This window comes from Porites lutea, chromosome 5 (genome assembly GCF_958299795.1).
Source record: "Porites lutea chromosome 5, jaPorLute2.1, whole genome shotgun sequence".
Classification (NCBI taxonomy): domain Eukaryota; kingdom Metazoa; phylum Cnidaria; class Anthozoa; order Scleractinia; family Poritidae; genus Porites; species Porites lutea.
Window position 1 is genome coordinate 20,606,295 of NC_133205.1, and position 133,952 is coordinate 20,740,246.

The 133,952-nt window shown below is 38.0% G+C and overlaps 5 protein-coding genes across 5 annotated transcripts; 2 read left to right on the forward strand and 3 right to left on the reverse strand.

Moving 5' to 3' along the window:
• Positions 1-55,875: 55,875 nt before the first annotated feature.
• Positions 55,876-64,298, reverse strand: LOC140938060 (uncharacterized). The gene is made up of 9 exons (XM_073387600.1): positions 63,973-64,298; positions 62,701-62,833; positions 62,342-62,404; positions 60,947-61,020; positions 59,707-59,785; positions 58,950-59,005; positions 57,449-57,521; positions 57,191-57,323; positions 55,876-56,162 (listed from the first exon to the last, which is right to left on the reverse strand). Exons 1-9 carry the CDS (start codon positions 64,216-64,218, stop codon positions 55,919-55,921), a joined length of 1,101 nt encoding a protein of 366 aa, XP_073243701.1. The 5' UTR covers positions 64,219-64,298; the 3' UTR covers positions 55,876-55,918.
• Positions 64,299-65,043: 745 nt separating this feature from the next.
• Positions 65,044-119,929, forward strand: LOC140937001 (patatin-like phospholipase domain-containing protein 7). Its single transcript, XM_073386519.1, has 43 exons — positions 65,044-65,116; positions 65,190-65,274; positions 65,406-65,503; positions 67,546-67,628; positions 70,771-70,852; positions 71,998-72,056; positions 72,144-72,243; positions 73,300-73,359; positions 74,143-74,223; positions 75,248-75,309; positions 75,547-75,613; positions 76,461-76,541; positions 77,098-77,302; positions 78,081-78,269; positions 79,487-79,755; positions 83,013-83,090; positions 84,154-84,225; positions 86,209-86,342; positions 101,962-102,093; positions 102,496-102,619; positions 103,252-103,301; positions 104,241-104,304; positions 104,966-105,050; positions 106,430-106,561; positions 107,256-107,319; positions 107,686-107,800; positions 108,341-108,394; positions 108,856-108,999; positions 109,798-109,845; positions 110,171-110,208; positions 111,122-111,199; positions 111,688-111,731; positions 112,312-112,424; positions 113,099-113,162; positions 113,560-113,612; positions 114,088-114,157; positions 114,877-114,993; positions 115,419-115,567; positions 116,140-116,252; positions 116,850-116,889; positions 117,242-117,376; positions 117,928-118,215; positions 118,592-119,929. Exons 1-43 carry the CDS (start codon positions 65,054-65,056, stop codon positions 118,649-118,651), a joined length of 4,242 nt encoding a protein of 1,413 aa, XP_073242620.1. The 5' UTR covers positions 65,044-65,053; the 3' UTR covers positions 118,652-119,929.
• Positions 90,276-91,713, reverse strand: LOC140938947 (5-hydroxytryptamine receptor 1B-like). The gene has a single exon (XM_073388478.1). It carries the CDS (start codon positions 91,488-91,490, stop codon positions 90,576-90,578), a length of 915 nt encoding a protein of 304 aa, XP_073244579.1. The 5' UTR covers positions 91,491-91,713; the 3' UTR covers positions 90,276-90,575.
• LOC140936633 (5-hydroxytryptamine receptor 1D-like) lies at positions 98,293-99,364 on the reverse strand. The gene has a single exon (XM_073386130.1). The coding sequence runs from the start codon at positions 99,241-99,243 to the stop codon at positions 98,293-98,295; it is 951 nt and encodes a 316-aa protein (XP_073242231.1). The 5' UTR covers positions 99,244-99,364.
• Positions 119,930-125,616: 5,687 nt separating the features above from the next.
• On the forward strand, positions 125,617-126,733 carry LOC140939081 (RYamide receptor-like). The gene has a single exon (XM_073388638.1). It carries the CDS (start codon positions 125,742-125,744, stop codon positions 126,723-126,725), a length of 984 nt encoding a protein of 327 aa, XP_073244739.1. The 5' UTR covers positions 125,617-125,741; the 3' UTR covers positions 126,726-126,733.
• Positions 126,734-133,952: the final 7,219 nt, after the last annotated feature.

The following is a 133,952-nucleotide window of genomic DNA, read 5'->3' on the forward strand; positions in this document are numbered from 1 at the left end:
TTTTCACATGTAGGTATTTCAAATTAAGCTGAAATACCACTGCTCTAAGCCAATCAAGTTGCAAACATTTCTCACGTAGTAGTATAAACAAAGAAACCGATCAACTGAAGCAGTTTGGTTGATAGCTAGCCTTTTACGAATGGTGTTTTGATTTCTGGACGCTCTATCTTTCATTTCATCTTTGCTTACACGCTAGGGCCTTCATGTATTCTGTGATGAGCTTGTGTATACTTTGATATTCACTCCGAAGCAAACGATTGTCCACTTCTGGAAAGTTTACAGTATAATTGTAAATCGATGTTTTTTATATGTGTACGAATTCCGGTCTGTAAAAGTCATAGAACTGATTTTTACTACTACTAGTAAATGCATTGTCATTTTATTCAGTTTAAACAGAAACTGGCTAAAAGGTCGCGATACAGATGGCAAAACGGTGCAATTAGTTGATATGAAATATTTCTGTATCGTAACCTAACAGGAAAAACGCAGAGAGCCGGTTTGATCTTGTTTTCCTTTTTCTTTTTTAGCATTTCTGCCCTTAGGCATTGCGAACACTTCCTTGAATTGTTTTTGATTGTTAGTGCCGAAAAGTTTTACTTTCAAGACAAAACTTTTGATGAATATGAAATTTCACTTGCATGACCGCCATCCACCCTTTTTCAGATTATTTTAAACCTGAAGCTCTCACTTTAAGTTTTCGGTAACTTTTTCGTCTCAGATTCCTAGCATAGTTTGATGAGGTTTGACTGTCATGTTAAGGAGATATGACCTGATAATATAATAATTTGCAGAAGTAAATCAAGGATTTTGAAATGAAGTTTCTTTTCTGATCATATAATACTTTGCAGAAGTAGATCTACGATTCTAAAACTGAGTTTCTTTTCCAAAAGTCCCGGTACTCGATGAAGTTAAATCGTTGCAAAACCAGTTAAACACCTGGTGTTGTATTTCAATAAAATTTGATCACTATAGCAGAAGTGCATGCTATTTATGTTAACCTTGGGCAGTACATATAACGGCCATAACAACAGAAATAATCGACAATACTTTATTTTGGGTACAGTAGGTAGGAGAGAAACATTTGCGTTCCGAATTATTGACATTATTGACTGTGTGGTGAATACACACTTTGATGATTATTGAGAAATAAAATAAGTAACTGTGTCTCATTAAAGTTGACTAATATTTTTATTAATACCATTACCAATACATTTGCTATTACCAGCACCTTTACCAGTTGCTGCAATTGAAAATTAGATGACCTCGTTTTCGAGTAAAATTAGAGTATCATCAGAGACCAGGATGTTATCTTCTTGCGTAGGCTACGGTTCATGGAGCAGCTTCAAGATTATTACAAGCTCCAAGGCTTTTTTTAACATGATAATTGATAATTGCAGCAATTGTCAACAGCGTATTTTAGTATTTCAGTTTATTTGCATCTGATACGGAACCTGGCACAGCAAAGAATAGAGTCTACTGCAACGGACTTAAAGCTATTAATTTTTGCATAAACGTGCGGAGAGAAGAATATGAGAAATACTAGTAAATATCCAAAACTAAAAGATGCTCTTTTTTAAAGTCATAAGTTTTGAAATAAGAAAGCAGATCAACGGATTTCCTTTTACCAGGCGAAGTAATACAAGAATGAAAAGACATCGAAAAATATCCACAATACAACAATATAGGTATAACCAACCGAAAATTCCCTGTACAACACCAAGAAACAACCGATCACTCAGATCATTGCAAATTAACGGGTGTTGTAGATATTTATCTATATTTAGGCTTCATTTACTTCAGTAACATCATTGAAACCAATTAATAAGAAATTGTTTTCTTTTGCATTGAAAGCAATTAAATGCGAAAGTGGTTCCTTCAGCATAACGAGGAAAATGGGGATGTTGGGGATGATTATTTTTAGTCGGTAAGGGTTAATATAAAGGACGATTTCAGACTCAGTTTGATAAGTGAGATCAAACGTCAGGCTTAAAAACTTTAAGAGGCACATACTTGGTTCTGGAATCAAGAAATCACCATGAACGGAAAACAAATGAAACTGGTAAGTTTTTGTCCACTACGTTTTCATTTTTCTTAGTTAGTTCGATTTTTAACCGTATTCAATACCTTCCGCAGTCTTATACACGACATTCTCAACAAGAGGATCTTTCCAGTTTCCTATTGGTGCAAGTTATTCAAATGGGTCATTTCTGTGTTGCCCAAAGCCTCTGTTTCAAAGCGAGGCCAAGTGCAAAGCTATTGATATAACATGTATTTGTTATTTTCATGCAAATGAAACTCATTTTCACAAGAAAAGTTTTACAGTTGGCCTCGTTTCGAAAGTGAGTCTTTGGAACTCGGAAATGGCCTATTCCCTTGACATTTTCTTGAAACCAAGGATTGGGAATGCCATCTACTCGATTAGAATACATGTGGTAATATATGACGATGCGAAATTTTATGTCGCCAAGAAAAGTTAGCCTAGTGGGCTTAAATATAGGGAAGAAATGATGGGTCAACATGTTGAATACAACACTAACAGACAATTAATAAACTGCTCTGTGTTTGCAGCTTAAAAACGTTTTAAAGCTAATTTCATGCTGCAAATTATTTTCTTTTTCTTTATAAGGTAATCCACATATTTGCAGTTACTTTGTCGTTGGCTGTCATTCTTAATCCTACTTCATATGTTGAAGCCAAACCTCAAGGTCCTACAGGAAAAAGCAACAGCACCACATGCAATCATATCACGATACCAAGGATCACTGCCAACTCTCGTGGGTATACCCTGACCTCTACTGGGAAGACGTGCATTGAAAAAATCATCCCCATTACTATTTGTAACAAAATGTACAATGTTGCACTTTGTAAGGGAAAAAAGAACGGTTGTAAAGGAGTCCAGAGAAAGATTACTGTGACTTTTCCAACATGCTGTAAAGGAAACGACACCACATCCGTGTCATTGCCGTATGATTGTTCTTGAAGTGAAGGAGACTGTTGGCAGCTTGTTCGATTGACTTTCTTCCTGACCATGAACGCAACGCAGTTATTATTTGCATCCTAACGCTTCAAATTCTAGTTTTTGAAAGTGCAATATTTTAACTTATTTATCATTCCAGTTGTTTCATAGCAAAGGTTTAACAACTGTGTTAAAATGATGAAAATATAAAAGAATATGAATAATAAAATATTGAAATATTTTTTCACTTTTGTCGTCTTTGTGTTTCATGGATCTTGAATGCGGAATGCTGCAGTCATAGGCGTAGGGTGGGTGGGAAGGGGCGCAGTCTAAAACAACAAAGCAACAGTATAAGAAATCAAAGCTAAGATAATAATAACAATGAGAATAATAATAATATTAATAATAATAATAATATTAATAAAAATAATAATGATGATGATAATGATGATGATGATAATAATGTTTTATTATTACTGCTTCCATTAATTTTTGTGATAACAATGCTAACTATTAAAATCCTATTTACATTTAATTCGCTTAAAAAAGTAGTCCGTCAAATTACTATTTACAATTCCTTTTCATTAAATAACACTTAGTTTTGATTAGAAAAAAAATCATTTATTCATTTCGTTTTACTACTACTACTATTATTATTATTATTATTATTATTATTTTATTAGCCTTTTCCAGGCTCCGAGAAAGTCGGGTCCGCGAAATTGAGAAAGCGATCACTTCTATTTTCGCGCGCCTTACACTTACGCGTCATCCCTGACGCTTTTCCTCAGTCAGCAAACGCCTCACATTATTAATAACAAAAAAAATCATCTTTAAAAATATGTACAATCAAATATGAATTTTTAAGAACCTAAAAAATTACCCTTTAAGTTAAAGGAAAACTTGATTAAATCATACCTTAAAATCTACGCTGAGTCAAGAATTGTTCCTCCACAACTTGACTTCGTATCAATGTGTGTTCGGCTCACTAGAATGGAATTCGGGAAAGGTCTATAGGTGGTCAATAGCCACTTAACAAGATAAGTAACCTCCATTTGGAATTTTGCAGGCCTTTTCCAGGGTTTACACACCAATATAATTCAGGCTGTTAAGAGAAATTTGATTTTTGTTCAATTAAAATAAAAATCTGAGATGTAAATACCTAGTTTTAAAGGGTCACAATTTTCGCTCAGAATAAAGGAAAACACGTATTAGCTTGTGGGAGCATGCATCCAGACCCCTCCCCCCCCCCCCCCCCTTTGGTTCTGGCCTATCAGGCCTTTGGAAAACCTTATAAGAGATCGAAGAGACCGTTTTTTTCATAGAAAGGCGTATTAATGATAACTGGCGACTGTTGTAGAAAGTGGTCTTCCTTGGCGCATAGTTTGACCCTAAATTCTTACTCATTGCTATTGCTTCTGTGAACTCACTATAGAAGTAGCTATAGAAGTCAAGAGAAGAGAAAGTAGCTGGGAAAAGATGTTAGGCCCATGCCGAACGTCCAACTTTTCATTAGGCCAACAAAACTTTGTGAGTTAAGTTCATGAAAAGTTCGATGTCTGGCTCAGTTAAGTTCGTCTGAATGAGTTCTATCCCTCTGCTTCAGACGGATAGAACGTCGGAAGATCGTCTCCGGTAAAAACGTCGATCTTCATATGCGACGAACTGAACTAATACATTGAAAATCTGTATGATATTGTGTATCTAGCCTCATTTGGGGGAAAATTTATCAAAATTACTTTTTGGTCTGATTCAGTTGATTGGCTAGACGCGTCCTAAGTTCGACGTCTGACTCAACAAATGATCTTAACTTGATTTAGGTCGACCCAAATTTGAGTTTGGTTCGTCTCATGAAAAGTTTGACTTTTGGCTTAGTCCTTAGAGTATCAGTTATTAAGTTCATTTTGTTGTTGTGCTGTTTTGAGGCTCGCGGGGTACCATGTGATCATATCATGTTTTTCCTCTAACTCTTGACTTTTACTGCTGCATATTAACAGGTGTCTTAGATTTAACCAGATATTAACGCTAGATCATCTTCCGTTATCCGTTTTTAATCACTGTCAATGTACGATTGAACAAAAAAATTAACCATTGTGAAGATTTGTTCGTTCGTTGGTTCGTTCCTTTTTAACAAGATAAATTAAACTGAGGAATGTTATTGGGCGTTTCTATGTTTCGAACATCATTATCGAGAATATGAACCTTGAAATGTCAAGGTTGATAATGATTTTCGAAACATCGAAACGTCGAATAACGTTCTTCAGTTTAATTTTTCTTGTTAAGTAATTCAACTTGACAAGCAACTGATCATCCGATCTTTTTCTTATTAATGTTTGTGTGTAAATTCAGGTAGACGCTTTCTGGCGTTGCCTGAGTTTGGGAAATGGAATGACAAATTCACCCTTGACATACCCGGGAGTTGTAGACAGATAAATGATAATCATAAAATCTAGGAAAACTCTGCCCTTTTTTTCCATATACTTAACTTTTATTTATCTTTTAAACACCATTGTTGGATACTTCTTGAGGGGCTCTGGTACGTTATATTAAATATTATATTCTTATTGCAACGTTCAAAATGCAGAGAATTGATGTTGTTCATTGTATATGGGGAACAAGCTACCAACAGTCTTCTCCACCTTAGTGTGATTTCCTCTCGTGACTCTACTGCAGTCGTTTTGTTTCTTACAAAGTGATGATTTTTGCAGTGCACGTCTTCCCAGTAGAAGTTGGTTTATACCCAGGAGAGTTGGCAGTGATTCTTGGTATCATTATATGATTCCATGTGGTGCTGTTGCTTTTTCCTGTAGGACTTCGGGGTCTGGCTTCATCTTGTCCCGTAGAACAAAGGATCATAGCCAAGCTAAAAGTAACTGCAAAGATGTGAATGACCTAAGTAAATCCAAAGAAAAGATACAACAAATAAATTGCGTTTAACACTGTAAATAAACGCAGCGAACTTACTGACTTTAAATTAGGGTTCAAAATTTATGTTATCTGAAATAACTAATTTTGTCATTAACATTTCTATATTGCATTATACTACTACATGAGAAGTTTTTGCAATTTGATAGGCTTAGAGCAGTGGTATTTCAGCTTAATTTGAAATATCTACATGTGAAAATTACAAACCTTTTTTGGGTAGTAGTATAAGCAAATAATAGCATGATTTGTACGTGATATTTGGCCTAAATACCACTTCGGATATTTCAAAATTGCCTCAAATTTCACTCCCCTAACTGCTCGTGAAATTACGTGTAACAATTTCGAAATATTACGCGTGGTATTTATGCCAAATATCACTACAAATCATGCTATGACCTATATTAACATTTTTGATACTGGATTGATAATGTTTTGTTTGCATGAATAATGAAAGAGAGCCAAACGTTACATAACTCCACCCCACCAATCTGGCTGAAGACTTTATGTAAGCAACGTGTAGGATGGGCATGCCTTTTCCTTTCGTTCTTTTCTGATTTATTTTAGTAGACTCTCTACAAAAAGTTGGAATTTGCGCACTTGCCAGAAATTACAAATCCGTGGTTTTTGAGAAATTTAAAAGAGAGAAGTTTTTGATTTTCATAGTTCAACTATGTTTGTTACTAATTCATGAGCTTAAAATATGATAAACAAGATTTAAATGACGAAGTTTGACAAAATTGTGCATGTGACTTCTTGTCTTCGTCTCGAATTCGACTAGAACTCTTTCCTGATTACTGACTGAAAAAAAGGCTGAAGGCCGGCCGCATTATATGCTCACTGTTCACTGACATACGTTCTTGTACGTAAGAGAAACTCACCACAGGAGACAGGGAAGAAGTTAGTGGTGCTACCTTAAGATTGAAACAAAAGGCTAAAATATGATGATAATTTGAAAACAGCGCAGAGTTGTTCAAAGCTGGGTTAAGGTGGCTCGATACAGTTTATCAAGGCCAATACCTCCCAAGTTTGAGCATAAACTACGTCGCCATAAACAAAGTTTTGGAAAAATTGCCACCACAGTTGTATTAGATAAAGATGAAAATCTTTTATGATCAGGGTTGCAATGACATCGGAGTTGTCATAGCAACGAAATGACGCTATTACCTATTTTACTTACAGAAGTATTTCTCGGCACTGGGAACTGTTCTTCCAAAATCATTCACGGGAGCTTTTTCCTCCAATAGCGGCCTCGATGTTCGTGAAGTTTAAGCGAAATCTGTAAGAGCGTTATCGAGATATTTTGGGATAAAGATTTTATGGTTAGAAATACGGTAAAAAATGGATAATCTTGATGTTCGGATATTATCTGTAGAAAGTGAAGCGCTTTTTACATGCAATTTCACCTCATAGTAGTTTCAATCTTTTTGAAAACGTGTGTGAAAGACCGTGAAGATATCTCCAGCCGATTGTTAGAAAGAAGGATTTGATTGGTATGTTTTGAGGCGCTTTTGTTAGCGGTTTTTTAACATTTTGGTCTACTTTAACAAATTAGCGAATTATTTTTAAACCGCTCGATAGATTTTTAAAAAAATTAAAATTCTTGAGATTAACCTTCCTTTTATATGCCCCTTTAGTTTCAAGATGATTGATATATTGTAAGGCAGTAAAATAAGGGCTAAAATTCGCCAATATTTTGGCAGAAATTTTGTGTTTACAAATGTGAGCCTCTCATTATTCAGGGTATTGTCTCCAAGGTTCATATTTTCGCGCATAACAATAGCTAGCATTTTTGCATATGTCAAATGCATTGTTAGTTACTGTTGTTCACGTGAAAATGAAACTTGGAGACAATGTCTTGAATAATGAGAGGTTTTCACTTGTAATAACGAAACTTCCGATAGAAAAGTAAAGAATTGTAGCCCTTATTTTACTGCCTTACAATGTATCAATAATCTTGACACTAAAAGGTCATATAAAAGAAAGGTTAATCTCAAGAATCTTAAATCTTCAAAAAAAATCTATCGAGCGGTTTAAAAATTATTCGCTAATTTGTTAAAGAAGACCAAAATGTTTACAAAACCGCTAACAAGAGCGTTTCGATACATACTAATAAAACCCTTCTTTCTAGCAATCGGCTGGAGCTATCTCCATGATCTTTCACACACGTTTTTAAAAAGATTGAAACTACTATGAGGTTAAATTGCATGTAAAAAGCGCTTCATTTTCTACAGATAACGGCCAAACAACAATATTTTCCATTTTTTACTGTGTTTCTAACCATAAAAACTTCATCCCAAAATATCTCGATAACGCTCTTACAGATTTCGCTTAAACTTTACGAAATTCGAGGCCGCTATTGGAGGAAAACGCTCCGTGAACGATTTTGGAAGAACAGTTCTCAGTACTGAGATATACTGCTGCAAGTAAAATAGGTAATAGCGTCATTTCGTTGCTATGACAACTCCGATGCCGTTGCAACCCTGATCATAACAAATTTTTATCTTCATCTAATACAACTGTGGTGGCTATTTTTCCAAAACTTTGTTTATGGCGACGTAGTTTATGCTCAAACTTGGGAGGTATTGGCCTTGATAAACTGTATCGAGCCACCTTAAAGTAACCCAGGGTTAGTGCGAGATTTAAGTTCAGATATGAAAGCTTAAGAATAATTTCAGTTTTAATTCTTTTTGTCTACAAGTTGATTATTGGAAGCTTTAAAAAAACAGAGAAAATTATCCGAGAAAATGCTTTTGAACACAATAAAATGAAACCCGGGTTAAATTTAACCTCGGGTTAAGCGCTAATCGGCCTTCGAACAACTGGGCTCAGGACTTTAACATTTTTTTACCCATCACTACTAATTTCATTCTTACAAGCAGTTTCTAAACTGATAGTTAAAAGCCAAATTTGTTTCTTTTTCCTTTCTTTCTTTCTTTCTTTCTTTTTTCAATTAAAGTCAGATAATTGAATTCATTAAACGAAAAAAATCGAATAAATAATGTCTTATGAAATTCAAAGTTAATGTTGCATAAAGGCCGTCGAACTATTAGAAATCGCAGTCTTAGCTCTGAAACAATTAGCCAACGACTTGAAACCAAGTATCGTTGATGAAAACCCCAAAAAACTTTCTGAGTGTGACACTTCTCTACGTGCTTTGAATATTAAAGCTTTAAATAAAACCTCAAAATGACGACCTTTCTTTTAAGAGAATTCCTGAATAGTGTTTGAAACTTAAACATTGATGTCAAGAACAATAACAGGATAAGAAAATCCGTAAAATGCAGTAAAATGTTTCTTGTAATTAATTGACATCCCTGTTTATTGAGCCGACTTTACAGAAAATTATGTGGTCAGTAGCGTACGAAGCATGGGTTTTCAGAGTTGAAGACTTCGGTTGGAAATGACCGTATTAATGGATACCTTGCATTGTGTTCATTTCGCCTAAAAGTCCATTCGCCAATTGATTTTCCTGGTGACAAACAACACTTTACAACACAGCTTATCGGATAGTTTTTTAGTTAATAAAGCTTGAATTCCATAGCTGCGATTGCTGAGCAATAATCTAAATGATCAAGTGATTTGAAGCCTTTTCTTAGGCTTCAAGCTACTACGCTCACGTTCAACTTTGTAATTAAAAGCAGCTCGGTTGATAGCTAGCGCTCCAAGAATGGTGTTTTGATTTAACTTTCTTTGCCTGCACGCCGGGTTTCATGTATTTTCTGATGAGTTTGTGTATAATTTGATATCCTTATTCCGAAGCAAACGATATTGTCCACTCCTGAAAAGTTTTCAGCTCAAGTATAATTGTTTCGAAAAGGAAAACGAATTTTTATATGTGTACAAATTCCGGTCTGTAAAAGTCATAGAATTAATTTTTACCACTGCTAGTAAATTCATTGTCATTTCATTCAGGTTAAACAGAAAGTGGCTAAAAGGTCCCAATACAAATGGCAAAACCGTGCAATTAGTTGATCTGAAGTATGTCTGTATCGTAACCTAACAGGAAGAACGAAGAGGGCCAGTTTTATCTTGTTTTTCGTTCTTTTTTTTTTACCATTTCTGCCCTACGGCAAAAAATTGCGAACACTTCCCCTAATCGTTTTTTTATAGTTACTGCGGACAAATTTTACTTTCACGACAAGACTTTCGATGAATATGAAATTTCATTTGCATGACTGCGATCCACACTTTTTCAGATTATTTGGAACCTGAAGCTCTTACCTTAAGTTTTTGTTATTTTTTTCGTCTCACAGATTTCTAGCATAATTTGATGAGATTTGACTGACATGTGACTGATCGTATAATACTCTGCAGACGGAAGTAAATCAAAGATTCTAAAATGAAGTTTCTTTCCTGACCAAATAATACTTTGAAGATGTATATCGAGGATTCTAAAATGAAGTTTCTTTTTTGATCATATAATACTTTGCAGAAGTAATCAAGGATTCTAAAATGAAGTTTCTTGTTAAAAAGTCGCTGTACTAGATAAAGTTGCAAAACTGGTTAAAACAAACACTTGGTGTTGTATTTCAATAAAATTTGATCAGTATAGCAAAAGTACATACTATTCATGTTAACCTTGGGCAGTGCGTATAACAGCCATAACAACAAAAAATAACCAACAGTACTTTATTTTGGGAGTGGGACAGAAACATTTCCGTTCCGAATTATTGACATTATTGACTGTGTTGTGAATAAACACTTTGATAATTATTGAGAAATAAAGTAAGTAATTGTGTCTGATTAAAGTTGACTAATATTTTTATTGATACATTTACCAATACATTTGCTATTGCCAATTTTACCACCAATTTTACTAGCACCTTTTATATTTAGGCTTCATTCACGTCAGTAACATCATTGAAACCAATTAATAAGAAATTGTTCCTTTAGCATTGAAAGCAATTAAATGCTAAAGTGGTTCCTTCAGCAAAACGAGGAAAATGGGGATGTCAGGGATGATTATTTTTAGTCGGTAAGGGTTAATATAAAGGACGATTTCAGAATCAGTTTGATGAGCGAAATCAAACGTCAGGCTTAAAAACTTTAAGAGGAACATACTTGGTTCTGGCATCAAAAAAATCACTAAATGAAATGAAACAACAAATGAAACTGGTAAGTTTTTATCCACTGCTTTTTCATTTTCTTGGTTAGTTCGATTTTAAACCAAATCTGATACCTTCCGCAGTCTTGTACACGACATCTTCAACAAGAGGATCTTTGCTATTGGTGCAAATTATTTGAGTAGGTTATTTTCGCGTTGCCTCAAGCCTCTGTTACAAAGCGAAGCTTAGTGCAAAGCCATTGATATAAAAATGATTTTTTTTATTTGCATGCAAATGAGACTCTTTTTCACAAGAAATTTTTTGCACTTGGCCTTGTTTCGAAAGTGAGAGTCTTTGGAACTCGGAAATGGCCTATTCTCTTGACATTTTCTTAAAACTAAAGATTGGCAATGCCATCTACTCGATCAGAATACATGTGGTAATACATGACGATGCGAATTTTTTTTAGTGAGTTCTATTAACTGATGTTATTTTATGTTAACCAAGAAAAATTGGCGTATCCGGCTAAAATAAAGGGAAAAAAAGGTGCGGTCTTTCTCGTGTCGGTTAACATGCAGAAGACAACATAACAGAGAATAAACTGCTCTGTGGTTTGAGCGTAAAAACTTCTAAAAGCTAATTGTATGATGAAAATTATTTTGTTTTTCTTGATAAGGTAATCCACATATTTGCAGTTACTTTGTCGTTGGCTGTCATTCTTAATCCTACTTCATATGTTGAAGCCAAGCCTCAAGGTCCTACAGGAGATAGCAACAGCACCACATGCAATCATATCACGATACCAAAGATCACTGCCAACTCTCGTGGGTATACACCAACCTCTACTAGGAAGACTTGCATTGCAAAAATGATCCCAATTACTATTTGTAACAAAATGTACAATGTTGTACTTTGTAAGGAAAAAAAGGACGGTTGTAAAGGAATCCAGAGAAAGATTACTGTGACTTTTCCAACATGCTGTAAAGGAAACGATACCACATCCGTGTCATTGCCGTATGATTGTTCTTGAAGTAAAGGAGACTGTTGGCAGCTTGTTCGATTGACTTTCTTCCTGACCATGAACGCAACCCAGTTATTATTTGCATCCTAGTGCTTCAAATTCTAGTTTTTAAAAATGAAATATTTTAACTTATTTATCATTCCAGTTGTTTCATAGCAAAGGTATAAAAAACTGTGTTAAAATGATGAAAATATAAAAGACTATGAATAATAAAATACTGAAATATTTTCTCACATTTGTTTTCTTGGTATTTCACGGATCTTGAATGCGAAATGCTGCAGTCATAGGCGTAGTGTGGGTGGGAGAGGGCACAGTCTATAAATCAACAAAGCAAAAGCATAAAAAATCAAAGGTAGCATAATAATAATAGTAGTAATAGTACTGGTAAGAATGATGATGACTGTAATATTTTATTATTATTATTATTGTTATTATTATTATTATTATTATTATTATTATTATTATTATTATTACTATTATTTTTACTAATATTATTTTTTAATTTATTAACCTGTTGCAGGCTCGGGGATAATCTGGTCCGCGAAATTGAGAAAGCGATCACGCGCTTGTATTTTCGCGCGCCTTACACTTACGCTTCATCCCTGCTATCTGAGAGCCTGCAACAGGCTATTAATTTCACTAGTGCCTCACATTTATAAAAAAAAAGTCAACTTTGAAAATATGTATAATTAAATATGAAATGTTAAAAGCCTAAAAATTACCATAAAAGTTAAAATATAACTACAATCGGCGACAAAATTAGTTGAGACACTTCGCCCTTAAAGGGCTTTTTGATGTTTTACTGACTTCAAAAGAGGAAAATAAAGCTTTTCCTTCTCATCCTCTGTATGCAATTTTGTTCCACTGTTCGCACTACCTATAGAAAACAACAAACACCCGAGTTCATCTTGTTTTTGTATTTGTTGTTGTTGTTGTGCTGTTTTTCAGGCTCGCGGGGTACCATGTGATCGTATCCTTAATTCTCGTCACCAATACGATTTATAAAGAAGTTATCTCACAGGGAGATATTTGATGCTGATTACTCTTCGATCGCGAGAACTGATGTTAAGAACTTAACAAGGAGCATATTCTCTCTTAAGCCCCAGACCGTTAGGATAGTCTCCTATGTAATTCCCAGTCTCTTAATTATAACATGTTTTTCCCATAACTCTTGACTTTTACCACTGCATATTAATAGGTGTCTTAGATTCTACGAAATATTAACGCCAGATCATCTTAGGTCTTACTTTTTAAAATTATCCGTTTTTAATCATTGCCAGTGTATGATTGAACAAAAGTTAACCATTGTGAAGATTTGTTTGTTCGTTCTTTTTTAACAAGTTAAATTAAACTGAGGAATGCTATTGGGCGTTTTTATGTTTCGAACATCATTATCAAGACTAAAAAACCTTGAGATGACAAGGTTGTTAAAAGAGTTGACTTGAAGTCCCTTATGGGTTCTCATCCTTGGTGATGTTCGAAACATCGAAACGTCGAATAACGTTCTTCAGTTAAAGTTTTCTTGTTAAGTGCTTTAACTTGACAAGCAACTGATCATCCGGTGTTTTTTTGTTTGTTTTATCATTATTTGTGTGTAAATTCAGGTAGACACTTTCTGGCGTTGCCTGAGTTTATGAAATGGAACGACAAATTTACCGTTGACGTGCCCAGGATTTGTAGACAGATAATAGTGTTTCCTGTAGGTTCGTAACGGAAAATAATATTAATCATTGACACTAGGAAAACTATGTCGTTTTTTCCCGTATACTCTATTTATATTTAGCTCTTTAACGCCATTGTTTTATACCTCTTGAGGGGCTCTGATACGTTATATTAAATATTATATTCTTGGTACAACGATCAATATGCAGATAATGGATGTTGTTCATTGTATATGGGGAACAAGCTACCAACAGTCTCTTCCACTTTAAAAACAACCGCCTGGTAATGCAACGGATGTGGTGTAGTTTCCTCTACAGCATGTTCAGTAAGTCACAGTTATCATCTTCGGGACTCCACTGCAGCCGTTCTGTTTCGTACAAAGCGCAACTTTGTACATTTTGTTACAAATAGTAATGGGAATGATTTTTGCAATGCACGTCTTACTAGTAGAGGTTGGTGTATATCCAGAAGAGTTGGCAGTGATCTTTGGTATCGTGATATGATTGTATGTGGTGCTGTTGCTTTTTCCCGTAGGACCTTGTGGTTTGGCTTCACCGTTTCCCGTAGAACTAAGGATCATAGCCAAGCTAAAAGTAAATGCAAAGATGTGAATGACCTAAGTGAATCCAAAGAAAAGATACAACAAATAAATTGCGTTTTAACACTATAAATAAACGCACCGAAGTTACTGGCTTTAAATTAGGGTTTAGAATTAATTTTATCTGAAATAACTGATTTTGTTATTAACACTGCTGATATTGGATTATACTACTACATGAGAAATTTCTGGAATGTGATTGGCTTAGAGCAGTGGTATTTCAGCTTTATTTGAAATACCTACACGTGAAAATTACAAACCTTTTGTGGGTAGTAGTATAAACAAATAATAGCATGATTTGTACGTGATATTTGGCATAAATATCTCGTGATATTTCAAAACTGTCTCAAATTTCGAAATATAATCACTCGTGGTATGTACGCCAAAAATCACTACAAATCACGCTATTATCTATACAAACATTGCTGATATTGTATTGACAATGTTTTGTTCGCATGAATAATGAAAGAGAGCCAAACGTAACATAACTCCACCACCACCAGTCTGGCTGAAGACTTTATGTAAGCAAGGTGTAGGGTGGGCATGCATTTTCCTTTCGTTCCTTCTGGATTTATTTTAGTAGACTCTCTACAAAAGTTGGAATTTGCACACTTGCCAGAAAACAAAAATCCGTGGTTTTTAAGAAAATTAAAAGAGAGAAGTTTTTGATTTTCATAGTTCAACTATGTCTGTTACTAATTCAGAATCGCCTTATCAGGGCTTTTGATATTTCGCGCGGTCGCGGAGCCGCGAAATTCAAGTAAATCCGCGAAATCCTGCGAAATTCACAAAACACGAAAAATACCGCGAAATTTGGTAGAAATCTTAGCAAATACATGTCTATACAACACATTTGAAACTTATTTCAGCTATTGGGGCTATTTACTTGCCGTAAACTTGCAACTTTGTCTTGGAACTTCGTCACTGAAACGTGCAAACAACTACCAGGTGTAGATTATGTCGCGAAAAACTGGACACTAGCCATGATGTTGAAGGCTTTGCCATTGGTTTATTTCAGGAGCGTATTGTTGTTAAAAGAGCGAATGATGACCTCTGTTAGAAGAACGTGAAAAACGCTGTTCTGATCAGCGCAAAACTGATCGATTTCTAGCGAAATTTGCCTTAAAAATAACCACAAAATCGGCCGTTTTTTACCGATTACTTTTTGGTGAAGTTTGCCCCGAAAACTCCCACGAAATTCCCGCGAAAACGGCCGATTTTTCCGCGAATTTCTCCCTAAAAATCCCGCGAAATTTGACTTTTTCTTCCGCGATCTATCTGAAGCCCTGCCTTAAGAAATGAGCTTGAAAGATGATAAGGAATATTTAAACGACGAAATTATTTCAGTCTTACCATTTTGACAAAATTATGCATGTTACTTCTCTTCTCCGACTGGCGTTGAAAATTCGACTAGAATTCTTTGCTGATTACTGACTCATGAAAAAAGTCCTAAGGCCGGCAGCATTATATACTCACTGTTCACTAAAAATACGTTCTTGTACATAGGAGAAACTCACCACAAGAGGCAGGGAAGAAGTTAGTGGTGTTACCTTAAGCTTTAAACAAAAGTCTAATGTATGATGATAATTTGAATCAGGACTAACAATTCCTATCCGTTCTAATACTAATTTCATCCTTCCAAGCAGTTTTTAAACTGACAGTTAAAAGCCAAATTTCTTTTCTTTTTCATTTTTTTTTTTCTTTCTTTTTTGTAATTAAAGCCAGATAATTGAGTTCATTAAACGAAAAAATCGTTTAGGAAAATCGAATAAATAATGTCTTATGAAATTCAAAGTTACTGTTGCTTAAAGGCCATCGAACTATACGAAATCGCAGTCTCAGCTCTGAAACAATTAGCCAACGACTTAAACAAACCAAGTATCGTTGATGCAGAACAAGCAAGCATCCGGCAGGCTTCCGTTAGGCTCCAACCTTTCACTTATTTTTAACTTCGAGCTACTGGGTAATTTAAATTGCTTTAGCTAGATTATTGCACTGCATATTGATCGCTGCGGGTTTTGTTATATTTTGGTATTTATTCTGAGTAAAAACATGTAATGTCTTCCGCAAAGTTCGGAACTCAAACCATGACGTTTGAGAATAGGAAATCTAGATTATTTTATTAACTCTAAGGGTCGGTTATTTAAAGAAGCACGGTTTAAGAAATCATTGGACCCCCGGATCTCTTTCTTAGTGAGTTAATTTAAGAAAATAATTAGTGCTTTTTTAGTCTACGCTATGTAGGTTATTGAAATCATTCACGGTAAATGGTGTTTACATAAAAACGTTAGCCAAACTGAAAATGACTAATTATAGAACGCGGTTTTGTTAAACACGGGTTAGACTCCGTTCAAATAACTGGCCATAAGTCTTAGAAAAGTGACGCTTTGTACTTTTTTACCTAATGAATCAATCATTTATTCGGATTAATCAGAAACGCTGGGTACATTCTTTCAAGAAAGGTACACTAGCAACGTGAGTTAATGAACATCCCTTGAAATGAAAAACCCATGAATCTTTTTCCATGGTCATTAATTTTTCAATTGTTAATTTCATTGCCATGGTTCAGGGCCATCAATTTTCTATGAATTATAGAACTGTCTTTTACACAACTCATGAAAAACGTTTCTCATGGCCATGAAAATTTTTGCTACCAAATAGTTGCATTTCATGCGTCATTAAGTATGTTTCATGGTCCGTTAAATTCATGAATATTCCAGTTTCGAAATTCATGGGCCATGAAATGCCCGTGAAAAGTCTTCAAACTTCAGTAATTCCAAGTCATGCAAAGTAGGAAGGAATTAAAAACTTGAAATTTCTGGGAATCTGGGAATGGCTTAACACACAACTAGAAATTTGGAATTCCCAGTAGTTCCAAAACATTCAAATTAGGAACAATTTAAAAGCTTGGAATTTCTGGAAATGGCTTCATACAGTAACATAGAATTCCTAGGACTAATTCCAAATAAATTTAGCCAGTAGAGAATTCACTCTTGGAATTAATGACAATGAGTTTGGACTGACTCAGACTCAATTACAGCAGTAAAAAATGGGAGACAGTGTTATAGCAATACCAAAATTCCACTGGACTTCAACTACAAAATCGGAAGCATAGGAATTTTTTAGGCAATATATACCGAGAACTGGAAGAAAACCCCAAAAAACTTTCTGAGTGTGACACTTCTCTACGTGCTTTGAATATTAAAGCTTTAAATAAAACCTCAAATTGACGACCATTCTTTTATTAAGAGAATTCCTGAAAAGTGTTTGAAACTTAAACATTGATGTCAAGAACAATAACAGGATAAGAAAATCCGTAAAATGTAGTTAAATGTTTCTTGTAATTAATTGACATAACTGTTCATTGAGCCGACTTTACAGAAAATCATGTAGTCAGTAGCGTACGAAGCATGGATTTTCAAAGTTGAAGACTTCGGTTCGAAATGACCGTATTAATGGATACCTTGCACTGTGGTCATTTCTCCTAAAAGTCCATTTGCTCATTGATTTTCCTGGTGACAAACAACACTTTACAACACGGCTTATCGGAGATGTTTTTTAGTTTATAAAGCTTGAATTCCAGAGCTGCGATTGCTGAAAGAGGTCCAGCAATAATCTAAATGATCAAGTGATTTGAAGCCTTTTCTTAGGCTCCAACCTACTACGCTTACTTTCAACTTTGTAATTAAAAGCGGCTCGGTTGATAGCTAGTGCTCCAAGAATATGGTGTTTTGATTTAACTTTCTTTACTTGCACGCTAGGGTTTCATGTATTTTATGATGAGTTTGTGTATAATTTGATCTCCTTATTCCGAAGCAAACGATATTGTCCACTCCTGGAAAGTTTGCAGGTCAAGTATAATTGTTTCGAAAAGGAAATCGAATTTTTTTGGTATGTGTAGAAATTCCGGTCTGTAAAAGTCATAGAATTGATTTTTACTACTGCTAGTAACTTCATTGTCATTTCATTCAATTTAAACAGAAAGTGGCTAAAAGGTCCCGATGCAAATGGCAAAACCGTGCAATTAGTTGATGTGAAATATGTCTGTATCGTAACCTGAAACAGGAAGAACGAAGAGAGCCGGTTTGATCTTATTTTTCGACGTTCTTTTTTTACCATTTCTTCCCTAAGGCATAGAATTGCGAACACTTCCCCGAATTGATTTTTATTGTTAGTGCGGACAAATTTTACTTTCAAGACAACAAGTTTTAATGAATATGAAATTTCACTTGCATGACTGCGCTCCACGCTTTTTGAGATTATTTGGAACCTGAAGCTCTTATCTTAAGATTTCGTTATTTTTTTTCGCCTCGCAGATTTCTAGCATAATTTGACTGCCATGTGTTTGATCATAAAATACTTTGAAGACTGAAGTAAATCAAGGATTCTAAAAAAAAGTTTCTTTTCTGATCATATAATACTTTGCAGATTTAGATCAAGGATTCTAAACTGAAGTTTCTTTTCTGATCATATAATACTTTGCAGAAGTAAATCAAGGATTCTAAAATGAACTTTCTTGTCCAAAAGTCGCTGTACTCGATAAAGTTAAATCGTTGCAAAACTGGTTAAACACCTGGTGTTGTACTTCAATAAAATTGATCAGTGTAGCAGAAGTACATACTATTTATGTTAACCTTGGGCAATTCATATAACAGCCATAACAACAAAAAATAACCAACAATCCTTTATTTTGGGCACAATAGGTAGGACAGTAACATTTGCTTTCGGAATTATTTACATTATTGACTGTGTGGTGAATACACTCTTTGATAACTATTGAGAAACAACATTTAGTAAATGTGTCTGATTAGAGGTGACTAATATTTTTATTGATACCATTACCAATCCATTCGCTATTGCCAACTTTACTACCAATTTTACCAGCACCTTTTACCAGTTGCTGCAATTGAAAATTAGATGGCCTCGTTTTAGCGTAAAATGAGAGTATCATCAGAGACCAGGATTTTATCTTCTTGCGTTGGCTACGGTTCATGGAGCAGCTTCAAGATTGTTACAAGCTCTAAAAGCCTTTTTTTTTTACATGATATAAATGATAATTGCAGCAATTGTCAAAAGCGTGTTTTAGTATCTCAGACAGTTTATTTTGCATTTGACACGGAACGGGGCTTGTACATAGTCTTCATTTACGTCAGTAACATCACTGAAACCAATTAATAAGACATTTTTCCTTTAGCATTGAAAGCAATTAAATTCTAAAGTGGTTCCTTCAGCATACCGAGGAAAATGGGGATGTCGGAGACGATTATTTTTAGCCGGTAAGGGTTAATATAAAGGACGATTTCAGACTCAGTTCGATAAGTGAGATCAAACGTCAGGCTTAAAAACGTTAAGAGGCACATACTTGGTTCTGGAATCAAGAAATCACCATGAACGGAAAACAAATGAAACTAGTAAGTTTTTATCCACTGCTTTTTCATTTTCTTAGTTAGTTCGATTTTTAACCGTATCTAATACCCTTCGCAGTCTTATACACGACATCTTCGACAAGAGGATCTTTCCAGTTTCCTATTGGTGCAAATTATTTAAATGGGTCATTTTCGTGCTGCCCCAAGCCTCTGTTTCAAAGCGAGGCTAAGTGCAAAGCCATTGATGTAAAATGTATTTGTTATTTTCATGCAAATGAAACTCATTTTCTCAAGAAAGGTTTTGCAGTTGGCCTCGTTTCGAAAGTGAGTCTTTGGAACTCAGAAATGGCCTATTCCCTTGAAATTTTCTTGAAACCAAAGATTGGGAATGCCGTCTACTCGATTAGAATACATATGTCAATATACGACGATGCGAAATTTTTCCATGAGCTCTTTTAATTGACATTATTTTATGTCGCCAAGAAAAGTTAACCTAAGTGGCTTAAATATAGGGAAGAAAAGGCGGTCTCCCTGATGTCGGTGAACATGTTGAATACAATACTAACAGTCAATTACACTGCTTTGTGGTTCTAGCTTAAAAACTTCTTAAAGCGAATTTCATGATGCAAATTATTTTCTTTTTCTTTATAAGGTAATCCACATATTTGCAGTTATTTTGTCGTTGGCTTTCATTCTTAATCCTACTTCGTATGTTGAAGCCAAGCCTCAAGGTCCTACAGGAAAAAGCAACAGCACCATATGCAATCATATCACGATACCAAGGATCACTGCGAACTCTCCTGGTTATACACCAACCTCTACTAGGAAGACGTGCATTGCAAGAATCATCCCAATTACTATTTGTAACAAAATGTACAATGTTGCACTTTGTAAGGAAAAAAAGAACGGTTGTAAAGGAGTCCAGAGAAAGATTACTGTGACTTTTCCAACATGCTGTAAAGGAAACGACACCACATCCGTGTCATTGCCGTATGATTGTTCTTGAAGTGAAGGAGACTGTTGGTAGTTCGTTCGACTGACTTTCTTCCTAACCATGAACGCAACGCAGTTATTTGCATCCAAACGCTTCAAATTCTAGTTTTTAAAAATGTACTATTTTAACTTATTTATCATTCCAGTGGTTTGATAGCAAAGGTATAAAAACTGTGTTAAAACTATGAAAATATAAAAGGATATGAATAATAAAATATTAAAATATTTTCTCACTTTTGTTTTCTTTGTATTTTACGGATCTTGAATGAGGAATGGTGCAGTCATAGGCGTAGGGTTGGTGGAAGGGGCGCAGTCTTAAGCAAAAAACCAACAGCATAAGAAATCAAAGCTAGGATTTTGATAATAGTAATAATAATAATAGTAATAATAATAGTAGTAATGATGATGATCATAATATTTTATTATTATTATTGTTATTATTGTTATTATTATTATCATTATTAATTCATTAGCCTGTTCCAGGCTCCGAGATAGTCGGGTCCGCGAAATTCAGGAAGCGATCACGCGCTTATATTTTCGCGCGCCTTACACTTCCTCGTCATCCCTACTATTTGACAACCTCTTTCCCAGGGTTCTCTCCTACCCGCCCTACGAAGCGAGTAGGGCGGGTAGGAGAAAACCCTGAGAACGAGATTGACTATCTGAGAGCCTGGAAAAGGCTATTAATTTTTTTATATGGCGTTTTTTTTTAAGTCCACAAACGCCTCGCATTGAGAACAAAAAAAAATCAACTTTAAAAGTGTGTAGAATCAAATATGAAATGTTAAAAGCCTAAAAATTACCATAAAAAATTAGTTAAGACACTTCGCCCTTAAACGGCTTTCTGATGTTTTACTCAGTGACTTCAAAAGAGGAAAATAAGGCTTTTCCCTCCTCATCCCCTCCACGCAATGTTGTGCCACTGTTCATATTAATAAGTGCCTTAGATTTAACTAAATATTAACGCTAGATCATCTTAGGTCTATGTTATCCGTTTTTAATCACTGTCAATGTACAATTGAACAAAAGTTAACCATTGTGAAGATTTGTTCGTTCGTTCGTTCGTTCATTTGTTACAAGGCAAATTAAATTGTGGAATGTTACTTGGCGTTTCTATGTTTTGAACATCATTATCAAGAAAAAAACCTTGAGATGTCAAAGTTGTTTTAGCTACTTAAAAAAGAGTTCACTTGAAGTCCCGTAACCGTTTTCAGTATTGGTAATGATGTTCGAAACATCGAAACGTCAGATAACGTTCTTCAGTTTAATTTTTCTTGTTAAATGCTCCAACTTGACAAGCAACTAATCATCCGATCTTTTTTTGATCATTATTTGTGTGTAAATTCAGGTAGACACTTTTTGGCGTTGCCTAAGTTTTGGGAAATGGATCAACGACAAATTTACCCTTGACGTGCCCAGGAGTTGTCAACAGATAGTAGTGTTTCCTCTAGGTTCGTAACGGAAAAAAAAATAATCATTGAAACTAGGAAAACTCTGTCCTTTCTTTTCATGAACTTTATTTATATTTATCTTTTTAACACCATTGTTGTATACCTCTTGAGGGGCTCTGATACCTTATATTAAATATTATATTCTTATTGCAACGTTCAAAATGCAGATAATGGATGTTGTTCATTGTATATGGGGAACAAGCTACCAACAGTCTCCTCCACTTTAAGAACAACCGCCTGGTAATGCAACGGATGTAGTGTGGTTTCCTCTACAGCATATTCGGTAAGTCACAGTTATCATCTTCGGGACTCCAGTGCAGCCGTTCTGTTTCTTACAAAGTGCAACATTGTACATTTTGTTACAAATAGTAATTGGGATGATTTTTTCAATACACGTCCTCCTAGTAGAGGTTGGTGTATACCCAGGAGAGTTGGCAGTGATCCTTGGTATCATGATATGATTGCATTTGGTGTTGTTTTGTTTACCTGTAGGACCTTGGGGTTTGGCTTCAACTTTTCCTGTAGAACTAAGGATCATAGCCAAGCAAAAAGTAACTGCAAAGATGTGGATGATCTAAGTGAATCCAAAGGAAAGACGCAAAAAAGTAAATTCCTTTTTACTCTGTAATTATACCAAGCGAACTTACTTTGGGCTTTAAAACTTTTTTTAATCTAAAATAGCTGATTTTGTCACTATTGCCCGTATTGGATTGACTATGTTTAGTTCTGTTGAATGATGAAAGAAGGCCAAACGTAGTATTTCTGCACCTCGACCAATCTGGATGAAGACAGGATGTAAGCAAGAATCAAATGGGCATACTTTTCCATCCTTTCTTTCGGGATCTTATAAATAGATTCTCTGCAAAACGGAATTTGAGCACTTGCCAGAAAAGACAGATTCATAGTTTTAAGAAAATTTTAACGAGAGCACTTATTGATTTTCATACTTACACTATGTTTTTTACTAATTCAATGATATGAGAATGAAAGATGATATCGGGAAGATTTAATTGACGAAGTTATTTAGTCTTACCAGTTTGACAAAATTGTCCATATTGACTTTTTTCTCTTCTCTGAAGGCGTTGAAAACTCTAGACTTCTTTCCTGATTACTGACTGAAAAACGTCTCAAGACCGGCAGCATTATATACTCAGTGTTCATTAAAAATACGTTCTTGCACCTAAGAGAAACTCACCACAGGAGGCAGGAAAGAAGTTAGTCGTGTTACCTTAAGTTTTAAACAAAAGACTGAAATATGATAATAATTTGAATACAGGACTTTAGCAGTTCTTACCCTTTACAACTTATTTCATCCTTACAAGCAGTTTTTAAACTGACATTTAAAAGCCAGATTTATTTTTCTTTTCTCCATTTTTTTATTGTGATTTTTTTTTCACTTAAGGCCAGATGGTTGAATTCACTAAACGAAAAAATCGTTTGGGAAAATTGAATAATTAAATTCAATTGAAAGTTAATGTTGCATAAAAGTAGTCGAACTACAATAAATGTCAGTTTCAGCTCTGAAACAATTAGCCAACGACTTAAACAAATCAAGTATCGTTGTTGCATAACGAGCAAGCTATCAGAAGGCCTTCCGTTAGGCTCCAACCTTTCTCTTATTTTTATCTTAGAGCTACCGGGTAACTGAAATTCCTCTGGCTAGATAATTGGACATATTGAATGCTGCGGATTTTATTAAATTTTGTCATTTATTCCAAGTGAAAAAGTATAATGTCTTAAACTTATAAGCTTATCCATAACTTTTGAGAACACGAAATAGAGATTTAACTCTAATTTTTAGAAAAGTGCTTTGTACTTTATTATCTAATGAGTCAATCATTCAGCCGGATTAACCAGAGACTTTGGGGACATTCTTCCAGGAAAGCTCGACCTTCCCTGAGGAGTTCTAGACTCAGCGCCTTTTTTTCCCTAGTACATGAACCCTTACAACTGAAATGAAAGGAATCTGTATCGTAACACAACAGGAAGAACGAAGAGAAATACTCGATAGTTTTTATCTTTGTTGCCCGGGGATGCACTCGATATAAACTCTTCCCGAAATTAATTTCTTTGTTTTGTGTTATTGTTTCGTTTTAATTTTTAAATAGATATTTTAGGATGAACATAATTCTTTGATCAATATCTTAATACGAACAAATCTAGATCAACCTGACTTTTAATTTACAGTATCAAAGAAATTATTCATCACTGTTTTCAGATTATTTTTTGAGGTTGTTTTGAGTTTCTGAGCCTTGAAACAAATAGCCAACTAGTCAGCAACAAACTGTGGATTGCCAGTAGAAAAAGAGCGAGCTTTCATCAGACTGCTACGGTTAGGCTCCAAATTTATCTCCTATTTTTAACGATACGCAATTAGAAACACTGAGAAAACACATGATGACGCCACTTTACTACGACTACCAGAGTCCTCAAGTTCAGTTTGTCGTTTTCTTGTGCTAATTAGGACTATTGTTTTTGAAATCTCAGCGGTATTGGCAAATTTACATGCAAATAAAAATAAGAAAGCAAAACTGAAATGAATTCTGCTATTTGTAGTCAAATGTCGTCATCGTGAAAGTGGCCTAATTTAAAGGGCTTTGTTTGTGCGCACCAAAGTATGCAACAAGGCGAAGTGCGCTCTCTCTTATTCGAGTTTTTTGAATAAAACCTGAACCCCTGATTGGTTTCGTTTGTTAGCATGAAACAGTTCAGGTAATAGCCATTACAGACAATAAATAAATAAACAGAAAAAAAAATCTTCCAGATAATGATGTTCGATGGGTCCAAGAATGATTCATTTGTTGTCTCAATGATATGCCGCTTCTTTAGCTTATATAGAGCTATGGTACAAGTTTGCTTTAGTGGCAAGATTGTATATATTGATGTTGCAGATTTTATTCATTTTTATTGTTTTTTCATTTCCAATGAAACAATATTGTCCTTAGCAAAGTTTGCAGCTCAAACCATGACTCTTTTGCAAAAATGAAAAAGAAAAAGAAGTGGTAGTTAGAATGTAAAAGTCATTTCGTATTTTCTACCTCGTGAATTACTTGTTCACTTGTTGTTAGAGATTAAAAAGAATTCCAATAAGCTGCCCCAGTTGTATTTAACAATCACTTGGTACAAAAGGCGTTAGACGTGAATACAGTTCCAAATTCATGGGTCAAGGGTGTGCACCAATGGCACTCTACTATCGAAGATGATTATTTTTAGCCGGTAAGGGTTGATGTAAAGGACGATTTCAGACTCAGTTTGATAAGTGAGATCAAACGTCAGGCTTAAAAACTTTAAGAGGCACAAAGTTGGTTATGGAATCAAGAAATCACCATGAACGGAAAACAAATGAGACTGGTAAGTTTTTATCCACTGCTTTTTCTTAGTTCGATTTTTAACTGTATTTAATACCTTCCCCAGTCTTATACACGACATTCTCAACAAGAGGATCTTTCCAGTTTGCTATTAATGCAAATTATTTAAATGGGTCATTTTGGTGTTGCCCCAAGCCTCTGTTTCAAAGCGAGGCTAAGTGCAAAGCCATTGATATAAAATGTATTTGTTATTTTCATGCAAATGAAACTCATTTTCTCAAAAAAGATGGCAACTCGATTAGAATACATGTGGTAATATATGACGATGCGAAATTTTTCCATGAGCTCTTTTTATTGGCGTTATTTTATGTCGCCAAGAAAAGTTAGCCTAAGTGGCTTAAATATAGGGAAAAAAAGGCGGTCTCCCTCCCGGGGGGTGGACTCCGCATATGAAAGGGGTGGGGATGCTCGTCGTCTGGCTTAGGGGGTGTAAATTTCGTATTTTGGTCTCACTTAGAGTGTTTTAGGCAAAACGCCATCATATTTAGCCGTGAAGGTCTTGTTTAGGGTTGCACGAGAAAAAATAAAAATTCAAACTCTCCTGGGTATACACCAACCTCTACTAGGAAGACGTGCATTGCAAGAATCACCAATTACTATTTGTAACAAAATGTACAATATTGCACTTTTTAAGCAAAAAAAGAACAGTTGTAAAGGAACGCATGCCAGAGAAAGATTACTGTGACTTTTCCAACATGCTGTAAAGGAAACGACACCACATCCGTGTCATTGCCGTATGATTGTTCTTGAAGTGAAGGAGACTGTTGGTAGCTCGTTGGATTGACTTTCTTCCTAACCATGAACGCAACCCAGTTATTATTTGCATCCTAATGTTTCAAATTCTAGCTTTTAAAAATGAAATATTTTGACTTATTTATCATTCCAGTGGTTTCATAGCAAAGGTATAAAAACTGTGTTAAAATGATGAGAATGCGGAATGAATATAAAACAACAAAGCAACAGCATAAGAAATCAAAGCTAGGATAATAATAATAGTAATAATAATAATGGTAATAATGATGATGATCATAATATTTATTATTATTATTATTATTATTATTATTATTATTATTATTATTATCATTGTTATTATTAATTCTGTCATTAGTCTGTTCGAAGCTCCGAAATAGTCGGATCCGCGAAATTGAGAAAGCGATCACGCGCTTATATTTTCGCGCGCCTTACACTTATTCGTCATCCCTACTATCTGACAACCTCGTTCCCAGGGTTCTCTCCTACCCGCCCTCCTCGCTTCGTAGGGCGGGTAGGAGAGAACCCTGGGAACGAGGTTGACTATCTGCGGTTCTGGAACAGGCTATTATTGTTTTTATTTGGCGTTTATTCTAACTTCACAAGCGTCTCACATTGATAACAAAAAAAAATCAACTTTAAAAATATGTACAGTCAAATATGAAAAGTTAAAAGCCTAAAAATTACCATAAAAGTTAAAATATAAGTACAATCGGCAACAAAATTAGTTGAGACACTTCGCCCTTAAAGGGCTTTCTAATGTTTTACTGACTTCAAAACAGGAAAAGAAAGCTTTTCCCTACCCATCCCCTCCACCCAATGTTGTCCCACTGTTCATATTAATAGATGTCTTAGATTTAACCAAGTATTAACGCTAGATCATCTTCGGTCTCCGTTATCCGTTTTTAATGACTGTCAATGTACGATTGAACAAAAGTTAACCATTGTGAAGATTTGTTCGTTTGTTCGTTTGTTCGTTCGTTCGTTCACTTGTAACAAGATAAATTAAATTGTGGAATGTTATTGGGCGTTTCTACGTCTCGATCATCATTATCAAGAATAAAGAGCCTTGAGATGTCAAAGTTGTTTTAGCTACTTAAAAAAGAAGCTAAAAGAGTTGACTTGAAGTCCCGTAACGGTTTTCTTTCTTGGTAATGTTGTTCGACACACCGAAACGTTGAATAACGTTCTTCAGTTTAATTTTTCTTGTTAAATGCTTCAACTTGACAAGCACCTAATCATCCGATCTTTATTTTATCATTATTTGTGTTTAAATTCAGGTAGACACTTTTTGGTGTTGCCTGAGTTTTGGGAAATGGATTTACCCTTGACGTGCCCAGGAGTTGTCGACAGATAACATCGTTTCCCGGGAGGTTTGTAACTGAAAAAATATTAATCATTGAATCTACGAAAGCTCTGTGTTTTTTTTTTTCCCATAAAATTTATTTATATTTATCTTTTTAACACCATTGTTATATACCTCTTGAGGGGCTCTGATACCTTATATTAAATATTATATTCTTATTGCAACGTTCAAAATGCAGATAATGGATGTTGTTCATCGTATATGGGGAACAAGCTACCAACAGTCTCCTCCACTTTAAGAACAACCGCCTGGTAATGCAACGGATGTAGTGTGGTTTCCTCTACAGCATGTTCGGTAAGTCACAGTTATCATTTTCGGGACTCCACTGCAGCCGTTCTGTTTCTTACAAAGTGCAACATTGTACATTTTGTTACAAATAGTTATTGGGATGATTTTTTCAATGCACGTCTTCCTAGTAGAGGTTGGTGTATACCCAGGAGAGTCGGCAGTGATCCTTGGTATCATGATATGATTGCATTTGGTGTTGTTGTGTTTTCCTGTAGGACCTTGTGGTTTGGCTTCAACTTTTCCTGTAGAACTAAGGATCATTGCCAAGCAAAAAGTAACTGCAAAGATGTGGATGACCTAAGTGAATCCAAAGAAAAGATGCAAAAAAAATAAATTCCTTTTTACACTGTAATTATACCCAACGAACTTACTTTGGGCTTTAAAACTATTTTTATCTGAAATAACTGATTTTGTCACTATTGCTCATATTGGATTGACTATGTTTAGTTCTGTTGAATGATGAAAGAAGGCCAAACGTAACATTTCTGCACCTCGACCAATGTGGATGAAGATAGTATGTAAGCAAGATGGGCATACTTTTTCATCCTTTCTTTCGGGATCTTATAAATAGATTCTCTGCAAAACGGAATTTGCGCACTTGCCAGAAAAGACAGATTCGTGGTTTTACGAAAATTTTAACGATAGAACTTATTGATTTTCATACTTGAACTATGTTTTTTACTAATTCAATGATATGAGCAGGAAAGATGATATGGGGAAGACTGAATTGACAAAGTTATTTAGTCTTACCAGTTTGACAAAATTGTCCATATTGACTTCTCTTCTCCGAAGGCGTTGAAAACTCTAGACTCCTTTCCTGATTACTGACTGAAAATGTCTCAAGACCGGCAGCATTATATACTCACTGTTCACTAAAAATACGTTCTTGCACCTAAGAGAAACTCACCACAGGAGGCAGGAAAGAAGTTAGTCGTATTACCTTAAGTGTTAAACAAAAGACTGAAGTATGATAATAATTTGAATACAGGACTTCACCGTTAGAACTTATTTCATCCTTACAAGCAGTTTTTAAACTGACATTTAAAAGCCAAATTTCTTTTTCTTTTCTTTTCTCCATTTTTTTATTATGAATTTTTTTTTTTTCACTTAAAGCTAGATGGTTGAATTCACTAAACGGAAAAATCGTTTAGGAAAATTGAATAGTGAAATTCAATTGAAAGTTAATGTTGCATAAAATTCCTCGAACTATAAGAAATCTCAGTTTCAGCTCTGAAACAATTAGCCAACGACTTAAACAAACTACGTTGTTGCATAACGAGCAAGCATCCGGCAGGCTTCCGTTAGGCTCCAACCTTTCACTTATTTTTATCTTAGAGCTACTTGGTAACTGAAATTCCTCTGGCTAGAAAATTGCACATATTGATTTCTGCGGATTTTATTAAATTTTGTTATTTATTCCAAGTGAAAAAGTATAATGTCTTAAGCTTATAAGCTTAAACCATAACTTTTGAGAACACGAAATAGAGATTATGATTAGTTTTTAGAAAAGTACTTTGTACTTTATTATTTAATGAGTGAATCATTCAGCCGGATTAACCAGAACTTTTAAGTGCATTCTTCCAGGAAAAATCGACATGCCTTGAGGAGTTCTAGACTCAAGGACTCTTTTTTTCCTAGTACATGAACCCTTACAACTGAAATGAAAGGAATCTGTATCGTAACAGGAAGAACGAAGAGAAATACTCGATAGTTTTTATCTTTGTTGCCCGGCGGCACTCGATATAAACTCTTCCCGAAATTAATTTCTTTGTTTTGTGTTAATGTTTCGTTTTTATTTTTAAATAGATATTTTAGGACGAACATAATTCTTTGATCAATATCTTAATACGAACAAATCGAGATCAACCTGACTTTTAATTTACAGTATCAAAGAAATTATTCGTCACTGTTTTCAGATTATTTTTTGAGGTTGTTTTGAGTTTCTGAGCCTTGAAACAAATAGCCAACTAGTCAGCAACAAACTATGGATTGCCAGTAGAAAAAGAGCGAGCTTCTATCAGGCTGCTACGGTTAGGCTCCAAATTTATCTCCTATTTTTAACGATACGCAATTAGAAACACTGAGAAAACACATGATGACGCCACTTTACTACGACTACCAGAGTCCTCAAGTTCAGTTTGTCGTTTTCTTGTGCTAATTAGGACTATTGTTTTTGAAATCTCAGCGGTATTGGCAAATTTACATGCAAATAAAAATAAGAAAGCAAAACTGAAATGAATTCTGCTATTTGTAGTCAAATGTCGTCATCGTGAAAGTGGCCTAATTTAAAGGGCTTTGTTTGTGCGCACCAAAGTATGCAACAAGGCGAAGTGCGCTCTCTCTTATTCGAGTTTTTTGAATAAAACCTGAACCCCTGATTGGTTTCGTTTGTTAGCATGAAACAGTTCAGGTAATAGCCATTACAGACAATAAATAAATAAACAGAAAAAAAAATCTTCCAGATAATGATGTTCGATGGGTCCAAGAATGATTCATTTGTTGTCTCAATGATATGCCGCTTCTTTAGCTTATATAGAGCTATGGTACAAGTTTGCTTTAGCGGCAAGATTGTATATATTGATGTTGCAGATTTTATTCATTTTTATTGTTTTTTCATTTCCAATGAAACAATATTGTCTTCCGCAAAGTTCGCAGCTCAAACCATGACTCTTTTGCAAAAAATGAAAAAGAAAAAGAAGTGGTAGTTAGAATGTAAAAGTCATTTCGTATTTTCTACCTCGTGAATTACTTGTTCACTTGTTGTTAGAAAATAAAAAGAATTCCAATAAGCTGCCCCAGTTGTATTTAACACTCACTTGGTACAAAAGGCGTTAGTTCCAAATTCATGGGTCAAGGGTGTGCACCAATAGCACTCCACTATCGGAGATGATTATTTTTAGCCGATAAGGGTTAATGTAAAGGACGATTTCAGACTCAGTTTGATAAGTGAGATCAAACGTCAGGCTTAAAAACTTTAAGAGGCACAAAGTTGGTTATGGAATCAAGAAATCACCATGAAAGGAAAACAAATGAGACTGGTAAGTTTTTATCCACTGCTTTTTCTTTTTCTTAGTTAGTTCGATTTTTAACTGTATTTAATACCTTCCCCAGTCTTATACACGACATTCTCAACAAGAGGATCTTTCCAGTTTGCTATTAATGCAAATTATTTAAATGGGTCATTTTGGTGTTGCCCCAAGCCTCTGTTTCAAAGCGAGGCTAAGTGCAAAGCCATTGATATAAAATGTATTTGTTATTTTCATGCAAATGAAACTCATTTTCTCAAAAAAGATGGCAACTCGATTAGAATACATGTGGTAATATATGACGATGCGAAATTTTTCCATGAGCTCTTTTTATTGGCGTTATTTTATGTCGCCAAGAAAAGTTAGCCTAAGTGGCTTAAATATAGGGAAGAAAAGGCGGTCTCCCTCCCGGGGGGTGGACTCCGCATATGAAAGGGGTGGGGATGCTCGTCGTCTGGCTTAGGGGGTGTAAATTTCGTATTTTGGTCTTACTTAGGGTGTTTTGGCAAAACGCCATCATATTTAGCCGTGAAGGTCTTGTTTAGGGTTACACGAGAAAAAATAAAAATTCAAACTCTCCTGGGTATACACCAACCTCTACTAGGAAGACGTGCATTGCAAGAATCATACCAATTACTATTTGTAACAAAACGTACAATGTAGCACTTTGTAAGCAAAAAAAGAACGGTTGTAAAGGAATCCAGAGAAAGATTACTGTGACTTTTCCAACATGCTGTAAAGGAAACGACACCACATCCGTGTCATTGCCGTATGATTGTTCTTGAAGTGAAGGAGACTGTTGGTAGCTCGTTGGATTGACTTTCTTCCTAACCATGAACGCAACCCAGTTATTATTTGCATCCTAATGTTTCAAATTCTAGCTTTTAAAAATGAAATATTTTGACTTATTTATCATTCCAGTGGTTTCATAGCAAAGGTATAAAAACTGTGTTAAAATGATGAGAATGCGGAATGAATATAAAACAACAAAGCAACAGCATAAGAAATCAAAGCTAGGATAATAATAATAGTAATAATAATAATGGTAATAATGATGATGATCATAATATTTATTATTATTATTATTATTATTATTATTATTATCATTGTTATTATTAATTCTGTCATTAGTCTGTTCGAAGCTCCGAAATAGTCGGATCCGCGAAATTGAGAAAGCGATCACGCACTTATATTTTCGCGCGCCTTACACTTATTCGTCATCCCTACTATCTGACAACCCCGTTCCCAGGGTTCTCTCCTACCCGCCCTCCTCGCCTCGTAGGGCGGGTGGGAGAGAACCCTGGGAACGAGGTTGACTATCTGCGATCCTGGAACAGGCTATTATTGTCTTTATTTGGCGGTTATCCTAACTCCACAAGCACCTCACATTGATAACAAAAAAAGGTCAACCTTAAAAATATGTACAATCAAATATGAAAAGTAAAAAGCCTAAAACTTACCATAAAAGTTAAAATATAACTACAATCGGCGACAAAATTAGTTGAGACACTTCGTCCTTAAAGGGCTTTGTAATGTTTTACTGACTTCAAAACAGGAAAAGAAAGCTTTTCCCTACCCATCCCCTCCACCCAATGTTGTCCCATTGTTCATATTAATAGATGTCTTAGATTTAACCAAGTATTAACGCTAGATCATCTTCGGTCTCCGTTATCCGTTTTTAATGACTGTCAATGTACGATTGAACAAAAGTTAACCATTGTGAAGATTTGTTCGTTTGTTCGTTTGTTCGTTCGTTCGTTCATTTGTAGCAAGATAAATTAAATTATGGAATGTTATTGGGCGTTTCTACGTCTCGATCATCATTATCAAGAATAAAGAGCCTTGAGATGTCAAAGTTGTTTTAGCTACTTAAAAAAGAAGCTAAAAGAGTTGACTTGAAGTCCCGTAACGGTATTCATTCTTAGTAATGATGTTCGAAACACCGAAACGTTGAATAACGTTCTTCAGTTTAATTTTTCTTGTTAAATGCTTCAACTTGACAAGCACCTAATCATCCGATCTTTATTTTATCATTATTTGTGTGTAAATTCAGGTAGACACTTTTTGGCGTTGCCTGAGTTTTGGGAAATGGATCAACGACAAATTTACCCTTGACGTGCCCAGGAGTTGTCGACAGATAAAATCGTTTCCCGGTAGGTTTGTAACTGAAAAAATATTAATCATTGAATCTACGAAAGCTCTGTGTTTTTTTTTTGCCATAAACTTTATTTATATTTATCTTTTTAACACCATTGTTGTATACCTCTTGAGGGGCTCTGATACCTTATATTAAATATTATATTCTTATTGCAACGTTCAAAATGCAGATAATGGATGTTGTTCATTGCCTATGGGGAACAAGCTACCAACAGTCTCCTCCACTTTAAGAACAACCGCCTGGTAATGCAACGGATGTAGTGTGGTTTCCTCTACAGCATGTTCGGTAAGTCACAGTTATCATTTTCGGGACTCCACTGCAGCCGTTCTGTTTCTTACAAAGTGCAACATTGTACATTTTGTTACAAATAGTTATTGGGATGATTTTCTCAATGCACGTCTTCCTAGTAGAGGTTGGTGTATACCCAGGAGAGTCGGCAGTGATCCTTGGTATCATGATATGATTGCATTTGGTGTTGTTGTATTTTCCTGTAGGACCTTGTGGTTTGGCTTCAACTTTTCCTGTAGAACTAAGGATCATTGCCAAGCAAAAAGTAACTGCAAAGATGTGGATGACCTAAGTGAATCCAAAGAAAAGATGCAAAAAAAATAAATTCCTTTTTACACTGTAATTATACCCAACGAACTTACTTTGGGCTTTAAAACTATTTTTATCTGAAATAACTGATTTTGTCACTATTGCTCAAGAGATAGTAAGATAGTATGTAAGATAGTATGTAAGCAAGATGGGCATACTTTTTCATCCTTTCTTTCGGGATCTTATAAATAGATTCTCTGCAAAACGGAATTTGCGCACTTGCCAGAAAAGACAGATTCATAGTTTTACGAAAATTTTAACGATAGAACTTATTGATTTTCATACTTGAACTATGTTTTTTACTAATTCAATGATATGAGCAGGAAAGATGATATGGGGAAGACTGAATTGACAAAGTTATTTAGTCTTACCAGTTTGACAAAATTGTCCATATTGACTTCTCTTCTCCGAAGGCGTTGAAAACTCTAGACTCCTTTCCTGATTACTGACTGAAAATGTCTCAAGACCGGCAGCATTATATACTCACTGTTCACTAAAAATACGTTCTTGCACCTAAGAGAAACTCACCACAGGAGGCAGGAAAGAAGTTAGTCGTATTACCTTAAGTGTTAAACAAAAGACTGAAGTATGATAATAATTTGAATACAGGACTTCACCGTTACAACTTATTTCATCCTTACAAGCAGTTTTTAAACTGACATTTAAAAGCCAAATTTCTTTTTCTTTTCTTTTCTCCATTTTTTTATTATGAATTTTTTTTTTTCACTTAAAGCTAGATGGTTGAATTCACTAAACGGAAAAATCTTTTAGGAAAATTGAATAGTGAAATTCAATTGAAAGTTAATGTTGCATAAAATTCCTCGAACTATAAGAAATCTCAGTTTCAGCTCTGAAACAATTAGCCAACGACTTAAACAAATCAAGTATCATTGTTGCATAACGAGCAAGCTATCAGAAGGCCTTCCGTTAGGCTCCAACCTTTCACTTATTTTTATCTTAGAGCTACTTGGTAACTGAAATTCCTCTGGCTAGATAATTGGACATGATGAATGCTGCGGATTTTATTAAATTTTGTTATTTATTCCAAGTGAAAAAGTATAATGTCTTAAGCTTATAAGCTTAAACCATAACTTTTGAGAACACGAAATAGAGATTATGATTAATTTTTAGAAAAGTACTTTGTACTTTATTATTTAATGAGTGAATCATTCAGCCGGATTAACCAGAAATTTTAAGTGCATTCTTCCAGGAAAAATCGACATGCCTTGAGGAGTTCTAGACTCAGGGACTCTTTTTTTCCTAATACATGAACCCTTACAACTGAAATGAAAGGAATCTGTATCGTAACATAACAGGAAGAACGAAGAAAAATACTCGATAGTTTTTATCTTTGTTGCCCGGGGGTGCACTCGATGTAAACTCTTCCCAAAATTAATTTCTTTGTTCTGTGTTATTGTTTCGTTTTAATTTTTAAATAGATATTTTAGAACCAGCATAATTCTTTGATCAATATCTTAATACGAACGAATCTGGATAAACCTGACTTTTAATTTACAGTATCAAAGAAATTATTCATTACTGTTTTCAGATTATTTTTTGAGGTTGTTTTGAGTTTCTGAGCCTTGAAACAAATAGCCAACTACTTCAACAAAGCATGGACTGCTGGTAGAGAACGAATTTATTACCTATTTTTAAAGATATGCAATTAGAAACACTGACACAATAACATGATGACGCCATTTTACTACAACTACCAGAATCCTTCAGTTTGTCGTTTTCTTGTGCTAATTAGGGCTATTGTTTTTGAAATCTCAGGGTATCGACAAATTTACATGTAAATGTAAATAAGAAAGCAAAACTGAAATGAATTCTGGTAGTTGTAGTCAAATGTCATCATCGTAAAAGTGGCCTAATTTAAAGGGCTTTGTTTGTGCGCACTAAAGTATGCAATAAGGCGAAGTGTGTTCTCTCTTATTCGATTTGTTTGAATAAAACCTGAACCCCTGATTGGTTTGGTTTGTTGACTTGAAACATTTCAGGTAATAGCCATTACAGACAAATGTTTTTGTACGCATTGCTTGATTTAACCAGAAGATCAATTCTCCCAGATAATGATGTTCTATAGGTCCAAGAATGATTCATTTGTTGTCTGAATGATATGCCACTTCTTTAACTTATATAGAGCTATGGTATAATTTTGCTTTAGCTGCAAGATTGTATATATTGAATGTTGCAGATTTTATTCATGTTTATTGTTTTTTTATTTTTCAATGAAACAATACTGTCTTCCGCAAAGTTCGCAGCTCAATCCATGACCCTTTTACAAAAAATGAAAAAGAAAAAGAAGTGGTAGTTAGAATGTAAAAGTCACTTCGTATTTTCTACCTCGTGAATTACTTGTTAACTTGTTGTTAGAAAATAAAAAGAATTCCAATAAGCTGCTCCAGTTGTATTTAACAATCACTTGGTATAAAAGGCGTCAGACGTGAATACCGTCGCAAATGCATGGGTCAAGGGTGTGCTCCAATGACACTCCACTATTGAGCAGGGAAAATAAAGTTTGTTTACAAAGATGAAGTCTAGAATTAAACCGGGAGACAATACAAGTTCTCAGCCTGCTTTCAGGTTTTGATTCAGCAGGGTATCACGGGGTCCATGTGCCAAACTCAGCACTTTTTATGCGGAAAATGATATAATTATGTTGTTCATGTTTGAGGTTGAATAATAATAAGTCAAAGCGTCTCAGTTTAAAACCGAGACATGTATTCCCTTGTCATTTCCCTTGTCAGAGTTATGCTACACTTTCGGGTATGGTTAGTTTAGATCAATGAAAGTTTTCAAATCGAAAGTTTTTTGTAATTCATTGTTTTCATTGGTCGCTCTTTAATAACAAATGATTAAATTATAATTAACCTACCACCTCAGGTATGCTTCGACGGACACAAAGAACAAATTATCTAATAACTAAAGAATACTAAAGTACTGACAAAACTTCCGTTAAATCCTATTACGAAACCAAATCCGTTGATTGGACTTTTCTCTATATTGTTTTTCGTTTCTTTGTTATAAGCCCTGAATCTGACGTAATGAAAACTTTCTACAGGCTATCTTGTACGAATTAGGTAAATGATATTTATAAACTTGTCGAACAAAATCCCCTTACTATGAAACTATCGTGAGCATCATTATCCGTAGAATCAATATTGCGTTTAAGTGATTAAATGCAAACGAACTGAATATTAATAGAGTAAAGGTACTTTACAAAGTTTACTAATAAATTAATATACAGTGAAATTTGTCTTAAAGGATACTGAAAACAACTTCAGTTTTGTCTTATGCAAGCAAAAAATGACTAATCAAAACAAGGCTATAAAAGAAGGATCACACTCGCCAAACGTAACGAGAAGTGTTAAGCGACAGTTTCAGGGAGCCAACAATGTTCAAGTTTGCGCTGGTGGTGAGTAAACATTTTCTCGTCCAATGTTTTTTTTATGTTTATTTTCTTGAGTTTTAGATTTGGGATTGATTTTTTTTTTCTTTTCTGGTTTCGTGGTAGTGGTTATTATTAATTTCTTGCTTTATTACATTGCAATCAAATCAATTATTTTGAAAAGCTCGTCTTCAGTGACTTTAACTGATGTTGTGTTGCTTTTTATTATGATTTGATCACAACTGATATTTCAGTAGTTCTTTTTAGTGTAGTAATGTGTCGTAATCTTTTCTATAAGCTAAGAATCTCAATATATACACTTAGCGACTACAAAAAACAAGTGTATTTAAGCTATCGTTGTCCGTTCCGTTTTTCACAAGCAATTTAGCCACAGTGTACAAGGTTACCAGTGTTTTCACGCTCGGTTTATTTTTAGCGATATTAGCCTTACTTTTCGTAAAAATGGAACCCCGCATTCTCTTGGGCAAGTGCTTAAAACTCTGCTGCTTTTCTCCTGGTTAAAGTAAAAATCTTAAACAGCTATAATCTAGTTACTACGTAATGTTAAAAAGAGTTTCTCTCAAATGTTCAAGTTTGCGTTGGTTTAATCTTGTACAAGGTTACCAGTGTTTTCACGCTCGGTTTATTTTTAGCGATATTAGCCTCACTTTTCGTAAAAATGGAACCTCGCATTCTCTTGGGCAAGTGCTTAAAACTCTGCTGCTTTTCTCCTGGTTAAAGTAAAAATCTTAAAAAGATATAATCTAGTTACTACGTAGTGTTAAAAAGAGTTTCTCTCAATGTTAAATCTTAAGCTTTTCAGGGGAAACAATATTTTTAATCTCTATGAACCAGGAAATTAAACAAATTATCATGTCTCGATACAATCAGTTGCTTCAAAAGGGGAGGGACTGTATTAAAACTATCGTTTTCTTTTGTTTAACCAGACAAAATAAGGCTATTATTGGTTTCACGCTTTATTCACGATATATATTAGCCCTTACACGTCGATAATTTGCATGGAACAGTTTGCATGCCCTTTGGGGAAGTGTTTAAGAGCGGAAACCGTAGTTCTATTATGGACATTGGGATTTTGCCGTTTCCTTTAATTTCTGGTAAAAACAACAACGACAACTATGAGGCGCCATTTGTAAAGATATTAGCAAATTTCTACCTTTTTTCAATATTTCTTTATAACGGTCAGCCATCAAGAAAATTTATTTATAAACAAGTCTGAAAGATTTTATCTACAGTACAATAATAATGCGTCGGAGTTTGTCTCAATATTAAAACAACCGTGTTGCCCGTATTACCGTAGCTTTAGGCTCTTTCGCTACATAAGTATGATTAAGTTTGTTATGTCTCGGGGTCTCTATTAGGTTTCACCGTTATTAGTTTACAAAAACGTTTACTGGGTCGTTAGGCGTTCAAAATAGATAATATTAACCTTTATTGTAAAAGTTTTATGTCCTTAAATTGTCATTTTGAGATTGTTGAAATCGCTAGTAAGGGCCCTTTCTTGTTCTTTGTCTCTCGGCTGTTTGAGCGTAGTGGCCTTTTCTTTCTTTAAAAACTGTTTTGCAACAACAGAGAGTGATGTTATCTTTTAAAACAACAAATTTTTCAGAAGGGAAAGAAATTAACCTTTTAAGGTTATCCACTGTTATTGCACAGCGCATCTTTCAATGGTCTGTCACTGAACATAATAAGATGACTGCAGTGAAAAACAGCTTTTGCAGAAACATTATTAAAATGAATTCGACTAAAGAGAAACGTTAGTGAAATTTTTATGGTAGTTTTTTCTGGCCAAGATGGATGTCGATGAGTTGCAAATGTGCCTAGCGTAAGCGACACGTGTGTTTCTGATTTTCATCTCCTTGCATAGATAGTCCTTTGATAATATACTATGTAGACGTCAAACTTGTGCTGAATCCCCGCAAATGTCATTTAAGCTCCATCTTACACCCGTTGCGTCCTAATTGCGGTTATCTCGATCCAAATTCCGTAAAACTACTTTCTTCAGTGCTTTTTCGACCAACCAGATACATGCGACTTTGAAAATCGCCCCAGTACTTCCTCAAAACTTGAAAGAATTCATGTGGTAAGCACTTTCTGCAGCTCCAGTGAAAAACAAAGTACATACTTACATACATACACACTTTATTGTTACCTCCCCAAAGGGGCTTTTCAGGAACAATGATTATATTACATTATTTATAATAACTAATTACAACACTTAATCCAATACTAATTACAATGATAGCTAATTACTAATTACAATGTTTTAAACTTAACTAAGAAGTATTTACAAAATTATCTAAAAGCTGGCTCCTTAAGGAACGTTTAAAAATTTCAACAGATGGGCTTAACTTAAGAAAAGATTCCAAATTGTTACAAAGTTTAACAGTCCTTTAATAAAAGGTTCTCTGTCCGGAGGCAGTTCTGAAAAAAGGGATGTTTAGCTTTTGGCTACTCCGAGTTGTTCGTTCGCTAACTTGCTCACGGGTAATAAATTGGGATGTAAGATATTCAGGGGCTTGACCGGTCATGCATTTGAAGGCCATAATAGCTTGGCGATAGTACAGGTGGTTCTTAACAGGCAACCAAGACAGGCTTTTTAAGAGGGGTGTTACGTGATCATATTTTTTCGCACCGCTGACGATTCGGCAAGCAAAGTTTTGAACTGCAATTTTTACAGAGCTAGGAGGATGATCAATAGAATAAAGTCAAATTCTGCGCGATATCTCACGCCTCATGAAGAAAATCGCGCCAACTTGTCTAGTTTTGTTCTGTGCCCAGTTATTGCCTTACTGAGCAGTATTCGTTAGCATTGTACCGCCGTGAAAACGTGCAGGTTACGACCCCCCTTCTTACTCCATTTTATTTTAAATACGTACCTCTCACTTAGGGCAAAATTGTGGCTTAGGGGAGGAGTGGGTGGTCAGTAGACTTTTAAAAAAGTCTTTCGTCGGACCCCGGAACCTCGATTTAAATTATCCTCTTTCATTTCGGAATGGAGCTCACTGTAGATTGAAAAGCCAAAACAGTAACGGAAAATGCTACCATCCCAATGAGATTCGATTATTGTTAACAAACGTGTTGTGACTTTCAGGCCTTTCTCTTCCATTTCTGTATCGTCACATCAAGTTTACCTTGTGGTCAAGATTGGTCATCTTTAGCAGGTTGCCTTCAGATGGATGCGACACAGACATCTTCCGATGACATTCTTAAGTTTATTCGTAATGAGGGATACATGATCGTTCCACCCTCCAACCCGCCATCGAAAACGCCAATCCCAGCGCCGCTCAGGGGTAAAAGAGCTGTCGGCACAAATTCAAACGCCTATACTGGGAAGTGCTCGTATCAATTTCAAGTGAAAGATTTCATCGATACAGTACCAAGGTTTGTCAGCAATGCCACGTGTCCGGGCTGTGACGTCAGGTGCAAGCCTGTGGTGTTTACACAGCGTCTGCTTCGAAAACATTGCCAAGATTTCTGGTTATGGGAGGAGCATGACGTTCGGGTGGCCTACTATTTAGATCAGTAAATCAAGAATTACAGGCCAGACCTAAACAACCTATCTCATCAATAACTATAAGGAAAAGGTTTCCGTTGTAGTAGTACTCCATTTTTCGTTTCATTGTTTTACGTTTAAAGCTGTCTTAGTTATTAATTCGGAAGGTCATTCTGTTATCCAGCTGTGATTTGTCTTAATCTTAATTTCTAGTTCAGTTTTTTTTCCTTTTGCTTATTTACTTTTTAACCCTATTCAGACCGGAGGAGGTCCCTATTTGCTAAAAAAAATTCTTTGTTTCTTTTTTTGCTGATTGAACTATTATATAATGGTTAATTGAGCATCATTTATTCGAATTTAATAGAACTGTTAATGTTAATCCAGCCCTATTTTTGACTTATTTGAGAAAACAGAACATGAATTTAAATTGACTAAATGACAGATGCTGGGTTCAATTTTCAACAGCGGTCATTTCTCTGGTAATTTCATAACTTTTTTTTCTAGCATTCTTTTAATAGTCAGATTAAATTTTCTTTCACGATTACTTCAATTTATACGGGTTTTAAGTAGAGTAGAAAATGACATTTTATCAATTCTAAATGGTCGATCCAAGATGGCTGATATTTCCACCAGTTTTTTCTTTAATAATAAAGAATATTGAAGTTATAAATGGGAGTCGGTACCCTACTCCCACCCCCACCTCCACCCCCGGCCCTTTACAGGAAGCAAAAACAAGCCCGGTCTGTTTACGGTTGAGCGTTATAAGTATTATCATAAGAGTTGTATTATTTGAGTGTTGTATTAAACAAAAGGCAATGTTTATAAAGCATTAAAAATAAACCAGGGAAGAAAAAAAAGGTCTCTGCCTTGACTTCATCAGTAATCTCCACATTCAACTCTTTTCGAGGCTCCTGTTTCCAGTAACTGCAAAATATCTGCAAGTAATCGTTCCCTCCTTGAAAGGACATGAATTTCTACTTAAATATGGACATAGGACATAGCCACCATTTTTGGTCAGACTAAGTTAAATGTATTCGGGCTAAATCGAGTAAGTATTGTCATTGTGCGTCTTTTCCCATGGTAGGCGTGAGATTGGTACGTGGATTGGTTACCATGGTTACTGCCATGTAGTGATACTCAGGGGGGGGGGGCTGGCAACGGCCTTTGATCTTGCCGCTTTTCGGCTTTCCATGATCGCCCCAGTTAAGAAATCTGTCAATCATTCGAGAACTGTAGCGAGCATGCGCGAAACGGGCTGGGAAAAACAACAAGAAGCTCGTCTTCGCAGCGATTCGACAGTGTGAAGTGATTTTAGTCTGTTGGTCATTGCTTTCTTTCGACTTTGCCCTAACCAATTTTTTCCTTTCTTCTGGTCTTGCGGTTGTCATTACATGCGGTTTACTACGCTAAGAACGAAGAACAAGACTTGTGAACATGTTCCTCGATGTCCGACCTTTTGACTATATGTTTCTGTTTAGAAGACCCACAAGACTAAAAGAAGGGCCAGCCCTCTAAAACGTATGTAGAAGAGTTTATATTTTCAAGTGAAAGGCCCAAAATTAATTCTTCGCGGTATTAAAAAAAAGTGCGGTGGCTGTGGTCGAGTAGAAGAGTTGTCAGAGTTGTTTACGGTTTTACTACACCTTTAAGACGAGAAAAAATGATGATTGAGATTCTTAATTCTTCATCCTTGATTGTGAAGAGTTGCGTTGGATGATTGAGTGGCATGGTCAAATCTCGTAGTTCATGTATTTCTTTATGTACTAGAAGCGAAATAAATTTTGCCAAGAGATTATTCTCTCTTGATTTTGCACATGTTGAAATGTTGAAGTTTCGTTCTTCGTGTGATTTAATTTAGACTTCACCGTAGTTTCTAACAAATGAATCTTAGGCAAATGAAAGGGTAATTATTTTTTCTGTTTGGAATTCTATTTTCATGACAGCAGTTATTACGTACACTGCCTTCAGTTTGAGTTCTCATTCAAGTGTGTTTTGTTGCAAACAAAGAGGGAAAAATTATAAATTCCAAAAACTAAACTACCCCTTGGAACAAGATTATGGTTTAAAAAAGTTGGGATTAGCTAGGTTCAGAAAATAAATATTCTCAAACTCATTAATAATTCATAAAGAAAATTCAAAGGAAATTAATGTTTAATGAGTGTTTGGATATCGGATGAAAAACTGCTCATTTTTGCATCCTTAATTTCTCCTTCAAATATGATTTTGTTTGAGAAGAAATATCAAACATTCGACACAGTGTTTCATCACCAGAAGAAACACCTCGAAGTTCGTCAAAAATACTCCGCTACGCGTCGTATTTTCAACTCTCTTCTCGGTGTTTCATCTGGTGATGAAACACTGCGTCTCATGTTTGATATATTACTTCAACTTTGCATGTTTTGACAAGGACCACATCTGGCTAAATATGCTTCAGGAATATTATAAAGTCAGGAAAATGGTGACATTTATATTTTTGCCTTTCCTTTGGCCACTGTGATCAGTTTTTGCCATACAGTTGCATGTAATTTTTTACATCTTTGGACATCACTCAATCTGCCAGGTTAGTTTGTGTCTGTGCTATATATAAATGTAGTTAATGAAATCAAATCCTCTCAAATCCTCCCAGCTGGATATGAAAACACCATAGGATGCCTTGGAAAAAAATGTAAAATCATATTATTAAGATAATATATTTATTTGTAGTCAACTGAATAAAGTTGGAAACTTCTGTTGAGGCAGGCAAAAACCTTTTTCAGAGACCATAAACATTCAATAACTTTGCTGTTACAACAAGTGGTAAAAGGGTGTGAGATGTGAGATCACCTCCCTGGGCTTGCACTGAAAGAGAGTATGGGTAGTAGGACACATTGTTTATTTCCCTACCCTTTTTAAGCCAAGAGACCTTATTTTATAATTCTGATTCATTTCATTTAGCATACAGAATTAAGGTAGCTTTTAAACTTAGAAACATGGAAAAAACTTGGGGAAAAAATGGTGGTACCAAAAATGTAACTATAGACTGCTCTTCATCAACCTTCACAGCCCAAACAGACACCCTGTTCAAAACTCTAAAGGATGAAATGGTCACCACCCTAAATCAGCAGCACATACCCATCTAGGCCAAATAAAATCAATTTTACCTTGTTTGCTTTTGTTGTAAATCAAATTCATAACTTACACAAACAACTGAGGTTGTACATTTTTCAAGCTCCTTCTGACTCTCTTTATAAACTTTGCAAAACATTCAATTTTCTTTTTTCTGTTTCTTGTACTTCAGTCCTTTGACGGATTTTCTCAATGCATACCCCTCTCTGATGTACTCACTCTTATTAGCAACTGGATAAGCCTCTTAGCTTGTCCCCACACTAAACCATTATAATCATTTCAAGTAAAATTCAGAACTACAGGGTAATTTTTGTACAAACAATTTCAAGGAAATACTTGAAACCGCAGTCACCATCTAATACAAAACTACTAAATACAGTACTGTTGTTGGAAATTTATTGATTATCACTCCAATGATATTCCAGTGAAGGTTTTGAAGGTTCAGTAAAACCCTCCCAGCCTTCTGATATTAAAAATAGCTTATACAGACAGACCCAGTATATGTGAAGCAAAGTGACTGGAAAATTTACCCTGGCTTTTACTAAATTGGCCCTGTATTCTGTATTTTCGCCCAGAAATATTTGCTGTGGCTCTCGGTTTACAAACAACCTTACGAACAGCGAAGTAGAAAATTGGTTTAATGAACACTCCCATATGACTGTTGCAAGACTCATACTAATATAGTGAGCTCATAGCATATGTTTAGGATAAGGAAGAGAGTTCTTAATACCACTGTAGATGGAAAAATATAAGAGATGGGGACTAGGCTGGTTGCTCGAAAATTCACGAAGCTTATAAATAACTGAACTTGCCGAGATGCCGAATCACTCTAAGTGTAGTCACCCATGAACTGTTCACACATCACGCCTCCTGATGTCCAAAAATTCCATTAAAAATGTTCTTGAAAACCTATTCTTGATGTTTGGACACGGGAAAACTCAAAACCGAGCAAAAACTCATCGTCCCTCCATGTCTGCATTCTCCGCCATATTTGTTTTGAAGGAAAATGGTACTCAGTCTCACTCGGCCAAATTTCTTAACTGGGGCGATCATGTAAACTCGGTTCCAGACCTCGCTGCCAACCCCCCCTGGTGATACTCATGCTGATATAACTTATCCTATCAATGTGCCAACCAGAAGCTGCTCGTTTCAAATTTGAATGGCAAAAAAATGTTTGCAAACGGTGATGTCTCCCACAACACCACGAAAATGTTAAAAATCGTAAATTTAAAACATTGAATGTGTATCGAACAGTTTTTAACCAAAAAAAATACGGTTTAGAAATATTTCCTGCCGTTTATCTATCCCCAGATGTACAACGGAGTGGGAAAAAGTGTATGCCGGCCCCTAAAGCATATATGTTTACCCTTATAATAAAACTAGTTCGAATTCCTTGTTGAGTGGTTATTTAACAGTTAATGAATGAGGTTGAGTATCTTACGAAGAATCATGGAGATCGAGGAGGGTGTTATCCGTCGAGGCTGTAGGTCGGGGAGGATGACACCCTCCGAGATCTCCATAAATCCGATCTTCATATGATACGAAAGCCGAATTAAATAATTGTTTTATTATTCATTCAAAATAATTCCTAGTTTAAAAAACAAAGCTAAAACATGCTTACCTCCATCGATGTTAAGTTTACCTTCGATAATGCACGTTTAGGGTTGTTCAGCTCCGCAAATATTCTCCAAATAGCAGATGTCGCCCTTCGAGTTGTGTTCTCGCTGTTCTTGTCATGCTTTTAGCTATAATTTCGCCTAGTTCTTACTCTTGAAACGAGTGAAATGTCCGCCATTTTTTGTTTTCACAACCAAAACAACTTAACCTCGTCCCCAGGTCTTCTCGGTTAACGGTGCATTAACCTGCAGGAAGGCTGCACTTTTGACGTCATCGGTTCATTAAACGCAAAATTCTTCCAAATTTGGTCATCAGTAGCTGGTTATGGTGAATTATGCGTGTGCTTTTAGCCAATCAGAATCGGGGAAATATTTTGAATGAATAATAATATCTCTTATTCCTTTGCGTACTAACAGGTATTTGGTGTACAGCTAAGACATAAAATCTATCATAAAACCATGAATCCAACCCGAAAACAAATCAATTGAGCGAATTAAGTTTATTACTCCAATAACTTATTTACTTTTACAGCAAGAGTATCCATGTCCGTTCCGAGCAATTAATTCAGCCTCATTCGATCAACAAAGAGGGAAGATAAAGTTTATCTAAAAACTATGTATAATACATAATATACATTTCAACATTGTTATTACTATTACACAATTTGCGTAATAACAAGTTACTTACAAATGTACAAAATCAAGCAAATATTTTCAGAAACAACGATCAACGCTGTACGCAAAACATCCTCTATTAAATATTTACATTGAATAAATAGAATAGTAAGCTAAACATCAAAATAAATACATGTATGAATGCATATTCCGCTTCTCTACGATAAGTGATTAATTCGTTTATTTCTTAGACATGTTTTAGTGAACTCTGCTAACGATAGGGTTATTATAGTTACGGGGTATGACGTCATAGGTGGCATCGTTCCACAACACGCGCTTTACATTTGGGGCACTTAGGCACTAAATGACGCCTTTTATGCAGGCTAGCAGTTTTTCCGATCAAAGATAGGACTACTTTGCACAGGAAAGTGCACATTTTAGCATCAATTTAAGTAAAAACCAAGACGGCAACCGTCTATCTTGGATGACGTCATAAGCCCCTAGCGGGAATTTGTCCCGCCTAGACGTAATAGGACAATAACACGTCGGACGAGTGAATTCGAGAGGTAAAGTCATGTCTGTTGTTTGAGTAGATAATTTCTTTCCTACCCTGGCCTAAATAATGGACGTTTTTTTCTAAATTAAAAACTGCAAACTAAAAGAGGCTGGTACAACACTTCGTGTTTAACCTAGAAAGCCCTTCGCTGCACCATGTCGTTAATTCCTTTTTTAAGTTATGTAACTTTGCATACTGCCAGCTGTACTGTGGGATATTGAATAAGGTAGTACACATTAGCTAACCTGCCAGCAAACTCTCCCTGCACGTCGCTCTCGCCTCTCGTTTCGCGTGCCACCCACGCATGACTTCGTCCGAGTTCTCCCAAATTGAGAGCCTGCTGGCAGGCTAGACATTAGCTATGTAAATATATCAAAGCTGAATTATCCTCAATTTTTTAAAGTTTCAATGACGTAAAAACAAATATGCAAACAAAAACAGAAAAAAAAATCTATAGTTAAGTTCCCTCTTGTTTCTTCGAAGATTCATGTGGTCTTCATCGTTGTTGCGTTCGATCACTCTTTGTCAACCCAGACAAAGGCAATTGGTAAGGTCCTTTGGGTCCATACCCAAACTTTATTGCAATGATGATGACGAGACAGCAACTGATGAGTAAATGTCACCGGTTTGCATCTCGTATCGCAGCCGTCACAACGAGCATAATTTACAAATAGAGGTACCATATTGAGATTTTTCTGCACCTCATACGTAAAAGGGCACTTGGAGTTACGTACTGTGGTGGCCACAGGGGTACTCATGTCCCTCGTGCGTCTACTAGCTGGTCTAACATTTGGCCTTGTTTGCATCGGTAGTGGCGGATTAGAAGCTGGGACGATCATGTAATTATTGCGAATGTAACGGAGCACTTCGTTGGGTGTAACATTCGCAGCTTGCGGTACGTTCATCCGGAGACAGTTGGCCAGATTTCGCAATTTTTTGTGCTGATTGTGTAGAGGCGCACATTTGGCGAGGAGAGAGATCCCCAAGGCAAGTAAAACCTGCAGTAACAAAAGTTTCATCGTTATACCTCCTACCTCAAGCTCGTTTTTCCATTTGGCAATAACGTGTCACGTACTACTCGATGCCATGTCCCAAAACAATCTAACTCCCAAGGCCCAACTGACTCACTAACTCACCTGGAAGCTTTAGACTATTATGTCGAAGTGACGTACCTCTAAACTACGGGAAATTTTTTTGTAGCCAAGACTGAAAATCTAATTTGTTTTTTGTCTTAGTTTTGAGTTGGAAGGATATGTAAGCAGTTTTAGACTGGTCCTACGTGGAAACTATGGGCGATTTCGACACTTCTGTACGTTCACCACATAACAAAGGATGGAAGGCCACGCGGGATGCTATAAGCCCACCTTTAAGTTTCGTTGTGCTACAATATTTTGGGAAGTTTATGCTTTTAATATATACCGTGACATAAGAGAATCAATTTTCTCCTTGGTTTAAATTTTATTCCCCTTTCCCTTTGGTAATGTATGATAATGAGCTTGAAACAAAGGGAAATAAAAACTTTAAAAACTTAAACCAAAGAAAATTTGAACCACAACATAACCATGGATGGAAACTTACAGTTATGACTGACATTTTCTTCGGCATTTTGAAAAAATTAGATTAATCCGTTTTAATTGGTTTTGCTAAAACTTAAGACGGAATCCACCACGAAATTGAGTGACTAGTTTAATTGTCAATGGACAAAAACCTTGTACCGGAATAAGTTAAAGAATATTGCATTCTTTTTTACGTTTTTCAAGGTCTAAAGATGTAATTAGCCATTTTTGACAACAACAAAGAAAATTTCTTATCGGAGACCGAGAAAATAAATGTCCAATTTCACAAGAATTGTGAAAACAAAGGAAAAATTCAAGGTTTTTGTCCACTGAAAATTAAAATTACTCAATTTCCTGATGGATTCCGTCTTAAGTTCTAAAGTACGTTATGAATGAATATGCTGCTGCCTTTGCACTGTTTTGTACCTTTTTTGCTCACGAGAGTGCAAAACGCCCATTTTTGCTAAGAAATGGCTTGTCGGTCATAGATTACATTCGCAACAAAAACTCAAAGTAGAAGAAAATGTGGAGCAATAGTAATTGGAAGCGATGTTGATTATTTTACAAGAGCCACTAGGAAATAAAGCTTTACCCATGTGGATAAAGTAATTGCTGAAAGTATCTTTGATTACGTCCACTACTTGCAAGCTAAATGTTTTAGTTTTGATGACCTGGAGGTAAATAAAAAAAAACAATGCCGGAAGCGTTCAAAAAACCATTCAAATGTGCTAAAAAACGTTAACGTGAGCATAAATTGTAGAGGATTGTTGACTGCAACACAAATTTACTTAAGAAAATAAGATACTCAGTCTACGAAATAACACATGAGCAACTGACATAAATTTACATATGAAGATAATATATTCCTCATTTGTCTTTAAGTAACCTAAACTTACCAACAAACAAAAAGCTTTAGACATGATTCCTCCTTTTGTAGTTAATGGCAATAAACGTTTGCTGAGCGGGTAATGTTTTAACTGAGAGTAGGTGGGTATTAATTCGTACTTAAATAGGAAGATAAATCAGATATTGGTTTTCAGAGGTTGTTTATTCCCCTTAAGTAGAAAGATGCTCTAGAAGGGATTTTTTTAAAATTGATTTGATCTGAAATAGTTTCGCGTATTCAGCGCATTTTCTGTGAAAAGACGCCCGTTCACATTATTGGCAAGACTATTTTATTATTCAAACGAAATAGTTAGCATAAATTATAGACATCACGTATTATTGCTGAGAAATTCTTAAGTACCCATTTGCAGTTGACGTTATGAGTTTGATTCATTATAAACCTTGTAAGTTGATACGTGTGTGAAAAAATATACTCCGATAAGTTTTACATCAAAAATAATACTTTTTTAGGGTTAAAGTTCTTTTATGGACCGACATTGGTAATTTCGAACTTGAAGAAAATCATAACTGTTTGTAATTTGTGGGACCGGAACAGTTAAAAGGGAGTTTTCCCATGAAGTAATGCGTACAATTGTAAACAAAGTGAACCTCCCAGCCAGTTTAATTGCTGCTTTTCGATCTAACTTTGAAAATACTTTTGATTCCACCGAGTCAGTTTACACCAAAGAAACGAGAAATATATAAAAACAAAATATTTACCTAAAATTGTTCAGCGACAATGGGTAAACCTGCACCTGATTGTCAGTAACCGAGAATACCTTACAGTGTCTCTTCAAAGCAAAAATTGAAGATTACATAACCATTCTATTTAAAATTTATCCACTTTTAGTTAGTATTCGCCGAGTCATCTAAACGTTTGTTTTCTAAATTAAGAGGAAAAAGTTATCTTGAAAAGGAATTTTACTAGGAAAGCCTCAAGCAGACTGATTCCTGTAATAATCAGGTGGAACTGATTTTGTTTACGCAAAGTTTATCCTTTTTTGAAGCATTAAATGTAATTCATCAGTTTGATAAACTCTAAAGTGTGAAAGTATAAAACTAAAACGCCAGAAGCCATACAAGAGCCAATTATTGCTACGGTAACAAGAAAGAACGATCACATTATTTCAACTGCAATTTGCTCGAATTGTTGCGTCATATTTTGAAGTGAAAATAGTTCTATTTGACTATTTGATTCAAAAGCTACTTATCCTTAAAAATCAGTTTTTTAACTTTTACAGCGCATTCTTCTTAAACCTTGCACAAATTTTTCGTTCCCGTCAGTACGACGCGCAGAGTTTCGACAAGCCACTTCCATTAGACGGCGTAAAAATGTGCATAAAGCGTTTATTTACGTTATTCATAGGTGACTTAAGTCGAGGGTAAATGACTCTATTTACGGTTAGTTTCATCAGTTTACAACGCTTTTCTCTAATACAACACACAAAGCACTAAACATATTTCGCAAGAACTATACGGTGCATGCGTTTGTGTTGCCCATCGCAACAATATCCAGCCTGAACATCATAATATAATAATTTTTCCAAAGCCTTTTTTATAATGACGTGGGGACAGATTCTAACCATCACAAATGACCGACGTCATTTTCTTAAAGTATGCTCTTTAAGAAATCTGTATCGTGACTTACTGAATGTCACTCAACATTTGTCAGCAGAGTATACTTTTCATCTGGGCGTGCTTTAAATACCATATCCTTAGCTCGGTTATACTTACATACTTCCATTTTCAAGCAGTGTATTTTCCTTAAACTTTCTCAGATATTCATGCAGTCGTTTCGTTCTAATCGACTTGAGTAAGGAAAGAAATCCCACCGTTTTAGCTCGAATGACGCCGGAAAGAACTATTTTCTGGGCTAACACATGATTTGAAAAATTGCTAAACATTTGTCTTCTATCAAAGATAGCCTTAAACCTTGTATAAATCTCAAAATAGACTACAGGCGGCTCAATGATCATCCTGCCTAATTGTTTATATGCGATGAAGTAAGTCAGTGGCTAGCAATGAGACGTGACTTTTAATGCTCAGTCATAAAAAATGTTCTTGAGGTATAAGACCTCATAGTTGAATTCAAAGTGTTCCCAATCGGTTTCAAAAAGTTTAAAAGCGTGGGATTTGCCGTTACGGCCATGAACTTTTCAGTGTAAAACTGGTGTGGAAAAAGTGTCCACGTCGAGGGTTTGACACCTCTCTAAAGTTCTCCGCTGAAAGAGATTCTCAGTCAGAAAATTCGGGAATTTCTATTTGTATTTAAGTTACCTAACAGTGATCTTGACCTTTAGAGAAAAAGCCGTTGTGATAACTGATGCAGAACAAAAACATTTTATAGAGGGCGCGACATTTATAAGGAATAGAAATAGCAGCCTTGTGTGGTTCTTTGATATTTCAGTAGTTTATTGTTCTGAGTAGAGATCATAGGGAACTATTTAAAACATAATACTCTAATCCGAACCTTTTAACAGGCCTTTAAAAATTACTTATTCAATACTATTAACGCCCGGTTTGTTAATCAATCAGAATTTTACAAGTAATTTCAGGCTCTATTAATTTTTGATATTACACCGTCCGCACCGTGCTTTTCCGAGCTCAAATTTTTATTTGTGAGTAAACCATTAGGTTTTATTTTTATATACATACATGTATATATTTTGGAACGTCTTCCTGTTTTACAGCGTTCAAGTGTCGTGTATATTGATCTGAGTCACTATCGTGTTACAAGGCGTTATCAAACCTAAATGCGGAAGCTAACTTTTGAAAACGGCTGAAAGTTCCTGATTAGGTCGGTAGTGAGAGAGTGCTTTGCTTTAGTAGGACTGGATTCAGATCAGTTCGCAGGACGATAAGCTCAAATGTTGAGTGTCAAATTGTTTTTATGAAATGATTTTGAGTCAAAACCTAAGTGGAACACTGATTGAGTCAAAACTACTGGTCAAAGGAGTAGTTTGCTAAGTTTATAATGCAAGGTTTTCAATCTTTTTTTTTTTGTAAAAGTAAAAGGATTACAAGGCAGAACGGAAAATGATTGTTCGTATGTATTATAGAAATTCACAGTTTCCATTCCCTGGATAAATTATTAGTAAAAGCCCAAGACGGCGGTCAAAGAAAGTGGCCATTTTGAATGAGGTCCTGCCTAGAAGCGCCATATTCGATAATCATCATGGGCTTTTTTTTATTTCTTCCTGTGCAGATATCGCGTGTCCACTGAAACGTAACAGACACATTGAACTTTGTTCCTGATCAACTCAAACTCAAACACAGAACCATTATAGAATCGTTTCGCAACTCTGAGTCGTTTAATTATTCATGTTCAGTCAGTAGTGAAAGCGTAATTTTACGAGGGACGATAAGATTAAATGCAGAGTCCCAAATTGTTTTTCTAACTATTTTTCATGACCTAATTCAATCACTGTTCGTTTTTCCTTCAAATACATTTTGACTTAATATGTGAAACTAGTCTTGTTAGATAAATTAAAGGAAACGAAATGTAATGTATAAATGATAAAAGATCAAGCGACTTGTACCAGCAAAACGGAGCTCAAGCATGAAAATTTACAGCATTAAGTATAATTGCAGAAAAAGTCCAAGATAGCAGCAGCCAAGATATGTGACAGGTCATATGTCCCACAATCATGAAGAGGTCATCATATGGGCTATATCGTTATTCTACGATATCATAATTTAGCAAAAACCGAAGGGTGATTCTAACCTTTCCCCACCCCCTTTCCCCTTATTGCACCTTGGCGGTGACCGCAAGAATCTGTCCGTTCGGGCTTTGAAGAATTTGTTCCAGACGAACCTTAATCACTGCAGTGTTAGTTTTTGCTTCGAAATAGTTACCATTTGCTTTGTTTGACGAGATGGGAGGCGTTGTCGAGTGAAAAAAGCAAGGAATTACAAACGTTAGATATATTTGCAAACAAACGTTTTGAAAAAGGGTTCATAGTTATATACTTGCATTTTACTTTTTTAACAATTCCTAAGAAAACTAAACGCAATACGAAGAAAACTGAACTTGTTTTAGAATCGTTTTACAATTCGTCGAGTTACGGTGCGCAAGTAGAGTTATAATCTTAACGTTTCGAGCCATGGACTTCCGCAGCATAGCATGATATTGAGCTTCTATTTGAACTTACCTTTTTGGTTTCCACTTTTGCGAGGCGTGAGACAGTTTTTGGTGTTAAACAAGGAAGCATTAGGCCTTGTCGTATGATAGCTAATGATAATAAAAAGGATGCGGAAGCAAAATGTTTGAAAACAGCTGACACAGCTAGTGATATGTCTCCTATTTAACAGCTCGTTAATATCATCTTAGTTGAAACACGAATGAAACTGGTTTTAGAATCGTTTTGCAAGTTGTTCAGTTATTGTACGCAATCAAAGTTCCAATGTTAACGTTCCGAACGACTTCCGATTTAACATTTTGTTTTACGAGCCGGTGAGGTATTGTCGAGTGATTCAAAAAGCAAGGAATTACTAACGTTAAATGTATTCGGAAGCAAACTGTTTGAAAAAAGCTTCAGAGTTATGTACTTACAGGTTACTTCTTAACAATCCCTAATAAGATTAAACGCAATATATGAAGAAAAAAGGAGTTGTTTTTTTTAAAAATCGTTTTATAATTCGTCGAGCCTACTGGGCGCAAATCAGTAGATTTTCAAATCTTCTAATCTGAACGTGTCGAACCATGGACTTCCGTGGCATAGCACAATATTGAGCCTCAGTTTGATTTTGCCTCTTTGGTTTGTATTCTTTGGCTACATGAGCAGTGTTGGGTGTTAAACAAGGAAGAAAGGCCTTGCCGGTAATAATTGGTGCTAAAAAAAAGGATGAGGAAGAAAACTATTGTGATTAAAATCTGATATGTCATCCTGATTTAACATTTCGTTGTTATCAACTTATTGACACACAAGCATAAAATTGTTTTGTTATTATTTTACAATTAGTCAAGTTATTACGTGCATTTTCCATCTTTCGTTTCGAAACGACTGCATCGTATAATATTGAGCTTCGAACTTATCTTTTTCAATGGTTTCTACTCTTTCGTGGCGGGAGACAGTGTTCAGTGATAAACAAGGAAGCAATGCACTGTCGTATGATAGCTAATGATAAAAAAGGACGCGGATTCAAAATGATGAATCAGCTGAAATAGTGATTTGTCTCCCTGATTTAACATGCAGTTAGTTATTATCATCTGATTTGGAACACAAGCATAACGCTGACTTTTTAATCGTTTTGCTTTTCGTTTAGTCGGTGTCGGCAAAACTATGAAACTTTCCTGAGTTATTTCAGCATACATGTAAAAAGTTCTTTCTAAACTTGACGTTTTTTAACTTCCTTTGAATGCCATCACTTGAGGCTATGTCTTACTTAGGTCTTGTTATAAACACGACTAAAATTTCGAACTTGAGGTAAATGCGGATGCGAAATTAAATACTGTTCCCAGCTGAAACTGTGATATGGCTTCCCGATTCGCAGTTCCTTTCTCTCATCTCAAGCGCAATATAGTGTGTAAAATTTAAATTCAGTCTAGAATCCTTCTGGGATAGGCCATTTCCGAGTTCAAAAACTCTCACTTTCAAAATGAGGCTGAAAGTGCAAAATTTTTCTTGTGAAAATGAGTTTTATTTGCATGAGACTGAATTTTTTTTTTTTTTTTTACATCTATGGTTTCATTCGCACTTCACCTGGCTTTGAAACAGAGGCTTGGGGTTACTCGGAAATGGCCTATTCGTTGTCAAGGCTACGACTTAAGCGAAATAATTCAGTAAGTATTACGGTGATTCCCTCTAATAGTACATAGCTAGCTACTAGCAGCTAATGAGAAATCCAGCGAGTTCCAATAACGCGAGCAGCTTAGTTACTGTGGTAACCACAGGCTCATTTTGAACTTTTGATTGGATTTTTTCGGTTTGGCTTCATTTTGTTTTTGGTGGAATTTAGAAAGCTTCTTTAAAAAATGTGCCTTTCTCAGTCAACCAAGCAAGTGAGGACTTTGCCGTTACTTGTATTATAGCAACCAAGAAGTTGCATTGGTTGCTATAATTATATGGTGGAAACAAGTGACCAATATAGCGAGGCAATTACAGTTCCTGTTTTTAGGAAGACGAAATTAGAAACTGTCTGACTCTCGCTAGATCAATTTCTGTGACTTGCTTTTGTAGTAATCGACCATTTTACAGTTGTGAGCCTAGTATCCTAGCCTTTGAGTGAACGTAAGGCTGAGGTAAGACCTTGTTTTGATACAGGCCTCTTTCCTTTTCTTATGGAAATTATACATCAAAAATACCAGTTAGCATCAGTAAAAACAACATGATTTACATAACAAAGTAGCAAGCGTCGTATCAAAACAAGGTCAACTCCAGCCTCGTTTCCACCTGTAACTGTAAAATGGTCTGTTGAAAGAGTTATTAAAGATTGCCCTTTGCCTCGTCAGCTTTAAGGGGAAAATAATTGTGCACAGCAAAACGCTTTCCTTGCTAGGAGAAAGTTCAGACCGTCTTTGAAGATATGTATCATCAAACTTGACATGGGTCTCCCCCAAGCAAACTCCTACAGGTTTTATTAGGGTTAAGATACCGCGAAAGTAAAACCCTTCCAGCCACGTCTGTCTGTAAAGCATGCAGATGCAGTGATAAACGGACTGAAATCGTATCATCAGTATCTTCCCAAAGAGGGAATCAAGGGTTAAGGAAAGAACCTTGAAATAAGGTAAAAATCTAAGCGATGCTCGACAGGAGCGAAGTAAGATGTAAATTCACGGATTTGAAACACATTTAATGATGATTACATAATGCGATCTATTGCGTATTTCAACCTTTTCTCTCTTGGCTATTAGGTATACAACGCTTAGCTTGAGACCAGGAATCACTTCCTGGTAAGAAAAGCGAAATTTAGATGCTTTGTATCAAAAGACGATAAAACAGCGCTATTGCATTCTTGTGAAGAAATGAACAGAAATAAAAATTAGAAGAAACCATATATGTTTGAAACAACAGCTACTAAAAAACGAATCTGACAAAAATGGATGTAAAGTTCGCGCTTTCTGGTAACTTTTATAGGTCTTATTGCTATTTCACTTGTAACATGGATTGTCTGTTACTTGGTAGTAATTCCATGAAACTCAGGGTGAATCTCAAAATGCCTCGGAAGGCAGCGATGAGGTTGCATGAACAGCGCATTCTTGTTAATGACAAATCCTCGAGGGGGGCACATTGGGAATCGTGAAGTTTTCTTGTTTTTCTTTAGGAGTGGAACTTTTGTAGGTCTTCGGCGTTCAGTTGGGCCGGGTTCGTTTATCAACATCTGGCGGACTTGATCCATGATTGCATTACGGCCAGCCCTGGAGGAAAGACAGTTTAGTGATTTCTCTCATGTTATTTGGAATAATATTTAGATTTACGCCAAAAGCCAAGCTGTCGTCTGAACTTTTAAGAAATTTATTTCTGAACTAAAGTTTTTCTGAGACTGTGATCACTTAAATGCTGTAATATAACTGGTCAGCGAAGAACTTTAAAAAAACGCGTTACCTCAATGAGTTGTAAATAAGAGCCCGCGATTCAGTCATGTGACACTGGTCAGGGGATACCCTATTTTGACAACTGTCAATTACATAAAATGGCCGATGTCTAATACAGGTTAAACAAAATTTGTATTTCCATACGCCTTGGAAAGTTATCCGCTAACATGACATAACTACGGACAATTTTGTCAGAACTCAATTTCCTTACTTGTGGTGCTCTGCTGCTTACTTCGATTCGCGCGCGCGAGCGCTCCGCAATCACCACATTCTGAAAAATGTGAGCGGGCGTGCTCCGTGGTAAAATTTGTTTAGAGTAATTACCAGATCTAGCGAGAATGCCTGCCAAACGACATTACCATAAGAATTTTACGCTCTTCTTTATATCTTAAAATATTTGAACTCTGTGCTCTGAGCGAAATTCTGGAAGCTCACCTTGGCTGATTGGTGTGTGTTAATGCCATAATGAATACATGATGTTCTTGAGCGTTAATAATTTCAGTTTTTCTTTAGCGGCCACTGAAATGAACGAACTTGAAAGTGTAATTCACGACCTAAGTTTTGTCGCTTCACTTTCCCGTCCCATGTAAGGATTCCGAGTCATTATACGCCGTGGGTTCTGGATTCCAGGTATTGGATTCCAGTCTTTGTCAGTGGAACTTGGATTCTGGATCCTACACCGTGGATTCTGGAATCTGAATTACCTTAGATGGGGCGAACTTTCCCTTTGAAAACTTTTAAAGCTTACGTTGCTATTTGGACCGATAAAATGTGCCATTGATGGGGATTAACAAATGGTCGCTTCTACAAAACAGAGCACTCAGTTTGAATATCAAAAATAAATAACTCACCTGGAAACTTCCTCAGAGGTTTTGTTATCAACACAAATTTGTTGCAGACGGTCATATTTTCTATCCGTCTCCAGGCCTCCTTGATTCGTGCCTCTCCTCAACTTGTTCAAAAAGCCGACTGCAACATCACGATCTGAAAAAACCGGTGCGGGCCTTCTTAGCCAAACCTGAATTTACTTTTTTAAAGGTGGAATGTACAAAGTGTCCCTTTCCCGCGCCGTGCATCAGAAAATCGAAAAAAACGGGAATGAAGCTTACCTGTTCCATTTTGATGTTTAAGCCACCGATGGATAGCAGGTATGGCCTCAGGTTGTATAGCATGAGCCAAGCTCTGCAAAGAAAAAACATTGTAAACCCTATTTAGAAAGCGCTTTTCTTGCGTCTTGCGTCTTGCGTCTGATTAGCGCCCCCCCCCCCCCCCTCTCATGACTTTAATACCGCTCATGATACAGCCAATAAAATTACCAGAATAATGCACTCATCATTTCCAACATCTAGGTTCAATGACATGATGTGATGTCATTATGAAGTCGTATTATTGAATTTCTTAGCTTGTCACAAACAAAAAATCAAATCTTTCTTGCTACAAATAAGGTTGTTAACAGGTCTGAATAATGTATGTGGTTGGTAAAACGCGCAACATCGGTATTCAACAGCCTAGTCCCTAGGCATTCTCTCTTGATCCGTTGTCCGCGCGAACTCGACCAGTATCTCTCGGTGACGTCACAGCTCATGGCAGAGTCCAGGATAACCGAGCCGAAAACGCCTGGGGACTAGGCTGGCTATTCAATTCGTTTTGCAACAATTTTGCAAGACAAGTTGCACGTTTTTTGTTGCCCGTTTTTCCGTACCTTGAAGTAGCCATAAGCGAAACCAACACTTAAATAGTAAGGTGTCTGATGAAGTGATCGATTAATCAAATGTCAGTTCGATTTTCATTAAAACTATGTAAATCAAAATAATCCTGATAGAAAATTTCGTGTGTATGAAAAGATGCTTAAGAAGCAAAAAGGACTGTTTAAGTGGAAACTTTGCAGTGGGCATACCCTGCGCAGCTGGCGGGATAAGCGTGGGAGCGTTGCATTCTTTTGGCGGCGGAGCCGTGAGAAGGGAGAATATACGTCAATTACAAGTGAGAGGGAAAATCCCACCGGCGGGATTTTCCCTCTCACTTTGCATGGCGGCTCCGCCGCCAAAAACGTTCTCCGGGTACAAGAATCCCGCCATGCTACGCAGGCAAGAGCGGGCGTGGAGGAGCGTGGGCTCATTTTCCCTAAAAGTGACTGGTAGTACAGGTTGCTTACCATTTACATGAGCAAACCAGTTCTTCACGGTTTGGTTAAATGGTATGCGCAATTCAGGACTAGTCAATTTCTTCCGGGAATTGCGTTTATCGTGTTTAAAAATCAGTTCCATGCACCGAAAAACGGCCGCGAACACTGCGAATCAAAGCCTGAAACTGAACGGCTCCTGGAAACGGGTATCAAAGATGGCTTTGAAGAAGGAGTCACGAATTTCCATTTGGAATATCCTACCGGCAAAATACAATGTAGGACTAATTTTAACTTTTAACTTCACGTTGCGCCGCCTTTTGGGAATTTTCCCCTGGGCGGAAAACGCCATTTAATTTTCGATCCGATTTTCGGGAATCACGGTGATGGTAAACAACGACAGCCTATTTGCGCCCCCGCAGCGTGTCCGGCCGCCCCTAAACTTTTCCCCTTCTTTAGGGGCTAATCAAAAATTAAGAATGCCTCACCTTTCCCAAGTATCCTCGATCACCAGCGTCTAAACAACTCTCCACAATCAGTCTCTCTAAAAATTAAAAGTACAACTCAAAAGGTTAGCTGGTACCCATTTTGATGAAAACACATTAGAGAAATTACCGAAGAAAAAAGCGAAGTTAAGCTGCAAACTGAGGCATTTTTGCTTTTATCTTAGAGATGTAGAATTAATTCACCTTAAAAAAAGCTAACAAAACGTCAATTTGTACGACGTGTCCAATTTTTCTTTTCACTTGTAGTCATAAATTGCTCAATTTTGTATCTACAGAAAACGAACTCATCTTCATTCCAGTTTCATTAGCAGAATTTTGGACGGTTTTTATCTACTCGTTTTGAGTAACTGAGGAATTGCGAACATGACCCTGACGTTCATGATAAATCCCCCAAAACTCGTAAATTAGATGATACGTTAATTCCGGTTCTCTCTCCAGCAATTCAAAATTGAGAAGGAGCCTGGGAACAAGGGTTTGTTGAGAAAGTGCGAGCTGGTGATGTAGTCAGCATTTTAATATCGTAGTCGTATTTATGTACTTTTAAAACCAAAAGCAAAGTATCCTTAACATTTTTTTAACCTAACATTCATCCCTCGTGGATTTTCTTTCAAATCAGCAAAAAAAGTATGGCCTTCTAGCTATACTCTGATAAACTACTCTCGAAAAAAAGCCACAAGCTTATTTTTCAAGTCAGAGCGCACCAGACCATATTTTTAATCATTTTTTCCCCTCGACTTACCCTTTGATGAAGCCTGGGATACCAAACTGTCGTACGTCTGCCCTGCGTTCTTTGACACGCATAACGGTGTCATAGTGCACTGAAAAGTAAATTTTGATTATAATTGCCCCAAATCTGGACACAAAATAGTTCCTCAGACAAGATATTTTTAGGGCTTTGTCGAAGGACGCGTGACGAAGCATAATAATGTCTGCGTGGGATGATAAACCCGAAAAGGACTTCTATAATAAGCCCTTCCATACGTATTAGCCCCAACAGAGTTGCTCTGCTTATTTTTAGATCAGATTCCCATGATAAATGAATCAGTCATCCCATATTGATTATATCATAATTGTACAATATAAACCCCGGCGAAAAGCTAAGTCAGTTCTACTGACTTATATATATCGATTATTCAGGTGAACCCATGTTTTTGGTTAATTATTTTTTACCTTAATTATTTAGCGTGTGTAGCAGGCGCTTGAAGATGGATTGTATGTACGAAATTTCATTTTAAATAATAAAAGTTTATCTCTGATGTGTTCTCGAATACTATTATTTATATTTTCTCTCCAAGTTAAGGTGATTCTGAAAGGCAAATTTCCCTCCTATAATTACGCCCACCCAAAAGAATTTCAGTCGGATATATGGCTCCTAAAAGAAGCCTTGAATAATAAAGTCCTCCGGGGGTTATTTTCAGAATATAATTTTACGGTATTGGTATTGGATCAGTTACCTGTTTATATAGGGGTTATTATGATAATTAAGGGTTTGTTTGGTCAAAGGTTTATAGAGAAATTGTACATATTGGGAAATAACAAATTGAAACTGAAAACAAGTATTCAGTAATATAATGACGGCTGGAATATCGAATCAAACAACCACAACATTACAACAATATTTATTACCCCCTTTAGAATTATTACACGACAAAGATAACATGAAAATTTAGTAATTTATTAGAGCCTGTTAGCTGGAGAAACCGGGTTGTTTTCGTGTTTAAATTAAGCCCCGGCCTGATACTATTTAAGTTTATTTTTAGAAACAAGCAGAAGCAAGTGGGGGCATGGTTAGTATGCAGTTTCAATTAACGATATAAGCTTCTATGCAGTTTTCCGTAGAGAATTGTTCTGACAACAAATGACGCTTTATTTATTTTGGCAAAGGAAAATGTACTGAGATCTTTTAGGTGATAAGAAATATAGCAAAGTTACAAGTCTGTAAAATAAATTTCATTTTTTAATAGAAACAAGGGACTTACTCTTGGACGTGAACTGGGTACTGCTTCGACATTGTTTTTACCTTGAAAAATAGGTTGTTGAGTAACTTTTGGCCCTGACAAGGGAGGAAAATTGCAGAAAATAAATCGTATTGTAGAAAAAATTGCAATTTCAAGTTAACAAATAATAAAACCAAACTAGGAATGAAGGAGTGTGGTCATCAAGGCTCAAAACTCGGCTCGATATTGAGAGGCTTCCCTAGTGGGCTTTTTCGAGATGCTGGATTTGCCTTTTGAAGTCTGCCAGGATTCTGGAATTCAAAGCAAAATGGGGGCGGGATTCGGGACAGAAAGTGTGCACCCGGATGCGAGATGCCTCGATCGGGATTACAGGATTGAGGGGGTTACGTTCGGGATAACGGGATTGAAGAACCCTACAGGGGACTCTTGATCTGGAAAGGGTGATTTAATGTTCTTATAACGTGCAAACCTTGCATAGACGATTAGACGCCCCATTCATGTAAGAGAATACGGATTCCTGAATCCAGGAAATTTTTGCTTGTAGAATCCGGAAAATATTTGCTTAATCCTGGGCTTTAGAATTCGGAATACAGCTCAAGGAATCCCACTCTCGTCCCTAGAGCCACTCGGCTTAATTTGTAACCGACCAGTGGCTAGCTCTTCTTTTCAAGACCACGTGACCAAAAGAAACGACGGGCTCTGGGAACGAGAATGACAGAATCCGAAATAGCACTAACATTTGGAATCCAGAATCCAAGTTGCACTGACAAATACTAGAATCCAGTACCTGGAATCCAGGATCCATGGTGTGGAATCCAGAATCCAAGACTGTTCTGGATTCTCTTACATGGGGCAATGGAAAACATGAGGTGGTTTATCTCAGACCGACTTAATACAGGGGCCCATTACCCAACGACAATTTTTGGAAAATATCTGTTCGCAAGACGATTTGAGATCTAGAATTTTCGGAACATTTGTTGTTAAATTTCTTGCTTGCCTGCCTCTCCTAAGATTTTCGAACCCCCTCAAATGGTATAATTGCCCATTTTTAACGGTTGTTTACCCTAAAAAGGTCACCTAGATATTTCGGGAGCCTTTTTCTGGCTGACATTTTCGAAAAGGTAAGTTTTGATCACTATAATTTTCGGATCACTAGACTTTCAGCTAGGAAATCCGAACAGATGAAAAATTTTTATTAGGGGATAAAAATATGCCTATATCTACTGTTTAAATACTAAAATATGTTCAACAATGCTATTTTTAAGTGGTTTTGAACTATATTCTCGTTGGGTGCCCCTGTTAATAGGCTATAAATACAATTAAGAAATGGTGAAATCATTGCCGTTATAGCCGTAGAATTGATCTCAATGTTACACAAGTCATATAGTATTTACAAAAATAAAGTTCAGTCCTTACTCGTCGGGTAACGAGGCACCAAACAGTAAACGTCCTGGTACAGTTTACCGGCCTTCTCCGAATCTTATGTTTTTAAAAAAGAAAAGGTTTGTAGCGGAAAATCAGCGACTGCTGACTGATTGGTGCTAATGGAAATGATGATGATAATCGTGAAAATGATGATGATAATCGATGTACACGATAATATCAATGACAATGATGACGATGAAAATGATGACAATAATAATAACAACAATAAGTGATAATGATAATGACGTTTATGATAATGAGAGTGATAATGATGATGATGATGATGGTGGTGGTGGTGGTGGTGGTGGTGGTTGTAATGATAATAATTAGGACTGTAGCACTCTACTTACTAAATCTTCCCACATAGTCGTCGTAAAAACGCTGTCGGGTCTCCACGTCAGATAAATACAAGAATGCTTTACTGGCATCATTCACCTTTTGTCCTGGCATTGGCTTCGAAGGAATCCTCCAATTTAGAAAATTCTAAGGAATGAACAGAGTAATGAAAAGACGCTTCAACATCAACCAAAGGTGGATCAAATGATACCTTAAGCACTGAAGCACACGTACCAACTCCGCGGTATGGCCAGTACCTAATGGATTAAATAGCCCACGTTCTCGGCTAATCAACTGAATCAGACCGAAAAGCAGTTTTAGCCAACCAGCGCAGGATGTTCAGTAATAAATTTTTTCCCGAACGAGGCTAAATATACATTATCGTACAAATTTCTCATTCATTAGTTTAGTTCACCGCATGCGAAGATCGATGTCCCGGAGACGATCTTCAGACGTTCTATCCTGAATGAAATGGATAGAACGTTTTGAACGATCCAAACTCATTCGTGAGACGACCTTAACTGAGCCAGACGTCGACATTTAATTTTAACTCACTAAGTTTGGTTCGTCTCATGAAAAGTTCGAGGTTTGGCCTAGGCCTTAAGAACTAAATTTGATTCTAACGTAAAAAAACGCAACCATGAAGAGGGCAGAGTCCAGATTCTGGCAAGTTGGTGTCCGGAACCAGGAATATGGGTGATACCGGTGTGACACTCTAAACATATCGGACAGCTACGATTTTACAAATTTATTTGCCTAATATTTCGACTAGACAAAAATAGTCTTCATCGGGGGCTGGGAAAGCTAAGTGAGAATAGAATAAACGGTTACAGTATATAAAATAATACAAAAATAAAAAGATAAAATGTGATTGGTGAAGGAATACAATAGACAAAAACTTGTATAAAGAGGTTACATAAAAATATGTCAAAAGATAAAATTTCATCGCGTCTGTTCATTCCATAGGGTTCAAGTGTTTGCCTTTAGATATTAAAAATCCTTCGCGGGCCTTACGGATTCCGTCCCTGTCTGAATTAATTAGTTATATTCTCACTTATCTTTTCCAGCTCCTGATGAAGACTAGTTTTGTCTAGTCGAAATATTGGACAAATAAATTTGTAAACCTTAGCTGCCCCATCAGCCTTGCCTTCAATTTTAAGTGTTATTTTATATTGCTGATCCTGATTTTCGACAAGATCCGGCTTTCCCTCGCCGCTGTTTGTCCAAGTGGTCCCTGCAAGAATTGTTCACTAAATATAAACACTCGACCTTACCCTTAGTTTTACCTGTGATGGGTGTGGCCTATTTCGCCTGGTAACGGAGCAAGGCCTGGGCAACGCCGGCCTTCCTTCTTTTTTCGCAAAGTCAATCGAGTATGATGTTGAACCAAAGGAGTCGATGTTATATTTTCGAGGAATATTTAAGCCGCCATTTTTTTGGCACTTTGGGTAAATATGTTCCGAAGATTCATGAAACATTTTGCGTTCTCGCCAACATGGTTTGGAGATTTCTTCTCCTGCCGCTGTTGCCATTGTAAGAATGACGTGAAAAAACAGAGAATTTTAACCTGGAATCATTCTACTTAAGTAAATACCAAGCACTGAAGAGAGAGTTCCATAGCCGACTAGCACTTAAACAATAGCCATTAACTGTTTCATGTCATAATTAATTATACGTTATAGCTCCTATTAGAATCATGAATGAATAAACAACCAAAACTATTCGAAAAAAAAGAAAGAATAGTAATAATAATAATAATAATAATAAAATTAATAACAATAACAGAGATTTTATAAAAAAGATGATGATATGGAATAAAGAAAATTTAAACAAACAAACAAACAAAACATAAATGTATCCTGAATCAAACACGTGTATTGGTCCGCGCGCGATTATCGATCGACATGAGGTCACGTGACACCTTCTTGTTATTTTTATACTATTATTGCGCTCCTTGTAAATGTGTCGCAGTAAATGAGACGAAACAAAGTTAACAACTTTTATCATTACACAAGAGCTTTCGAGTCTTAGGAGTCTTGTAAAAAATGTATATTTTACTTCGTTATCTTAGTTTTTCTATTCTCTGTACCATTTCTCGCTGATTTCTCCTGCTCCCAACAACCGATAATTTACCTCTGAACTATCAGAATTTTAGATCTCTTGAGTATAAATATTAAACATTGGGCCCGTTCTTAAGGTAACTTTTTGACCTTTTTTCGGTCCTAGTCAGGGCCCTGGTCCTAGTCTAAAACGCAACGTGGCGGTAATAAAGGTCGCCCACGCATATTTAAATCAGCGGATAGCCTTCATTATGATAGATAATTCATATATGATTCCTATAGTGTACCGACCATCACAACGGCTAACATGGAGGCTGCAAACTACATCGGCACAAAATTTCGTAAGATTGAACTTTTTTCAGAAGTGTCGGTAAGTTTCCACTGGCGATAAATAGAAAATTAAAAGATAAATTCGTTGAATATGCTTTTGTTGGGCCTTTTAGGTGAATCTTTTCATAGGAACTGTGTTTATCGCAGTCGTCATTTTGGCCTTGTATTTCTTGAAGAGATTTATATTGCGTAAAAAAGGTGGGTAAATTTGTTCATTTCATGGTTCTATTTATTACTTGTAATGTCTCGTGTAGTGCTTGGCATATATTACTACATATTAACTTTAACTTTATTACATATCACACACTCACAATTGTTTTGACACACAGGCTCAGTCGAAGTACAAGATGCAACTTCTGAATTTCCAAAACCGAGATTTCGTAAACGGGACAAAATGATCTTCTACGGCAAAAAGTATTTGAGAAAGGTGAGAACTTGTTAATATCCCTGTGCGATATACACACGAAGCGATCGGCTGATAATTATCCAAATTATATGATGCTGAAGTTGAACATTAGATTGGTAAACATTTCATTGTCGAAGTGCATGAAACCTAACTTACGACACCTTATGTATCAAAGCATTTTTACCTTACTGTTAACCAGTAGGCGTAATTAAGTATATTTTATTTTCACCTCTCAGTTCGTGACAAGCTCATACACTAGCGTTTACTCCGTCCGAATACTGGGCTTACGTCAGTCTAACATCATTGTTTACCTATGTCATTTTCCAGTTGACTGAGTTGGAGTGGTTTTTGGTTTGAACAAGACGTTCGAAAACATGATTTGTTAGTTAACAAGGGCTACCTGTTGATCTCAGGAGGAGATCACATCAAATCAGCCATACCTTGGAAAACCAACATAATTATACAAAAGTGTGGATTACGATCCTGCAGAATGCTACTGCAGTCAGGGGAACTACCCACCTACCCCTTCCCTAAGGCAACATTTTGCCCTAAGTGAGAAGTAAGTGTTAATGTTGGCTTAGAGGAGGGGTAGGTGGGCAATTTCCCCCGAAACATATAATGATCCCTTTATCTGACTTGGACAATTCTCCATAGTTTGTGTACATGTAACTTTAGCTTGAGGTACAATTTGAATTTTAAGATTGCTATCCAAATTCCTGAAGGGGCTCTTTTATTTTTTGGACACTTTTTTCTATTACCAGCTTTCTTAAAGTGGGGGACTGGGTAGGAGTTAACACGAGGCCCACATAATCAGACAGAGCACACGAAGTTTCATTATGAAATTCTCAAGTTTGTTGTTGATCGGGCCAATATTGAACACGATACAAGCAGTGAAAACTAGAAAATTGTTCCTTGACACTAATTTTTTGTCTGGGGGTTCATATATTTCTTATAAATTCCACATTCCCAACAAGTTCTTCTTCTTCAGGGAGTCATGGGAAGATTTTCTGTAATTTTCTACGTCAGCTCTTCTTATTAACCTACTAATGAAATCAAGAGCGATGATGATGATGATGGCGATGATAACTCATATACTCTGTTTAAATTCAACTGAGAATTAAGAGCTAATCAGGCTTGGAGCAAATCACCTTTGGTGCCCATTTTATATTGTAAAAAGAAAATCAAACGAATGTTAGTGCCATTTCTTAGCCCCTAACCAGTTTATTTTTATTTTGTTAAGTCTGATATGTAGCTTTATTACTATTGCGTTACTTTGAAAACCATTCAAGGCTTGATCTTGAATGCTAACAAACAGTCTTCTGGCCTTGAAATTGGACTTTTGGGAAACTCTAGTTAGTGCTGAGACACAAAAAGTGTCAAAGGGTTACAGTTCAGGACCAGACAAGATGTTAATAAGGTTTTTTCCCTCAGTCTTTGTAGTTGCCTTCCGCTTGTGTTCCTAGTTGGGTTTCCTTCCTTGTTACAAGATCATAAAACACAAGGGCCAGTTTTTCATGTGAATTTTTTTTTTTATGTGGCTTGAGTGCAGACATACAAGTTGTCGCATATGCATTGTTTATCACATTCCACATTAGTCATGCTACTGGCGCATGTAACTGTTTTCAGATGAAAATATTTAAACAAGAAAAGTGAAGACCGTTTTAGTTTCACGTTGAAGTTGAAGATAATAGAACAACGGTACAGGGTTGTCATTAAGGGCAACAATCTGTAACACAAGTCATATCATGGGTGAGGGCACTGTGGTGGGTAATGTTACCAGTTAACCAAAGAAGGGATTGCACATAGTCATTAAAATGTTATGGCCAGTAAAAAATTACTTATACACCCTCCAAAAAAACCGATGACATCCCTTTTGGCATCAGTGGAGGGAAAGATCCACAAGCCCTAAGGAGCATAAACCATCCCAGCCTTGTTCCCAGGGTCTAATTCCTGACCTATGTGTCTCCTGTAGGAGAGGAGCCTGGAAAGAAATCAGAACCTTTCATTGTCAAATTCAACGCATTTGTTTTAATTAATAAAATGTATTTAACTTGTGTTGATAGGTGAAACAGCTGTCTCAACAAGATGAAGGATATAGAAGAACTATCAGAAAGAGACAGAAAGTTATGTTCAACTTTGGGAGAGAGTAAGTTATAATTTGAGTCTATATGTTTGAAATTCAACTGGCTGTCAGTGCTCTAAGGAAACTTCCCAGAAGGGTACCCAGGGTACCCAGGATATACATGTATACATGTTTCATGTGCAAAAGCCCTTATTCTGTAGCTTTTCAAAGGGAGAAATGATTCACACATATTGAACAGCATGTCCATATTAAAATTCAGGCATCTCCATGCTGTCATTAAGAGCCGGGGGCCGGTGATTTCCCCCGGGAGTTATGAACGTGGCCCCCGGCTAGTTGCATAGGAAAATAGAAGAAAAATAGAACCAAAAGAAATCCCTGGCTGGTTGATTCCCCACCTACTTTTTGTATTTACCTGGCAACTTGAGATCTTAATGACATCCCTGCATCTGACAAGGTGCAGTGGTGTGGAATGGCATAATTTGGTATATTACATCTCCTGTATACTGCGGGCATATTGCTCATAAAACTGAAAAAATTACTCAATGTCTGGAAAAAGTAAGCTGAATTCCTTCCTTTCTTTTAAGCAGATTTTCTCCAAAACATCAACTAAAATATGCTGGTTTGTTGGGTGGTTAATATTGTCTACAATGGTCACCTCTCCTCAACTTTCCATTTTTGTTCCAGAAGATATTTATACAATTTGCCCTTGTTAACTCTTCACCATGATCACCTCTCTACAATAACCACTACACTGTACATGACCATTGTGCAGGGGTTTGTGTGTTTTAATTTTTTTACAGAATTTTATTAAATGTCCAGATTTGGCTCTTTGTCTTTAAAGTAATATTACTTTTATACAAGTGTGCATTGGGTTAAAACATCATTATTAATATTTTAATATCATGTTTACATGTATGTAATTTTCTTGGAACTGTTTGTTTTAAAGACTTCGAAACTCAAATAGAAACCTGCAAACTGACGTACAGTACAGCAGTTAATGTACAACTGTGTTAGGCCAAACCTTTGGCTTCCCAGGCCTTTAACGTGTAATAACCTCAACCCTCCCCCAAACGGTGAAGTGATTGGTGACTGGTGTACAGTAATTATTTCATACGGTAAAATACAGTGGTCATGTAAATATGAAGTCTTGCAAATTGTTACATTAAAATCACTACTTATATTTTTACTGGAAAAAACCTAAATTTTAATTTAATAAAAACTAATTGATGATGATGATGATAATAAATTCATGCTTTTAATCTTAAATACTTGTAAATTATTGCAATTGTTTTTGTTTTAGGTATAGGAGGTAGTTTATTTTGTCTAAAATGAGTGCATGTGACAAGAATAATGTTGTTATACCCATAACAAAACCAGTTCACTCAATTTACACATTCATTTAATTTATTTAATTTTCCTTGAAGAAAAAAAAGCATGGTAAAAAGTAGGAAGGGTGAAAGCATGTTCATTGCTGTATGTATTTGCTGACCGTACGAGATGAAAAAAATAATGGAAAGACCCATTTGAAAACCACAAATAAATAAATAAATAAAGTAAAAAAAAAATAATCTTAATAAAAAAATAAATAAAGAAAAAATGTTTAGAACATAAAGGCAGACAGGACTACTTAATTTAGTTATAATATTATTTTAAACGCATTATTTGAATACATTCATGTACAGTACGTAGCTTCTCAGCAAGACAACCCAGAATGTGGAATTCATTACTAGAATTACATGTACCTTATTGAAAATTATTTTTAGATGTGGGGCTGTAAATTTCTTATTAAGTTACCCTGTCAAACAATGTGCCACCTGTTTAAAACATATCCATGGACCTGTTCCATGTGCAAAACACAGCAGTGAAATGTTATTAATTATTAATGTCCTGTCACTTCCAGTCTGTAGATACCAGTAAACTGCACAGCCTTGAAGCTGCCTTTGTGCAGAAAATTTGTGCTGTATTTCCTGTAGAAACCAGCTAGTCTTTTATTATTTAATTTTCTGTGACAATATGCTGTTTAGCTTGGAGTCTATGAACAGCTGATTTGTACTTGTAACTCAGACTGTTCAACTATAGATCATGTAGTAAGGCAGAGGATTTTGCATCTGTAAATCTATGGAATCGATTCCGGATTTCACATGGAATCTGTTCAGTACTTGCTTGGATTTTAATGTGTTTGGAAACTGTGTGACTTGGCCTTTAAGGTGAGGTCTTTATTTTAAAACGTCTTAAACAGCCATTTTACTCTGTACAGTATCTTAAGTTTTGCATGCACTGATTGTCTCGTAATTTTGAGCCTCATGACTATTACGAGCAGTTTTTGAATAGAATCTTGGAGCTTAGAAGAAAACAGTATTTTCACACCTATATCAACATCATTCTACATAATTAGATTTTATTACCTAGCATATACACTGACTTAATATAGATGTACATACACAAGTCACAGTATATACTGTCATTGTCTTTTGCTAACATTTGGCATATTTGTCAGATTAGGAATTCACATTGAATAAGATTTTAATATGTGAAAGAATTGACACAATAAGTTGACATAATCATGTATAGTGATGCAAATGTAGTGAAAGTTAGTATGAAGTTCATTGCTAGTGTGTTTAGCAAACCGACTAATATCGTTGCAATTTGATGATGCATAAATTAAGATACATACTACTTAAACATTTTTAATATCATACCACCTTTTGCATTCATTGTAGTTGTTTTCTAATTTCCAAGCATGTGAAGGAATTTAGCAAGCAATTCCGCCCTATTTTAAATTATCCTACATGTAGTTTTATTTGCGAGGAGCATTTCGTAGACTTAACGTCCTCAGTATGGTAGACAGTGGTTTGACTTTCCCTCCCACAATTATATTACCTTTTGTCCACCTATCTGAACATTTTTTTCTTCACAAACGCGTCATGATTATAAAACATTTCTTGATAAAACTGCTTTAGATTTTGATGACTGAAGCTTGATATTATATCCAAGGAGTTAGCAGTGTTTTTTAAAGGTTATTAACATGCAGTTGAACCTCTTCACATCGGCCGTGTCCGGTCCGAAGAACGTGGCCGTTGTAGAGAGGAAACCGATGTCGGAAGGTAGTGAAACAAGAGTCAGTGTATGGACTGTTCTCCAAAAAAAGTGGCTGTTGTAGAGAGGTGGCCGTTAGTGGAAGTTCGATTGTACATTTCTTTTGTAGGCTTTTGAGATTTGATGACAATGAACCAGGAAGACAGCTCAAGCAACCTCCAGCGGCGTTTCTCGAAGCAGACTCGGCTGAGGTAAGAGTTAAACTTCTTTTTCAATTTTTTGTTTTCGTTCTTGTACAGTTCCAGTCTTAAACTGTATTAGTAATTTTTTAATGTGCTATCTTGCTAAATGATTCTTGCCTGAGTGATGTTTCTTTACAGATTATCGTAAGCCTTTCACAGCTTTTCATAGTTTTTTTCTAAAAGGAATTTGTACAGTGGAACCCGGTTAATACGGAAACTAAGGGGTTTGCCATTGTGTCAGTAATCCAGGTGTCCGCATTAAGCGGGCTCTAAGAGAAAACGTCACGGACACTATATTATTATAACAAAACGTTCAAGTTCTTAGTAGTAATTGTAAAATCTCAAAGGATCCTCACGATCATTTATCATAGTCTCAGACTAAACTATCTTCCAAGTATTTGTCTTGAAATATACAACCAATTGAATCCGTGGCTTTACTTTGTACTGACGCTTTTAGTTTGCGAAAGTATGTGAGCTTTTCGTTGAGGTGAACATTATTATCCGTTACGGGGGTCCGTAGAGCGAGGTTCCACTGTAAAAAAGTTTTGAACAAAAAAGATGTTTCAGACTTCACTCCAAGATAAGCCTTTTTTTAAGACGCAAAGCTTTAGATTAGTAACGTTTACGATTAAAGCCTATTTTAGAGGGATTTATATCGAGTCAGTCATTGGGGCATAACGGTACTTATAATCTCCCCACCAATTTGCAGGCTGATTTTAAACAATTAAAAATTTTTCGTCTTCTTTTCTGGATATGCTAACCAACCCAATAATTTCATAAATGTAGTTTTTATGACGTCATCACTTCTCTTCTCAATGCCATCTAAACCTACAGGCCATAATTTCCGAGTTCCAAAAATTCTCAATTTAAAATCGAGGCTAAGTGCCAAACCTTCCTTTTGAAAATAAGTTTTATTTGCGTGCGAATAAATAATCATTTTCATATCAGTGGCTTCCACCATTAGCCTCGCTTTGAAACAGAGGCTAGGGGTAACTCGGAAATGGCCTCATTCTTTTTGCCTTTCTTGTTGCCGTCGCCGTCGTCGTTGCTTCGTCGTTGCTTGACCTCACTGTTTTTCAAGGCCTTCAGGGGGAACGGGGCTCATTTGTGTGTGCTACTTTTTGAACTGAACATGGCCCTTTTTTTGTTGACAGGTGGATATCAATGAACCTCGCCTCCCCCCTGAGGTTGTGTACATGCTCAAGAGTGTAAAGTAAGTGTATTTGATCGATCATTTGTTTATCTCTTTCTCCATTGCTGCCAGGGTGTAAAATAAATGATCCTTTCTTGTTGTTTTGAGGGTGTTTGGCCATTTTGAAAAGCCGCTTTTCTTTGAGCTGTGCAAGTACATTGAGACGAAGTTTGTTCCAGCTAATGCTCTTCTTTTTAGGCCAGGCCAGGTGAGTCGTATGGGTAATTCCGTTGCTTTTAACAGTCGTTGGCATGTTTGAATAACGGAAACAAAGTTTTTAAACAGTTCTGTACTCGCCATTGCCTGCGTTACAGGCGTTCAAAAGGGAAGGGAGGGGAAGGGAAAGGAATGCGCTCGCACGCCTGAAATTCGCTTCCCTTTCCTTTGAAACGCCTACCACGCAGACCATTTGCCAGTCGTCACTCGCCATTCGCCACCTCAAAACGAGGTCGAAAATGGGCCGAGTTAACTTCACATTGACTTCTGGAACTGTTACTAGGGACAGGGAAGAAAAAACTGGCCAATAGCTGACAAGCGTGTCCCCAGTAACGACCCCAGAAACAATTGCGGGACATTTTTGGCTCCAATTCTCTTCTTGTTTCTAAGGTGTCGAATGGCCGTTACACGCGAGCACATACGACGTAAAAATTCGTGCAATATGGAGCATTTCTACGTAAAAAAAAAAGAGCGAGTGAATTTTTACACGAGCAGGCAGTTTATCTTCACGTAGCTATCAATGGCTAAATTAATGACCGATCAATCTAACGGTTTATTTAAAATTTATGTCTGGATACTGCTAGTGATATTTTCAAATTAGAAGTGCATCCGAGAAAGTCAGTGGGTAAGGAATTTCTACACTGGATGATCATTTCCGTGATTTAGCGAGGATCGTAAGGGCCCAATTAACCATTCTGGGTCCTTGTTACACTGGGCCCCTATTAACCACACTGGGTCCCAGTTAACCACACTGGGTCCCTGTTAACCACACGGGGTCCCCATTAACCACACTGGGTCCCTAGTGACCACACTGGGTCCTTATTAACCACACTGGGTCCGTAATAATCACACTGGGCCCCTGTTGACCACACTGGGTCCCTATTAACCACACTGGGTCCCACTGGGTCCCTATTGACCACACTGGGTTCTTATTAACCACACTGGGTCCGTAATAATCACACTGGTCCCCTGTTGACCACACGGGGTCCCCATTAACCACACTGGGCCCCTATTGACCACACTGGGTCTCTTTTTTGTATCATTAAAGATGGATGATAGCATTTATGTGGTGCAGAGTGGAAAACTTTGCGTTTCTGTGGTGGAAAAGGTCAGTGGTTAGTAAACGCTAAAAAAGCCAATTCACAATATTTTTTATGCATACACTTTTTGCAAACCAGCTAATTTCAACTGTACTTCGCCCCCTAACACCTCCCCAACCTCGTTCCCAGGGCTCTCTCCTACCCGTTCTTACGGAGCGACGGGTAGGAGAGAGAACCTGGGAACAAGTTTGACACCTCCTCGAGACCCTGACCCGTAAGATGGCACTTTGGGTAAACGGAGACCAAGTGCACTTTCCTCTTGTAAATTGATGCGATCACATTTTTCAGGGCCCTACAAGAGCTAAAATAACCCCTCGTATGCGGATAGTAATAATAGGAATCAATCCAGTCAAAAAATTCTTACATTCTATACGTGAATGAAGACAATTAGTACAGGTGGATTACCTTTTGTTGCACGCGTCAACAGTTAAAAAATACGGTGGAACGTCGATATAACGAAGTGCCAACGCCTAGGGGACTGGCAAAATATTTCCGCTATAACGAAGTTTCTTTGTATCGAGGTTCGCTTCCATAAATCTTACTGGGATGAAGAATGTCCTTCGTTATCCCGCTCTCGTCACATAGAGGTTCGTTATATCGAGGTTCCATCGTGTAAATGTCAATCATTTGTTTCTTCATCTTCTCAACAGTTGCTCATCCATTGAGACAAATTTCAATTTTAGTACCAATATATTTAGGACACTATTTTTATATTTCCTACTTTGGTTTTGGTTCCTGCCCTTTCACGCGCAGTTGTGGTGGCCCGTTTTGAATGTGCTTTGTTTTAACAGGACGGCACACAAATGGTGATGAAAGAAGTGCCTCAAGGAGAAAGCATTTACAGCGTTCTCAGCATATTGGACTCTCTGACAGTAAGTCACCCTTTTGTGTTTGTTTGGTGTGTGATGAGGTACAAGCAGAAAAGCTTGCTATTACTTTAAGGCAGCCTAAGGTGGTAAAAAATGTGTTTATGGCGGTTTGGCACCTTTTAAAATGTCCCCTGTCGTGACATTACCTTTTGCTCTTGGTATTTGTTAAAGTGATAAGACTTTTTCTATGAAACCGTCACGTATAGCGTATAGTTCATTTGAGAGTAGATAAACAGCTTTATTTTGTGTTAAACCAAACAGAATTAAATTATCTTAAAGCAAATACGTGAAGTCGAGGCGCCAAGATCGGAAAACTTGCGAGTAAGTTTCCATTTGTGCTGAGTTAGTTAGCATCTGATTGGTCGAAAAGAGGCGCGAATGTTGCATAGTTTAGCAATACCGTAGTCTGTCTACAGACATCCCCTCCCTCTTGCGCTAAGGGTCAAGCCCAGTAGCCTAGAAATAGCGGAGTTACTTCTGACACTAGATGCTATCTTATAAACGAAAGACTTTTCTCAATAAACGGTTGACTTATTTGAATTGACCATTCCAATTTTTTTTTCTTTTTTTTTTTCAAAAGAAACGAGGACTGATTGACGCAAAGTGTTAATTAATGTGACGACCTGAGTGGGGCAAAACTGAGCCAGTTAACTGGAACAAGAAAACAAAGCTGTTAGAATCGAGCGCCGAAATGCATTTTTAAAGAGCTTTGTCGAATTGCGTGAAATAATCAAGAGACGTACCACGTTCTCTTCTCTCAAATGTATGGCTCTGCGTTAATTTGTAACCACTCTCATTGCGTTCTGTCGTTGTAGAGGGGACTGGGTATGGAAGAGCTTCAGAGAGCGCGACAATAAGAGTCGTCTCTGATGTTGAACGTACATAACTATGGTTCTGTAAAGTGCTACTCTCGTTTCCAGACCCCACAATGTGCATTATGGGCGAGTAATATTTTTCTTTGACACGAAAAGGGGTTCTTTATGTTTTTCACAATGCACTTGTTCACGTGCCGTATTTTTACCACTAGGGCCATCCATTGGCTTTGCCTCAGATATGCTGCAGAGCATTAGTGGATACACACGTTCTAAGGTATGTATACTGTAGGCAATTGTCTCAGTTGCTAATACTAATTTGAAAGTCTTTGAGCCTTCGTGATAGGAATTTTGATAAAGAAAACATTTTCTTTCTATTTTGTACTTGTTGTTTCTGTTACTGTGGTTAGTGTGTCTGGCTGAAAACAAAGACCTGTTTCTCTAATCACTCCTTTCGAAAAAGTATCTTCACAAATCATTTTTTTTTTTTATCTTCTGTTTTTTTTTTTTGCAGGCTGCCAGGGAAAGCCTTTCAAACGGTGTTTGATCAACATCCCGACTCATTGGTCAGGGTTGTTCAGGTGTGTTATAAAAAGAAACGATTTTGGTTTCTTACTTTAAGGAAACCGAGAAGGGTTGAACTGCTACGTTAGCATTGTCTGACAAAATTTACCCAGAAGGGTAAAGGCACAATCCGGCAAAAGTTTCAAAATTTCTTTTTCACTCCGCCAGTGAAACAAGGTTTTAGATGTATGACGTGCAGCACTGAACGACTAAAAGGTTCCACTTCCATGTCGACCATGCAAGTCAAGTACATTAGATTATAGAATTTGCTACGCTATGAATAAAAGTGAGGTTACCATCCCCTTTTTTACTCTAAAGAGTCAACACAAGTTTAGTGTTAAATGACGCGGAATACGCCTGAACTGTTGCATTGTCTCGAGCTTGACTTACTAGAAAATGCAAAGTAAGATGGAACGACTTTTTTTGCCTCGCAAGTGAATAATTTTATTGTCTAAGCCCAGGGTGAAACGTCGAATAACAGATGCGAGAAACCTAATGCCAGTGATCGAGAACCGTGGACAGATTTTGCTCATTGGCATTGGGTTCGTCACTTGTGAAGTTCGACGTTTTAGCTGCGCCTTAGGCTATGGTCACACTTTTTCGGATAGCTTTTCTTGAACACCTATCTGATATGTGACTCTCCACATGAGAGATCGGCGCGGCGTAGCTCCACTCCGTTACAGAAATCGCGCCGAATTCGCTGGTCTTATGTGTGAACAGAAACCCTATCCGGTTTAGTTTTCGTGCCGGCGCAAAAGCTATCCGGTATGGTGTGAAAATAACCTTAGTTTCTTCAGAGTTCAGTGTCGCAGTTTAAGAGAAATAAGTGTGTGCGGAAAAAATTTATAATTTTATTGTTTATAGATTATCATGCTTCGTCTTCAACAAGTTACATTCATGGCCCTTCACAACTTCCTGGGACTCAGTTATGAGCTTATAGCGAGTGTAAGTATTTTTATCTAAGGTAACCATGCTAGATTGCACTGTCGTGATCGCTTATTTCCCAGTTTCGTAAACGGTCTTTGCCATTTTTAACCATCGGTAACCAAGCCTTTTGTTGTGATAGATGTAATATATTCCCTGAATTAAGTTACAATAAGCAAAATAATACGTTTTTGATTGGTCTTAGAAAGAACGACGTTGAAGTCCAAGTTGAATTTACGTTAATAGTTATGGAAAGGGCTAGAGTCACCTGTTATTGATGAATTAGTTAATAAAAACAGTTTGCTAGTTTATTTACTTAACGTTTTCGGAATTTTGGTGGGTCGGTGTGGTAGTGAGTGGTAAGGTACGAAAGGCCCGGTTTCGAGGTCTGGGTTCGACCCAGGGTGGCAATCTTCTTTCGTTTCAATAAAACACTCTCAATGACAGGTCGAAAATTATTTTCTGTCTTAACAATGGCAGCGACCGTTTACGAAAGGGAAAATGTACGTCGCGATAGCCAGTCGTCAGACACGTTATCTTTATTGTTTGATTTTTTTTTATTATAATTTACTTATAGCACCCAGGAAGAAGGCGTCCTTCCATTTATGGCATTACCAGTAGTCCACTGAAAAACAAGAAAACAGACGCTTCACCAAGTGTAGCGGAAAATTTTGTGAAAACGGAAAAGAAGATTCCTTTGGAAGTTGATTCTGTTACCAACAGTGCAGGAGTCAAGACTAGTGGAGCTAGTGGAGTCAAGACAGAGGCAGATAATAAAACAGGTAATGCTGTATTTTCTTTGCCTCTGTCCGTATGGTCACAGCAATGCTTCATTTGTTGTGAGTTTTTTGTCACTTCAAGATTTGTTAAGAGTCGGTGGATTAAATTTACCCGAGAATTGTGCTTTAAGGTTGTTAATATCAAACCGTGGATGCATGGTGTAGTTAAGAGAGCACGAGAGAAGCTGAAGATGCGTACAACATGGTATAATAGCTCTGCCTTATTAGAAATGCTTTGTTTAATGTTCCCCTCTTTTGATAAAGAGTCGCATTTCTCATGGCGGCTTATCCCCTCTTTCGATAAATAGTCGTATACCATAGTCGTTCAATAGGAATTAGATAGAGCCAAAAGGCAAGCATATTCTAATGATGTCTGTGATCATGTGCTCATGACCCCGCTGCTTCTAAAGGAAAGAGAACTGAGTGCCCGAATGTTTTTTTGACCCTCTAAGACTCCTCATAAATAAAATCAAAGGAAATCACTGCCGGATGGAAGGTTATAATTATTATGCATAAATCTTTTTCTTTGATTATTGGATTGTTTGAGGAGCTATATCAAACACTCGACAAAGTTTTCGGCGGATGTGTAGGTTCAATTTACGACGTTCTGTCGCGTCCTGTCTTGGAGCGCGGACTCATTTCTCGAACAACGACGGGTTACGGAGCCTAACCGAAGTGCAGATATCTGGAAACTCGGCCGTGCGTCGGTTTCAAACCCACCCCTCGGTGTCTGAAGTGCGCTTAAACACTGTACCTAGTTTTTGATTTTGTCCCCGTGTAGGTGAACCGCGCGGAATCCTGGGCAAAGAAAGCACCAAACCAGTTCCCGTAAAGAAACCCTTACACCGGAGCGTCAGTTTTACGGAGCCTGAACACCAGCCTAAAGTAGAGAAACAAATTGGGCGTTGTAAATCAGCTGCCACGCTGGAAACAATGGCGGGTGCTGGCAGTGAGCCTGAAAACCTCTCGGGTAAGTGCCTCACGATGCTGCTCCCTTGTTTTCAGAGCCACAAGAGCGTTTAGCGATCTAATTATGAGCATAACACCACACAGCGAAATCGAAATTTTTGACCCTTGACGGAGGATCTGCAAGGTACTTAACACTTTAGATCATCCCCCCTTTAGTGATCAACATGACTTTTCTTCTAACAATAATTATTAAGAGAAAAGATTGCTCTCATAATCTCCTAAAGGCAAAATTCTTTAATCTTTTATTAATTCTCACAACTAATCATTTAAGGAAACGTATGGAGATTAGTTTGAAGAATTTGTTTGTAGATATCGCCATCAACCAAGTGGTGCTTCCCAACCCCCCCCCCCCCCCCCCCCTGCCAATTTGCTTTTTAATCATGTTATTTTCTATTTGGAATATTTGTTTCAAATCGTGTGAATGGCGTGCCTATAAACTAGTTGGAAATAGCTACATGTAAGCACTTCAATTATAAACAAGTCTTTATCCTTTCCTTTTACTGTCAAATGATTTTAAAACTTTCTACCCGTACAATTTATTCCAAATTCAGTTATTGTAGCCGCTGTAATGTTCATCTGTATTTCTTCTATTCAGTACAAAAGATCGATGCTCAGATTTCAATAACAACAACGGCCACACCAACAGAGGGTGGTCTACCTGTGCTTCTACATTTGCCACGCATTTGCCGGAAACAATAGCCGGACACATTTCGGCTCTAGCTCTCTTCTCTTTTCTAAACACTAGCCTATTACGTAATGATGAAGAGAAGGGGGTAGCCATTATGATGGCTATTTCGAGCTACCGACGTAGAATAAGGACCTGAGGGCTCGTTCCCTTAAAGGCCGATTAGTGCTAATCCAGTATTAAAATTTTGTTCCGTTTTTGTAATTTACCTTCCTATGTATTGGTTAGCGTAAATTTTTGTGTTGTCATTACTGTATCTCGGAGTAAAGGCACAACAGTATTTTTTTAGTTCGAGTTGCATGTCTTTAGACAAGAAAACCTTGCTTAAAGTTTGGCTTAATCTTGGGTTAAACTTAACCGTCTTTCGAGGAACCGGGTCCTGTTATCCTTTTAGCTCGCTTTAATCAGGCCTCAGAGAGGAATGTGCCATTGCATAAATAAAATGAAACTCCCTCGTTTTCGAGAATTTTTTTGACTCAAAATGAAATCTCTACTCACTTCCGTCGATGATAGCAAATTATATTGTCTTTCAGATATCATCCATTCGCTATCTGATTTTGACGCGGCTCTTGGTCGTGCACGCGTTCTTAGTATCCCAGAATCTCCTAGCCGCTCCGCCATGTTTGACCTGGAACTCAGCGACAATGAATCCAGTCCCACCTCCCTGGAGGGGCGATTTGACTTCCCATGCACCCCAGTGAACGAGGACCTGTCCAAACAGTTTCTCAGTATGGACCCTGAAGAGGAGGATAAAATGATGAAAGCAGCCGCCAGTGAGATTGCTAAAAGTCTTGATTTACCGGTAGGTTAAGCTGCAGCGAGGCTAAGTTCACAACTAATTCACGCGAGAACGGGGTTACAATCAACTCTCTCTTAGACGGACACCTTTGGGAGCGACACTAAGTGTCCGTTTAAGGGCGCTTTCCATTTGTCAGAACTGACCGGCCAGACCATTCCCGTCGTAATGACAATTTTACTTTTTATCAAAGCTATCCAGCCACATAAGTCAAATCCTAAATAGTATGCACGAAGGAGATGGCTTTTCAGCAAATCTCTTTGAAAAAGCTTATTGCTTTGTAAATGAGACTGGTCCGGCCATCGTCCGGCCGGCCAGTTCTGACTTTTGGAAAGCGCCCTAAGAGTAATGTCCGTCTTATAGAGAGTCAAACAGTGGGAGTAAAGTTAGGCAGGCACAAACTCTGGATGTCCGTTAAGAGAGAATCGACTTTAGTCGCGATTTTTATCGCAAACGGTCGAACTTTGTTCACGGACCTCACCCACCTCTTCCCCCTATCCCTAGATGGACACCTCTCGCGAGCAGACATTACAGCCATGGTGCCAGAGTCGTTCAGACACTGACATTGTTAACCTCCCTTAGCGGACTTTTAGTCATGGTCCCAGACACATACAAACACTACATTGTTAACCTTCCTTAAGCGGACACCACTCTTAAGCGGACACTTTGTCATGGTCTCAGACACATACAAACACTACATTGTTAACCTTCCTTAAGAGGACACCACTCTTAAGCGGACACTTTGTCATGGTCTCAGACACATACAAACACTACATTGTTAACGTTCCTTAAGAGGACACCACTCTTAAGCGGACATTTTGTCATGGTCTCAGACACACACAAACACTACATTGTTAACCTTCCTTAAGCGGACACCACTCTTAAGCGGACACTTTGTCATGGTCTCAGACACATACAAACACTACATTGTTAACCTTCCTTAAGCGGACACCACTCTTAAGCGGACACTTTGTCATGGTCTCAGACACATACAAACACTACATTGTTAACGTTCCTTAAGAGGACACCACTCTTAAGCGGACACTTTGTCATGGTCTCAGACACATACAAACACTACATTGTTAACGTTCCTTAAGAGGACACCACTCTTAAGCGGACACTTTGTCATGGTCTCAGACACATACAAACACTACATTGTTAACCTTCCTTAAGCGGACACCACTCTTAAGCGGACACTTTGTCATGGTCTCAGACACATACAAACACTACATTGTTAACCTTGCTTAAGCGGACACCACTCTTAAGCGGACACTTTGTCATGGTCTCAGACACATACAAACACTACATTGTTAACCTTCCTTAAGCGGACACCACTCTTAAGCGGACACTTTGTCATGGTCTCAGACACATACAAACACTACATTGTTAACCTTCCTTAAGCGGACACCACTCTTAAGCGGACACTTTGTCATGGTCTCAGACACATACAAACACTACATTGTTAACCTTGCTTAAGCGGACACCACTCTTAAGCGGACACTTTGTCATGGTCTCAGACACATACAAACACTACATTGTTAACCTTCCTTAAGCGGACACCACTCTTAAGCGGACACTTTGTCATGGTCTCAGACACATACAAACACTACATTGTTAACATTCCTTAAGCGGACACCACTCTTAAGCGGACACTTTGTCATGGTCTCAGACACATACAAACACTACATTGTTAACCTTCCTTAAGCGGACACCACTCTTAAGCGGACACTTTGTCATGGTCTCAGACACATACAAACACTATATTGTTAACATTCCTTAAGCGGACACCACTCTTAAGCGGACACTTTGTCATGGTCTCAGACACATACAAACACTACATTGTTAACCTTCCTTAAGCGGACACCACTCTTAAGCGGACACTTTGTCATGGTCTCAGACACATACAAACACTACATTGTTAACATTCCTTAAGCGGACACCACTCTTAAGCGGACACTTTGTCATGGTCTCGGACACATACAAACACTACATTGTTAACCTTCCTTAAGAGGACACCACTCTTAAGCGGACACTTTGTCATGGTCTCAGACACATACAAACACTACATTGTTAACGTTCCTTAAGAGGACACCACTCTTAAGCGGACACTTTGTCATGGTCTCAGACACATACAAACACTACATTGTTAACCTTCCTTAAGCGGACACCACTCTTAAGCGGACACTTTGTCATGGTCTCAGGCACATACAAACACTACATTGTTAACGTTCCTTAAGAGGACACCACTCTTAAGCGGACACTTTGTCATGGTCTCAGACACATACAAACACTACATTGTTAACCTTCCTTAAGCGGACACCACTCTTAAGCGGACACTTTGTCATGGTCTCAGACACATACAAACACTACATTGTTAACGTTCCTTAAGAGGACACCACTCTTAAGCGGACACTTTGTCATGGTCTCAGACACATACAAACACTACATTGTTAACGTTCCTTAAGAGGACACCACTCTTAAGCGGACACTTTGTCATGGTCTCAGACACATACAAACACTACATTGTTAACGTTCCTTAAGCGGACACCACTCTTAAGCGGACACTTTGTCATGGTCTCAGACACATACAAACACTACATTGTTAACGTTCCTTAAGAGGACACCACTCTTAAGCGGACACTTTGTCATGGGCTCAGACACATACAAACACTACATTGTTAACCTTCCTTAAGCGGACACCACTCTTAAGCGGACACTTTGTCATGGTCTCAGACACATACAAACACTACATTGTTAACCTTCCTTAAGCGGACACCACTCTTAAGCGGACACTTTGTCATGGTCTCAGACACGTACAAACACTACATTGTTAACGTTCCTTAAGCGGACACCACTCTTAAGCGGACACTTTGTCATGGTCTCAGACACATACAAACACTACATTGTTAACCTTCCTTAAGCGGACACCACTCTTAAGCGGACACTTTGTCATGGTCTCAGACACATACAAACACTACATTGTTAACGTTCCTTAAGAGGACACTTAGTCATGATCCCAGCCACATACAAACATTACGTTATTAAAATTAAGCCAACACTTGTTTTTGTCTCAAAAATTCTCGCTTATGGGAGATGCTACGGCATTCAAAGCTATGACCGATACTATTGGTGGTCCGATTACCTAACGCTTAGCGGTCGTTTTTATTAAATTTGTGTCATCTAATTATTAATCAAAACTTGAAATAAAAGCAACTGAAACAAGGGAAGGCTCTGTGAGATTGAATTAAATCTGTTCATCATAGGACTCTTCACTCTTGGAGGGGATTCTGTCTGTAGCCTGCATTCCATCAGGGACAGTCCTAATAAAACAAGCCGATGTGGTGAGAGCAATATGTGTAGTTCATCTGTAATCGTTTACTTTGCCTTCCCCCACCCTCATTCTCTTGTTCGTCATATCAGAAATCAAACTATCCCCAGTAGAAGTAAAACACAGTCAGGCAATACTGACTCTTTACCAGTGTTATTTTTTCTTTTTCAACAATTTAGAAACTGAGAGTCACGTTTACGTCAGACGCCGAACGTCAATTCGTACCACGTGACCAAGTTTTCCCTTTACTTGTTGTTTACAGTTTAATACATCCGCGTAGAAATAAGTAGTTTCAAGACAGTGTCATCCACAAGATTTTTATAGGCAGTTTTTATCTGCCCATTTGTTACTCTGAGAATTCGTCAACCTGCATTTGACGTTTGTTTTTTGTCGCAAACGCGATTCTGAATTTCGCTATTAACAAGAAAGGACGCGCAAGAGCACAGGTACCCCAAGCTCACTAGTGAAAATAGTGTTGCGTAACAGAAATATTGTAAGGCTTTGTATGAAAAATTTATCGATCGCTGGCCAGAAATGCTAAGAACATACCACAAACAAGACAATGAATCAAGGTAAAAAGTTTTGATGTATTTTTTATTTCTTTTTTAAAGCCCTAAATAACGATCGATAAATTTTCCTTACAAACCATTATAATATTTCTGTCATGCAACACTATTCTCACTCGTGAGCTTGGGGTATCTGTGGCACGAGATGCTCGCGGCAGTAGTTGGGTAGGAGGAAGAAAAGAGACGAAAACATATATAATTAAGAAATTAATTAATTAATTAGAATTAATGAATAATGAAGGAAAAAGACTGGCTCTTTGGTCCTTCCCTTTTTTCCGTCAACCTCTTTGTGGAACTAACGTGCCAGTCTCTTTCAACCGTACCGATCCGCGACCGCGTACAAATGATAGAAAACGACTGGAGACTAATCAGTTCAAACCAGATACCTACAGTGTAATGAATACTAGTCTGTGAATACAGAAATAGCGGTAGAAATCGGACAACATTAATCAAGCAAGGCTCCCTTGGGCTCATGTAGTTATGGTGATTCCTTCCGTTTTGTTTTGGTAGGACTGTAGTTTGTATTTTGTTGTGACTGGAACGTTGGAAGTAACGCAGAAAAGTCTCAGCGATGATCAAGAGGTAAATGTGTACATTATGAAAGCACTGGGTAACTCTAAATTTTAACTGAGTGTTTCAATAGGCCTTTTCTAAAAATACCATAATAATTTGGTTGTCCCTCCAAAATTTGCATTGTTTCAGTTTCTCTTGGTGTTTGCAATCGCAAAAAGAGGAATTGAAAACAATGCTTATGGAAAATTTTGGAGGGACAACGAAGAGTATTATGGATGAGTATCGGATGAGAGCTTCAAGCTCAAGCAAAAGATAATATTGAGATATGTGATCATTAAGAGGTTGTGTTCTTTTGTAGAAGTAGTTATTGTTTTTTTGTTTGCGTGTTTTGTTTTTTAGTTGCTCTTATTTCTCAAATGACTTGTATTTAATGTCCCTTGCGCACTTTACCTCAAGAAATTCTTGAGCCGTGGGAGGGACTTGTGTTAACTGTGCTAATAACAATATGGAGTTTAAAATACTACGACGGCAACGCCATTTAAAAGGTGCATTCGCGTTCTTTGAAACTTCAGCGCGATTAACCCAACTCGCTCATTTTGTCAAATGTGGGCGAACTCTCTTAGAGGTGAATTCGTCAGAAACACATCCAAGTTCAAAAACAACATTCGTTTGTTTACTTTCTCGGTAAACCATGAAATTAGGCAATTTCTGGAAGTAGCCGTACAGTATCCTATTTACATCAATGCTAATGCTATGCTAAGTGATGGAGAAATCTGGCGGCCTCTTCCAGATGAAGGATATAGGCCCGAGAAGCTATGGGCTGGGATGGGGTGGGAAGAGTGAAAAACAAACCACCCGAAAGAGGTGACATGAAGTGGAGAGCGGGCAAGATGAGGTGTATGGCCATAACACCGACCTGTGTGTCTTGTCCCGAAGATGATAATGAATGCATGGTGTATGTGTCTTATATAGTCGCTTGGGCAAGACCGCTGTAAATAGTGATGAGGAGGAAATGCACCAAAAAGTGTGCTGCTCGCGCAAAGTTCTTTTTGTGCTAATCTAAGGCTATGTTCACACTATACCGGATCGCTTTAGCACCGCCACGTCAATTATACCGGGTAGGGCTTCTGTTCACACATAAGAACGGTTGTGGGGGCGCGATTTCTGTGACGTAACAAAGCTGTCGCGGCCGCGCCTCGCCGAACTCGAGAGCGGGACGGCACATAGAGCGGTTTTCACTTGACTGTCGAATTGGGATTGGTTTTGGTTTTGGTTTTGGTTTTGGTTTTACTACGTCCTTTGGTTGGGTAGTGTATTTACTTTGGTTTTGGTTTTACGACAGTCAAGTGAAAACCGCTCTATCTGATAGGCTTTGTGCCCTACTTTGTTGCGGTGTGACCACCTATTCGGCCCGTTGCGGGAGTAGGAGTGAGGACTGGAATCCCTCGAGACGGAAGTAAATATAGTTCAGTAGTAAGGATTGTAATTTAGTGCACCAAACCCTCTCGGCCAACCGCGCGGGTATGATGTTCGATTTGTGTGAACGACTAGCGCCGCCCCGGGCCCTTGCTGTTCACACTATGCCAGATAGCTTTTCGTGGCGGCACGAAACCTATCCGGTATAACGTGAAATATTAGCCTTTAGTAAAATTCAACTAGTGGTCTATTATCAATGCTGCGTTCTGATTGGTTGAGCTACTACTAGGCTATATGTTATAGCCCGCTTGTATCGAGAAGCGCCGGCTTTTTGGCGGCAAAAAAGGATTAAAGTCTAGCTTTAACTAGCTAAAGTTGTTTTTTTTTTCTCGATATCTTTGCCCAACTAGTTGGATTTTACTAAAACAATTATTCCCCTCGCCCTCATGGCCTCTGAGTCAAAAGCCCATGAGGCCGAAGGCCGAATGGGCTATTGGCTCAGAGCCCGTTCGGGCTCGAGGAATAATTGTTAAAAACCCATTGCTTTTCTGACATTTGTCGCCGTCGTGACATATGAAACTCCGTTATATCAGTAAAATCATCAACATGGTGGAACTTTCGTGGTTTGTTTTGTAGTACCATTTGTACACAGCCCTCCCTGGTGAGTTTGTTGGTGTACTAGCAGTGGTAACTGGGGAACCTTCCTTTTTTAATGTTAAAGCGACTAAACAGTGCCACGTGGTGATCATCAGTAAAGCTAACTTCTACAGGTGAGTGCTTAATAATCGAATATTCCTTTTAAACTACTAAAACCGAAGGGGAGGCGAATAGTGGTGGACATATATCTAGCTGCGAAGCATCGAGGTATATATCTAGCGCTATGCTACGACTCTGAGGCGGAGAGATTTTTTAGTATTAACCAAATAAGTGTGATAAGAAAATGAACATTTAAGTTTACGCTCTTTAATTAATAGCAGTGTTTCAGAGATTTGCAGATTGCATTTTCACGGCTCTGTCGCAAATTAAGTAAGAAATAAATTTTTACCTACCATATGACACCGGCTCGATGGCCAAGTTTCGTCGCCTTCGTGTTGGTTCGGTGGCTTCAATTATCGCTAAAACTTGCGTCTTCCGAAGTGGTCGGGAAACAGGATGTCCGATTGACTCTCCTTTCAAAATAGTGAATATCCAAGGATATGCTGGGTTATGGGAGCCAATCAAAACGCGGAAAATTGTTATCCGCTGGTTTAGTAATACAAATCTTGGATTTGCCTGCGTCGTACAAATGGTTTAGACAAGTGCGTGGGCCGGCTGCAACGCAGGCTAATTAACTTGGATATTTCGAGAATCTTGAGTGTGATAAGGTTGTTCGTATCAGAGATCAGGGTTGCCGATCATTTTACACAAACTATGTGGTTAAAAATTTCGTGCATAAACAACTAACGATTAAATTTGAGCTTGCGGGAGAAGGACCCACAACAAAGTATATCCAAATCAGCTGGCGAGTCTAATAAGAGTAGAAAAAATGCCATCGCCTCCCTCAGAAACCCATATTTTCTGAAGATTCCCAGGGCTGTCACTTTTAAGTTGCCATGTATATGCAATAGGAGGCTAGGAGGTTCTTTTACTTCTGTTTTTTTTTTCGATGTTCCCTATGAAAGAAAGCGGAAATCCCGGCCCCCGTCCTCCGGCCCCAAAAGGAATTGCCCGAACTATTAAATTTTCTAAACGAGAATTTCTGGTTTCCCCAAGTAAATAAATATAAATTAACCAAGTGACAACATCGCCTCTCCTTCCGTTACCGTTATATAAATCGCAGCCTATTGCACTGTGAAAAGCTGCAAGTTTGGGAGACTCCTAGAACATCCTGCTCCCTCAAATCCCACCGCGATGTTTTTCTTACCAACACTTGACTGGTTCCTATTACTTCCTCTTTTAGAACTTATACTTAGAATCAAGCTGGGCTTTTAAATTTTTTTTTAAGAGTAAAGTCGGTCCCATCAGACGTGTATTGTTAACCAAGTTTAGAATAGTCAGATTATGTTACTTAAGATTATTGCTTGTTATCGATTATTATCGATCAATCGCTAACAATCGATAATTTCTTCCCCCTGTGAATTCGATTCTAATCGTTTTCAGCTATCGATCGGCAACAATCGGCGAGTGATGTCGATTGATATCGATTATATCGATTGTAATCCGATATCGCTCTCTATCGATTGACTATTCCTGGGTTTATAACATTAGTGTTTCGCACCTCAGTTCATTTGCATGTCGCTTTTTTGTCCCCAATAGATAATAAATGCCTGCTTTGAAGAGCAATTTTTATGTTTAATAGCTCTCCTAATGACCGTGTTTATAATATACCTTTGGTGTAGGCGATGTATCATAGACACTGTTCCCAAATATATCATTATTTTGAGTAATTGAGCAATTTGACGCCTGTTACTGAGGGATCAACTTGTTCATTTTCATAATTTTTCAAAGATAACCGTTTTGGGGTGGGGTGGGGGAGGGGGGAATATAATTTTGTGCAGAGATACAATTGGTCGTATTCGAAAGTACCTTCCTTCCGATGGATTGAAAATGTTCAGGTGAATTCCCTTGTGATTTCCAGGATCGACTATTACAATAGTCTCTTATATGACATCCCAAAATACCAGAGAGATAAGTTATAAAAAAGAATTCAGGATACCGCAGCTCGAATGATAACCGGAGCCCGCAGCTCTGCCCACATTACACCTTTATTAAAGAGCCTGCACTGGCTACCTGTTGGAGCAAGGATTCACTTTAAGATTCTTCTTATCACATATAAGATCTTAAATGGACAATCTGCTGGATATCTGGAACCTCTGATTAAGGATTATCATCCATCAAGAGCTATACAATCTTCATCCCGTTCGCTATTATGCACCCCAGGCATAAAATCCAAAACATATAGAGGACGCGCGTTTTCCACTGCAGCACCTCAGTTATGGAACACTACCCCAGAATATATCAAAAATGCGGACAGTGTTGCTACATTTAAAACAAAACTTAAAACATTTCTATTCAGGAAATGTTTCAATTGATTCTCATACTTAACATTTTAGGATTTCTTAAAGTTTTACAATTCTTGATAATTGATTTTCATGCCCAACATTTTAGGATCTTTTAAAGTTTTACAATACTTGATGCATAATGTCACAATTGATTTTCATACTTAACATTTTAGGATGTTTAAAGTTTTACAATCAGCATTTTTAAAGTTTTACCACAATATCATGAGACACAGACACAGCATGGAGCTGTGTGATTAACAGAGAAATTATTAAGGATACATAGGTAACACACTGGGAGTTAAATTTTCATAAGAAAATTGCTATTTATATATTTTGGAAATAAGGCGCTACAGCATTTTTATTTTTTTTATTCTTCATCTTCTGGGGCGTCTTATGATCGTTTATTTAAGTAAGGTACTCCGGAAGCTGCAGCGAAATTAAACAGCAGGTTTAATTTTTTTTGCTCATCAAATGCGTAGTTGTTTTATTAATCTATACTGAAAAGATTAATTTCTCGCTCCGGAAACGTCGTAGAAAAGCAGTGTTAAAAGTACTGCTCCAGGGTATATTCATTTATTCAAAGAAATATTTTGATGTCATCACGACGTACTTTCGTCTCTGTGATCTTATCTGTCATATGATGTTTAAACGTCATATATTGTAAAGTGCTACTTACCCATTCGTGTGTCTTTAAAAAAGATTGCTGAAACAGTCTTTCTGTACCAAATGCCAGAAAGAGTGCTCCTGAGGGCAACACATTTTCACCTTGCACCCATGAACAACCTTCATTGGAACAGTTTATTAAGAATTTGCGCGGGTGGTTTTAAAATAATAATAATAAAACAAATTAAAAATTACCTTAACAATAACAAAATATCTATACACGTATACATGGAAATGTAAAAAAAAGGCGTCTTTATCCATTAAGACCAATGGAATACATATATTATTCAACCTGTCATGATTCCGTTTCTGAAACTAGTAAACTGTGTGTAACTGGAAATTGAACCAAGGTTACCGTTTATGAAATAGGCAGTGATGTGTTGTTTGGCATTGTCGTTAATTTGTTTGGGTGGATAAAAACGTGCAGCTGTTGCAAACTATAACAAATAACTATCCTCCTTAGATTGAGCGGCTCCTAAAATGAAATAAAATGAACTTGTTATTAATTTTGTTGGCGTTCTAAGAATAGCAGCAAATTATTGTTTTCACGGTTCCAGCTTATTGACAGCTGTCACGGAGACTCAAGTGTAAAAGGGCGGAATTTTACTGAGGTGATCATTCTAAGCTGACATCGCTCCCTGAGTTTCGGTTGTCAATTCTTTTTTCTTTTTGCGTCATTTGAATTGATTGTAGTTCGTCGTTGAGTGTACTCATATTTTTGTATTCTAGTTCAACCTCTCTCCCTCGAGGTTCCTGTTAAGTGTCTGGCTCTGCTTTCGGGAGGGATCTAGTTTCCTCCTTAGTTAAGGGGGTTTTTCCTGACGGGCAGCAGACACGATATCATCTTTATTACATTATCGATCAAAGAACTTTACTTGGCACTTGTTACATTTTTCCTGCTTCACTTCCTTTGCAGTACGTAATTGTTTGTTTAAATAAACGGGTACTGATATTCGCATTACGCTGGGCTTCTATCCAGTGCAGCAGTCAGTTTTCCTATTTAACACGAAATGATTTCATTGTTTTTTCACTGTTCACCGTTTCAACAATGGGGAATAGGGAAAACTATTTTATCAGTGAAACATAGCTTTCAGATGTTTCAAGCTGCTTGTGATTAAATGCTTGTTTCATGATCGTTCCGAAGATTATTTTTCTCAAGACAGACCTCGATTTAGAAGCTTGGAAGCCCAGAGCTACCAAGCTTCCCAAGGTTTCCTTGAGTTTCTCCTATAGTAGAAAGGGTAAATTTGGTCCTTTGTTTGATCAGTTTTGAATGTCGCTGCTTGTAGTCGTGGGTCATTAAACTCGTTTTTGTTCAGGGAACGGGCATCGGCTTTTTCCAAACACTTTCTTCATTTCCATCTTGAACGCGTTATTTCGTAACGAATATAACCATGGGTTTATCCCAGACGATCCGAAAGCAACAAGCTCAACCCAAAGCCAAACCAAACGCATTCGTTGCTTTCTGCAGTGGTCCTTAGTCGTCAGGTTGACAAAAGATGTCACCAGGGAGGGAAACCATGAAACAAAAAACAGCGCTACGATAAGACCCGCAGTCCTGGTAGCTCTTAGATTTCTAGCTCTTTCAGCAACAAGCTGAGATCTATGCCTTTGAGCGCTTAGACGTGCGATATTTCTCGACTGTTTTCTTGCTTGCCCAAGGATAAATGAGTAGAAGAGAAAAATCAAGACCATTGGGAGAAGAAATGTAATTACCGTGACACACATCCAGAGCGTTGGCAAGTTATTAGGGTTCTTGATCATGACCCGAGCCATGCCAAATACAATGGATACAATCCATACAAGAGATATAGCAAAGTAACAACGCGTTTGTGTGACAATCTGGCTGTATGACAGGGAAAAACGAACTGCGATGTACCTATCCAGGCTCACCACACACAAGCTAAAAGTTGTGGTTACACTTGTCTGTATCCATAAAAAATCAATGACTATTCTGAACGGGTGATCAACCGGACGAGGCGATAATACACACCGAGCTATCCACACTGGGTCTATCACCAGTCCTACTAAGAGATCCGCCAGTGCTAACGAGCTCAGCAGCACGTTGGCAGCGGTTCTGATGGCGCGAGATTTGTGCATGACCCAGAGAAAAGTTGCATTGCCAAGGATGGCTGGCAGGGAAGCAATGCCATACAACACGGCCAGGCTCACGGACGAGGAAAGTGATATATCTCGACTACAATGGTTTGCCATCTTTGAAGTTGACTCTAAGCGTCACATAAGTACAAAGTTGCTTTTCTCCACATTGACGTTCAATAAGGATGCGTGATATGTATTCGGAGGGAGTGCTTAAGTAGTTTTTAAAATGCCCCTAAGGCAAACTTTGCACTGATCACCTATGCTCACTCTAGATCCCAGGACCGCAAGTGTTACATCACCTCTAGAATCAATTTCATTCTAAAATTCTCGAGTTAAATACATGCACCGAAGCCCTTGCTATCGCTCTACATTGTTAAAAAGATATTTTTTGGCATGATGCCGTCTTCACGACAATTAAAATTTTATGCAAATGACTTTAACTTTGACATTGTTGACTTCTATCGGGAGGTCTGATGTTTAATTTTTCAAGAACAATAAATCCAGCCCATCACTGTGGATTTCAAATTTCGTAATATAACAAAAGATTTCCAAGAATAAATCAACTGGAGACTGGAGAATAATTGGGGGAAACTAAATTCCCATACAAAGAATGTTCTCTAATATTAAACATACTAAAAAGTAAGGAGTAAAATTTAAATGCGGCCCAAAACTAACCTAATTAAATTGCATACTAAAATTGACAGTAAAATAAGAAGTAAACTTTAAATACGGCCCAAAACTAACCTAATTAAATTGCATACTTGTCACTCACGAGTTACACCTGATTTAAGATTGACACAAATGATCCAATAGATAGGACTTAAAACTGCTTAATGAAAGTGCGTGCATAATGTTCGATGGAATACTATTCCAGTCTGTTAAGTAGCGATCGAAAAATGGAAATTTAAAGTAATTTGTAAGTGTCTTCTTACGTCTTATCTTAAAATTATGGTTCCTACGCGTTTTTGCTAATACATTAAAATCAAAGAACATTTGAGGATCTATGTCACAGTGTCCGAGAATAATCTTGTACATCTACACTAAGCAGATAAACTTTCTTCGTAACTCAAGCGAAGGCCATTTCAGGACCCCAAGTCTCGATCTCCTGATATTCTTTCTCTGATCCGCAAATGACTCGAGTGGTTCGCCTCTGTATTGACTCTATACTTTTGATGTGCTTCACTAAATACTGATTTCAGACCTGACAACCATATTCCAAAATAGGACGCACTAAGGTCTTATATGCTGTCGAGACTCCTTCAGAATTGTTTGGACCAAAGGTTCGCCTTATCAAACCTAGAGCCTTATTAGCTTTAGCACAGTATAGTTTATATCGTAATCCCAAGACAGGGAAGATTCCAGCAAGACACCAAGGTGCTGTGGTGATCTCCTGCTGATAAGGGTTTGTCAGACAACCAGTACTCATGATGATATGGATCCTTGGATCTCGGTAGGTGTAGGACCTTGGACTTTTCGGACTTCAGAGTAACAAGCCTGGAGTTACACCAGTCATAGGCACTTTGGAGGTCAGTTTGAAGATCTTCACAATCCGACTCTGAAGTAACTTTCCGATAAAGAGTCAACAAAGAGTCCACAGTTACACTTAACTGCTAAAGGAAAGTCATTAATATAAACAAGAAAGAGCAAGAGTCCCAAAAAACTGCCTTGAGGCATGCCAGATGTTACCTCAGACCAGCCGGAAGAATGGCCATCAATTACTACTCTTTGTCTTCTTGTAGTCATGGTAATGATGGTGATGAAACAGAATGATTTTAGAAGGAGAAATTAAACATCGCGCAGAATGGCTATTGTTCTCGGGACATTTACTTACAGGATGCGAATGAGTCAGTCGCTGCAGATACTTCTTCTCGTGTTTGTCTGTGCTGTTGTGGTAGACTTTGCAAGGGTAACAGAGGTTTGAAGATGCATCAAAGGAGTTGTAGAGTTGTTTTGGGTTTGAATGATCAACTGGGTGCTGACCTCAACGATGCCGTACTCACCGACCAAGAGTCTGGCGATGTAGGTGATCCTTTGATGGCCTCCGGTGTCCCTTTCCCTCAACCTGAAGACCACTGCTTTGCCAAAATTAAAAAGGGAATAAACCTACCTAAATCTGAAGAACAATGGTTAACGGCCAACGAATATTTTAAATCCGTATTATCTCTGAATCCTCCAATCACTGTTCAGAATCTCAGCTCACGCGTTAAACTTCTGAACGACACTGTTTATGACTATTTCTCTACTAATTTTGGTCAAGTTGCACAAGCTCCTGATAAAAGCCTGATAAGGAAATACGAAGGCAAATCTAAAAATGACCTGAAGAAGTCTCTCAAAGTCTTGAAGCAGTCCGCTAACGCTGACATCACAGAAATCAATACGTATCTCGCTTATTGCGTGACATACTACGAGACAACACGTCGTTTCAAGTCAACGCTGACCTGATGAATCGTGATTATTCCATCTCTAAAAATTTCTGGGGATATGTCAAAAGGATCTTCAACAAAAAAGATGAAATCCTTCCTTCGTTTTCCATGAATGAGTGTTCTGATTACTTTGCAAGTATTAGAACTCTTTTGTCAGTAAATCCGACTAAAGTTTTCAACCTTCCAAGCTGGATACCAACTTTATCAGATCCTGTAATTCCGTTTAACCTTGAACCTCCAACATACCAACAGCTCTCAAATGTGATTAGAGAAATGAAGGTGTCTGGTTCTCCTTGTCCCCTAGATCAACTGTCGATAATTTGTTTCAAACGATGTCCTCTTCTTCGCCCCTATTTATCTGAAATTATACGCACAGCTTGGTCAACTGGATCCGTCCCAAGCGAATGGAAGGGAGCTTGCACAATCCTCGTCCATAAAAAGGAAAACGCTAATGACCCTGCTAACTTCCGTCCTATTACTTTACAATCTGTGCCTTTAAAGGTTTTTACTTCGTGTCTTCGTAATAACATTTTCAACCTGCTCTCCGCTAACAACTACATTGAACATGAAATTCAAAAAGGCTTTACACCAGGTCTTTCTGGAACTTTTAAGCACACTTGTCAAATGGCTGATATCATTAACAAAGCTCGTACCAAATAGCGTTCAGTCGTTATTACTATTTTGGACCTTAAAAACGTCTTTGGTGAAGTTCATCACAACTTGATTCAAACCGCTCTTGATTACCACCATATCATATCAAATCACTGATGAAAAGTCTTTACACTGACTTCAAAACCTCTATTCTTACAAATGGATTTCGCACTCCGTTTATATCTGTTGGTCGTGGTGTACTCCAAGGTGATTGCCGTAGCCCACTTCTCTTCAACTTGTGTTTTAACACGTTTGTACAGCATATTGAATCTGAAAAATACCGTCAATTTGGCTTTTCCCTCAAGTTCTTAAATCCCATCCACTGGTTCCAGTTCGCTGACGATGCCGCTGTCATAAGCGGTCAGGAATCAGAAAATCAACATCTAATCAACCGCTTTATAATATAGATTTATAATCTGGTGTAATTGGTCGAACATGATAATAAGAGTTGATAAATGTTCTACTTTTGGAATACGGAAACTGTGCACTAAATCTGTCCAATATTTACCCAAACTGTTGATCAATGGAGTTCTAATTCCCTTTGTGGAAATGGGTGAATCATTTCGTTACTTAGGTCGCTTCTTTGACTTCAACATGTCTAACAACCAACACATGTCTGAATTGTCCTCTCTTGTACAGAAACTTCTTCTGTACAGCCGCTATGTCCTATCTAAACTGTCCTGGCATTTCACTATAGCTAATATATCCAAAACCTGCATAACGGAACATCTCGACTCTGTAGTGAATGGCTATATTCGAAAATGGCTTGATATTCCGATATCTAGAACAGTGAGCACTGTTTTCCTAGAACGCAATAATTTTGGTCTTAATATTTGTCCTCCCTCTATTAAATTTACTCAGTGCCAAACAGTTCTACGAAATCCATTAAAAGAGTCACCAAATGATTCCTTAAAAGATCTCTGGAAATCGTCAAGCTGTCACACTAATATTCAATATGATGTGTACAAATCCAGTAAGGGATCTTAAAGATTTCCGTTCTAATCAAGAGGATAAACTGCAACACCACCTAACATCTCAAGGTTTCTTCTTCTCAAATTTTATCAAGTATTCATTGTCATCTGTAAATTCTATTTGGTCAGAGGCCCAGTTTCATCTACCCAAGAACATTTACAATTTTACCATCCGCTACATCAACAACTCCCTCCCTACACGTGAGAATATGGCAAGATGGGGATTATCACAAAGTCCTGAGTGCTCCTTTTGCCTTAATGCTGAATCACTCCTTCATGCTGTCGCTGGTTGTCAACAGTACCTTAATCGCTTTACTTGGAGACACGACTCAATCCTTAACTTCATTGCCAAATCAATTCAACCTGTATTTAATGTTCACTCTTCACTCTATGCAGATGTTAATGGTTTTCTGAATCCCTCACTAATAACTGGTGAAAGTTATCGTCCAGATCTTCTTTTCCTAATCCAGTCCAAGTGCCTATATGTTCTAGAATTAACAGTTGGTTTCGAGTATAAACTTAACAACAATGCAGTGCGTAAGAAAGAAAAACATCTGAATTTGATCAACGAATTGAGTAGCCTGCGAAAACATCCGTTTCGCTCTTCGTCGATGGGGACGTTTCGCGCGGAGGAACGTCTGCGACTCAGCGACAGAAATTCCATACTGATGACGTAAAATCTGTCCGGAATCCGGTCAGAAGCGCTGATTGGTCGACGTAGTAGTTACATTGTTTTAGTTATTGTTTACGAATGACAGACAAAAGACAAAAGGCCACAAAGGTCAAATGTATACGTGAAGAATCTCTAACAAAACAGTCAATATTTGGGGAATATAGTCTTCTCTAGAAGAAGCATTTGAGTTTTGATGGAGCTCCTTGGCAGATGAACACAACACTTTACCAAAATCGACCAGAAAACACGTAAAATTGGACAAATTTGTATTTGGAACCCCATGACCACTGGATTTATTATGTAAACATTGGTTTGCGTCATCAGTATGGAATTTCTGCCGCTGAGTCGCAGACGTTCCTCCCCGCGAAACGTCCCCGGCGGCGAAGAGCGAGGTGAAACGGATGTTTTCGCAAGCTACGAATTGAGTAGAAATTACAGATTGTGAGATTTGTAAATCTCTCCATGAGTTCTCTTGGCGTTTTCTCCGATGAATGCTCCACGTTCTTAGACATGATGAATGACATTGGCATCGACAAAAAGCAGCAACTTTATATAATCAAGAAAATGACAAATTAGCCATTAGAGCAACATATTACACCTTTTGTTGTAGAAACAGGAACTGGGATAGCCCAGACTTAATGCAAGTTTGATTTCTTTTCTGTCTTTTTTTTTTTTGCTTTTGTTTCGTTTCGTTTTGTTTTGTTTTGTTTTTTTAATGATCCAATCTCAAGCAGCCAATTGTAACTTGCCTATAGGTAGCGAGATTTACAATTGTACATTCAAAAACACAAATAAAGTTTCCATTATTATTATATATCGTGTTTTATGTAATCTACACTAATTGTCGTTTTATTTTTGATATTGTTATCATTATTATCATCATCGTTAATAATAAAAAAATTATTTTCATTAAATACCATTATCATTATTACTGCTACTAATACTTTTCTAGGTTTCTAGTTAGAGAGTTCTCTGTTTCATTTCTGTCTAACCCCTCTTTCCAACCCCTTCCCGCCCTCCCCCTCCCCCCCCCTCCCCCTCCCCCCCCCTCCCCCCATCTTCCACAATATCATGAGATACAGACACAGCATGGAGCTGTGTGATCAACAGGGAAATTATTAATGATACATAGGCAACTCACTGGGAGTTAAATTTTCATAAAAAAATTGCTATTTATATATTTTGGAAATAAGGCGATACAGCATTTTTATTTTTTCTATTCTTCATTTTCTGGGGCGTCTTATGATCGTTGATTTAAGTAAGGTACTCCGGAGGCTGCAGCGAAATTACACAGCAGGTTTAATTTTTTTTGCTCATCAAATGCGTCGTTGTTTTATTAATCTATACTGAAAAGATTAATTTCCTGCTCCGGAAACGTCGTAGAAAAGCAGTGTTAAAGTACGGCTCCAGGGTATATTCGTTTATTCAAAGAAATATTTTGATGTCATCTTAACGTGCTGTCTGCTCTGTGATCTTATCTGTCATATGATGTTTAAACGTCATATTGTAAAGTGCTATTACTCATTCGTGTGCCTTTAAAATAGACATCTGAAACAGTCTTTTTGTACCAAATGCCAGAAAGAGTGCTCCTGAGGGCAACACATTTTCAGCTTGCATCCAAGAACAACGTTGATTGGAACCTTTTGTTAAGAATTTGCGCGGCTTGTTTTAATAACATAAATTAAAAATTACATTAACAATAACAAAATATCTGTACATCTGTACGTGGAAATTAAAAAAAGTCGCCTTTATCTATTAAGACCAATGAAATACAGACATTATTTAACCTGCCATGATTCCCATTCTGAAACAAGTAAACTGTGTGCAGGTTTGTTTAATTGGAAATTTTCATCAAGGTTACCGTTTATGAAATAGGTGGTGAACTTTCGTTCGGCAGTGTCGTTAATTTGTTTGGGTGGATAAAAACGTACAGCTGTTGCAAACCATAACAAATAACTATCCTCCTTGGATTGAGCGGCTCCTAAAATGAAATAAAATCAACTATTTTACCACTTTAACATGGCTTCCAGATGTTTTAAGCTGCTCGCAATTAAATGCTTGTTTTATGATCGTTCCGAAGAGAACTTTTCTCAAGACACACCTCAATTTAGAAGCTTCGAAGCCCAGATCTACCAAGCTTCCCAAGGTTTCCTTGAGTTTCTCCGGTAGTATACAGCGTTAAGTTGGTCCTTTTTTGTTCAGTTTTGAATGTCGCTGCTTTTAGTCATGGGATCTTGAACTCGTATTTCTTTAGGGATCGGGCATCGGCTTTTTGCAAACGCTTTCTTCATTTCCATCTTGAACGCGTTGTTTCGTAGCGAATATAACCATGGGTTTATCCCAGACGATGCAAAAGCAACAAGCTCAACCCAAAGCCAAACCAAACGCATTCGTTGCTTTGTGCAGTGGTCGTTCGTCGTCACGTTGACAAAGGACGTCACCAAGGAGGGAAACCAGGAAACAAAAAACAGCGCTACGATAAGACCCGCAGTCTTGGTTGCTCTTCGGTTTCGAGCTCGTTCAGCAGCAAGCTGAGCTCCATGCCTTTCAGCGCTTAGATGTGCGATATTTCTCGACTGTTTTCTTGCTTGCCCAAGGATAAATGAGTAGAAGAGAAAAATGAACACCATTGGCAGAAGAAATGTAATTACCGTAACACACATCCAGAGCGTTGGCAAGTTTTTAGGGTTCTTGATCATGACCCGAGCCATGCCAAATACAATGGATACAATCCATACAAGCGAAATGACAAAGTAACAACGCGTTTGTGTGACAATCTGGCTGTATAAGAGGGCAAAACGAACTGCGATGTACCTATCCAAGCTCACCACACACAAGCTAAAAGTTGTGGTTACACTTGTCTGTATCCATAAAAAATCAATGACTATTTTGAACGGGTGATCAAACGGACGAGGCGATAATACACACCGAGCTATCCACACTGGGTCAATCACCAGTCCTACTAAGAGATCTGCCAGTGTTAACGAGCTCAGCAGCACGTTGGCAGCGGTTCTGATGGCGCGAGATTTGTGCATGACCCAGAGAAAAGCTGCGTTGCCAAGGATGGCTGGCAGGGAAGCAATGCCATACAACACGGCCAGGCTCACGGACGAGGAAAGTGATATATCTCGACTACAATGGTTTGCCATCTTTGAAGTTGACTCTAAGCGTCACATAAGTACAAAGTTGCTTTTCTTCACATTTACGTTCACTTAAGATGCGTGAAATGTATTCGGAGGGAGTGTTTAAGTAGTTTTTAAAGTGCCCTTAAAGCAGACTTTCTGCTGATCACCTATTCTCACTGTAGATCCCAGAACCTCGAGTGTTACATCACCTCTAGAATCAATTACATTTTAAAATTCTCGAGTTAATTACATGCACTGAAGCTCTTGCTATCCGTCACTCTACATTGTGAATAGGAGATGGTTTTTGCATGGTGCCGTCTTCACAGCAACTTAAATTTTATGCAAATAACTTTAACTTTGACATTGTTGACTTCTATCGGGAGGTCTGATCTTTAATATTTCAAGAACAATAAATCCCGCCCGTCACTGTGGATTTCAAATGTCCGAATATAACAGAAGATCTCCAAGTATAAATTAACCCTGTGGTGTAAATATTGATGACTAGCATACGCACACCAGCCCAGTCGTTTGTCTTGATTATTAACATCTCAATAACTTCAACTGATGCCCCTAAGAAATAATTGTTTTGCCGACTATGGGAGCAGCTGTCGCCTCATCTGCCATCCCTGTAATCTCTGAATTACTAGAAATAACACATAGCTGATTCATTATTCTAAAATGTCTTCGATTTGTTGTTTCGTTTCGTTTCATTTCGTTTTGTTTTTTTTTAAGAAAATAATCGTTAAAACTACACTGAACATTGACGTGTTTGTCACCACAAGAAAAAAAAAAGTGTCACAGCATTGACTTCCGCAAGGATCCACTCTTGTTCGTATTTTTTGATGTAATGTATCAAGCATGAGACGCAGTGTTTCTACACGAGATGAAACACCGATAAAAGAGTTGAAAATACCACGCGCAGTGGAGTATTTTTGACGATCTTCGATGGTGATCAAGGACTGTGTCGAATGCTTGATATTACTTCTCAAACAAAATTATTTTAGAAGGAGAAATTAAGGATGCAAAAAATGAGAAGTCCAAACACTCTTTAAACTTAATGCACCTATCAATGTAATGCCGGCGGGGTGGGGGGGGGGAGGCAGGGCATGGGGTGGGGATTTGATTGTCTTTGTTGTCCCTGGGGTAGGGCATTTGACTGATCTTGTTCTCCCGGGGGAAGGGATATTTGAATCTTTCTTCGCCCGACGTGGAGATATTTGACTGCCGAGTTGGATGAAAAAGACTGAGACCGAACACATGTTTCCCGCTTCCACGCTTCACACGTGCGCCATACGGTTTGAAAAGATCAGGAAGTCATGGAGGCCGATGAGAACAAGCGAAGGCTGAGTGGATTTCACTGTTTTGTCTTCAAATTTTGTTTGTTTTAGCGTGTTTTTGATCAATTGAACCTCTTAATATACTGTGGTATCAAAGTAAACGGAAGTAAAGAGAAATCAAGTCGATTTTTGCAAGTACAATTGATTAGTGCATGGCTCATTCGCTACAATCACTGTAAACTTATAAAACTGACTTTCTTTGTACCCTTCACTAAGAACGGTAAATTTAGACTTACAAAATGTGGACTTTCTCCTGAAGGTTTATGTATTCTACGCAGTGTAACACGGATTATGGTTAAAACGTATAATTGCAGCTGTAACAGGAACATGTATCTTTGGTGATGCAGCAACGTTTATAAAAGATTGCAGAGTTTTATTTGGAGAAATTTTTATTGTGCCTTTCGTAGGTTCTGCCTTGGGATTGACAGCAATGTCCAGCCTGGGGTGGGGAAATTTGGTTGGATTTGACTGGAATGATTTGCCCGTGGGCAGGGAATTTGATTGCAAATTTTTGAAAAAAGTCAAATCCCCGCCCTATGCCCTGCCTCCCCCCCCCGCCGGCATTACATTGATAGGTGCATAAAATCTCCAATCTGAAAGTGGGGATAAGAGTGCACAGATGTCTGGCATTTTAGCTTAGTTTGAGATTATGCGTCCTCCAGAGAGATTTAAAGTCACGTTTACAGAAAACAGCCGACGTCAGATTTAAGTTGAGAAATTCTCAAAATAGAAAATGAGCAGATAAAAACAGCTCATAGCAAGTCTTCTGGAAAAGACTAGCGTGAATCTACCGATTTCCATGCAGGTATAATGAAAAGTGAACGACAAGTTAAGGGAAGGTTAGTCACGTAATACAATTAACATTTGCCGTTTGCTGTACACGTGATTCTAAATCTCTATCGTCATCATCATCATCTTCATCATCATCATTATCATTATTATTATGGGTATGAGTATGATTATTTTGGTTATTATTATTAGTAGTACTACTATGGTCACGATAGTTTTGGTATTTTTGGCTATTTTAATTAACCAGCAGCTTTACACCCTCATCCAGTTAAAAAAAAAAGAAAACAACTTTTTTTTTTTAATAAAAATAAAAGCTGGTCTCTTTTTTTTATATTGCCAGACCTGACCTTAATCTTCCTCAGTGTTGCCCATCCGTGCCCCATTTGCCCTTTCTGTGTTTCTTGTGTTTTCTTCTTCAGTCTGAAGCAATCATTTTAATATTTAGATCAGTTCTGTGTTCGCTTGGTAAGCAAGAAATGGTTTAGGATAGAGTGATCTAGCCGCGTAGAATAGTGTGACCTCACTGCTCAGAATAACATGACGTAGCTGCGTAAAATGGCGTGACCCAGTCGATTTGATGGCTTTCTAATGTAAACTGATTGTTCTTTGCTTGCAGTGTGATTCGTCAGAAGCCTCGAGTCGTACTGAATGTGGCGCATTCTCTTATCAGTCACTTGTCTCCTTTCTTGAGACAAATTGACTTTGCCTTGGACTGGATGCACGTCGAGGCTGGCAGGGCAGTTTACAGGTACCGTTTGTGCGAAGTCATCATGATGTGCTTGTGTTCTTTTTCGTCCTTCTTTAAGCTTCTACCTTTTAGCTCTGTTGATGACTACATAGACTCACAGGAATTTCACGCTCAGCCAGCCAGGACAGAAGAGGTTTTAAATTTAGTGTAATTTTACCTTTACACGTGGGAGTAAAACTATGTTGTTTTTGCGAAAACAAAATTCTCTTCAAGAAAATGAACAGATATATTCCACGAAATTTAACACACAATGTCACGTGAACGCTGTTGGCGGAGAAAAAAACTAGGATGGCGCGAGGGATGCGTGCGGCGTGTTGAACGCGAGTGATGCGAGAAACGAGGGTGGTGCGAGGGAAAGCCAGAAACCGAATCTTTGTTGACGTTGCTTGCTTTGCATTTTAGGCAAGGTGAACAGTCTAACTGTATCTACATTGTGCTTAATGGCCGTCTCCGTTCAGTTGTAACACTGAGTAGTGGTAAAAAGGAACTGGATCGTGAGGCAGGACGAGGAGAACTTATGGGAGTGGTGAGTACTGGGACCTTGTCACGAAGTTGAATGACCGTTTGTTCTAGAGCCTTGGTATTCATGGAGGGGTTATGTGTCGTAATACAAAGGGAATACAAACAGGGTAAGCGCTTTTTACGTCAGAAAAAAAAGAGTGAATGTCAAGCGGTGGGAGGGGGTGGGGTGGGGTATCGCGACTTAAGAAGCGAGGAGGGTACTGGAAAACTGCAAGTGTTTCTGGAATCGTTACTGGGGACGTGCCGGTCAGCTATTGGCCAATTTTTTCCTGTTCTTAGTAACAGTCATAGAAGTCTTTGCGAATGGTAACTCGTCCCATGGGCATTATTTTACCCATGATAACCGGAAGCGGCAGAGAATTGTTAGAGAGGAAAGGTCAGTGTTTTTACTTGAGAGGAAATGGTTTAGAGTGTATTCATGGGTGATCTTTACAAAGACATGATAAAGTCGCTGTTTACCACTCGGAGAAGTAAGCCAGCACCCATCTGGGCTTTTGAATAGTCTTTTCTACACCTTTACCGATCTATTGCTGTGTTAGTGAAATAAAATTTGCGCGATCGGATAACGGAATTGTTAAACAGTTGGTTTGTCTAGGAAGATTTCCTCTTTAGCAGGCTTCGTTCTTTTCTATTCAGGTCGAAGTCCTTACCCAAGCTCCAAGAGCAACAACTGTTCACGCCATACGGTTTGTTCATGTCGCATTTTGTTTGTTTGTTTGTTTGTTGCTGTTTTTTTTGGGGGGGGGGGAGGGGGAGCAGGAGGGAAGGGAAGGTGTTGTTGGGGGCGGAACTGCGATCCTACTTTTCAATAGAGAGTGAAAGCACGCGGTGTTCAAACTTCTTTCCCCCAATTTGCACCTCAACTACGTTAAGGCAAAGCCGTGAAATGCAGTCGACCAGGCTACGCTGATTGATTCTGTCACTTTTTCTTTCATCGGGGGTTGATTCGTCGTCCCGTTAAAAGGGAGCATCACGCCAGAATACAACTCGTAAGCAAGTAGTAAACTCGTCTTTTTACTTAAACTGTTGCGACAGGCCTTAAAATGAATTCACCATTAATTTTTCACCTAGACCGAAAAGTATTCATAACCATTGTTTTCAATTTCTCCTACAGTCTTAGTCATAATTGTTGGGACACTTTACTGTCTTGTGGCCCTCCTAATGTTGGTGTATAAGATTTGGTGAGTTAACTGCGATAAACAACATTGAGAGGAAGAGGAGACTTACAAGAAGGAGAACAGACAGCGTTCAGTGGAAGTGTCCCAACAATTTTGGTCTGAGATTGTTGGTAATACTGTCGTCCCAAGAGAAATCGAATACAATGGTCATGCAAAATTTGGTTGGTGGGGATAAACAAGGTGCATTATAATCTATTTGAAAATGGCGAATGATAATCAAGCCTTGGGTACGTCATATTAAACACAATTATTTGTAAATTCCCCTCGACCTCATGTCTTCTTGCGTTTAGCTGAGGATAAGGGCTAGGGGACTCTTTGTAATATCTGTCATTGAAGGTATCATGAATCTCACTGGCGTTCATTCTCGCACATAACTACTTTTTAAAAGTCCTACTGCTTCTGTTTTAATAATTGTCTTAAATATATGAAATATCTGTATTAATATAGGGACACTGAGCTGGCAGTTCTTCCGGATGGTCTGCTCAACACAATCAAGAGGCATTTCCCACAGGTACCCTTTATTTATTATTTAGTACTAATGGTAATACTGAGTAGAGTCCAATTCGGTCTGTTAACATACCAGTGATCAACAACGCAGGAGTCCGATTTGTTTAATTACGAGTATGATTACAGACTGAATTGGACGACACGAAGTTCTGTTACCATTTAATCATAATTTTTAAAAAATTGTGATATTTTAAACTTTTCTAAAATTAAAACCCAGGATATTACTTGAATTTTTTTTTTGTCTGCTAGAAGTAAAAATAAAAACCCATCCAAGTGCGCGCGCTATAGCGTGTCTTTCCCGATTACTTAAACATGATGTGTACTGTCCTATTAGTGCTGAAATCAGGACAGTTGATCGCCAATCAGATTTGAGAATTTTGTTATAGTTATGATTAGAACCATAGTAACAAAACAGGAAAGACAAAAGTGGCGTTAGTTTTTCTGATATTTTAAAAGTCAAGCCTTCCTTCAGTCGTCCGAAATATCGGGAAAACTCAAGTCTTCCAATGTCTTTGCTGTTTTCTCGTTATAGTTCATTCGTCTTTGGTGTCAACAACAGGATTTGGATGTCGTCATAATTATTAAATTTCCAGTATTTGTACTTTTTTCACTGATTTCTTTTCTTTTAACTTTGTTCATGTCCCTTTCCTTATCATGTTACACAGGTTGTTACTCGTCTAATCCATTTGTTGGGTGAAAGGCTACTGGGTCAATACAGACGAAGTTCCAGAAGAAGCGCAACTTTGCTCGGTAAGAGTAGATTTTTTATCCGTTTTCGAAAACGAACACCTCCGTATCCGTCAGTCCGCACGAAAACCGTAAGCCGAATTTTTCAAAAAAACTCCACTCTGGGTACCCGAAAACGCCGTTAACATGTGGACGGAAGGCGAAAACGAACAAGAAAAACTTCCGTTTCAAAAAAATGCCTGGATACGTGTCGACGGGGCCTCAGTTATGTTCCTGAAATCCCCTTTTTAGGGCTTGTGAGATACTCTAATTAACAAATAGTTTCCATGTTGCCGTGCGTCTGTTCAGTAATAGATCACAGATGACGTCAAAATGTCGTAAAAACAAAGAAGTGGCACACGAGCCGCAGGCGAGTGTGTCACTGTTGTTTTTACCACATTTTGACGTCCTCTGTGATCTATTACTGAACAGACCCACGGCAACATGGAATCTATTTGTTTTATACAATGATCAGAAAAGAAAAAGACCGATACACATACCTGCCTCGAACCGCTTGACCTTTTGACCTTTTCATCTTAGCTTCTTCTTTATCTTACTTGTGTACAGTTTCTTCGAAAAGTTTTTCACCGTCTTTTCTTGCTCAAAGAAGAATAATAGCGAAAACATTTTGCAAAACAGCGAGTCTCTCGAAGCGAAGACACACGATGGCAACTGTTGTGAAGATTTCTTGTAGTTTAGGCATTGTCAAGTAGTCAATAGCTTTTTTGGTCTCCGTTTCTCCATTTTTCTTCTTTGTAAATAGCTCCTGCTAAACTTTTTCCAAAGCTTTCACTTGCCTCAATCCGAAATAATCTCACAAACATTTTCAAAACCGCGCGCCATGTTGAACAAAACAAAGAAAACAAGTTTCCCGTGACGTCATCCATGTATCTGTACTCTAATAGATCATGGGCAACGACCAATCACAGTGCGCGTAGCATTCACATCATTGTATAATCTCTAATACGTGATGTACAACTTTCTACCCGCGATAGAGTGGGTAGAATTTCGATGAAGGAAAATTAATAATCACGACGTTCACAAAGAAACAAAACTTGTTGACACAACATAAAAAACTTATTTTTCAAATAAGCGCCAAACCTGAAATGCAAACAATGTTCGTGGCACTTTCAATATATGCAGGGGTTAGCGAATCTGGCCATCTCTAGCTGTCTTCACAGTTCCAGTGATACTAGCGGATCTCCACCCTGTCCAGAACATCTGGAGTGTGCCAAGAAATTAAGGTCGAGGAAACTAAAGTTGCGACGTTTTTCTTTATTAATGGTGCGGAAATCAAGATGAACAAAAAATTAACGCAAATTCAATCCGAGTTCATTTCATTTCATTACCTTCTTAAAATAAGGTATATCGTCTCTGACGTAACCTTTTTTGTTGTTGCTTAGAAAATCACCTACCGGTTGATAATCAGATATTTGGAGGATCAAATCTCGGCACAGTCGCAATCATCCCTGCGTCTGAAGATGTACCCATATCTAATTTCTCATTTGAACTCAGCTTAGCGCTTCACTCAATAGGTAAGTCAAAGAGAAAACATTTCCTAAATACCCACAAAGAGTTTACCGTGGCTACCAGAGGTTTCTCTCTGGTGTGCGGTGGGTTGCTCCGGTCGCAGGTCGACAAATCGGATCATTTTACGTTTCTGTGAAACTGCCCACTTACCCCTCCCCTAAGCCAACATTTTGCCCTAAGTAAGAACTAAGTGTTAATGTTGGTTTAGGGGAGGGGTAGGTGGGCAGTTTCACAGGAACGTAAAATGATCCGACAAATCTTCGGCCGAAGTCCGAATCCACTAGCGGTGAGCGGATCATTATAAAAGAGAGATTGAGATTCACGTTTACTGCAAACAGCAAACGTCAGACTCAAGTTGAGAATTTCTCAGAATAGAAAATAAGCAGATAAAAACAGTGCCGAACGATTCCTATGGTTAAAACTGGCATAAAACTACTTATTTTTATGTAGAAGCAATAAAGAGTAAACGGAAAATAAGGGGAAAACGTGGTGACGTGGTACAATTCACGTCTGCCGTTTGGCGTAAACGTGAATCTTTATCTCTCTTAAGACTTGATCGAAACCGTAAACCGCACATGAAAAGTCTTTGGCACCCAAAGGCCACATGACGTATCTGTCTATTTCTTAGGCAACATTGACGTGAGCAGTGTACTACTTGAATGTTGGAGTTTAGTTTTGCTCGTTTCCTTTTCGTCATAGGTCCTACTCTTTTGCTAACCAGCTCGTTGGTCCGAAGTAGGCTTGGTAGCTCAGCATTAGACAGGTTTGTGATTAATGTCCGTGCATACATGTCTCTCTAAAACAGCAATTGTGGAGGGCTTTTTTTGCGTTGCGTAGCAGTTCTTCTATGATTGGTTTCATATTCCTTACCTTTCAAGTTATAATACTTTGCTAATTATGCTGTGGTGTGGGCATGACGGGTCTTAGTGTCTTTTCAATCTTTTGTAGTACGCTGTTTGACTATAGGAACATTTGCAGCGCCAGCAGAGTACCACATTGCGCAAGCAAGCAAAACAGAATAAGCCTTTAGTGATACCTAAATTTAGTGTCATAAGAATTCTTCCCGTCACATGCATCTTTTTGCGGAATGAAGTTTTTTTTGACCGACTACCTTTGTTTCGATTGATAGCATAAACGAATACCGTCTGTCGAGCTGGTTAGGGCAACAAGAAGATCTCCACCGTATAGTTCTGTATCAGGCTGACACCTTCATGTCTGCTTGGACGAAACGCTGCATCAGGCAGGTGTGTGTAGAAAATCGCTCTTTCACTTGAAAATATAAAACGTAACTCTTGTTTATAGTAAAAGTGCACTTAGGTGCTCTTTCTTCAGGTACTGCACTGAAAAAAATCGCGAACAAATGATACTAGAAAATAACATGGTTAAAAACTCCAGCTAGTAGAAGGCAACCAGTTGGCTATTTACAAACATGGACGAGGGGTGTAACTCGAGACTGCCTAGAAATGTTGTAGTTTACGTTTCCGGATTCAGTCACCCTGTCACTCGTTCCCTTCGTTGGATGGGTAGGGTAGGGTAGGGTAGGAGGATAAGGGTGGTTGAGGGTACCTTAGTTTCTGTCATTTGACAGTAAAACATGCGAATAGGCTAAGGCAAAAGTCGCTGTTAGAAGCTGACAATATCCCAAAAGTGAACTGGCAATTATCCGTCGTGTGATGACGACAAAAATATTCTTCAGAGATAGGCAAGCAGGTGTACCGTAATATAGCTTGCATGGGCAGTGTTGTAGTCAAAGTACTCGTTGAGCTGTTGTCTTTAATCTGTAGGCGGATAGCATTGTTATAGTCGGCGTTGCAGAAGGCAGTCCCGCAGTAGGACAGGTAATCAGTTTTAAGTCTATTGTAATACCTTGATTTGTACATATTTAAAGTGGCTATAATATCATGGTTAATTCGAAATAATTGTGTCAAAAAGTTTATGGTAAAGCAAAGGTAAAGCAATGATATTTACGTCAATAACCCGTGACAGTAATGCAAACGATGAAAATAAGGTCGACGGTGCGCTCTAAGCAAAAGGCATTTCGCATTAGAGCTTATTTCAGGGTTTCCTATTTTCAAATGTGTTTTAAAAGTGTTGGATGAATTCCAAATAATCATGACTTAGATCTTTCAAACAACTTTCCCGGGTGGGAGACGTTTGTTGGAATTTTCCCACCAATTTTGTCTGAGGTAGTCAGGTCATGTATCTGCTGGTGTTGACGCGAGGTTTGATTGACTGCTGTACTTTTTACGTCATAATCATATCATAAACGTCGTCGTTGTTTTTATTCATCGTCATTTAGCTTGAGATGCAACTGGAGAACATTGGCGTCCGTTCCCAGAAGGAACTCATCCTCCTTCACCGCGAGGACCCCTCCAAGGGCTTCCGTACCTCGCATACTGTGGACTGGCTCAACGCGCGGGGCTGGATTTGCGCGCATCACCATGTGAGTTTAACAATTTCTTTAGCCTTCTTTGCCGCTATCCCTGCATTGCTGACACCTGACACCCCTTACCTCTCTAAACGAGTGTCTATTCGCAGGAACTGCTTGTGTTGCGTCCAATATTTGCTGCCCTCACGAAGCCCTTCGAAACCTCTAGTTTAATTCGGTCATCCTGTCGCTAAGCTCTATAATAAGATTCAAGTCTAGTAGGGTCTAATGTGTCTCAACCAATTTATCATTTTATTTATTTACTTATTTTTTTTTTTTTTTGAAAACTTGACCATACATTCTAAGGCCTTGCGCACACGTATCGGATATTTTTAAAAACAGAGAACTTTTTCTCTGTTTTTGTCTTCTATTCTCACGTAAACGGTTTTTAAACAGTCCCCAGAGTGAAAATTTTGGAAAACCCCGGCTTTTCGTTTACGTGTGGCCGGACGAAATATGAAGGTTTTCAAAGAGGATGATGTCATACATCGTATACATGTAATTTTAGCATTACGCATGCTCTGTGAGGGATACTATTGTCTTTCCATCGTTTGAGCGTTTCCGTTTTTGTTTTTGTTGGTTTGTTCGAAAACGGAGAGGGAAAAACTCCTTTTTAAAAAATATCCGGATACATGTGGACGTGGCCTAACTTGTTTCAACTATCGTGAATGTCTACCTTACCACCTGATGAAAAATGGTATCAGTTGATTGAGTTGCCTTGCGTAATGTAATATGAATTTTTTTTTTTTTTTGATGAATTTCAGTGTAGAGTGCAACTATTGCAGTTTTCTTTTCCATCCTGTTTCAACCCAGGTCCGATGCCCAAAGAAAATTTTTGGCAGACGTCTTTTGTCTGAAAAGGTATGAAGTCAAGAGTATCCACGCATGTAGTATAGTCCTAGTATGAAGTCAGATTCACGACTTTAAAAGCGGGAAAAAAAATGGTTCGAGTTAACTCTCGCAAAGACTTCCGGTACTGTTAGTGGGGTCAGGGGAAAAACTGGCCAATAGCAGACCAGCAAGTCCCCAGTAACTATCCATCCCAGAAACAATTGTGGCACACATTTCGGCACCAGTTGCCTTCTCGTTTTTAAAGTGGAGACTGAATTTTGCATTCTTTTTTTTATTATTATTATTCACGGTCTGTGTGGTGTATTTTTAAACGAACCCTTCTTTTGTGCTGCAGTATGCTCAGGATCCAGCCAGTTACCCTCTGCCCAACAGGTGATTAAAGCATTGTTATATACGTAATCATTGTTGTTGTTGGTCGTTTTTATGGTAGACTTAAATTATTTATCATAGCTATAGTTTTTAACTAGGAACTTTAATATTTCAACGCGGTCAAACGAGCGAAACATTTGTAAAAGGTAATCAAAATGCTTTGAAACTAAGGTTCTTGTTTTATCACCGTTTAGAGTTTGATATCTTACCAATTCGCCCTTATTTACTGGACGTTTCGAAGGTGTTTTTGAAAGGCTCTGAGTGTTTGAAAACTGTTAGACTGTTCATAGTCACCTGTTTTTTCGTAAGATTGTCAGGATCGATCGCTTACCGGTAAGGGGCGCCCATTTTGGTTTCATATGTACCGAGCGGGCGGGCGTCGGGGTTTACAGCAAGATTTGACACGCATCCAAGATAGCCGCCCGTAACCAAAATCTTCGATCTCGACGATCTTACTAGAAAATAGAGGACTGTGAACAGTCTAGAAAACTGTCGGCTCCAATTGTCGACATAATTGTACTCAGGCGCGAATCATTTGCAACGAAAAGAAGCTCATCATTATCAGGAAAGTGCAAAGATAGTTGGGTTAAGTATGTTTTTTATACATCCTCGCCTATTTTTACCCTTAATATTAAATTCAATCACATTAAAAGGAAAATAAGAAGGGGCGTCAACGATGAACGTTGTAAAGTTGTAAAGGAAAACGCTATTTGAGAAAAAAACAGTTCGCACTCTTTACAGATCATTTAAAACTGTTTCATTATGTTAAGTCTGTCTTATGTGATGGGAGTATTCAAGATGTAAATTCGAGGAACGATTTTGATGCTAAAAAAAATAGAAAATAACCGTGGGGTTAAATAGGCTGATGTATTTTGATAGTTGCTAACAAAAGTTTGACTCAATTTGAACCGCATAGAAACTCGGATTTTTCACGCCTTGCTCGAAGACTAACCGGAACTTCCATTGGATTGGTTCTTGGAGGCGGAGGCGCAAGGTACGTGAGGAGCTCACCCTTTTACTTTCAAGAGCTGAAAAACAAATAGTACTTTGTGCTAGTGCTACCAGAGAGATTTCATTTAAGTGTGGCCACGCCACAGGATTTCGTCTACGGTCTGAAGAGTTAGAAGTTGACTGTCTTAACAGTTAATTAGCGTGGAACCCTGTCATAACGAATTGCCAAATGAACTGTAACGAATGTCATCGTCATGATTAACTTTTCATGGGCGTTCCATACACTTACCTCTTTATAAAACAGGGGCCCATTACATCGGAATTACACTATCAGATTATTCTGTCAATAAGATTCAAGTAATCGTGAATACCCCTGTCCCTCCCTTCCAGAGTACAATTTGGGAACCTAATTACAGTTGAACCTCCCGTGACCAACCACCCAAGGGTCGTACCACATGGGTCTGTCCTGGGACCACAACTAGTTGGTGGCAGATGAAAAGTGCACTTTATTTGTTTTCTGTTTGATTTTAGAGGGTTGTCTCATGTTGGGGTCATCAAAGCCCTGGAAGAGACAGGTTGGTTGTTTGTTTATTTTTTATTTGTTTTATTTTTATCTTTGTTTGTTTGTTCTTGATTGACGAATGCAAGAGATGAGCTCCTGGTGAGATTGTGTTTACGTCTCTTTTATTTCCTCTCGAAATTCAACAAAAACAGTTTATGGAAAAAAATCATTTGCCCAAGCTGCTCTTGAATCATGTTCTTAACCTGTTTTGTAAAGCAAAACTGAGAGTGGAGAAACAAGCCCGTTAATACTTTGACGGTAGTTGCCATGGGTGATTTTGTATTATAACAATTCTAAAGGCCTTTGTAATATTCCGAGACTTTCACTCCCCTAAACAGGGACTACCATTGGTTAATTCTTGCTCACGTGGCCTTGACTAAATTCAAATGTATCCCGATCGTCATACATCAGCATTGTACCCTGCTCGGGAAACAATAGCACGTAATCAAAGCATGGTTGAAAGTGGCGTGACAGAAAATGGGATAGACACGTGGTCTCGGGAAACATCAGCACTTTCGGGAAAACAAAACTATCTGTTTCCCTGACATTAAGTGTATATTGATTCTACATATTCCATCACCATTTTCTGTCAGGTATCCCTATTGACATGGTTGGTGGCACCAGCATGGGCTCCTTTGTTGGCGCAGCCTACGCAGAGTCTGGTGACGTCAACAAGATGTGTCAGAAAGTCCGCGAGTGGTCAATGGTAAGAATGCTTGTTTCTCCTATTTTCCCGGGATTCCCGCAAAATTTCCTTTGGCATGAAATGTCCCGGGCGCTGTTGTTGCTTCTAGTTCGGCTAAGTTTGCGGACACTTGAGCGAAAGCCCAGCAAAAGTAGTGCGCAGTCATTGTTCAAACCAAAACACGTTTAAACGACATGGAAACGCGTTTACGCGTTCCGGGTGTGAATAGGACACTGTATGCGCTGTATTCTACACGAGACGGTACACGGAAAGTATGGCTCTTGGAAGAAAAAAAAGACAGTGTGCGCTCCAAACGGTAATTTAGACGACGACTTCTTTTTACTCCTAAGACCAGAATTCATTTCTTTTTTTCTTTCATATTTGAATTTGATAATCTCAGTGAGGTTTAAATAACAAAATGCCAAATTTGCACAAGTGCACAAAACCCCGAAGAATTCTGGTATTAGCAAGAAAATGACGTCTTCCTTCAAGTGGCCTTTTTTTAACATTCTAGTTAGGTTTAATTGTCACCCTTTGCATAGACCGCAGGGCATAGATACTCAACACCGAAAATGATAAATAATTGGGCTTATGGATGCAAATTGTATCACTGTAACATACATTATCTGTAAATTGATTTGCGTCTCTGTTCTTTTCGCTTTGCGTTTGAATTTCTCTATTTGGTTTGATTTCAGGATATGACATCCATTTTTAAGAAGATTCTAGACCTTACTTATCCCTTCACCTCCATGTTTTCCGGTAAGTAAATCTTGCTGTTTCTTTCATTCGTTTTATCATCATCATTGTCGTCACAAGCATTATCGTCATCGTCACCATCATCGATATTTTCCTTAATCAAAATACACTCCCCGACCCCCTCTATCGCGGTTCGCTATTTTTGCACTGGGTATGGGGGATTACTATTGGCCCAAATAATGAGAATAACAATGATATTCATCCTCCTCCTCCCCCTCCTCCTCCTCTTCATCATCATCAACATCACCATCATCATCATCATCGTCATCAACAACGTCATCAACATCATCATCATCATCGTCATCAACAACGTCATCAACATCATCATATTCAGTCCTTAGTTAAGATTTAAAAATCATAGCTAAATTCTTAAAGGCGTTTGTATTGCTGTTGTTCACAGGAAGTGGTTTTAATGCAAGCATAAGAAGCACTTTTGCAGAGCGACCAATTGAGGTATATTGTTAAACTTGACAATAGTTTACTTGCTAAACTTTTAAAGAAATTCGTGTAAATGCAACTTAATCTTTAATCTCACTTAAAGTACGAAACTGTTTCTTTATAGCAATGACATCGCCTTACCTGAATACGCCAATTTCCAGATTGATGAACTCCGCTAGCCGTACTAATCCTGAATACCTAAAAGCTCTGCTGAGAAAGCAACAAAAGTCCTAAAACGATTGGTCTTTTCAGAGGAATTCAATTCCTAATGAGACTATCTTTGAAACCTAAGTAAACTAGATGATAAAGACACGTTTACCCGACAAACGAGATTTTCGTTACATGTCTTTGTTAAGATTTTGAGGAAGAACAGGGTCAGATGAAAGCATGTTGAGTTAGCCCATAACCGGGGCCCAATATACCGGAGGTGTTCAATACCGGAGAGGTTTTATCTGTACTTAACTAAGTTTATTTACCATTACCATGGTAGGATCTTCTGTTGCCTTATTTTTGCATCACGACTGACATCACCTCATCGAGAATGAGAGTTCATACGGACGGTAAGACCTGTTGTTCATTCTAGTTAAGAAGTTATCTCATGGTTTCTGTATCTTGGTCAAGTTGCTGTTTATCGTTTGAAATCCAAGTTAATCTCCTCCTTCATAAACCATTCGTTGTCCTTTAGTACAAATAGTTTACTCTAACCTCTTCCCTGTTTTTCTTTCTCATTAAAAAAAACTCATTTTTTTGAAAATCTCTTTTTCTTCAAGGTTTGTCTTCAATTTACAAAATCGTCTCTCCAAATTTTGTGGTCGAGCTTACAAACGGCGACAACACCATCACTGTGCAGAGAACGTTATTATGTAACATAACAGCAGTAAAGCGCGTGCTCTGATTGGTCTTTACTATTTGCCCATCGGTGAATGCTAAAAAATGGCAGCGAGCGCTCAAAGCAGTGCACGCCAATTTCTCCTTGACTATATTCTTTTTTTACATCGTAGTCTGTTTGACGCTGACAGAAAGTTGACAAAAATGGCCAAGGATAACATGAGAAAAAAGAGCAGTTTTACAATCCACATTGAAACGAAAAACTTCTTTTTCTTTTGATTATGTTATGTTATCTGAGCGTGTACTTTTGAGTTATGATAGCATTTGGGAGGATTGTTAAGCACTCAGGAAGCTAGATTCGCACTCGGCAATTACCTCGTGGGACTCTTAACCTTTATTCGTTCTTAGCAACCGTAGTTATTCACTAAATTCTGTTTATATTTCATTGAAGGCTGTTTATGGCGTTATGTCCGTGCCAGTATGTCCTTATCAGGTTATCTACCTCCTCTGTGTGATCCCAAGGATGGACATCTGTTACTGGACGGTGGATATGTCAATAATTTACCTGGTAAGTCTAGTTATTCTCTTGTTTACTGTAGTCTTTCCCTTACAAGAAAACTTCCTATGGCAGCTTACATTTTTGCATAAGAGAAAAAGCAGTGCCAACTCTTACAAAAGTTGTTTAATAACTATCCACCATTTTGTCATATGCCAGTTTGGACTATTTGGATTTTGATGCCTAGTGAAGTGTTTTTATACTTACTGCTTGAAAGTATGTATTCTTCTGCACTTGACTTTCTAGCATATTAACTTTGTAGGATAAGGAAAGATTCTTAAAATAACGGTCGATTTCTTTCCTTTCCTTTTGTTTTTGTTTTTGTCTTTGTTTGTTTGTTTTTTCTGCTCTTTGTATTTTCTCTAAGCTGTTTTTCGGGGTCCTGTTTTAATCTAATGATCTAATCCGTTCATTTCGCCTGTCTTGTACTATATCAGCGGATGTCATGAAAACCATGGGAGCCCAGACAATTATAGCCATCGATGTTGGATCAGAGGATCAGGGTGATCTTACAAATTACGGTGATCAGCTGTCGGGATGGTGGCTGTTGTGGAACAAGTGGAATCCTTTTGCTGAAACCGTCAAGGTTTGTGCTCGTCGTCCAAAAAAAACAAGTCGGGAAACAAGTTATTGTTCAGTCATCTTGTGTTATCGAATCAGTCGTTTTTCCGACTAGCAAGATTAAGGAACACATACGACAATACCTCTCTCCTGGAATATTCTGATTATCCATTCTTTTTTTTTTAAACCTTCCCAACAAAGATCAAACGAAACGTTTATTTTAGCAAATAAATCGGTGGGGGGCCACTCCAATTAATACCCCCTAATACCCCCCTCTTCCCCCTCCTCAATTTTTCTTCGTCTGGGGAAGGGCGTCAAAAGTTATCTCTGATTGTGGTGGCTGTGTCGGCACCTTTGTTCTTTGGAATATTCCTGAGGAATATGAGATAAACAATCCTTTTTAAAATCTTTTTTCTTCGTTCGTAAGGATCAGCTTATCTCTTCCATTAGGGGATGCTACTATTCGGAATGGTCCATTTACATACTGTGGTGCTCCGTGGTTGAGGGAGTGAAATGCAGTAATGTGGTTTTATGGCTGTTTAATCCAGGTTTGGCTACGTATTTGTCTGTTCCATTGCTATTGCTATACCATTTCAGATTCCTAACATAGCAGAGATTCAGTCCCGATTAGCCTATGTATCATGTGTGAGACAACTTGCGGAAGTGAAAGAGAGTAGCTACTGTGAGTACATCAGACCTCCTATCGACAGGTAATGCAATAAAAAGTAAACATGTCTTTTTTATTCTCCTTTGAATGATAAGCTTGTGTTCGTGTTGACATTACATTGAGTTTTCGTGCAACACAAGCTAACCTGCGAATAGAGCCGCGTCTCATCGTTCTCCGTCCTCTGGGGACGTTTCGACAGACGATCCAACGACGGGGAGCGATAACAGGCGGTTTCCCGTCATTGCAACTTAAACTTGCTGATTAAGAGGCTTCATCGAATAAATTCACTGATTGAGCGCATTATCAAGCTGCCTTTTGGTTTATTAAACTACGGAAGAACTAGTTCACTCTCGGTAGAGCGTTTGACTACAATGCAAGACGTCGAGACTTCGACCCCCGGGGCCGCACCCGGACTCCCAAACCACCCCGGGGCCAGACCAATACTCAGGGCCTTAGAATGACTGGGAGATGAAGATACTGCCCTTGCCCTGCATTAATTAACCCTTTACCTTGGCTCGGATGACTACATAAAAAGGTGGTCCCGCCTCCAGTAGAAGACTTTAAATATTGTTCTGAATCAGTACTTTCGTCCTAAATACATTGAAACTGAAATGAAGTCCTTTTTCCTTTTAATTTTCAGATTTAAGACCTTAGAATTTGGACGGTTTGACGAGATAGTGGTGAGTAATAACAGACCTTCCTGTCGATTTGCAAAACAATCACAGCCATTGTTATATAGCGGGAAATTACTTCTCAACAGCGCGCGGTCTCATTGGTTACTTCGAGGTCACGTGATATCGAACAATGAAACTGTTTCCCGCCAAAATCTCTGAGCGGGCAACATTGCAAAAAATCTATGACGTCAGGGGGTAAAAATGCAATGTTACCCGCGAATGTTGACCAAAGACCGCCGTTACAGCGAGGTTTAATGAAATTCCAGCTTCAAAATTTCCACCTTTATAACAAATCACATATTTTTTCGTGTGTGCATCTTCACAAAACACTTCCATTTGTTTATTTATCATCCCCCAGGAAGCGGGTTATCATCACGGAAAAACGGTTTTCGGCGGCTGGATAAAGGGAAACAGATTACCTGAAATTTTCAATGAGCGCCCGTCAAAAAGTCACATGACTCATGTATACGCAACGTTACAGCCTGCTAGCAAGGTAAGAAACTCAATAGATTTTGTCCGGAATCGAGCCACCTCGGTCAGTCCAATTTGACTATGCGTTAAGGTGACTATGAGTTAATGTTTTGCGTACTTAGAAGAATAGAGGCAATGTATGAAAGATCGCGCGTATCGTTAAAGTTGAACCTCGCTCAACTTTTACGCGCAACACTTCATACATCGCATCTATTTTGTTTATGCACACACGTAGTATTGAGGTAGAGTTTGTCCTATTGCTGCTTTAGTCTTCGCCTTAAGGTTGATTTCCACTGACGCGTTTTTGGCTACGCACTTTAACGCACGTAAATTTTAATCAGGTGAATAAAATAGAGGCAAGATAAAAAGTATTGAGCTTAAACGAGAAGATGAGCGAGGTTCAACTTTTACGTTTACTAGCGAACTTTTTTGCATTGCCTCTATTTTATTTGCGAACGTAAATTTTACGCACGTACGCATGTGAAAATTACGCGACACTGGAAATCAACCCTTAATGTGTACCTCTTTGCAGCGAAGTGACTTAAAAAGGTTGTAAAAATATGATTTTCCTAGATTTCGACGAGTAGCACCTTCACCAATTTAGCAGAGCAGATATCCCGGATTGAGCCTCCCTATATCCACGATTGGCTGCCATACTCTTCCTCCGAAGATATGTTAAGTACCAGTGCTCCAGTCGGTCATCATATGTTCTCTGCCTCGGAAGACGATGAAGAAGACGAAGATGACGAGACTATGGTACGAGTGAGGCCGAGAACAGGGTCTCTTTCCGAACACGAAGAAATTTTGGCTCTTAAAGCGCAGGCGCAGGCCATTATTCGACGGGAAGAAGCCGGATATGACGTAAGCCACTTTCGCTTAAGCCTTTCGTCACTTACCAAGGGTCAATACATCTATCCATTGTTTTGAACACGTTATTATTTTCAATAACTGTAGAGTAGGCCTCTGAGGTGGAACAGAAGGTCATTATTACGAATAATAACCTAGTGCCCCATTTCAGTGGCCACGTACAGTAATGACCTGCTGGTTCTAAAACAATTGAAAGGTGCTTTAAATCGAATAATGCCCTCGACCTTCGGCCTTCTTAAATAATAACCTCGAGCTTCGCGCTCGGTCATAATTTTTAAGGTCTCGGTGCTCGGGCATTTTCCTATATTGAAATATTTGATTCATGTTTTCCTAAAACAAGATATCTAACTTTGGTAATTTTGATTGGCAGTCCGATGACACCCATCTGCGAAGAAGAGTGGGACCACTTCGAGTTAACACTATTTCATAGAAGTTCCCAGGCCTCTGCAGCTTATCTTTTCTGCCATGTGGAAAATAAGACGCTTAGTAACGCGTTACATGAAGAAGATGTTTAGATCTCCTCAGATACAATTGGAAGGTGCTTAAAGTCACGTCGGAGAACAATAACGACTCAATTTGCATTAGTGAACGGATGACTGTAAACTCTCTATGTGCCTTTGCGCTTGGAACGTAATTAATTAACTCTACAAAAAAGAAAGAATCACTCAAATTCAGCTCAAAGGAATTTAAACCAGCCTTAGGTTAATGCTGGCCAAATCGTTCATTTCTGGATAACAAAGGAACTCCGTGCATGATTTGACAAAATTTTCAAGCTTTTTTGTCTTGGGACTGCACTGAAATTGCATTTCGAGATGGACTTGCTTGCCCTCCTTTAAAATGGTCTACCTGATCGTAAATAATCACCTCCCATTAAGGTACAAATGTCAGAAGCTCCAAGAAAACGTTAAAATGCGCAAGTGTATCCATTGCGACTAATCATTTAGTCAATGTCATGACGGAAATTTTCATTGAAAATTTCAATTGCACTTTAGTCAAATGCTTACTTCTAAATCATATTCACATGACGTACGCTTAAATAGCTGGGAAGGACAGTTACATTCTGTGACGTCTAGCGGCAGTGTGAAGTAGCGATTTTGCAATTTGTTGCACGCGTGTATATTTATTTTAAAAATAGGTTTGCAATGCCAATTAAAAAAATATAATTGGGGAGATATAGAAAGGGTACGTGTGTGAACAGGCGGTAATTGCCTGTCTTGTTCATATTTAATTATTTCTCATCTTCAGGAAATTTATTTTGGAAATAAATGGTGTGAAAATTCTTGGTTTGCAACCACGCGACAGGGTGGTCATGTCACGGGGTCTAAACAATAGAATTTTTTCTCGAAGAATTTGCATGAAAATAGAGTTTACTTTCCAGAGGAGAGAAGTGCTTTTGTTGTTGGCCACCAACATGGCCGCCGCAAACTATAATTTGCTAATTTTTCTTCAAATGTCTCGCGCGCTGTCAATTTGTTGTGGATGTCGTTGATCGATTTTATAGTGAAGAAAAAAAAACTAGTAAGAAATGTAACTGCAATTAAATAACGTTATACCGTGAATTGCTCAGTTGTAATTGTTGCTGTTTGTTTGTTTTGTTTGTAAAGTGTTAAATGCGAGTAAACGTCAGTTTACCTTTGTGTTATCTTTAAACAGGTAGAGTATGCAATAACCCTTCTTAAAGTCGTGTGTCTTATCTTTCGGGGGCAGCATTTGTAAAGGATGTCATAACATTCGTCCTTGATAAGAAGTATCGAAACCACCATGATGTTGGATAAATCCATTGCCAGTGAAGTTTGCACCATCCATTGTCCGTTTAGCGCGAGCTAATAGCCCACTTTCGATATATTAAAATTCTAACATGATTCCGAGGCTATAGGGACAGTATTGCAAATTTTTCACGACTCTATTGTCTCGTAATTCCCAGAAGAGACTTGAGCGCAAGAAGACCAAACCAAATATAGAAAAATGACCAGAAAGCCTCGGAGTCATGTTTGAACTCAATATATCGAACGTGGGCTATTCTTTTGAAGAATTTACCCGAAAAAATGGAATTTAGTTCCCAGAGGAGAGAAACACTTTTGTTCTTGATCACCATAATTTATTATAACCTGAGATCAGGCCTAATTTTAGCAACTTCCATACATTCTTTCTTACATGGTCGCGCTATAATTAGGCCTCTCTTTTCGTTTCGCCGCTCCCGCCAAAATTTTACTTAGACAGCGAAACAAAAAAAGAGCATGATCGCAGGTTAAATTTATTACTTACAGCTGACGTAAAACAAAGAAATCAAAACATCCGTAACAACGAAACTAACCCTGACAATAGTCCATAAAACAAAGAAATCGAATCAACAACGGGGATGAGCCATAAAACCTTTCGAAACATTTTTGCTTTCCTACCTGAGAAAGCTAACCCCTGACAATTGTGCAACACATTGACTGAAACAGCCATGGTATATAGATGTAGTAACACATTTCTATGTAATAGTTTATCGTCAACTATTCACATTCGGAATCTACGCCAAACAAAAGCGCCCATTTATGATGCGATAACATTGATGCCATGATAAGGGGGAATAACTTAACAGACTGGATGCAGGGCTGGCAATACGGCAAAAGGCTAATTTATTTGAGGCCCATATTTCGGCTAACAGAATTAGTCTTCCTCAGGGCAGAGCTACACTGAAAGTAGTAGGGTATGTTAAGACTAATACCTCAACAAACAGCGTAATCCACTTTGAAGGAAGTGCGCATGAGGAGAAACACAGGACTAAACATCAAGCTTTAAAAATATATTACTCGAAATAAATACGAAATTCTACATGTGTAGTATCAAATGTACCTGTACGGTAGTTAGTTCCGATTAGAGCATCCACCCCATCTGCAATACAGTTTGCCTATGTGCAACCTACAATCTTGGACAAAAGGTGTTAGGATTTTTGCACTCTCTTACCCACAGAACGCTTATCACGCGGGATTTGGTACCGCTATTGCCCCTCCCTTACTCCACCCAAAGTTGAATAGCCGGGATCAGAAATTATCCAGCCGGACTTAAATATTGTTTTTGTGGGGTAAAGCGGGAGTATTTGTTATTGCCCGAGCTTTTAAGAGCTTTATCTTGAAACTAGCCTTGGTGAAGTCCATTTTTCCTAACATTTTTGTCCAAGATTGCAGCTTCAATCACTAACCAAACCCATGAACATCTCGAGAGGTAAGAATAGTCTCACAAGCGTGACAGTGATAAATTCTCAAAATTACTTGTATTATGCTATTAACACCGATTCATCTTTTTACATTCCGAAGAATTTGCTCCACAAACAAAAAAGAGGATCGACGCGAAATCGACTAAAATTATGTAGGCTCACTCTCCGCGTTTCGGAAGCGTGAGAAATTTAAAGCGAGAGTTAAAGCAATAAAAATGAACGGGAAATTCGCCACTTAGAATCGAGAAGGAACTGAAGCCGAAACGCGTCGCGCAATTGTTTCTGGGATCGTTACTAGGGACGGCTCGGTCACTAGTAACAGTCCCAGGAGTCATTGCGAAAGTTAACTCGACCCAGTTTCCGTCGCGTTTCAACAGTGGCGACACATTAACATGGCAGCTTAATAGCCAGCTTTTCTCCTAAGCGTCCCCACATAAATCCAAAGAGAAAACACGCCCTGCAGGTAAGGATGAACGTGCACGGCAAGGGCGGATTCTACATCAGGATCTTCTATTGCGTGTACTCCAGTGCTGAAGACGGCTTCAGATACAGGGGGAATTTCAGTGAATGACATGTTGATTGGAAATCCAGACAAGTGAAAACATCAAAATGATTTGATCAGAAAGGAAGTTTATCTCTGACTCATATTCTATGTATTCCGCTAAATGACTGTCTAAAAAGACAAAAACGAACGAACGAAACGAACACGTCATAATTGTAGTAAACAATAAGAGTCATATTTACCTTGTAGGAGGCGAGAATTTGGTCCAACTCAGCAGCGTGATTCACAGAGGTAGCTTGACTAACACTCTGTTCCATACTATGAAAGCAAAAAATAATACAAGAAATGACGAGTTCAACCTCAGTAAGAGAGAAAATACTTTAATAAAAAGAGCATTGTTGATGTTCTTGGTCTAGACAAGACGTCTGAGACTCAAAATTTAACCAAACCATGGCGATGTTTTAAGTAAAAATAATAATTAGTTCATTGAGAATGAAACTTTTACATTTAACAGGATACAGCCCAGTGTAAATTATTACGGTGCTAACCAGTAACTTGCTGGACTAGCTTAAAGGGGGCACCGTTGAACCCTGCCTGTTAAAACAGCCTCCTTTTAGAGACGTTGAGCAGTGAAAGGCGACTGTAGTCGATGGGTTTTCGTTGGTGTTAAGTTGGGAAATAAAAAAGATTGAAAGAAATAAGCTTTTAAATACCAGGGCTAAGACTCAATCCTACTCACTTTGCCAACAGGCTCCGAAAGGCTTGTGTGCAATACCTGACAAAGAAAGAAAATTATTCATCCTGGCAGTTATTCCCTGTTTAACGGGTGCAAGGAAGAACTGAATTGAGATCAAATAAGATCATATAATTTAGGGAAGCAATGTGAGACAAACCATCTCTAACTACAGGTAAAGGTGCCGACGAACAGAACGAATCAAATCAAAGTTAAACAGGGCTATGCTCTGGCAGCACTTGGCATCCCCTTAAACCTTACTTTTGTCCTTGGGCGACTAGGAAATCCTTTCATAGCGGAGCCTCCATTGCTATAGAAATTGGAAACTTAGCGATGGGATAAAATTTGGGGGTGGGGGAAAGGACGAGGGAGTTCAAGTCATACAGCTTGCGTTTAGCTTGAAGTTGTTTCCTGTCGCTTCTTGCTAAGGATGGCAAAGATTGACATGGATTGGAACTTGAAACAACTGGGCCATCTTCTTTTTCAAGTTTTAACGCTATACCTACCAAAAACAAAAAAAGGAAAACTATCATGGTTACCAACGCGCGGCTCCCTGATCAAATTTGTTTGACATCTTCTTGGAAACTATACAGGAGCAATTTGTGTATGGGTACATGAAGACACTAATTAACGACTTTCGCACAGAATTGACCTAAAACATCAATATCCCCGTGACACAGCCCAGGGCTGTCACTAAGATTTCAAGTTGCTGGGTATATGAAATTAGTAGGCGGGGAATTAAACAACTAAGAAGTCCCTTTGGGTTTTTTTCTTTTGTTCCTTATGAAAGTAGCCGCGGGTTATGTTCATAGCGGCCAGGGGAAATCCCCGGCCCCCGGCCGTTAGTGACTGCCCTGATAGACCCTTTAACTTTGAGGGAAAGCGTGGATTGAAACCACTTGGTTTTAAAGGAGGAAAGAAACGGCTTGGTCTCGACAAGGAATGATCCTTTAAACAGAATAATTTAGGTGTTCGAACAAGGGGGAAGATGGTGTAATCATTTTAGAATCTAACCAGTACATACAACACAGTACACTTGTTCCATCGTGTCACAAAGCGAGGACGCCATGACATCACTTTATCACGCAGAATCTTCTCGATCCTTAAATAAAATGGTGGATCTCAGGTTAAAAGAACAGCGTACAGCGTCTCCCTTCGCCTACTGCTCTCGGGCGTCTTCTCGTTACTTCCATATATGGAGAACTTGCCCGCAGGCTAGCTTTAACTGTACTTTCTGGTATATATATATGGTGCCTTGATAACTGATTGACTTTGAAATCGTAATTACAATCAGATGTAAAACAATAAATTAACCGATTAAGGAATTAACTTTCCGCACTCTTCAACACAAGTTTCGTTAATAAAAAAAAAACACAGAAAGGTCTTGGATCTTGTTCACGGCAAACTGACAAAACATCAATTTGTACCATGTGGTCAATTTTTTTCCTTTGCTTTTGTTGTTGTTTACTGTTCATTACCTCTAAACGAAAATAAACGACTTTCCTCTTATCATTTTTCTGTTTATATTTGTTTATTTCCTCGTTCAGAAATTGTCAACATTGATCTGACGTTTGTCGTTTGATGAAAACTCGAGTCGAAATCTCTAGACCCTCCTCGATCTCCATATTTAGATGATACTCAGCCTCATTCAATAATCGTTAATTATTTATCACTGGCTTCCTAGGTTTTATCTTAGTCGGTGAATTTTCTTGTACTGACACTTACTGGAACACAACAACAACAACTTTATTTGTACCCTACATGCATTGATTTGCATGATACAAAAAAAAAATTAGATAAAATATGGAGAGAGTCAGACGGCCCTTCCCTTCGTCAGAACGCATCCTAATCTGGTGTTCCTGTGGCACAAAGGGAGACATTTTCGAGCCGATCACGGGCCACTGCAAATTAGCCACCCCTATTAATTTTATCAGGGGCATCTTGGCTGGGAAACTGGACCCCTTTCGACTCCATTTCGTTTCCGTAAATGACGAACGCGGATCCGTAATCAATAATTACCTCTAGTAACCATACACGTGACTATTTTTTTTCTGTTCAAATAAGGGTCCAATTTTCAGTTCTTGGCAGGTGCAAAACGAAGGCGTTATCTTGGCTACAATTTAATTAAAACTCGTCTGACAGTTTAAATCGTAGTTGATAATGTTCAGGCAAATATTATCGCTTACGCACGGAGCCCAATGACAATTAACCGAGCCCCAGCTGCAATAGTCGGCAAAATTTTTTGTTTTTCGGATATTCATCCACTACAGCAAATACTATGCTCCTTCTTTCTTTCACTAAGTCATTTTTTACTTCAACTGCCACGGTGAAAATTTTGTTAAACTGTGTGTGTTTTAAAGAAACAGCCAGAAATAACATACAATTTGGCATGTCACGAGGATATTGTTTCTTTTTGTAGGTCAATTCGTCGCTGAAGTCATTACTTACTACCTTAAACCATACACGAAATGCGAAGACATCGAACAAACTTCATCGGTGAGCTGTAACCAAAATGATATTTTGGGCAATTTTTGCAGGCATGGAATTTAAACTTGGAAAAGTTGGCCCAACCTTTTCAAGCTTCAAACCATGAACATCCTTGCCATCCGTTGCAATAGACGACAGGAAACAGTTTCTTTACCTAAATAAAGACTTTAATATCAAAACTGGACCATTGTTTTTAGAATTTAATTGATGCAAAGAAAAAGTTCTATATACATATATGTTGTAGTTAATTTTTAATATCAGGTAATTTTTGTTTTTCTTTCGTTTTTGTGTATGGTAATGTTTGCTGATAAAGTTGAAACAAAGGGAAAAAAATTACCTGAGATAAAAAAAATCAACTACAATACATATATGGTGGCATAGCCACTTTCTTTTTGGCTAATAACTATTAGTCATTCCTTGATGGCGCCAGAACCCTACATTAAGGTGACTCTAGTATTTAATTAAGTGGTCTAATTCATTCGTCTTTCATAAAGGCAATAGATGATATTTACTTAACAAATTTCAGTTTGGCGTGCTGTTAAAGCAGCATCTTAAAACTTCCTGGATATCACACCTGTTTGTAGTAGTATGCCGACATGAACTCCACAGTAAATGAACCGGGCTGCTCAAGTCAGCTAAATTCTACAGCAGAAAAGGTCGGGCAGACCTTTGCTTACTGCATAATCCTTGTTCTTTCTTTGGTCGGGAATTCCTCCATTGGAATAATTGTGTACAGAACACAAACTATGAGGAAACCGACAAATTATTTCGTTACAAACATGGCCATGTCCGACTTGCTGTATTCAAGTTTCTTTTTTCCACACCAAATAGCCCTGTTGTACAAGGGACAGTCATGGCTTGTTGGCAGTGGCTTTGGTCTAGCAATGTGTAAATTGCTTCCTTTCTTATCCGACACGTCCACCATTGTTTCCGTTCAGAGTCTGATTCTGATAGCAGTGGATCGATTTGGCGCTGTGTTATTTCCCCTTCGTTCTCCACTCATCACGCCAACACGATGTCCCTTCTTCATTCTCGCCACATGGGTTATTGCCATGGCTTATTTCTCGCCATATTTATTTGTCCACAAACTGGTAGAATACAAAGGGAAGCTAACTTGTAAAATGCTTTGGAAAGAGACTTTTGGAGACTCCTCGTCGCTTCCAAACTACTTCCTGGCAGGATACATTGTATTCATTTACCTGCCGATTGTCTCGTTGGCGATGCTGTACTCCAAGATTCTTGTCAAACTCAGATCACAAGTGCATCCAGGTGAGCAGTCGACCAACGCCGAGGAACAACGCACCAGAAGAAAAAACAGCGTGCTAAAGATGGCCATTGCTATTGTTTTAGGTTTTGTGATATGCTGGGTGCCTTTCACTGTCACTGGCTTGCTCCAACTGTTTGCATGGAACCGTTCAATTCCTTGTAGCGCAGCACACTACGTGACATTCACAAGGTTTTTAGCCTACACAAATTGTGCTATAAATCCTCTTATCTGCTTCACTTTTAGTAGCAACTATCGTCAGGGTCTGAAAAGACTCATCCACTGTTTTAGTAGTGCTGCAGTGCTTCCAGCTTAAGATTATTGCCGAACAGAAAAGCAAGCTGATCTGAGAAGCGAGACTGTGGGCAGCCTCTTGGGATGATCGTGCGAGTGAGTACGTCGAGCGAGGCGATTACTAACAGTAGATTCGTTGCTAGCAGAGTAACAACAAATGGTGATGCCGGAGGTGACAAGGACTGCAATTTAAGCTTTCTTTACCAACCGAATGCTTCCCCCGTTTGCTCCAAGCGATTTTTTTCGTCTGCGAACTCAAACGTAAATATGTTTTGTTAAAACTGAAGTCTTCCGGGTGATCTCTCAAAACCTCGTCAACAGTCTAGGCCGCATGGAGTCATATTTAATCGAGTCGGTTTGCGCGTAGGTGTAACTCGACCTTTGTTTACTGAATAGGAAAGGAGGGAGACTTACAGAAGAGAGTGAGATAAGGCCGAGCATAACGTACACCTCCAAATCAAATAGAGTTACTGATAATGAAATGTATCAACTGACCACTTTCAGACAGAGTAACTCAGCGAGTTTGGCTTCTGGAGAATCTGAACTTAAATATTTTTAATTATCAGGAAAGGTAAACTTAAGTATCGTGTTGAAAATAAGCTTCCTTTTTTAATACCAGGACAAATAAATAAAATCGCTATCATTTACTACCGGCTATGAAAAAGTGCAACATCTTTTAGACTTACATGTAGGATTAAACTACTAATCCTAACTCTTTTTAATAACCAAGACAAAACATCGATCAAGTCCGAATCAAGCTTTTGAAAATTGAAATCAGCAAAAAGATAGTAATTTTACATCCCAATTTTTTGGCCACGCAAATAACATGATATCTGACACGTAGACAGATAATGATCTTTCAAGAATCTTGAGTTGTGTCTCTCGTCAATAACGTAACTCCTTTTTATCCAACCATCCGAAAGCAGCTCTTGGACTTTCCTCTGCTAAACGCCCTTAAAGAAGACTTTTTGAAGCGCACTGTTATCTACTTTGAGCTCTGTCGTTTCAAGCAAGATTGCGAAGTTCGCGTGTAAATATTTAAACACTGATATGATTATGAAATTCTCGGAAGCGTTGGCCCTCCAACATAAGCCTTTATTGTCGTGGTGCTGGCAATATGTCTCAGCGCTTAATTGAAACAACCCTTTTTGGAACTTCGTTTTTGATCGTTTTGGCGTGGACGCGAGGCCAAAACAAAAGAAAAAGTAGTCATCTTCAAACAAACGTATTCAAACGCATCGGTGCTATGGAGGTGTAAGTAGTGGATCTGAAACCAAATGAACACACACACAGGTAGCCGGCAACAGTAAACAATAATGATTTCTTTCATCAGAATAGATGTAATCGGCCTAAACTTTGTTTTACGAAAAGAAAAGGACAATGAATAAACTGGTACCGTAAGAAAAAAACAAAACAAAACTGGCAAAATGATAACTACTGAAGTGGTGATAATTTTTAAAACGATTAGTGAATAAGGTTGAGTATTGTGGGAAGAAATGTGGAGATCGAGGAGGATAACACCGTCTGAGAATAAATAATAATAAACAATTATTGGATGAGGTTCTTGTGATATCCGGAATAATCCAGGTCGAGGTAAGTGCTATCAGCCCAGCCGAAGGCCGAGGCTGATAACACTTGCCTTGCCTAGTCTCTGTACGGCGTCTTTTCAGGCCCTCTCGGTCAATGCATTTCGGTGACGTATCCGAGACGAACGGCCGGGAGACGCCTAGACAATCTCGGAGTGCGCATGCGTGAGCATTTTTGCATTTTTGAAAAGTTCCCACCTTCAACTGAAAACATCTATAAATAACTTTGCGCGTGAATATCCTTCGCTTAAAGATCGGCACTAACCTGGTTTCTGTTATCAAAGAACAAAAATATTACTTTGAATCGGAAAGAATACTACTGTATAACGTGCAAGTAATTTCTCTTTTAGTTCATTTTCAAATGAACCATTAAAATGATATTTCTTTATTGATAAAAAGATTTGAAACAGCAGTTTGTTGACATTCTTCCTATTCAACAGCCTGTCCGATTAGTTTGATAGGCTTCCAAATCCAAAAATTCAGTTACATAAAATATTTCGAAGTGAAATGATAACGAGAAATTTATAGGAGCAAGCGAAAAATTGAGAAACGAGAGATAGCTTTTCATATCCAAGAATAAATATAAACTTATTTCTTTAGCTTACCTTCCGATTCCTGATCAAATAATTTTTCGGACGCTGTTTTGCTTAGCCTACAAATAGTTTTGAGATGAAATAAAGTTCAAATTAGTTTAATGAGATAAATGAAAAAGAAAGGCCAAAGGACTTTCAACAATGAAAACGTGCATAGAATAAAAATGCTCGGTTTAACTCTTTATCCTCTGTACTCTCCATGGCTGCTGGACATCTTTCATCGACGCGGAAAAGTTATTGACAGCTCGCCCGCTTCCAAAAGCTCCGCCCCAAGTGAGACAAAGGGCGCTTTCCATTTAGTCAAAATTTCCGGAATTTCCGGTTCGGCATTAAATGGAACACGTTTCGTCGGTTCGTCCCACTGGAAAATTCCCAGAAAAAGTGGAAAATCTAAAAAGGTGGGCCCGTTTTCCCGGTTGGAATTTCCGAACGGAATGTCGTGTTCCATTTACGTTTCTCCTAGTTTGTACCAGTTCCAGGTCCACGGTCGGACACCGCCACGACCAAATGGAACAACTTTTTACCAATGGGAAATTCCACTTTTGCTACCACCGAAATTTCTGGGTTTTTTTCCTAAATGGAAAGCGTCCCTTATGTATCACTTCTCCGAGTTTGTCTAGGCCTCAAAAACTTTCTCGGACCACGTGACCCGAAACGCATCGGCTGCGCATGATAATAAGGCCTAGGGACTAGGCAAACACTTACCGAGAATTAGTTATCTGCTTGCAGATAACTGACTAATCTGTAGGATGCGCGCGCTATGCATCATTTACAATAACAATATCAATTCAGGTTCCTTGCGACGGTGTGTTTGTCTTTATTTTTTCCAAAACAATCTTATTTGGATCTTTCGCCCAACCTGCATGTTTACAGACAAAAAAGATTCTGGGCGAGGGATCACTACATAACTGTACCTGACAAGGAAATTCAGTCGAGGAATGAAGCAAGAATACCACAAAACCCAAACAGGTCAACTACATGTCTTCATGGAGTACACGAGTTTGGGATGACTGGTTAAAGAACGGAACTGCTTACCATGACAGCGACGCTTTCATGGAACCGTAGAATTTTAAATACGCTGTTCAATTTCGAACTGTCGTTTTGGCTGTCGAAATCGATGAACCAACAACTAAGAAAATCCGTGAATGTGAACTAATGTGGCGCCAAAGAAACGAAGCTCAGTTTAATTTTAGTAATTATAGCGTCGTGTTTAATATTTCCAATAAACATTTGTGAATTTTTTTCTTTATGAAAAGCTTGAAATGCGAGGTGATTATGTATTAATATGCAAGGGGAATAAGTCACGTATCTCCCTTCCATATTAATACATACGTAATCCCCTCGCATTTCAATTAGCTGTTCATTAGCCCCGCTCTTCCCTTCAAACAATCAAAGCCTCACCCAGCTTTCAGACAGTTGATTAGGGGGTTATGTAATATATTCGAATTCCCCTCGAAAAGAACAAAGGAGTCCGAGCTTATGTAAAAATAAGCGCAGATGAAGTTATAAGGTGCGCATAACAGTATATATTTCAACACCAAGTGAGTTTTGCCAGACAAGAGTTCACAAATCTGTGATTGGAAACTTTGCCAGACACTCTTTCCCTTTCTTTGAGCGGACTAAGACTCGGCCCCAAGCTAGCAAGACGAGTGAATGATTCAACGGCTAGCCTATCACTAGCAGAACGATGGACGATTACAGAAATTCGCCGATCATCAAATTCTGTGCTGACTTATTCCCTGCTCACAGATGTCCTTCCGCTATAAAGAATAAAATAAGACTAGAATGCGCGAGAGTGATTTGATCAAACGTCCTTTTAATTTCTAAGGCTTACTTTCCGGCAAATAAAATGAAATAAATGTAAAAAGTGAAATAGAAATAGCGAAAAATTCAACTTCTAATTAAATCTTTTCTTATGGTTTAGAATATACTATTCTCGAAACTGAGAATGTTTTGATCAAAGCTGTGTAAATCGAACCGAAACTGCATGGATACTTGCATTTCCTGAATTTATCTCACCTATTGTATGGAATATGTGTGAACATCTTCATAATGAAATCGGTATATTTTAAAGAGCTACACAAAGAGCAAGAATACTATTGCCCGACAATATATACAGAGCCGGGGGGCAGCTGTAGTGTCAACTATTACTAGTGATATCCTGAATATTAAGGTCTCGGTAAGTGTTATCAGCCTCGGCCTTCGGCTCGGCTGATAACACTTACCTCGAGCTTGAATAAATTACCTCATTGAATAAATGTATATTATTCATTCAAAATATTTCTCCGTTTCTGATTGGCTAAAATGACACGCAAATTCATCATAACCAGTTATTGTCCAGCAAACTTGGAAGAATTTTGCGATATGTGAAAAATGACGTTAATCGTGCATTAAAATTGCCAGATTATTGAACCGTTAACCGAGAAGACCCGTGGACGAGGTTCAGTTGTTTTGGTGGTAACTTCAAAATGGTGTAACATTTGACTCGTTTCACGAGGAAGAAAAAGGCGAACTATTGGATCAGTAATAGAAATGTTTCAATACGCACCTCAGATGTGGCCAAGATGTCACAAAGGTCAGGAAAGGCAGCAGAATCAGATATGAAAGGAATCATAGACACATAGCGAGCAATGCGTTCCTGAAAACAAGTTAAGGCAATTTAGCTTCACAGAAACTGAACAGTAAAACAAAAAACAAAACAGAACAAAAAAAGACACATTTTAACGTGCTAAGTACATCCGTTCGTTCTCTTTTTTCATTCATCGTTTTCGTTTTCGAATTTCAATTAGTAATGTAATAACGTTTTGTTCTTCACATTTTGAAATAAAAATGAAAATGTACCAGTCACTGTCATGAAATGAGTAGGTTTTTCCTAAAGGCTCCTCGTCACTCTTCCACTATTCTTTCTTTTTCACTTAGTAGTAGTAGTAGCGGTAGTGGCAGTGGCAGTGGTAGTGGTAATGGCAGTGGCAGTGGTAGTGGCAGCGGCAGTGGTAATGGAAGTGGTAAAAGTAGTAGTAGTATTAACGGAGCAGCATGAGTAAGAAAAAAAATAGGATCTGAGAAAATTTGGTAATCACGTGACCGTCCGTAGTTGGGGAAGTGCCATTAACATTTTTAAGGATTTCTACGAAAGATATTTTGAATTTTTGTAAATTCTTGACATTGGCCACTTTCAGGACTGAAAGAGTTGAAATCAGGGGATAAAAATTAGAATTTTTGATTAAAAGCACTCCGAATAAAACCACCCGAACTAAACGTTTTGATGTGTGCTTTGCTTTAATTCGTATAAAAGGCCTCGAGATGTTCGTCTGAGAATTTGCCTTTTGTCTTTTTATAAGTTATGCATACAAATGCACGTGGATAGGAAGGCTTATGAAAGAAACAGTTCTCTGGAGTAAGGCTGAGTACAAACGGACGCAACATTGTTGGATATTACATGTTGGGTCCGTTTGCACACCCTGTTGCATGTTGTTGGATTTCGTTGCGCAAAGTTTGAAATCGGTCAAACTTTTCAGCCAACAACTCCCAACACTTCTTTTGTTCTGTGATCGTCGAAGCGTAGCGCAACAATGTTGGATCCGTTTACACAGCTCTTTCAATATTGTTGGGGCCACGCACGCTGATTACGCATGGTTTACAAAGACTTATGGGTTGTATCCTTCACACTATGCACTGCAGGTCCCAACATTGTTGGGAGTTGTTGCATCCGTTTGCAGACCACTGCCAATACGCGCGCAACAACTCCCAACATTGTTGGCGCAACAATGTTGGGACTGGTTGGCCAACAAAAATGCGCCCGTTTGCACGGTGCTAAAAGTTTGACAGGTTTCAAACTTTGCCCAACAACACGCAACAACATCCAACAAAATGCAATAGGGTGTGCAAACGGACGTAACATGTAACATCCAACAACGTAGGACTTGTTGGCCAACAATGTTGCGCCTGTTTGCAAGGTGCTAAAAGTTTGACAGGTCTCAAACTTTGCGCAACGAAACACAACAACATCCAACAAAATGCAACAGAGTGTGCAAAGCGACCCAACATCTAACATCCAACAATGTTGGGAGTTGTTGGCCAAGAATGTTGCGCCCGTTTGCACGCAGCTCAAGGGAATCTGCCTTTTGTTATAAGTTTTGCAGACATATGCACGTGGATAGGACAACAATTAGAAACAGCTCTCTGGAAGAACATCACATGGTCTGAAATGCGAAGACAAAACTGTATCTCGACGAACTAAGGTACAGAGTTCAAGCGATTTGGAACATTTATCTGATGAATGCTGCTCTTCCAAAGGAATTTTCCACAGTAGCGGTACAAGAGAAAAATAGTATTACTGGGGAAAACGCCTACTATGGGCATTCAAAATTTTTACGGAATTACATATTGGTAAGTGTGAATTTTTATTTCATACTTTTTTTCTTTCGTAACTGGTGAAATATATTTTGGCGCTTTGATGATTTAAGACAGTTCTTGTTTCGTTTAAAATGAGATATAACCGGCCAACGGTTTCTGGTCATATTAAACCTGAATATCGTTTGATGAGTTCTTTTGGTTTTGCATGGAATTTTTTACTCTTTATTGAAATGCAAATTAGCGATATTGCCAGCAATATAGACGCGTATGAGCGAAAACTGAAGCGGGCCTCACACTTTCAAACGAAAACCGCTTACCAGGTGTACACTTTTCGCGACCGTGCCCAACCAATCAACCCGGTAAAGAAAACAAAAACCGGCACTGAGATTTAAAATTTTGTGTAATAAATTTATTCAGAGTGTGAAATCTTTAAATCCAAAATCGAATTTGTGGTTTAAATAAAAATACCTATTACATTGTTTACAGCTTTGGTGTCGGTTAAAAACATGCCCTAAATGTTTACTCTTAAATAAATTCCTAGCAGAGTTTAAAAAAAAAGCTAAGCATTTCTTATCATTTTGTATTGCGTTTCTTCAAGTAACTCAACAGTTGGGTTCTGTGACCTGATGTATCGCGTTAAAAATACCTTCTTCCCTGCGAGATTGGTAGCCAGCGCCTACGAAATGGATCAGTGCATACATATAAGCAAGGATA

Bases quoted from the DNA above. Each gene is read 5' to 3' on its own strand.
- LOC140939081 (XM_073388638.1), top strand. From the start codon at position 125,742: ATGAACTCCACAGTAAATGAACCGGGCTGCTCAAGTCAGCTAAATTCT.
- LOC140938060 (XM_073387600.1), bottom strand. From the start codon at position 64,218: ATGGCAACAGCGGCAGGAGAAGAAATCTCCAAACCATGTTGGCGAGAA. The intron at 59,786-60,946 runs GTAAGTCCCTTG...TTTACTTTTCAG, and splicing joins TACCCAGTTCACGTCCAAGA to TGCACTATGACACCGTTATG. The intron at 56,163-57,190 runs GTGAGTTATTTA...TCTTTCCTCCAG, and splicing joins ACCTCTGAGGAAGTTTCCAG to GGCTGGCCGTAATGCAATCA.
- LOC140937001 (XM_073386519.1), top strand. From the start codon at position 65,054: ATGGAGGCTGCAAACTACATCGGCACAAAATTTCGTAAGATTGAACTT. The intron at 107,320-107,685 runs GTTTGTGATTAA...TTCGATTGATAG, and splicing joins GGTAGCTCAGCATTAGACAG to CATAAACGAATACCGTCTGT. The intron at 109,000-109,797 runs GTGAGTTTAACA...GTTTCAACCCAG, and splicing joins GGATTTGCGCGCATCACCAT to GTCCGATGCCCAAAGAAAAT.
- LOC140938947 (XM_073388478.1), bottom strand. From the start codon at position 91,490: ATGGCAAACCATTGTAGTCGAGATATATCACTTTCCTCGTCCGTGAGC.
- LOC140936633 (XM_073386130.1), bottom strand. From the start codon at position 99,243: ATGGCAAACCATTGTAGTCGAGATATATCACTTTCCTCGTCCGTGAGC.